The sequence below is a fragment of the Calonectris borealis genome, chromosome 3 (assembly GCF_964195595.1).
Source record: "Calonectris borealis chromosome 3, bCalBor7.hap1.2, whole genome shotgun sequence".
In the NCBI taxonomy this organism is placed as follows: Eukaryota; Metazoa; Chordata; class Aves; order Procellariiformes; family Procellariidae; genus Calonectris; species Calonectris borealis.
In genome coordinates this window covers 93,826,812-93,963,612 of record NC_134314.1, presented here as the reverse complement: position 1 = coordinate 93,963,612, position 136,801 = coordinate 93,826,812, and the positions used below count along the sequence as shown (strand labels likewise).

The window sequence follows — 136,801 nt, the reverse complement described above, 5'->3', positions numbered from 1 at the left end:
GGGGAGAAAGGCAAGAGAGGGAATGTGGAGGAAGGGCTGCCAGGGCCAGGCACTTTCTCAGGACAATCTTCCCTTTGCCCTGCCTGAACCCCAGAGAGTCCCAGAGGTATTGGCACACATCCCTTCCCTACTTCTGCACCACCCACTCCGACCGGTGCCTCTGCTACCCTCAGCCTTGAGGCTGGTCCTGCTTCCTGACGCTCTCAACGTGGTTCAGTACTCACTTGGCCGGTGGGAGATGCGCCCGAGGGGCTCTCTGCATCCCTTCTGTCCTCTTGCTTGCTCCCCAGGTCCCGCTGGTGCCTCTGTGCTCGCCAGCGCACCAGCACCCAGCCCAGCATGCTCTGCAGTTCCTCCAAGCGCTCCTTTATCTGAGGGGAAGAGAGATGCTGGGCAGCCTGCAAGGACTCCTGGCCCAGGGACACGGGGCCTAGCAGGACACCTCACTACGGAGCAGTTTAGGAGGTTTTTGGGCGCGGGATACAGTCAGTCACATCATCTCAGGTCTCAGCATCCATTGCTGGGTGAAACCCCTTCCTGCCCTGAGCAGCCCTGGGGATGCATGGCTGGCCCCATACCACTCGCTGGGGCTCTGCACCCGCACCTTGATCTCTCCTCCAGGGACTGTCCCCAGAGGATTTCGGGGGGTGCTGAGGGTTTCCCCAACCCCATTTCCCCTGTCCTTACTGTTGCGCTCAGGTAGTGCTCCTCAGACACCAGCTGCTGCCCCAACGCTGCCAGCACCTCAAACTCCTTGAGCTTCCCTTCAATCTTCCTCTCCAGCTCCTCACACGGAGTCTCCGGGAGGCTGCTTGGGCTTTCAGAGAAGATCTGAGCCCGTGTATCCTCTGTCCAGGAGCTATGGGCACGTGAAAGATGGGCTGAGGGGACGACCCAGCCCCTCCTCAGCCCTGTAGGCCCCAGGGTAGCCATTCCCATGCTCAGGGATGGCTGGAAGCAGCTCACTGGGGTTGCGGCAAGTCTGGCAGGGCAGGGCAAGATGCCATGGGGCTGCCCCACAGCAGGCAGCTCTGGCACAGCCCTTTGTCCAGGCTCCCCATGGTGTGGCTGCAGCTCCAGCACTGCCCACGTACTTGCCAGCAGCCCGCACTCTGGCAACGCCATGCTCTCACTAGCTCCCCCCCAGCCACCGCAGAGGCAACCCCGATGGCTTATTGCCACTTACATCATAGCTAAGTAATCCTTGAAGAAGTGCCGCAGTCGGCCGGCCTGTTGCACGCGGGCCCGGGTCTCCTGCAGCAGCTCCCGCAGCCCTGCCCAAGCCCACAGCGTCCCCTGCACCTCCCGGCTGACGGGGCACAGCCGAGCAGGGCAGAGCTCTTGCAAGTGGGCAGCTGCCCTCTCCAGCTCCTCCAGCTGCCCCTGCAGGATCTCCGACACGGCACGCTGAAGATCACAAGGCAGAAAAGCTTCAGGATGCATCCAATCCCTCTGTGCCCAGGCTGGACTCCTCTGTGTTCTGGGATGCAGGGATGGAGGGGGGGGACGCAGGGATGGAGGGGGGGACGCAGGGATGGAGGGGGGGACGCAGGGATGGAGGGGGGGACGCAGGGATGGAGGGGGGGGATGTTGGCAGAGGGGCTGCAGTGGGTGGGCAGAGCCACACTCGGCAGGGAGGACGGGCAGAGCGGAGGGCTGCCTGGTTTCCCCGCTCTGCTCGCGTGAGTCATCTCCCCTCTGGCGGGAAGATGAGCAAGGTGCTGGCAGCCAGGCACTGGCACACGGGAGCTGACGCAAGCTCTCTCCCCTCGCCTAGCCCGTGCTGGCAGAGGGGAGCGGAGCGGAGCAAGGCTCGGCTCTGCTGGAAAATTCCAGCCCAGCCCGCCGCAGCATGCCAAGGCTTACGACACCTGGGCCCACAGGGGCTAGGGCCTCCCCAGGACAGCCCCAGCCAGGCAAGACACCTCCCTGCCACGGGCATGGCCAGCCATGGTGCTCCCCGAGTCTCACCTCCATCTCCTGCTGCCGGCTCAGCAAGCCCTGCAGCCCCTGGAGGTCCTTCTCGCTCTTCACTGCGGTGAAGCCACTCTCTGCTTGGGCAGTGTCGCGAGCCAGCGCCTCAGCTCTGCATCGAAGGGCCTCCAGCCGCGGGGACACCTCTGCCACCTGCATGGGTTGGGGGGGGAAGAGAGATGAGCCCCAGCGTCAGACCCCCTGTGCCACCACTCACCACATGGCCCCAGCCCACCCCGGCCTGGGGGCACGCTGCCATGCACCTGCAAAAGGGCAGGGAGCACCAGCCGCAGGAGTGATGGGAATACCAGCCTCGTGCAGAGCGGTCCCCATGTATCCCAACAACCTTGTGTCCCACTGGGACCAGCCGAGGTGCATGCCCTGTCCCAACTAGCTGGCATGTCCAGCTGCAGGTGGACCACCCGGTTGCATCCCCAGACCCCCTGCCTCCATCCCCTACCAGGCGCTCCAGGCTCTCTGTCTCCGCCGCCACCTCCATGACCCGCTCCCGCTCCTTCACTGCGTCGTTCAGCATCTCCACGGCCTCCTGCAGCTCTCCCAACGGGCGGCTCATGTCCTCGCTGCTCGGCAGCTGCCCAGCCTGGGCTGAGAGCAAGGGAAGAGACCCCTGCGAGCCGCAATGCCCGCTCCCTGGCTGAAGCCAACAGAAACACCGGGCATGAGGGAGATCGGGAGCGACCCCCCAGGCAGCTGGGCCAGAGGGGGACACCCACGGGGTCCTCCTGCCAGCTACAGACCAACCCTTGGGCCGCTCCCAGTTGCTGGGTGATCCCGAGGGATGCCTGGCCCCACTGCTCACCATTGCAGGTCCCTGCCGGTTCCGCGCCTCCTCCTCTTGCAGGTCCTGCAGGAACTCAGACAGCACCAGGGAGTCACGCAGGTCTGCCGCCCGGCGCCGCAGGGCTGCCTGCACATGTGCCAACCTGTTGGGACAGGCGCCTGTCACAGGTGCTGGCACCCTCCCTTCTCAGGGCGAGCATTCTCCTCCCCGCACCTCCTCGGGGCGAAAATCCTCCTCCCCACACCTCCTTGAGTGCCTCCTTGCACCTCCTCAGGGCAAGCATCCTCCTCCCTACCCACCCCGGGGACCAGAGAGGAGGAACCTTCCCCCAGGACTCACTTCTCCTCCACCATCTCCACCTTCCTCTGCATCTTCCTCGCCCCCTCATGCTCAGCAGGTGCCTCGCCCGCCGCCTCCTCCCGCAGCGCCTGCAGCTTGAGGCCGCACAGCAGAAGCTGCGTCTCCAGCTGGCCCGTCTCCTCCAGGTCCCGACGCAGCTCTGCTGGGCTTCTCATGGTGGCTGGCTCTGAGAGTGACCCAGCCACGGCTTGCAGCCACCGCTCGGCCTGGTCCAGCTCCCCCACCAGCCTCAGTGCCTGCAGGGAAGCGGGGAGCCCATCAGCCTGGCTCTGAGCCACCCAGGGGAGGCAAGAGCCATGCTGCCACCCCACTGCGGGTACCCGGGGCACCGGCAGCTTGGGCAGCACAGTTGGAGCAGCAAGGCCAGCTGGAGATGTCTGTGCCAATGCTGCAGCTCCTGTCCCCATGGGCACCGGCCTCGCTTGCCGATCCCCAGCAAGCTGCTGCGATCGGGGCATGTCCCTGTGCCCACCCCAGCACTGCCTCCACGTACCTTATCGATTTCCCGCAGCACGGCGCCGTTCTCCTGGTGCTTCCTCTGCAGGTCCTCCCACAGCTCCCCCAGCTCCCGCAGCATGACCTCCACCTGCGGGCTCCCCGGGGGCCCCCCCGGTGCCAGCCCCTCCTGGGAGGCAGGGAGGGCGGTTAAGGACAGGCCCTGCCTGGTGTACCCCACCCCACACCCGAGGGGGCTCACCAGGAGCACAGCTCCGGCATTGGAGCTGGGGTCCAGGGGCTCCCGCTGCGTCCATGCTGCTTCCAGGCTTTCCACATCCCCCACTGGACACAGGGGGACTCCGGGACCCGCGCTCTCCTTGTGCAGGGACACAGTCTGCCGAGGAGCAGGGAGACATGGTGCATTAGTGCCCAGACCAGGGACAGGCATGAGTGCACAAGTGTGCGCACCCACGAGCAGCGCGAGGGGATCGGGGAAGGGATCCCCCTTGACACTGGCTCTCCTGGCCAGGCTGGGAGCAAAAGGGGCTCTTGGGGAGACATTACTGCATTCACTGCCTGACAGACGTCCTGCACCTGGGCCTCCGGCTGCTGTGTCCCCCACTCAGCCTCCGTCTCTCTCCTCCTCCTGCAGAGAGGGGGACAGTCAGGACTGCAAGGTCCCCCCGTGCCCAAGGGACCCCCATCCCCATCCCCTCCGACTCCATCCCGCTCCCCACAGCCACCTCCACGAGCCAGTACCTTTTGCTGTCCCCACCATGAGGGGGCTGCCCCGCTGCTGGGGAGCCAGGGCTGCTCTCCTCCCCTCTCTCATGCTCTGCCATCTTTCCCGACACATCCTTCGGCACCTACGGCACAAAGGCTCCCATTCCTCCTTTGCCAGCCCAAAGGGCACATTGCTTTGCACCGGGCCTGGCACTTAGCACCTCCCATAAGCGGTGGGGCCAGGTCACAGGCGTGCTCAGCTTGGGCTTTGCCCAACACCTGAACCCTTTTCCCACAAGCTCCCTCGTCTTCCTGAGGCGGAGGCGCTGAAGATGCCTGGAGGAAGGCAGATGCCCATGCTCACCATGCTCCCAGGGTCTCTTGTCCGTTTGTCTCCTGATTCCGTCCCCATGGCCCCACGGCCGCTATCGTCTCCTCGGAGCTCAGTGCTCGGAGCCGCAGCTTCACCCCCCGGGGAACTGCTCGCCAGCACCGGCGCCTTCTCCGTCCTGGGAAAGGGGTGCAAGGGAGGCCCAAGGGAGCAGAGGATGAAGAGAGACCTTAAGTGGAGCTGGTGCCCCAGAGACAGCCTACCACGGGCTAACGCAGGTCTTTCCCCAAGCCTCTGGGGAAAGCTCCAGTGCTGGGGGTCAGGGTTGGGGCCCTGGGGCTCCTGCTGGGCTGTGCCCTACCTCAGCGCCTGCTGGAGCTGCGCCCAGCTCTCCTTGACGTCTCGGTGCTTGGGGGTGACTCGGACTGCCAGGCTGGGCTGCAGGCTGAGGAGCTGGGACACGGTCACATCCAGCATCTGTAGGAGAGTGATGACAGGGCTGATGAGGGATGACCCACCGCCGCCGTGGAGCAAGTGTGTGATGGCACCAGCCCTGCGGCAGCAGGAGAGGCAGTGGGTGCCAAGCCTGGTCCCCTGCTGCCCCCAGGGAGGCTCCCCCATCTGCCACACAGCCCCGGCCACCCCACACAGCCGTGGGGTGCCCACCAAGCCCCCAGCCCTGCTGGAGCCAATGCTGACCCGGGCGGGCACACAAGCCGGGATGCTCCCCGGGGGCTCAGAGAACAAGGCAGAGTCTTGCACTTACCATCACCTGGCTGGCTATGTCCCTGACGTCCCGATCCCGGCCTGGCTCGCCCTCCCCTGGCTTCCCCACACCGCAGATGCTCCTCTGCTGTAAGCAGAAGCTGCAGTCAGCTGCGGGAGGAGGACGGGGCCCGGCCCTCAGCTCCAGCAGAAAGGGATGCTGCAAAGCTGAGCTTGCTGCTCTGGCTCCCCATCTTATATCAGGCTCCGTCCCTCAGCTCTCTCCCCGAGCCCCAGGCTGAGGAGCATATGGAACCACAGCAGCCCCCATGCAGGGGATGAGAGCGAGGTGCTGCCTGCCCAGTTTTGCTCTGGCCATGCGATAGCCCTGCACCAAGCTGACCCTGGCTCCAGGGCTGGTACCTTGGCGTGGATGGCCCCGAGCAGGGCATCCGCTTGCTGGAGGAAGGCGGCTACCTCCAAGGCCAGCTGCAGAGCCTCGTGGTGCTCCTTCAGGGTCCCCTGCAGCCGCAGCCACCTGCGCAGGTGGAAGGGGAGAGGTGAAGGGCAGCCTGTGCCATGCAGAGGTTGGGCAAGGGGAGGCAGGCGGGAGGTTCGGGGGGTCCTACTTCCCAGCCTGTCGGCTCCCTGTGCCCAGCTCACCCCTGCTCAGCCCATGTGTCCTCCACTCACATTTTGTTGAGGTGCTTGCGCCGGGCTGAGATGCTCCTGCTCTCACTTTTGCCTTGTTTCTCCAGCTTCTGAGCCAGGCTGTTCAGCTCCTCGTGCAGACTCTGGAACTGCTGCTCCTCCTGACCCGAGCAGAGAGACAGACATCAGCATCCCCCCAGCCGTCCCTCCTGCCCCCGCCTCAGGGACCTGCGCCATGCCCCAGCCTCGGGACCCCAGGGCTGGTGGGGTTCGGGGTTGCTGGCATGCCAGCGGCCCCCCAGCAACCTCTCACCTGCTTCAAGTCGAGGATGCGGCGGGTGAGCTGGATCTTGTCCAGGCTTTCCTGCAGGAGGGCTGCCAGGGAGGGCTTCTCCTCCTGGGCCAGGGGAGGGTGTGAGAAGGCAGGAGGGCAGCCAGGCTGTCCCCCTCCCCGGACCGCGCTCCCCACTCCCCACACCTTGTGCCTGATCCATGCCTCCAGCCGCTCGGCTTTCCTGTTGAAGTCCTGCAGGCTCCGCAGCCCCCCCAGGGCTTTGCTCTGGCTGGCGGCCGTCTGCTTCAGGAGCTGCCACTGGTCCCGCAGGGCCAGCAGCTGCCTCCGCACCCCCTCGGCACTGGGGCTTGCCCGCCACATCAGCTGCTCGCCCATCTGAGGGGCCAAGGGACCCGCTGAGCATCAGGGGCTCCCACAGACCCCGCACTGCGGAGAGCCCGGGGACATAGGTGCTGCGGGGAATGGGAGCCGTGCCACCGCCCGGCCTCACCTGGTTGAGCTTTATCAGCGTGTTCTCGAAATCCTTCATGTCCCGTTGCAGGGTCTGAGCCACCTCCTCCCAGTCCTGGAGGTCGCATCCATCCTTCAGGTCCCGCAGCTTGCCTCGCACCCAGCCCTCCGCCTGCAAGACGGCAAGACCCACGTGGCCGGATGCCTCTGCCAGAGCCCAGAGGATGCGGCTTCGGGGACCCAAGCCCAAACCCCGCCAAAGCCACAACAGGGACCAGAGGGCACCCTTTTGGCTGACAACCCGTTTGCTCCGAGCGAGAACAGGCCAGCAAAGGGGGTCAGGATGGTGACAGCGGCGATGGGGGTGGGAAGGCGAGCGGCATCTCACTTTCTTTCCAGTATCTGCCTGCCCCAGCCCGGCAGGAAAAGCCAGACTGGGGGTCTCTGTGCAGGACATCCCTGCACGAACCATCTCCTCTCCTCGCGCTTGGCTCCCCTGTGCAAGCACCCATGCACCCTCCCCAGCATGGCGTGGAAGCAGCCCCCCCGCACCATCCCCATTCCCACGCTGCTGGGGAGGGACAGGGGCTGGGAGGAGCGTGCGCACGTGGGGAGGAAGCAGGGCCCTGGTGCAGGCTGACCCCCTCTCCCCGGGGCCGACAGCCAGGGAGAGGCGGCCAAACATGATCTCATGCCACAACCATGGCTTCGCTCGGAGCCGGGAGTTCAGCCCTCCCCGCCGCGCACCCCACCCCGCAGCTCACATGAAAGGCTGCCGGTGGCCCCCCTGCCCCGCTCCCCACGCAGCCCCTCGGGCAGGTGCCCCAGCTGGCCTCACCTGCAGCATCTCCCGGTTGAACTGGGCTACCAGAGGGCTCGGGTCAAGGAGGGGGGACGCTCCCGCACCGCTTCGCCCACTGCATCTTGGTGCTGCTGGGGGCTCCTTGCCCTTGGGGCTCTCTTTCCGGGGTGATGACACTGGGGGTCCTGCCAGCTGGGGCAGGCAGAGATGGGGGGTCAGCACGCTGCCCCAGGGAGCCCTCCCAGGAGTGTTTCGGAAACCCAAACAAAGTATGTCAGCCTGCCTCGTCCCTGATCCCGCTACTTCACTGACATATTTGGGGTTCTCTCCCAGCACTCTGAGGCACAGCTCCCCTCTACCAAGGTGGCTTTCGCAGCCCCGGCAGGGGGTTGCCAGCTGTCCCTCAGCCCTGGGACACTGCCAGCTGGCAGGCTGGCACCCAGCACCCGGGCTGGAACCCGCGCCCTCTTTGGAGGTGGATGCGGCGCTTGCTGCCCCTCCAGCCTGAGGCTGCGCATCCCCGCAAGGAGCGTTCCTGTCTGCGTTATCCATTTGGTGTCACCCCGGGGGACACTGCCAGAGGATGGGATGGGGGGGCCATGGGGCAGGTCCCCGATTAGCTCAGCCCGCCACTCCTTCAGAGGCACCCAGAGACCCCCATCCCAAGCGAGCGGCGGCGGGGGGCAGGAAGCGCAGCATCTCCCCCAGGGCTCAGCCTCGTGGGCGGCCAGCGCTGACGAAATGCACTGTCAGGGCTCCAGCTCCGCCGGGGGTTATGGCAAAGGTCAGCCAGCAAAAGCGCTGGCCCCCCTCCACGCTCAGCCCCGGGCCCAGCTGCATGCAGCCCAGGGGACGGCACAGCCGCCCGGGCACTCGCTTCCCACCCCGCTGCCCAGGTACGGGGACCTGACCTCACACTAACCAGCAGCAAACAGGAGCCTGAGCATCTTCAGGAGAAACCTGAAGGCACACCGCTCGCTGCCTCCTCTCACCAGGCAGAAATTGCTCCCGGAGCCGGCCCGGGGCAGCCCTCCCTCCCTGAGGGGGCTGGGTGCGAGCTGCCCTGTGGGGTCCCAGCTGCCCCCGCGCCCGCCAGGGCACAATCTCCCAGGAGCCTGTGGAGCAGCGGGGTTCCGGCAACTGTTTCAGGCTCTCTAAGCACTCTGGCATGTGCTGCCCTGCTGATGGCATGGGAGTCGCTTTTCAAAGCCTTTCTGCCTAACCACAAGAACTAAAGAAATCCTGTCCTTTTTTTTTTTTTTTTTTTTTTTTTTTTTTTTTTTTTTTAAAATAGCAACACAGATTCTCAGGCCCTCCTGTGACTCCAGGATCTTCAGTCTCTTGACACGGCCAGGCTGGAGAAGCCCACAATCTGTCTCCCTTGGAAGTGATAATACCTCTGGGTGCTGGCCTGGGGGCTATCCTCTCACCCTGTCACGCCCAGCTTGTCCCCTCGCTCATTTAAAGTGGCGAGGCTCCATCCACGCCCGTGCCTGGGCAGACCGGGCAGCAGCTGCCCTCGCTTGCTCAGCCCCAAGCTGCGCCCCTGAGTCAGACCCTCTAAACAGCAAGGGCTGGAGGACGTACCGCATAGCAGGGGGAACCTCTGTCCACCGGAGAGCAGAAACCACCAGCCCGGGGATCCCCGGCCTCCTGCTGTGCATCCTCCACATCCACGTCCTTCCTGAGGAAGACCTAGAGACAGGAAGGCGCAGCCATGAGCCTGGAAGTGCTCGACCATCCCAGCAACCGAGGGGACGGAGGAGCGTGCGCCCGCCTCCCCCTGCCCTGGGCATGAGGGAGTTGCCAGCAGTACCCCGACACTGCTTGGCCGGGCTCTTGCCCATCCCTGCTTACACATCCAGGCCAGGCTCCTCCGGGCAGCATCCGCAGCTCCGGCCACGCGTTCAGCAAGTGGCAAGAGCTCCTAATCTTGCTTTGCTCAGCACCTTCTCCACTTTAGCTGCCACACACACCCTTTTTCCCCTTGAACTGACTCCAAAGCCAGCAGAAACCCATTCAGTGGTCACCACTGGCCCCTGGTCATCTAAGGATGCTCAGGGTCAGCCACCCCTGCCCATCTCCAGGACAGCAGGGCAGAGGCGCGACGGCACAGGAGGACAATAACCCCACAGGCACGAACGCGAGTCCTCTCAGCTGCTGATCCCTGCCCTCAGCCTGTCCGGGAGGCAAGAGTTAAGGGGGCGGCTGAATCGCAGGGAAGGGCTCCCGTGAGGGTGGGAGCAGGAGAGGCAGGAGGAAGTCCAGGAGCTGCAGCCAGGCAGAGAGAGGAGGTCCAGGATGAACTCCATGTTACCTTATCCTTAACAGAGCCCAGCCCTGGGGGGAGAGGTGCGTGGGATTGCTTGGATCATGCACAAGGGCAGTTACTCTTATCCTCCACGGATGGATCTTTTCTTGGGCAGTCGGATGTAGCAGGCCAATTTAGGGACCTCCTTCCACTCCCTCCCCAGGGCCACCTTGCTCTCCCTGTAACAGCCATCCAAGTGTGCACAGGGCAGCACAGGGTGGTGGGCAACATGTGCTGCCCCGACACCCCTCCCTGGTCTCCAGCAAACGGGGTGGTGGATCAACCAGAGCTGGACCCAGCCCACCACTGCTCGGACCACTCCAGACTGGGAACAGTGTCCAAGGGGGACCAACCCAGGCAAAGCACTCCCTCCTTGCACAGAAAGTGGCTTCCTACCACCTCTGCAGGACTGAAGAAGAGTCCCAACACGGATGGCATCCCCCAGCGCTAGAGCTGCTGCCACCAGAAAGGCTCGGAGCCCCACAAACAGCCCAACAACCCTATAACCCCTGGGAGACCAGCACCACTGGGCCTTTCAAGGGGGCTGCAGAGCCCGGCTGGTGGCTGCAGAGGACAGACCACCGCACCACGCCACAGCATCCCATCCTGAGCAGGAAGAGCAGGCAGGGAGCGAGGCTGAGTCACGGCCCGGCAGGCACAGCGAGAGCTCAGCGCGTCTGGCAGGAGGGTGCCAGCAGCTGCGGGAAGCGCAGCTCTGGAGGAGAAGGCAACCCCCTGCCCAACCGCGGGGCCGAGATGTTTGGATGCTGATTTAGGGAACGGCGAGGAGCTAAATGTGAAGTGCTTATAGGGCATACGACCCTAGGAAGCCTCTCTTCTAGGCAGCAGTGTCCCATGCTGGCTGCAGCCCGTGAGCCGCCCCCCAGGGCTCAGCTGTGGGAGACAAGCCTGCAGGTGACACAGGAGCTTTATTTAAAGTCCTCATCTCGTGATCCGTCAGCCACAGGAAAACAGGGCTGTCGGCACAAGGATGACTTCATCCTTCCCGCAGAGCTGCTCCACCGGGACTGCCCCCCCTCTCGGTCCCTCCGGCCGGAGCTGGGTCCTCACTCCGGCAAAACAACACTCTTGCAGCAACCCAAGGCTGGGAGAAGGAGCCGTGCCTTCCTCGGCATCCGTGAGGTGCCGTGCTAACTGTTCCCCAGCAGAACCCCAGGCTTCATGACATGAGGAAAGCCACACATGAAATGAGTGCAGCGGCCTCAGCTGCCTCCTCTGCAAACGCTTCTTTCCCTCATTAAAAGCAAAATTAACGTGGCACATATGCCTGCCGCATTCCCATAGAAGAGTAGGTGCCAGTGACTTCCCACAAGCAAGACGAGCAGAGCCAGACCCTCCCGGACTGCACTGTGCTCATCCTGGAGGAGTTCCCCGTTCCTACGGGGCAGGAGCGAGGGGCAGAGCCGGGGCCCGGGGGGGATGTGTGGGAAAGCCCTAACATGCCCTGCCCAGGGGACAGCGTTCCCTTCTCTCCTCCAGCTGCTGTCCTGCCTAACGCATGCTTTCCTCTGCGCCCTGGCTCTCCCTCTCCCTCCCAAAGCTCCATCTTGCAGCCTGCCCCCCCCTTCCAGCTCCACCCCCCCAGGCCGGGCAGGCAGGAGAGGCCGATCCTGGCAGCTTCCCGGGAGTCCCACACCACACCACTGTGTAGAGCACATGTCCCTACCTTATATGAAAGAGGGGAGCCCTCATGCCGATGCCCCTTGGGCTGCGCAGACTCCGGCCACCCAGCAAGGAGCTGCCTGCATGCCGGAGGAAGCAGCAGCTCTTGCGAGGCCGTGCCTGGCCTTTATTGGCAATGAAGACAAGGGTTTTGGCAGTGGGCTGCGCGGCTCTCCCTAGCGCTATCCCGCCGGGAAACCAGCTGTTGTGGGTCAGGGTTAAATCCCAAGGAGTTCCTGCCTGCTCTTGCCAGCAACGGCGAGGTCTCCGAGCTGCCTTCCGCCCCATCCCAGCCACACAGGGGGTCTCCTGGGCTCTGGCACTGACGGATTTGGACCTCCATGCCTGCTAGCGCTCGAACTCGGAAGGCGGGGTGCCGGGACCCCTGGATCCTGCTCCTAGCCTTGTCCCGGCTCTGCCTGGCTGTGTGGCCCTTCATGAGTCACTTCCCTTCTCCCAGCCTCGGTTTCCCCTCTGGTAAACGGGAGGGCGAGTTCCCAGCTCCCCACACACAACTGCATCATCCCAAGAGCTGAGCCCGCCACAGCTCGGGCTCTGGGGCAGAGCTTTTCTGGTTCATCTTAGCCCTAGGGAAAGCTTGTCTGCAGCTCGCCCGCAAAGACCTCCTGCCTCCAGCCTGACGGTACAGAGAAGTGCGTGGGGGAGGGAGGCGGGAGGAAAAGCAACTACCCCAGGAGCCCCGAGGCGAGTGCTGCCTGGAGGGCATGGGGACAAGGCAGCAGGGACCCCCTGCCGGGGCGCAGCCTCCCCAGGACCTACCCGTCCCTTGGCAGCCAGGAACGGGGAACGGCAGGGAAGACGGGGAGAGAGCAGGGCGCAGGGTACGGGGAGCGCTTACCTTGAACTGAGCTTTCCCTGGCCTGCTGTTATTGTTGTTGTGGTTCCTCTCGCCGCCGGTCCGGGCAGGGTCCCCGGGTCCCGCTGCGTCCCCCGCGCCAGCCTCCCCGTGCCAGTTGGACAGTGTGATCTTCTTAATGGAGCGGGCGAGGGAGTTGCGGTTCAGCCGCTCCTCGTCGGTCCCCCCGTCCTCGCCGGGGCTGGGGCTGCGGGGCTGGCCCTCCGGGGCGGCGGGGCTGGCCCGGGCTTGGGCCAGGTAGAGGGAGATGCGCTCGTTGAGGCTGCGGCGGAGGCCGCGGTGGTTGTCCAGAGCGGAGGCGAGGGCGATGCCGGGGCAGGCGTCCCCGGGGAAGTCGGCGGCACACTTGGGCAGCGAGAGCTTGGTGCTGATGGTGAAGGGCTGCACCTTCCTCGCCGTGCTGCCGGACATCCTCGCCCTCCCCGCCGCCGTCGCCAGCGGGCAGGGGGGCAGCCGGGGGGCCCGGCCCGGGCACCGTGGGGCGAAGCAGCAGCGCGGGGCCCCCGCTGCCCGGGAGCGCCGGTGATGGAGACCGCCCGAGCGGCGCCGGCTCCTTCCCCCGGGGCGGGCGGCGGCGGGGCCGCCCCTTCCCGCGAGGGCGCTCAGCGGGGCGGCCCCGCGGCGGGGGGCAGCGGGGCGGGGGGCGGCCCGGCTCCCATGGCCGGAGCGGCAAGGCGCGGGCGGCCGTCCGGCCTCGGCTGCCTGGGCGGACCCTCCGCCCCCGCCGGGGCGCGTCCCCTCCCCTGCCCGGGTCCCTCCTCCCGCGGCGGGCAGGGGAGGCGGGGGAGCGCCGCCGCGCCCTGCCCTGCCCTGCCCTGCCCTTCCCCGGCCGGCTTCAGTCGTCCACCTTCTTGCGCAGGTTGAGGAGGCAGAGCAGGCAGGTGAGCAGGGCCTGGCGGCTCTCCCGGGAGCGCAGCCGGCGCCCTAGGCGGCGGAGCGGCGGCAGGAGGCGCTTGCGGGCCAGCGGCAGCAGGCGGGCGAGCAGGGCGCGCAGCAGCGGGGCGGCCAGCGGCGGGGCGGGCATGCTGCCCCCCGAGCCTGCGGGAGCACTGTCAGCCCCCGCAGCCCTCCGCCCCCCGAGGTGCCTTGGCGGATCGGGGGGTGCCCAGGAGCTCCTCACGCTTCGGATCTTCCGACCCGAGCGGAACGCGGGAGTCCAAGCGTGGTGCTCGGGGGTCCGCACCCCTGCAGGAGTGGGGGGCTGCTTGGGGGAGGCTAGGGGAGAAGCAGTGGAGGGGACTGCCCCCCTCCCCACCTCTTCCCCTGGTCACTCTTACCCTTCTTGGGATCCTTCCTGCTCCGGGACACTGCTCTGCCTTTTCTCCCAGAGGAGCCTGTACTGCTCTGCTCCCCCCACGTGGACCTGCCACCAGCCCAAATGGCAGGAATGTCTCCACAGCAAGGGACAACAAAAAAACCCAGCTGCCCATTTAAATGCCCCCTCCTCCCAGGCCAGACACATGCTCCCTGTAAGTGATACTGCTTCTGAGCCCATGACCCCATTTGTCGGGGTGGCAGTGCCGGGGGGAGAAGGGGGGCGAGGGAGGAACAACGTGGGCTGGCAGCATGGGGTCCTGTTTCACTAGAAGGCTTCGCTGAAGCTCCTGAGCAGGCAGCCGGGACCAAAATATGCTTGCCTGTCATTCTCTGCCAGCGCCAGCAATTGCCACCCTGTTCCCGCAAGGGCCAGGAATGCAGGCCAGGCGGACCGCCAAGGAGAGCAGGCAAGGGATGCCCCAAGGCACGAAGGACCCAGGAGCAGATGGGCACTCCCTTGGGGAAGAGCTGTGATCTGGCTCCATGGGGGGCTTCAGAGCAGGCCTGTAACCAGCATCTCATGCTTTCCAGCAGTGCTCCCAAGCTGAACCTGCTTGGGGCAAGCAGCCAGGGCCCTGCAGACCAGGGGAGCACAAGCTAGCCAGGGTGAGGGCGCAGGCAGGAAGGTCCATGGCTCACATCTGTGCCCTTCCGCTTCCCTCCTAACCTTTGTTTTGTTCCTGGTGGCTGTCTGGCTTCATTTCCTCCTCTTGTTGTTCCCTTCAAAAACCCTGCCAAGGCCCTACTCTTGGATCCCGCTCAAGCAGGATTTAGAATGAACAGACACGAGGGACTGAAAGCTGCTGCTCCATCCCCAGCCTGCCTGATGCAAGCTGTCCCTTGCCTAGCGAGCCCCATCCAAGGGCAGTTAGTTCAGCCAGGGTGACCTTTCCCAGCCCCGCGGATTCCTCTCGGGGAGCCAGCCATGGCAGAGATGAGGAAAGCAGGCTGATCTGTGCCTCAGCACAGAGACACCATGTGCCGAAACCAGAAACAGCTCCCCGACGGCTCAGCTCCAGGCCTGGGAGCTGCAAGGACGAGGGCTGATGTCAGCCCCTTGGGACTGGCCTCCCAGAGCCTCCCGGGCTCCGGGTCTGCTGCGGCCAGAGGGCTCCGGCGCAGGCGCACCGCTCCGCTGCGTGCTGCTACCAGCCCCGTGCCGGCAGTGTTGTGGGGAGTGGGAAGAGCCCAGGCGAAGGAAGCAGGAGCCAAAGCTTTGCTGCAGCTGTGTCAGGGTTTACGCTTCCCTGGGAGGGAGCTTCTCCCCTTTTATCGAGGAGGCAGCGGGTATGGCACTTGGCCTGCTCCTGAGAGTCCTGGGTTCACTGTGCTGTGGCTGACGCCAGGTAAGTTGCTGCCTTGCTTGATGCCTCGATTTCCCCAGCAGTACAGCCCCAGCGGGAATATTCCCTCCCTGTGCGGTGTCCCGCCTCTAAGCGGGCTGAGGACCACTGGGATGAAAAGTGTTGTATCTCTGGTCAGTGGTAGTAACCGTAGTGATGGAAGAGAGCAGAGATCTTATTCCCCAGGGAGCCTTACCTATTCCTAGGAAAAGCCTTCCTGGAGCTGGGGGAACCACCCTTCCTACTGTGCCTGCCGGGCGAATCCTGTCCTCCGGTCCCACGGGGGAAGGGAGGTGCTGGCCAGGTGCAGAGGTGTTGCAGCAGAGGTGTTGCAGCACGCTCCTGGGGGCATTGCACCTGAGCATTAATTGGCAGAGATCCCCACAAGGGGGGGGTGGAAAATCCCTTGGGAACAAAGGGGCTTCAGTGTGCGGCCTCTGCAGAAACCTGTTCCTTCCCAGGGAGCGAGTGCAGGTAATAGCAGGAGGGGTTATCCTGCTGTGAGAGCCAGATGCTTGCAACATCCCAGCACTGGGCGGAAAGCAGGGCGGGGCTTGTTTGCCAAGCTCTTGGGACTCATAAAGAGGCAGATTTTGTCTCTGTCAAAAATGCAGAGACGTTGCTGAGCCCCTTTCCCCATCTGGAAGGTCAGGGGCTTTAGCCTCCTTTCACAGTTGGGCAAAAGCACAGCCCAGGGAGGTAGAGTGACTGAACCCTGCTGCAGAGCTGGGAAGAGAATGCAACCTTAAAAGAAAATGGAACCCCACCAGTATCTACTTCCAAACGCAAGATTTAAGGCGCTGGAGTCCTGTGCCCGTGTGTTTCCTGGGCCAAGGCGTGTAGAGCCTTTCTGCTCCTGTAGTCACTGCTCTGTCTCTCAACCATTTTTCTTGTCTATCCTTCATCCCTCTTCACCAAGGGGCTCAAAATCCCTCACCAGGTGGCTGGCTCCTTTTTTGCCAGGTACATATCAAGGCCGCTTCCTTTCAGGCGTCCATTTTCTTTATCATACCAATTGCACAACCAAGTATTCCCTAATTAATTGCCAGGGAGGGCTGGGATCTACTTCCTGAGCCCAAACAGGGACCGTGTACCACTCCATAGCACTTATTTCTCTCAGGTGGTCAGTAGCAGCTGGGCACCAACAAACAAGGAGCAGGAGATGCCCCTGGGCGGCGCGAGGCAGGCATGGGGTCCCGGGAAGCCTGCGGATGGAGCACTGCCAGTGATGGGAAAGCAGGGCTGGAAGCAGCCCAGCTGCGGGGTCTGTCCTCAGGGTGGTGGCAGGACTGTGCAGAGCTGTCCTCGTCTTCTCCTCCCTGCCATCCCAAAGCCCTGCGGATTTGGCTTGCCCAAAGCCCAGCCCCTTCCTTCTTGCTGCTGAGCAGGGGTGAGCTCACAGCCCACGTGTCTTCTGGGCACATCCCAGGGCTGGAGCCAGCCGGCGCCTCTGTCTCCTCTGGGAGAGGATGACCCGCCGGGCGGCCACATCGGAGGAGGCACAGTTGGAGGGTCAGGGGTGTGGGACGCGCCAGCCTTTGGCCAGGACACAGCTGTGCTACCTCCTGGCACAACCCCTCTTGGTCGCCGCTGCCCGTCGGCGGAGGGAAGGCCAGCTTGAGCAGCCCCATGCCCTGTCAGCCAACAGGCAAAGCTGGCATGGGCTTTGAGAGGGGGCCAGATCCCTGGCCTTTGCCCCATGAGTGACCTCCCAGCACCCAGCCTGCTCCCAGGACAGCACCTCTGCTTCGCGAGAGGGCGAGACCCTGGTGCTACCTCAGGGGTAGGCACAGGGGACAGAGCAACTACTGGTACCTGCCAATGCTTAAGGTGGCTGTTGCATGGTTAAGGCTCCAGAGGATTTAGCAGGGAGCAGGGAAGCGGGGAAGAGGGCATGGCCCTCGGTCATCTCTTCACAAGGTGTGCGAGATTTGCTGCAAATCTTGCTCTGAGCATAGCACTGGGAGCTAACAGAAGCGGGAGGGAAGGAACATAAGAGGCGGACGAGAGTCCTTTCTCTGAGGAGGCCTCACCCTTCTGATGGGGACCCGAGAATGTGTTGGTGGTGGGGACACCGGTGGCACCCGAGCGCCCGGCCCCACGCAGGAGGAACGCGGGCTGTTCCTGCCGGGGAGGGACGCGAGTGCTATAAATAGTTTGTTTAACGCACCGTGGCCAGGCCCTGGAAAGCCCCGGCCCATGCACATTCCCCATTTGCTGGCAGTGAGACGGCAGCTGTTGAAAATGGCCGAATCCAGCAGCTGCTGCCCAGTGCTCTCGGCCCCCACCCCGCGCTCCCAGACCTCCCGCTCCCCTCACGGAGTGGCTGAGCCCATGGCAGCCCTTGGCACGGGTGCCGAGGCTCGCCAAGGAGGTGCCAGCTCTGTGCTGGTGTTGGCGCTGCTCCTCGGGCCGGCAGTGGCTGCAGGACGCTCCCGCCGCCCAGCTGCTGGTGGCAGAGGGGCAAGGAGGATGGGGAGGGAGCTTTCCTCCCTGACAGCCCTTGCAGCAGTCAGGACTCCGCCGAGCCTGGCTGGGAGCCGAGGGGCCATGCTGGCGGTAGCTGCTGCCCACGCACGTGCCCTCGGCCGCGGCTCTCCCCAGCCCTGGCTTGGGCTGCTGGGCTGGGCCACGGCCCCCCGCCCGCCGGCTCCGCTCACACAAAGGCCCCTTGTGCCCACGGGACTGACATTCCTGCGGCCACGGGCCCGGGGCAGAGCGAAGCGCAGCCGAGGGGGAGACGGGGCCAGAGCCCGGCTGCCGGGGCAGCTGGTGGGGCCAGGTGGGGACGGGCTGCGGTCCTGCCCCCCTCCTGTGCCTGGAGGATGGACATGAGCAGCCGGTGGGAGAGGGGGGACCCCTGGGGCGAGCAGGCGGCTCCAGGAGACAAGGGTAGAGGGCATGGGGTGCAGGAGGGGATGCTGTGCCACTGGGGAGCAGGAACAGAGGTGCCGTGCACCCACGGATGCTTCGTGCCCACCCTGTGCACTCCCACCCAATGCAGACCTGTGGGATGGGTGTGGGAAAGGCAGGAGCGGGCTGGCTCTTGCTCGCTAGTGCCCATGGCAAGACAAACCCTACGCTAATAGGAGTTTTGGCCACATCTGGCCCCCGGCTGCTCTTGCTCCTCACCTTACACCAGCATTTAAGGACTCCGCTGGGCCTCCTCTTTGTCCCCCTTTGCAAGGAGGGGGACGAGCCAGGCTACTCTTCATAGCATTAGCTGGCAGCTGGGGACCTCCTGCCTTCCGACTCCCCGCCGATACTGGCCTGCCAGCTGCCAGGGCCGGCGAGGGAAGGGATCTGCCAGCTGGCGCCCAAAGGGAAGGAGGGAGGGGGCTTCTGGTAAGGCTATGCTGGGGGCACCTGTCATCCCAAAGCCAGGGCGTCACCATGCCCTACAATTGGGCCTGTGTGCGCACGATGAGGACCCGCAGCTGGGACAGCGATGACAGCTCTGCATGCTTGCCCCTGTGTCCCATCCCGTCCCCCCACCTCGAGCCCTTGTTTCTCAGGGGCTTTGGGGTTGCAAAGGGGAGCCTAGGCTGCCAAGCCCTGAGGTACCCCCACGCCACAGGGGGGCAGCTCAGCTCAAAGGTAGCCACGAGCCAAGTGCAAGTAGCCCACCTCCATCCAGCCCTGGGGAGCCTCCGGAGGAGAGGGCAGCCTGGGGAGACAGTTGGGGGCATGCTCCCTGCTGCTGGAGCGGTCCTCGCACCTCAGCTCCCCTCCGTGCTCTGAGCCAGGTTGGCTTGCCCCAGAGCTGGGTGCTGCTCCACCGTGGGGAGAGCGGTCCCAGAGAGCTGGCTGGCACAAAGGGCACCCACATGAGGGATATTGAGATGCCGGGGTCATAAGGTGTGTGACAACACTCCTTTTCCAAATGCCGGGCGCCCCTGGGGCTGGCTGGACTGCGATGCCCCTCTAGGGTGTCAGCAAGGGGCAGGAGGCACACGCTGACAGTGAGTCCTGCTCTGAGCCACGCAGTGAAAAGCCCCACCACCCGGCCCTCCACTGACGTTTTCCTGGAAGGTTTTTGCCTCCAGCTGTAACCTGCATGGCCTCAAAGGAAGCAGGGGAAAACACCGGCCTCCCACATACCTTGTGTGGTCCCTTTGCAGGGTCCAGAGCTCCAGGCTGCCCTCCACTCCCACCCACTCCACGGTTAACTCTATCCTATACAAGCGGTCCCTCTTTCCCCTCCCCAACCTCCCCAAGACACCTTTCTTTAAGAGCAGATCCCAGCAGAGACCTTGGCAAGGGGCCGGCCAGGTCAGCAGTGACCAACGTTAATCCACCCCAGCGCAAAGTCCGCTGGGCCAAACCCAGCCTCGCCGGCTGCCTTCAGCCACTGCTGGGCCGCTGGTAAGGCAGGGGGACGGTGAGTTTAAACTGCTGCACTGCTTGCATGGCAGAGGTACCCAGCGGTGCCCTGGGGAGGCCTTTGGGACACCGTGGCCAGACCCAGGGCTCTCCTAGCTGGGCAGGAGCACAGCTGCACCCTCATCCCTGGTGCACAGGCTGGGGTGAAGCTGCCCCGGCCCCCCATCCCAATCCAGCACTAACACACTCTTCCTCCCACTGGCACCAGGGAGCAAGCACCGACTTTTCCTCCACTTGAAAATCCCTGGGATAACCAAACAGCCCTGCTAACAGCATGCTGCTTGCTCTCACTTTGAAGAGCAGTGCTCCCTTACACCTCTCTCACATGATGCTGCCCCTATGTGTCAGCGTTAAGACCCCCTGCAAAGGAAGAGGTGAGTTTTATAAAATCCAAGGGGATATGGCCCCCCCATCCCCATGGCAAGACCTATACTTGGTGGTGCTCCTCCACCCATGGCCCAGGCTGGGCAAGCAGCGTGCCTTGGCCTTGGTTCCACACCTCATCCCCCCACTCAGGCCACGGAAAGCAGAGGGAGGACGCGACCCTCAAGTCACTCCCTGGGCCACATGTCCAACAGATCTCAGTTTATTCCCGGAGTGCGCAGTGAGCGGGGTGAGGAAGCGGAGCTGCCGGGCGGGCAGCAGTGGTTATTGCTGCAGGCGCGTCCTCCAGCGACGACAGGGGTCTGGGGAAGCTGACCGCCTGCCTGCCTCTACAGGGCAAAGGACGGGCTGTTGCCCACCGCCAAGCTGGAGCCACCCCGTTACCCCAAAAGAAGGTGAGGGGAGTGGAGGAGCACAGAGAAGTGCAAATATGTTGGCACTGGAGCCCATCTGCACTGGGCGAAGGAGCCCAATGGAAGACGAGAGCGTAACAGTGTGGGAGGGTGAGGGAAAGGGAGGGGAAAAAACGAACTGTGTGCAGGAGAACACCCCCGCAAACCACCACCCCCTCCTCTCTGGGGGAAGGCATCGCCTCTTGGGTGCTGCCCCCCCTCAGCCCTGCTGTGGGCCATAAGCAGGGGCAGTGGATGCCCCAGGAGCTCCCAGGGATGGGAGGGAAGGTCAAGCCGCTGTGACGGTGGTGGCATCACGTGGAAGAGAGGAGCTTCTGCGGCGCTACAGAGTGGCACTACAGGATGGCACTACAGGGTGGCACTACAGGGTGGCACTACAGGGTGGCACATGTTCACGTGGCAGGGGAGCCCCCAAACATTCAGTGCTTAAGTTGCAGGGCTTGACCCAGTGGTGGGGCAAAGGCAGGGGCATGGAGGTGGGAGGGATGTGTTGAAGGCCACGCAGAAAGAGCCAGTGGGCTCCATGCTTTGGTCGTGCTTTGTGGTGATGAGTGCAGTGCAAGGGCTTCAATAAGAAGAGTATGGCCCTTCCTCCTCCCAGAAGGCCACTCCGGCTCCCCAGCAACCCACTGCCTCTGCCTGAGCAAGGCAGTACCTGCTGATGCTCCCAGGCGTGGGCACAGAGACAGGCAACGCGTGCCAGCGGGGATGGGGCAGCACTAGAGCAAGCGATACAAGTCCCCCCCGCTCTTCCCCCTGCAGCTCCTGCCTCTCCCTGCTCCGCAGCCGGCCCCCAGCCTGCTCCTGCACTCCCGCCAAGCTTGGTGCAGTGACGCACAGGTACCCCATGCTGCCTGCCCTCCTCCTGTTCTGGGGTGGGGAGAGAGGAGGGGAAGAGTGGAAAGAAGCCCAGCCTGGAAGAGGAGAAGGGCATCCCCTGCCTGCCTTGACCCCTGGTCCACCGGAGAGGGTGGCATGAGGCTTGCCGGGAGGCAGGGCTGGTGGCTCAGCGTGGGATGGAGTAAAGGGGGAAGAGTATCCTGTGTCCACAGATCCAAGGGGAGGCACTTGGCGGGGCCTGGCCTGCTGGGGTGTCCCAGCCGCAGCAGATCTGTCGTGGCTCCTAGCCGCACATCGTCAGCAGCAGCCACTGGGAAGGAGAGGGAGAAGGGATGAGCAGGGGCTGGTGCATTTTTGACACGCCCTTATGTGTCAACTTTGACAGTCCTCCAAAAAACTTGGAGCCTGAAGCAATCCTGTTTTCTCATCTTGATCTTTTATGGGTTCTTTCCCTACCCAAGGAGCTGGAGGGCTTTCTACCACCCACCCCAGGTGCCCCATTCACCTAAGTGCCTTGTCCCCTCGTCTCCCACCACACCTCTGGGCCCACCTCACCACTGGGCTGAGCTCTCACCTCGGAGAGGTTCATGACAGCAGTGCCGGTGCCTTCGGGGTCCATGCTGTGGAAGAACCCTGCAAGGGCACAAGAGCAAGGTGAGCAACCCATCCCTCTGTCCCTGCCCTCCCTGCCCCGGGGCCAGTACTCACTGAACATGGCCTCCAGCTTAACGAGGCAGCAGACAAAGTTGTCGAAGTCCACACCCATGTCAGCATCTGCATAGCGGGCCACCACCACCTGATGCAGCTTGTTGTTCAGCTTGAAACCTGCAAGGCAGAGAGCAGTCAGCACCCCAGGGAGGCAGGAGAGGGGGATGTAACTATGAAAGTCCATGCCCCCACCTGAAGGGCCCACCAACCCACTCAAGGAAGGGCACCGAGTCCAGCCTCAGCAGGAAGAGGGGATGCTCTCCCTGGAGCCATATGACTAGTTAGCTCACTGATCCACCCCAGGCCTCTGCTTCGCCAGGATGGGACCCTGCAGGTCAGAGGAGGACAGAGGCTGGGACCATCTGGCATGCATCTCTAACCCTGAAGCTCCAGCACTCAGCACAGCTGGGATGGAGAGAGCCCAGCACAGACATGGGCCACATCTCACTACCACAACAGGTTGGCTCCAAGCATGCAATATAGGCTGGTTTCATTCTTCTCCAGCTACTTAGGACAAGACTCCGACAGCAGGAGCCCCCTCCCCAGCCCCATCTTTCTCCAGACCTACCGGCTGACTCTAGAGCCATGCGCATCTCGTAGGAGCTCATGGTGCCCGACTTATCCAGGTCGTGCTGGCGGAAGATCGTCTGCAAAAATATCATGGAGGATGTGAAGAGCAGGCTTTCCTGTGGCCTCCAGCCTGGCTGTCCCCTCACCCTGCTGCCCCAGGAGGGGTAATACCCTGTGCAGTGCGCCATGCCCCCCACTCCTCACCAGCCAGCTCCGGATCTTGTTCCACAGGATCTGGAACTCCACTAGCCCGAGGCGGGCACTGCCATCTTTCTGGGGAGCAGAGGGTCAAGGAGAAAGCAGCCAGCAAAGGGGGTGGCGTAAAGACAAAGCCAGATCCCAGCCACCTGAGGCGAGAAAAGCCTGGCCACACTTGGCCTGCCCAATTTTCCCCCCAACTTCCCCTCTCTGCCTGCAGCACCAGCAAGATCAGAGCCTGCAACCCAGTGGGGAAAGCGCAACGCTTAAACTAGCTGCTGTGCCACTCCCCGGGAGCAGCTGTGCCGCTGCTGCAGGAAGCACACCGTTGTGGTGTCCTTGGAGCAAAACTGGGCTGGCCTGCAGCAAAAGGGAATGCTGCAGGGCCAGGCTGGAGAAGGGCTTGGAGCGAGGGCTCTGCCCTCGCCTGACCCCACAGCTGCATGTCCTTGGGCAAGCAGGAAGACAGGCCATGGCTCCTGTCGCTTTACACCTCTCATCCTCAACTGCTGGACAGGATGGTTTTGGGGGAAAGAAGCCCAACGGCCCTCGTTCCCTTCCAGGAGCGCGTCGAAGCCTGGGTAGCATCACAGCACGTCAGGCTGCGGGAAGGGAAGCACAGGGCGCTTTCTCCTGGAGGGGAAGATTGAAGACACAAGTGGGGCTGGGCTGGGCTTCTGGTGGCGGAGCCAGGGCCCAGAGCAAGCAGGGGAACTGATGGCCCTTTCCAAAAAACCTGCTGCTAAAGCCCAGGGGTGTAGGGCAGGTGGCCCTGAAGCCACGGCCCCCTTCCTTCATTCCTTCCCCTGGTTGAACAGCCTTGGCACAGCCGGAGAGCCAAGCCCCAGCTCTCACAGAGAAGTCTTGCTGCTGGCAGGCTGAACACCAGGGAAGCTGGCCCCCGCCCGCAGCGCCAAGAGGATACATCCATCAGGTTGACCATGTTGCGGCAGGAGTCCAGGCTGAACCCATCCGTCTTCAGATCTTTGTCTGAGGGGGAAGGAGGAGGTTGAGCACGTGCATCAAAAGCCAACCTGCTGTGCAGGCCTGGGCCGTGGGGAGAAAGGGGCGGGAAGGGCAGCGCTTACGTCTAGCGATGACTCTGTTCAGAATAGTCCGGAGCTCAAAGACGCTGATTTCCATGTCCTGCAGCAGGAGCAGAGTTAGCAGCACCCCCTGCCTGCTCTCCACCCTACTTGTGGCCATTTCCCCCCTCCTGCCTAAACATCTCTGCCTTAGTCACAAAACATCAGGGTGCCATTGCATTTCCCGCATGCCCGGAAAAGTTTGGGCCACAGCTGGATGCCCCTTCCCCAAATCTGCTCCCCCCACACCACCCCTGGGGACAGCTGGGCTGAACCGCAGCGGAGATGGACTTGTCTGCAGGATGGGACTGAGTGAACGTGGGATGGGCTGGAGCCCTCACGGCCAGGGGTCCCGTCCCCTCCGCTCCTCAGGCCAGGACTCCCCAGAGTTCGGCGCAGCCGTACCCACCTCCCCTGCCAGCTGCTGGAACATGTTCTTGAAGCCATCGTCTATGTCATCCTCAGTTATTTCCTCCTGGGGTGACACAGGCCAGAAAGAAGAGGTTAGTAGTCAAATCTGGGCTCTGCCCTGCCTCCCAGGCTCAGCAAACCCAAACTGGAAGGGAAGCTCTTCTTTGTTCTTCTCATCTTTGTTACTTCCCAGATCCCCATCACCTTGACCCTGCCAGCCCCTCTCCAGCCACAGTAACACCCCAAACCCAGGCAGCCACTTCCTGCCTGCAGCTCCCCCTCCCAAGCCCCAGAGCCTCGGCACCAACCGAACCAAAGCGGTGGCTCCTACCTCATCTGCCAGATCTGCTGAGATCTCCTCGTCCAGCTCCCTGGGGGCAGAAAGGAGGAAACCAAAGTGATGAGTGGGGTCCCCAGCCAGCAGGCTGCCTGCAGTGGGGAAATGTCCCACTGCTCACAGACACAGGGTGTCCCCTGGCCAGGCAGGGACTCACGCCGTGTCTGACTGCTTCTCGGTGAAGACCCGCAGGACGAAGTCAGCCTCCTTGTGCGGCTCGAAGGTGGAGGGCACAACGATGTACTCGCCGGGGGGCAGCCGGATCTGGTTGCTCACCTCCCGCAGGTTGATGAAGGTCTCAGACCTTGCCCGTGACTGATTTCGCAGGAAGAAGTCCTTCTTCAAGTGCACGTTCTGGCTGCCCTGGGCCTGGGGGAATGAACGCGCTTGTGGACCACAGCCCTGCAACAGGGAGCAGGTGGGACCAAAGCCAGCCCCGTTGGGCAGGACATCCCTGCCCTGCCCACCCCAGCAGGAGCCATCCCTCCTGCACGGAGGGGCCCAGCACCCATTAGCACCCTAGCCACTGCCAGCGCGGTGGGAGTTCCTACGGCACTGGGTGCACATGCGTGCGTGCACGTGCATTAACCCATTCCGGCCCACTCTTGTGCTCCCCTCCAAGAGGGGGTAGGCTCCGGCGGCTCAGGACGTACCTCCTCAGGAACCTGCAGGGAGGAGAGAAAAGGGAAAAAAAAATCAGAATCCCAATACCTGCCCCCATCCCTTACAGTGCAGGGAGCACGGGACAGGGGACATTAACCCACAGACTGGCCAAAGCAGGTGGGAAAGGTTTCCTTGAGGACTGGCGTGCCAGGTCCGGGCAGGACTGGCAGGGCTGAGCTGGTCCCAAGGAAGCAGCATCAGGGTGGGCAGGGGTTACCTCGTAGACAGCGAAGCCGATGGTGTGCATGTCGCCCCCCACCCGCCGCTCCCGCCGCCGGTGCTTCTGCATCAGAGCCACCAGGAAGCTGCAGGCCACCTCATCGTCCCCGGGGTCATCATCCTCTTCCAGCAGCTTGATCTTAAACTGGGGGTTGATCCAGAACGTGGCTGGGAGGGAGGTGACACGTGGATGAGACACCCAGCTCAATCGCGCTGCCAAGAGCGGAGATGCTGGGGGGAGAGGTACCTGGGTGATTCCTGCAGCCCCCAGCAGTGCTCCCCCGGCGCCACGTGCCCTCGAACACCTGCGTGTGCCACCTGCTGAGCTCGTCCTTGGTGAGGGCATCGGGGGTCAGGTTGCAGATCTCCAGCCTGGAGAACTCCCTCATGAAGTCCCGGAAAGACATCCTGCAGGAGGCAGGCAGAGCCTGAGGCTAGGGCACTGTTGGTGGGGAATGAGGAGAGCGCAAACAGCTCTGGACCCAGCCAACATTTTGGAAGAATTAAGTGACAGCAAGATCTTTTACCCTGAGCAATTATAGCTCATTTAAAGCCTGCTGCTGGTTTTGGGGAAGAAGGATTGTTTACCCTTCCTAGATGTTTATTTTGCATTTAGTTGGGCTGAATTTCCTTGAAGAGAGGAAAATTATTAACTAGATCAGATGAGAAAACGCTAGCAGGCTCTCCGGTGCTGGAAAGCCAGCTCATAAAGGCAGGTCATGTGTTTCAGGTGAAGCAGAACCGTGGGATCTCTCCCCAGCTCCTCTAGTCCTTCCCAGGCTGGCTGCTGAAGAAGAGCAGCAGTTTGCTCTGGCACTCACCAGAACTCTCCATCCTCCATCTTCAGCTGCAGCTCTTCCCTGTCGCCAGGGTCAATGTTGTCCCACTCGGAGGAGCTGAAGTATCAGGAGAGAGACAATTAGATGAGGACTACTCAAGGTGAATCGAGAGCACTTCAGAGCTGCCTCCCTCGCCGATGTGAAGGGCACTGCACACTTCCCCTCGGCAGTGCTGAGCACTCAATTGCTGTGTGTGCCGTTCCCGCTGGCGGGCCAGCAGCGGGACTGAAGTCCCATCTGTCCAACTCACCCATCGCTCCAGGCTCCGGTCCACTCCACCTGACCCCAGGGGTTCCTGATGCGGATGAGCTGTTCCTGCTGACCCCGGTAGTTCACCTGCCAGCCACCAGACACAGGGGGTTGAGCCCATGCCACTTTCCAGGCAATTTTATTGCTACTAAAGTCTCACATAGCCAACTCACGTCTCTGAAGGCTGTGACAGAATAGGCATGGCCTTTCACCAGCTTCTTGAAGGTCACCGCTTCCATATCAAAAGCACTTGTGATCTGAGGAGAATGTGCAAACCTCAAGTGAGTATGATTAAATTCATGTACTCCTATCCCTACCTCTTCCCTCCACCGTATAGAGAATTCCCCTTGCTTTGCACTGCTCCAGCCAAGAGAAGCAGCAGGTATCAGCACCCTCTGCTCAAAGGCTGCTGGCTGAGGACAATGTAAAGAGTTTCCCAGCCAGAAGACCCTGAAGATCCACCAGGGAACCACCCAAACTTCAGAAAGCAAGAAACGGATTTCATGACAGGGAACAGATGGAAAACCCCACTCCAGATAATTCTCAGATGCTGACATAATCATAGAATAAGACATGGCCAGAGCTATAGGCAGACCCTTGTTCAACAGCCCACGCTTGAGATGGACATTCCCGCTCCATCCAAAGGAGCCCGTTCCCAGCAGCTGGGCTGCAGCCCCACTCGCTGTACCCTAGGGCTGCCACACTGGCTCTGGAAAGGGTGCTCTGCTAAAAGGGGAAGGAAGTAACCTCCCGCCCAGTGTCCCAGCAAGGGGACTGCTCGGGACACGATCTCGGGCTACGAGGCCTCTCTTTGGCCATCGCTGGGGCAGAGTCCCTCGCTCATCCCAGCGCACAACTTACGTCGATGGAGCAGCCCAGCAGGGACCCCCTCTCCAGTGCCTTGCGGATGATGTGGCCCATGTTGCGCGGCGGCCGCTTGAGGTCATACATCTCTGCCACACCACCGGTGAAGTCCTCAAAGCCCTCGGTGGTGCTGCCCCCTGAGAGTGCCTCGTAGCAGCCGTTCAGCCTGAGCACCGGCCGGCAAGAGGGACGCGTGAGGAGACAAGGACGTAGCACGCTGCTGCTCCCCAGGCACCGAGCGCAAGCAGGGCCAGGGATAGAAGAGACCCCCTCCCCTCAGCTCCGCTCCATGAGGTGCCCTGTTGCCCACCCGTCCATGTGCCCACCACGGGGTTACCCACTTGGCATAGGCCTTCTCCAGCAGAGCGCTCCAGAACTCGGTGCACTCTGCTGAGTGCACAAACAGGAGCTCCCCGTCCTTGGTGGGCAGCTGGTCGTCCACTACCACGTCCACCCACTCACCAAACTGCCAGATCTGGGGGATCAGGAGAGAGTGGGGTGAGCTCGGCGCATCACACGACTTGCTCATCCCTACCCCAGAGGGATGCCCTCAACCCACCGCCCTCCCTCCCGCCCCCAGCCCACCAGCCATGGAGGGCCAGGAGCTCCCAGCCCACCTGGAAGTGAAAGATGCCGGCATAGTCCTCCTGGAAGCTCTGCCCGTGGGGCACCACACGGTGCAGGAGCTCCTCGTTGAGCGTGAGGGAGCCGATGGCAGCCAGCAGCCAGCAGTCGCCTGGGGAAGGAGAGGAAGCCGGTGTGAGGCACCCACCACCTCCCTAGCTGGGGGGGTAGGCGGTACACGTGTAGGAGCTCATGGCGTGCTCTCCTTGCAAACGTTTGGGGCTCCCCAGCTTAAAAAGCATGTGGAGAAACCAGAGAGGGTCCAGCAGACAAACAGAGCTCAGGGAGCCAGGCTCGTTCAGCCTGCCTCAGAGAGAAGTATTAGCTCAAGGCAACAGGGAACGATTCTCCCTGACCTGGAGCCTGCGTCCAGACCACCATATACAGTCAGCACCAACAGCCCCCTCCTGCAGCTGTTTATCTAGACCTTCCTGAGACTCATTCGTATGACTGCCCTCCACATCTCAGGCAGTGAGTTCTGCAGCGGAATTATACTTTGCATTTAGAAGAACATTTTATCAAGCCAGAGGTTTAATGCTGCTGCACCGGCTTCTCAGATTGCGAGCAACACCACTGTGCTTTTCCTTCCAAGTGCTCTTAACCACAAGTGCTGCTCCAGGCCAGCACTGCGCTTTAAATTCTTTGCCTTGGTTCCCCTTTCTCTTTTGCCTTTGAAGCTTGTCACACCTTAGCCTTGGGCCTGGATAATCTGTACCGGGCTGTGGTTTGACAAAATGGCATTTCAGACTTTTTAATGACCAATTGAACACCACCGCAGTGCTCTGGGCTGTTATGTGCTCCAGTTACCACCTCAAGTTTGTTCTAATTACTGGATGCATTAAATGTGGTCAGCCCTGAAACCAGCGTGCTATGTGTGCTAAGGTACACAATACTCCCAGTCAAGTGCCCAACTTGATCCAGATCAGGACGACACTCTTGGTGGTACCCAGATCTGGTTCTGATGACCACAAAATCGCAGTTGCCAGCCCTGCCAACCTACCCAGCCCATTAACACCGCTCTCCTTGTCTCAGTGCCTTTGCCTTGGGAGACACGCCTGGGGAAATGACAAATCATCACTTCTATTCTGTAGCTCTCCTCTCAATTCCCTTCTGCCACACCACGTTGCTTCGCAAGCACTTTGTCATGATCAGCACATCCTCACTTCAGTTTGTTACTGTCATCCAGTTGCCATCCCTCACCATTTACCAAAGCAGGGAGCTCTTTGGAGCAGCTCCTGGCGTTGTCGGCATGTGTCAGGCATGGATCCACCTGTCATCTCCCCTGATCTTAGCATGGTCAAGCTGTGCACACATCAACCCATTTTCATGGAGCCTTAACCTAGAGCCACCAGGAGGCACAGGGTGTCCCCTGCCTTCCAGTTTCCACTGCACTAAACGGGAAGGAGCCTGTGGTACAGAGATCATTGTGCAGAGGCTGGCATGAAAATGCGCTGCATGGGCCTGGGGAAAGGTGCTGTGAAGCTGGTCCACCCTCAACCTTACACAAACACCTCTTCTCCAGCCACGCCAACCCTCCCCAACCACTGCTCTCCGGACCAAGGTCCGCAGACAGAGCTCCAGTACTCACCCAGAGCCCCCTGGCAGATGTCCGTCCGGGTTGCACCACCAACGATGAACTGAGGGTCATCCACTAATTCCTGCAGAAGGAGGAGAGAATCAGATGCTGGATCTTAGCAGGGCCTGGGCTTCTGGGGGGCTGGCACCCACTGCAGCTCTGACTCGGGAGTAAGTGTATACGGTCCCTGAGAGATGCACCCCACCTGCCCTCTGCCAGGGAAATCTGCTTGACTGCAACCCCAAGGCCATCACGGTAAGGCAAGGCAAGATCTTCTGCTGTAGCCGTGGCAGGACATGGCTAGACAGACTAATGGCATTCCCCTTGCACTCGTGGCACCAGGGCATATACACCCTCAAAAGCCCCAGTCACGGAGGGTGACACATCCATGCCACAACACCTGGAAGCAATGACGTAGCCCACCCATTTTAAAGCCCGCGGTCTGCTGCCCAGAAGAAGCGGGCCTGCTAGACATGATGCTTTTCGGAGCAGACACTCGTGGGGCATTGCTCTAGGCCCTTGGGAAAGGAGGCTATAAAGCACTCGAAGAACTTTGAGCACCGAGAGGAGCAGGCCAGGGCCAGGCCACAGCTTGGCAAACCACGTCAGTGCAGACATTGCAGGGCAGGGACGCCAGCCCAGCCCAAGGAGAAGCAAGCCCAGCACTTACCGACGGACGCTTCCACTCCACCCCCCGTGTCTTGCTGGAGTGTGGCCCCAGCTCCTTGAATCCAAGGGCAGAGGGGCCGGCTGGGAACTGTGGGTCCCTAAAGAGGGTGCCGCTCTCAATGCACTCCTGCTTGAGGGCCTCATAGTCCTGGTTGAAGTACTTGATGGCATTGTTGTGCTGGCCAACCCCCTCGGCTCTCAGGCGGTCCCTCTGCAGTCGGGCAGCCATCCCACCAAAGGGCATCATGGCTGGGCACCGGCAGCGCTACCCTCAGCTCCGCTCCCTGCAACGAAACGGGCATGGCCGGGCTGAGGCAGGACCTGGTACCCGTGCACCCTCATGGGAACGTCAGCCATCTCACACAGTGGCAGGCTCAGAGGCCGGATCCCCAATTCCCCACCACCCCCAGAGCAGGGACCTTCTTTGTCAGCATTGCCCTGGGCAGTGAGCAGAGCCGGCACACAGAGCATCCCCAGGGTGGGCCCACGCGCCAGGAGGACATCCCCAAATCCCATCCCCAGCAGCAGCCCCGTTCTGAGCCATCGCCTCCAGCCCTGCCATCGCAGCCCTGCTGTCTTTAAGGGACACCGAAGGAGCAGAGCGGCTTTGAGGGCCGGCTGGGAGGAGGGAGCCCGCCGGCGGCCAGGCTGCAGCTCTCCTGTCCTGTCCCGTCCCTGCTGCGTGGAGAGGCCGAGCCCGGAGGAATTTCAGGCACTTTCCGCCCCCGACAGCCTCTCCTCCCGGCGCAGCTTTCCGGGACCTTCGCTCGTCTCGGCTCCTCCTCGCCCGTCGCAGCCGGGAGGGCGTCAGCGGCCGCCCCGCAGCTTCTCGCAGCCGCGGGCGCCTCTCCCTCTCCCTCGAAAGCCGCCCCGGCTGCCTGAGCACTGAGTCAATAGGGCCGGGAAGGGAGGAGCCCGGCGGGGCGCAGAGACAGCTCTATCTATGGGGCCGGCGGAGGACAAGGGAAGGAAGAGGAGGGACGGCCCTTCCCGGCAGGCTCACAGGCAGGGTGACTCAAGCCTCGCCGGCGGCCAGCGGAGCAGCCTGCTGGGAGGCACCGGGGAAGGGATGCGGGGTGCAGCAGGGCACCCCGGCACCACGAGACGGGGAGAGGGCAGACCCCGCAGAGCTGCACCGGTCCCTCGCCCTGGCGAAGGCATTGCCACAGGCCTTCCTCCCGGGGGGTTTCACTGGCAGCTCACGGCCGGGCGCTTTGAACCGGCATGACACAGCTGCGGGGCATGCCTGGCCCCACAGCCCTGCCCCACACCACCCGCTGAGGTGGGGCAAGCCCCAACTCCTCTCCTTGCACCCAGCTGCCCTCGGCCCTGCTTGGGCACCCGCGGCAGGAGCCGGCACTCACACCCACCGCACTGCCCAGGCTGGAAGGGGCCGCTGGGGGCCGTCTAGTCCAACCCCCTGTGCAAGCAGGGTCACCTGCAGCAGGGCCGTGGGGTAGGTGCCACCACCGTGGGCCCACCGGTGTTTGTGGCTTAGCCTGCGCCACTCCCCAGCCATCTCAGCTTCCGCTCAGTGGGGCTGGTGCTGAATACTCTGGAGGTTTCTCCGTGCGAGGCAGCGGAGCAGTCCTGGGGTAAATAACCCAGGAGCCAGCAACTCACTCAGAGCAGGGGGCTAGGATGCCAGCGCTGGCCTGCTGCCTCCCCAGTGCCAGAGGAGCAGGGAGCAGCCTGGCTCCAGAGAGGCGGCTCTCCTTGTCCTGAAGTGCTGTGATAGCTAAGGGAAGGCAGGCAACAGTGAAAAGGGTGAAAGCTCTTGGCATCTGCACAGGGCATAAACCTGGCTGCTAACCCAAGGGGCTGCCCTAACCAGAAGCTTTTCAGGAGGAAAATCTACTCTTCCCCACCACTCCGCCTGCCCTGGGATGCTCTAAACCCACTATCCTTCTCCAAGGCAGCAACAGCCCTTCTCTCCTCTCTGATGGCTCCACATCTATGGAGCTCAGCCCTTTTCTATCATCTCCTCCCTCCGACTCCTGCTCTGCAGCCAGCAACCTGGCAGCCTCTCCCAGCGGCGAGGCACTCGTTGCCTGCAGAGCTGGCAGGATGGCTCCTCCGGCCTAAGCCGCTACCCAGAGCCCAGGGGAAGATGGAATCCCAAATGCAGCCACCCACACAGCCTCCAGCTCCCATCTCGCCACCTCCCCAGCAATCACACCGCAGCCTGCCAAGGGCTGGGGAACTCCCCCTGCCCGCAGCCCCTGCCAGGCTCCCTGCACCCTCTCCCACCCTGCCTACCCGCACTGGACACAGCCGCGGACATGGTGAGCTGCGTGCAGCCCAGACACGGGCACCGTGCAAGTTATTCTTAGATCTGTGGCTCAAAATACTCAGGAAGGTTGTGCTCAGTGGCAGACAGAGGTCACGCAAGCGCAGAGCAAGGAAAAGCATTTCAGACCCAAGGATGGGACAGGAACCACACGGGGCCTTAAGCAATGGGGTCGGTTGCTGACACCTGCCCCAGGCTGATGCTGGTGGACACTGCAGGTCCTCCACGAGGGAAGAAAGGGCATGCAGAGACAAACCAAGCCCCCAGGGCAGTTTTTCACACCAGGCAACATCCAACCACAATACGATGCTTTCCAGTATCGGAGGCACCTCTCATCCTTCCCAGGTGGGAGCAAAAAAACACGCTGATCCCCTCAGGGTCCCTGATAGCTGGATAGGACATACTGAAAAACCCCTGGACAGCATCATTGCTGAAGTCCAGCCAAAAATCTCTGCAGACCTCTGGTTCGCCAGCTGCTCTTGGAGATCGAAGGAAGGGGGAGCTCCCTTCCTTAAAAGCAGCCAGGCCGAGGCCAGACGCAGCATCCTGCCGCATATTCAGCCCGGGGCAAGGAGCCACAGCCCCCCATAGGGTCCCACACTGCGCAAGCAGCTCACAGGCCCTTCCCACCTCTGCGGGTGACAAAAATCCTCATTTCCCACAAGCTCCCCTTTACGTTCCCGCATCCCCTCGGCGAGATGCCGCGTTGGCTTGGGGTCGGCATCGCGTCCCGGGTCGCTGCGGTACCCAGTTTACTCGCCGCCCTGATTGGGAAGCCTCCGGGTCTCTGCGGCTACGTTATCTAATGCAAGAATCCCCGCGGATAAAAAGGGATTGGAGAGGGGATAGGCAAGCCTGGAGCAGCTGAGGGCCCGGGGGAAGCAACCGGGGGGGGCCCCGCCGTCGGGCGGGCAGGGCTCCTCCGCCGCGGACGCCCCCGCGGCGGAGGAGCCCTGCCCGCCCGGCGGCGGAGCCCCCCCCCGGTGCTAACCCCATGCTGGGGGCGGATAAGGGTGAAGATGGGGATGGGGGGGGGGGGAGGATGGACTTACGGAAGCTGCCGCCGCCACCGCCCTGCCCGCTTCAGCCCAGCCCAGCCCAGCCCGGCTCGTCTCGGTACGGCCCCGCGGAAGGTGGGGTTTCAGCGGGCAGGATGTGCGAGCAAAGCCGGGAGGGCGGTGGGAGGGGGAATTAAAGGCGCAGCGACCGCTCACAGCTACCGGGAGGAGATTTACCGGGGTTGCTGGTGCGGTCCTGTCTGCTGTCACCCCCCCCAGCTCCTGGGGGTGGAGGGGTACAGCCGGGCTGGGTGCGCTCCTTCCACCTTTGCTGCGAGCAGAGGGCTCGGTGCACACGGAAACTGGGGCTGGAAGGAGAGGAGGAAGCGACTTTCCTCTGGGAAAGGATTTGGGCATGACATGGCACTGCCCCATGCTGCTGGCACCTCAGCTTAGCTGGGTGAAACTCTGCACTGTGTCTCATCCCAGGGCTTGTTGACCTGGTGGCAGGGCTGAGCACGGTGGTCCCAATGGGTGTCACCCACCGTGGGGTCCCTTCTCCTTCCCTCATGCATGGGGAGGCTGTGTCCGCACCACCTCACTCCTGCAGGCCCTGGCAGTCACGGCCGGCACCCACCCCACCAGCTGCCCCTTGCTGCTGGGTGCTGGCAGGGCCCATCCCAAGCAGGTCCCACTGCCCTGGGGCTTCCCGCAGCAGGGCTGCCCGTGCGTGCCCTCCATGACTCACGGTGCGGCTATGCCGGGTGGTGCTGTTGCCGACAGGCATGGCCACAGCAGGGCTTGGCACAGCACTGCGCAGCCCAGTGTGGTGCAACATGGCTTTGTCTGGCATGGCATGGCCCAGCATGGACTGGCACAGCTTGGCTTGGTGTGGGTTAGCCCAGCATGGTCAACATGGCTCAGCACAGCATGGCTTGGCCTGGCATGACCAGCTCAGCTCAGCCCAGTTTGGCATGGCCTGGCCCAGCCCCACCTAGGGGAAGCCTCAGCCCCACCACTGGGAAGAAGCTCTGCCCTGCCATCCTTCTGGTGCCAGGGCTGAACATGGTGATCCCAACAGGCGTCACCAACCGTGGGGCTCCTTCTCCTCCCCCCATGCCTGGTCGCGGCTAGAGAGGCTGTGCCCGTACTGCCTCCCTGCAGGAGCTGGCATCCAGCTGCTCCCCCAGGCTTCAACGAGCGCCTGCTTTCCAACCCACCCCGCCTTGCCCCAGGGGGGGCAAATGTGCCTTGCCTGAGAGAAGGGCAACCAGGACGTTCAAAACCAGCTGTAGCACGGTCCTGCTGCCGCATCCGCAAGAGAACGCTCCAGCCCTTGCCAGGACCCACCAGGACTGCCCTGTCCCCATCCGCACCTAGGAGAGCCCGCCACAGGCAGCTTGTTCTGCCCACCTTGGCATGGAGAAGGCTTTGGGCTGCCCTGCTCTGGGTTGCTGCAGTGGCTGCTCCATCTTATGCTCAGCCAGAAGGCGGCTGCGTCACTGCCCGCAGCCTGGAAGCGTAGGGGGGTGCCTGCTGGGGTCACCAGCCAGCTCTGCACTGAGCTGCAGGCAGCAGCGTGCTTTCAGACAAGGAGCAAGCAGACCTGCAATGCCAGGGCTTGTGCCTGAACGGCTCTGCTAGCTTCTTCTCTGGCCTTGACCACCACTGACCACCCTGCCCACTCAGATCCACCCAGGACAGTGCCCGTCCTTGTTATGACACCGTTCTCCTGTTCAACTCTTTCCTCATTACCCCTTGGTGGCCTTTAAAGCTGCTTTCACAGTTGTCTCTCCTGGGGTAGGAGACAGCTCCTGTGTAATCCTGTTACGCAGGCTGTCCTGTGTCCTGCCCCTTGTGCTTGGGAGCAGTTTCCATCAAACACCTGCACAAATACCTGCGCAATTTCCTTGTTCCCTTCCCTCAAGCTTCCCTTTGCAGCGATGCCTGCAGGGACTTGGCAGCGGGCACCGTTCTTCTTTTGGTCTTTGGTTCTCTTTGTCTGTGCCCAGGCGTTGCCTCTTCCTGGTCCTTTGGCTGGGGGCTGCTAGGGGGAAGGAGAGCTTTTTGTCCCCTGCTCACGCTGCGCTGCTGGCACATGAAACCACAGAGCGTGAACGCAGAGAGGTGGGAACAGAGCTGGGAGCCTGGGGTCACTCATCCGGCTCTCAAAGGCCTGCCCCACACCTCACCTCTCCTTTGTGCCATCCTCTGAGCAATGGCCACTGTACACAAATTAACGAGCATGCAGCAGCTGCCTGGGAACTACCCCAGCTCCAGCCTGCACCCGGGAGCAGCCCTGGGGGCTGGCTGCTTGCTGCCTCTCCCTGAGCTTAGGGGAGGGCTCAGCTACAAGCAGCATCAGACAGCAGCCAAGCTGCGCTCCAGGGGTCTAGCACCCCTCACCCTTTCCCAAAGGCTTTAGCTGTCCACCCACACCAGGCTAGAAGACAGGTTCCTGAATGGAGACGGCAGGAGCGGCCAGATAAATTGCTATTAGGACCATAGGGTTGGGCTGACATCTGCCACCGACGCTACCAGCAAACCTCCCCTCCCACACCACTCCCGGAGCATCTTCCCCTATCCCAGCCTCAGTGCACGCAGCTCCCCCATCCACCTGCTTTTAGCAGCAAAGCCTCTGATGCCTCTGCAAGCCGGAGGGAGAGCCCACTCGGGCTGGGAGAGCCTGTGAGCCACAGCTGGGTTCCCGGCAGCAGGGCAGGGCTTGTGCTCGCACAGGGGGAGCACACAACCCCCCACTCCTCCTTTTGCACTGCGCGTGCTCCTGCATCCCTGCTGCAGCTGGGGTCCTCTCCTCCCAGGTCCCAGCCCCCAACCCGCTCCACAAAGAAAAGATTGCAAGAACAATAGCTCCTTTTTTTCCTTTTTTCTTTTGTACACAAATATATACAGGGTATTATACACATCTCTACACAGACAGTGCCACTCAGAACACACAGCTCTCCGCGGGCAGGGCCCCGACAGCCACAGAAGCAGCCCCGGGCCACGGCTGTACCTACAGAGACTGGAGCATCCCAGCCCGCCTGCTGGACCAGGGGCAAGGGTGGTAGGTAGGTGCAAGAAGAGGGAAGCAGGATCAACATCCTCCCTGCCCCAGCCTGGGAGCGGACAGGGAGCTCTCAGCTCACACGCTCATTTCATTTCTAGCCCGCCGCTGGAGGGGACGGGTGACATTCACCGTGCCCCTCCACACCCGCATGTGCTCCAACCCCAGCCAAGCCCTGGGAGCCGTGGTGGCCCGCCCTCCCCATGCATCAAAGACCCACATCTCTTCCCCTCCATCCCCCCTTTCCTCCGGGCCTGGGATTCCTATAGAGAGGTGTACAGGACAGTCAGCTACGTCCTCCCCAGAGCAGCCCCCCGCCTGCTCTGTATGTCCGGCTCCCCTCCTCTAATGGGGGGTGAGGGGGAGAAAAGCCATGGGATGTGACCGCCCTTCTCCCAGCGTGGAGCTGGGCAGGGCTGACGCTTCACCTGGTCAGGTCTATTAAAGTGCTTGGAGCTCCAGGGCCAGCACAGGTAATTGAAAAGGTAAATGACTGTCCCCTTCCACCCGGCCCCGTCAGACCCTGGAGGGCACGGCCCCAGTGAGCCAGTGCAGCACCCACAGATGACAGGCAAAGGGAGGGTGGTAGTGTCCGCAATGAGCACCAAACAGGATGGTGGCAGGGGGTTGAGGGAAATAAATATAGCTCAATAGCAGGGAGATTTATTATTTTCCTTTACATTTTACACAAGGGGAGGGGGGAAGCAATTGAGGGCAACTGATCCTGACCAGAAACCTCCTCACAAGGAGCCTTTAAACAGGGTCAGACCTTCCTGCCAGGGGCTCCAGTCCACCTCTCCCATCCATCCTGTCCCCTGCCTGCCTCTGGGACACAGCTATCACCAGGGAGGGGGCAAGGGCAGAGGTAGGGGAGGAACAGCCCCCCTCCCTCAGGCTGGGTGATGCCAGGGGAGCCTATACCCAGTGAAGAAAGCCAACACAGCCCCACGAGGCTTTTGTGCTCCTGAAGATGGTGGTCTTGCTTGGAGAGGGCTCCCAGGGGCTGCTCTCCCAGGGCTTCCTCCCTCTCCGACCACCTCAGCTGGGGGAAAGCCCTGCGGCAGCCCAGGGAAGGCAGCCCATGGGGTCCCGTCGCAACCAGGCAGCGCTGACCCTGCAGGGTGCCAAGGGCCTGCAGTCCAGGACCCTTTCTCCCCTCTCCCTAGCACCCAGGAGACCCCCAGCACAGCCCCCGCCGCCCCTGGGCCTAACCCTGCTGTGCAGTCACAGGGCAGCAAAGGGGGCCGCGGTACCACGAGGGAGTCAGGTTGATTTGTTCGAAAGGGGAGTAAAATGTGCAAAAAAAAAAAATGCCACTTAAAATGATGCTGCAATCCCCAACTTGTGCCCCTGGGGGAGGAGGGGACAGGACCTGGGGGAGAGGCTGCCTGCGCCTCCTCCTGCCCGTGAGAAATGCCCTCAGCATCCCTCAGCCTGCGACGGGCTGCCCAGCTCATGCCAACCCTGTGCCCCTTCCCCGGGGTGACACCACCCCGACCACAAGGCCAGGCTGTCACCTTCCCCGTGGGGGTGGAGGTCTGTGTCACTACCCCCCACACCTGGCCCAGCTCCTGGCATGTCACACCAAGGGGATGCTGCAAGGGGTTGAGAAAGCGCACGCGTGGGCACGGGGAGGTGCAACAAAAGCCACCCCCCTCCCTAGGGGGGGCTTCCAATACACTAACTAAAGCTTTTTGTTTGTCACCTTCCTGTAAATCCAATAAATTATTAGTGTTTCTCGCCAGGAGGACGGGGGACAGAGGGGCCTGCTGAGGAGCCCCCAAAGGTTGGCCTTGTGCCCCTCCGCACAAAGCACGCAGCCTTCCTCCTCCCTGCGGGTCCAGAGCAGCACCGCAGGGATCACAGCCCCCCTCCTCCCCAGCCCCTGGGCTTTTGGGGTCTGGGGATGCCTTAAAGAAGGTAGCTAGTAAAGAGCATGCCCACCGAGCTGCCGGGCTGGCGCAGAGGTGGAGGGGCAGGGAAATGGAGAGCTTGCGGCAGGGCCCCTGCCCTCGCTGAAGGCAGCGGCCCCGGGGGGTGGGTGGGCGAGGGCAGTGGCCAGCACCCTCGGTGCCTCTCCCTAGGTCTCCGTGCGCAGCGCCTGCCCCGCTCCGGGGCCTCCTTCCCCTCCCTCCCTCCGAGGTCCCTACTGGTGGATCTCGTTCTCTATCAGGCTGTCCTCACACGACTGGAAATCCGTGTCGTTCATGCCATCCGCATTGATGAGCTCCTCATCCTGCGACCCCTGCTCCTCCGATTCCGTCGCTTCGCCCTCCGGCGAGGAGTCCTGCAGCACTTGGGCAATGTACTTCTGCCAGGCCACACACCGGGTGGGCGAGGGGTTGGGGGAGAGCAGAAACACGTGTGAGCCTGGGGGGCTTCTCGTGGAAGCAGAGCACAACACGCAAAGCGCCTTGCAAAAGGTTGAGCGTGGGGATACGCTGGGAGGGAGAGGAAGGGTCCAGACTCCATGGGATGTACCAGGAGAGGGGGTAAAAGCGGGGCTGGCTTGGCCCTGCAACAGTGGATGTGTCAAACCCCAGCATCCCGGGATGGGCAGCACCCCCAGGGTGCCAGAGCTGGCAGAACACAGGGTTTCTCAGCTCTTTGGAGCCCACGTGGACTGGAAAACTGTGCTCCCTTTTTTGCCAGTGGATGTGTCCCTGAGGCGGTGCCTGCCTCCTATGGGGAATCTCCTTTTGGAGAGATGCCACTGCCCTTAGGTACATGGAGACTGGGAAGGAGCCTGGATTACAGGTGCACACCCCAGCCCTGCTCTCCCAAGGAAGCAGGAGGCTCTGCTTTACCCTGTCTCTGCATGTACTCCCTGAACAGCTCTGCACAACTAGAAAAATCTCATGGTGGAAGGAAGCAGCTGGAATGAACCAGTGAGCCAAGGAGAAGTTCAGAAAACTGACTCTGGGATCTCAGAGAGTTGGACAGGGGAGGGGAGAGACCCCAAAGCACTTTCATGGCCTTCAAGGCAATGCCCACGGAGACCCCTTTGTGTTGGCACTAGGACCAGCCCGGTGGGTGACAGCCTTTGCTGACGGGCAAGTGTGCAAAGATGCAGAACGAGAAGGGAGACTGACCCGGCTGGATTCACTGTCCCAGCCGAAAGAGAGGCAGAAAGTAAATGCACAGCGTCTGAGGAGCAGCAGGAAAGGGTTGTACGTGTGTGTGTGTGTGGGGGGGTTACACTTCATCACCCAGCTCAAGTGAGGGGCACAGTGCCCAACACTTGCCTCACTGGGAGACTCCGGGTGCCGCCTCAGAGAGGTGAGGAGCGAGGTACTTGGACAGGGAATTACCTCCCCCTTCCCAAACCCAGGTAAGGAGTGCGCCAGGGCATGGAGGTGGGGACAGGGACTCACAGCTGATTTGGGAGCTGGCAGACTGGTGGCAGGTCTCCCATTCTGCCTGTTTTCTATGGTGTCCACCTCCGTGTGGTCAATCTGGAGAGGAAAGGAGAAATTGAGAGACTGCTGGGGCAACACATTTGCTGTCCCGCCACAGGAGCGGCATACAGGCAGCAGGGACAGCTTTGGGACTGTCCCCTCCATGAAGCCAGGGTTGAGAGGCTCTGCCGGGGAGCAGGCTGGGACCCCCCCCAGAGCCCCTGCTGTTTTGCAGCCGAGTTGTGCTCCCAAGGAGAAGGGTCCCACACCCCCACCCAGCACTCCGCCTCACCTTGTAGTTGTGAGCGCTGAGGTATTTGAAGTGCCCAAAGCAGACGTGACACAGGCAGATCACAATGGTGATCACAAGGACCACAAAGGTGAACATGGAAGTGGGTGCCAGGAACCCTGGGACAAAGAAAAACCGCAGCGGTGGTGTTGCAGGGACCCTGATTGTGCCCCATGGCCGGGGACTGCCAGGACCACAGCCCAGCCAGAGAAGCGGCTCTGTAGGAGGCCAGGGGATGGCATCCCAGCCTGGCGCTCACCTGTGCGCATGGTGGAGAAGAAGAGAAGCCAGAAAAGGCAGAGGATGGGGGCTGCCACCACCTGGTTCACAGCCCCTGAATGGATTTTCTTGTCCAGCTTGGCAGGCAGGTAAGCATAATACAGGTTGTATCGGTCAACCAGGTGCTTAAGCAGCATGTACATGAGCCCTGGGAGAGAGGGGAGGGATGCCAGCAGAAAGGGGAATCAACCTCTGTCCCAGTACCCCAGTACAGGGAGTATCTCCCCCACCCCACCCTGCTGGCCTCCCCCCTGCAGAGTTCTCCCACAGCCTCCGATGCAGGGAGGCAGAGGGGTATCACCTACCAAAGGGGACGATGATGGGGCAGGTGATGCTGTACGTCATGACCACAGTGAAGACACACATCATCCAGGCGTAAGCAGCCCCAAACTGGAACTCGTAGGCCTGATGCTGCAAGAGGGAGCAGAGACCGGTCAGCACAACCCCGGGAGCTCAGTGGGGGTGTGCGACACACCCAGCTGCACACACAGCATCGGGTGAGCCCCCGAGCATGGGGGCCCCACTGCAGCGCTCCCAGCCCGGGGCGGAGGCCACGACCTGTCCCCGCTACATACTCGCTTGACATTCCTCCGCTCGGCGGCCGAGCGGGCCAGGCAGAGGCGTATCATGTACATGAGCAAGCCGGGGATGCGCAGCAGGTCCATGGCATTCCCGATGAAGGCAGAGGCAATGACATAGTTGACGAAGAAGGCCCCGTTGTCCGGCAGGAACACACATCTGGGGAAGTGTAGCGAGAGCAGGCTGCAGGAGGTGCTCCCCCCTTGCAGGGCAGCAGCCGGGAGGCCCCAGCACCTTTGGACGCCAAGAAGAACCTCCCCCCATTGCAAAGAAGGGCCTTTTGCCCAGCTCCACTTACTCAAATCGCACGGCGGCTTCGGCAAGGAATTTTTTGTCAAACAACCAGCGGAAAAACACATCCAAGCTGTGGGGGAGGGGAGCAAGAAGAAAAGAGGAACAGTCAGAAGCAGCGATATACAGACATGCACATGCAAGTATGCGAAAGCTGCTCTAGAAAGACCCAAAGCTCTGACCATAGACTGTTTTGTTCCCTCTTGGGATGTGTCACCAGCAATTATGTAAATCAGACACTGGGAAAAACACTGCGGCACCCAAAAAGGGATATAAAGCTGCCCACTCTCATGTGTCATCGTCTGCTCTCTTTGCCCTGATCCTATCAAAGTATTTCCCCTCCCCTCTGTTTGGCCACAACATCCGTGCAAGGAACAGGTGACTGACTCTATGGAAGAAACTGGGTAGGTAAAGAGCATCCTCCAACACAGAGATTAAGAAATCTCTTAGGAGAAATAAATCCCATTTTCCTCGATTCTGATTTTTTGATATCGAACTGTTCAATCCTCCAGCACCTTGGGTACTGGTGGAGTACAGAGCTCCACACGCAACAGCAGTGGAACTATGTCCTCAGAAGGAAGTGTGGTCTGTGTAATGGTATCCAGTCAAAATGCAAACCTTCTGAGAGCATTCAACTGCCTAGGTCATAAGGTTATACGCAACAAGTCATTTTTAATCTGGCTGGGAAACATTGCTGTAGTCACTCATCCTTCTGCCTCTATCAGAGGACTTGTCTATTCTCAGGAGCTGCCTGACTTGCCACTGAGGGGCTGTATCCCGAATCCTGAATTTAGGGGGGTGTAGATTCCCCACCCCACAATCTGTAAGTAAATCCCTACCACAATAAGGAGCCCCTGTCCCACTCCCACCTCCTGGTTTTTCCTTCCTCACACTGTTTCCCTACTTGGCCACTGTTCAGTGCTGGGAGTCCATGCCGATGGCTGGCAGCTGATGCACCGCTGTTTGCCACAGGACATTTCTGTAATCCCTGCAGGAAGATTTGGGGCTTACATCCAGCCGGATCAGTATTTCTGTATGGGATACATAGCGATCCCACCCAGCCAAGCAATGCAACCTATTCAGTTCTGGCTCAAAGGGGGATTTGCTAGTTTTGTATAAAATTCGGAGTGCGCACAGAGGTGGGGAGGTCCCCCTTCACCGGGAGACCTCGAGCAGACTTTTCACATATGTCCACCAACCATGCCAGTTTTTGCTGCATTGTTCGTAACACCAAGGCACATGTCAGTGCACCTGCAGATTGATTCAACAAGCTCCTAGGGACCCAACCGGGTATGGTCTGGCCTGGCCCCCCAACCAGAACTAAATGCCACCTCCCCAAGGGGATGGTGGCCATGGCACTTTGCAGCAGGGAAAAGAAGCAGTGTAGGAGAAGAGCCAGGGGCGCATCTCAACCCTCCCCGTGCTCCAGGTCCCTGCGATTGCTTTCCCCCCAGCCTCCAGCCCTACCTGCTCAGGCCCAGTGATGGCAGCAGCAAAACCATGAAGATGAGGAAGGTGTAACACTTGTGCATGGTTGTCCTGTTCTCTCCAGACCTGAGGGCAGAAAGGAAGCTGTTGACCTTTCACTGTCACCCTGTCAGCCCCAGAAGCGGTATCCCCATCGCCTTCTCATTAGAAAGCACTTCCCAGTGTCTAATCCAAATCCCACCCTGTCCACTGCTGGTACCTGAATATGCCCCCTTTTGTGCATCTGAGGTCTGTTCTCAAGTCTCAGTTCCTCCCCCCTTGTCTGGCGGGCTCTCCCAGCCCTCATATCTTTAGAGGGCTCTCGGCAATCATCTCTCTTCACCTGCAATCCTCAGAGCTAGTGACATCCTCTCCACCAGTCTTTGCAACACAGAGCAGAAAACAAAGCTTACATCCTGCTGGGAATGTGCCTTTACAAGCAGCACATTTCTAGTGCTCTGCATTTTAAATACCTTCCCTATGGCCAGAAGCCATAGCAGCTAAGGCGATTTTCCCTTAGAAAAGCTATGGCTTACACACGGGTACAGGCACACCACCCTTGCCTGCTCACCTGAGCCAAGATTTCCCTCACTACTAGCATTTCTTACAGTGACCAGCCCCAACTCCTCCCCGCTTTCTTCTTGTAGACATACGTCAAGCTCTGCTTAGGCAGCCATGCTGCACAACAGCAGCTAAGGATTGGCAGAACAGTTGTCCAGGGCAGACCCCAGGTGTCCAAGAGGTGCAACATAACACCGCGCTTGGAGTGGAAGACAGGAGTTCAAGCAGAAGGATCCAGCCAGGACCTTTACATCAGTCAGAAGTGTCTAGTGGCCAGGCAGCACGCTGGCATGACTAAGAACAGGCGCTGGCTGTCCTTACCTCGTCCAGTGTGCTTCGAAGAAGGCAGAGTAATACACAATGGTGGGCAGCAGAGCAGAGAAGCACCACAGCAATAGGGTGGGGAAGAACTGGGTGATGATGGGGTTCTGCAACAAGGCAGAGAAGAGACCGCATGTTACGCTGTGCGGCAGCTCTTGCGCCAGCCAGAGGTACAGCTGCTTTTGCTGACGCCGAGCCCCCAGCACCGTGGCTGCCACTGCACCCTGACCAGGCTCAGCACCTCCCTCCCGGTCAGGCTGACAGGACCTGGGGAACGCTGACAATCTCTCTCGTTACCCCCTCCCTTGCAGGGGCTGTTGTGTCTCGGGACAGTTCCCATGCTACCCATCCCACACCCCTCTCTGAAGGCCTTACATTGAGGTACTCCACGGGCTTGGTGACATTGAACTTGTCCATAGTGGTGATGATGATAGCAGGGGTGGTGAGGAAGAAGAGGAGGATGAAGAGGACCACGTTGATCACCAGGCAGCGGATCCACCAGATGAAGCCCCGGATGGAGAGATGTTCCCTGGCAGGGAAGGAGGGCATCAGAATGGTTGCATGGGGGAGAAGGGCAGGTCCAGGGCCTCACGTTCACAATACGGCCCAGGCTGTGTGAACAGCGCTTGGGGCACCAGCCCAAGGCTTTCCCCCTCCAAGTCAGACCAGACCTCTAGCTCAGCCAGGCTGGACTTCAGCAAGAACAACTCATTCAGTTACCAGAGGAGCAGACGGGGAGAGAGACAGGGAGGATGTGCTCCTTTCCCATCGGCAGGGCCTGCTGAGCCCCACAGAGCTGCTCACCAGTAGATGTTCTGTGGGTCAGGAGCGTAGCTGACAGTCCAGTTGGAGACGTGGAGGGACTCGCTGCAGGAGGAGGCCCTGGGCTCCCCACGACACGCACAGCCCTGACACTTGCAAGCATTGAAGTCTTTGAGGATTCTGGAGAGAAAAGAGAGAGGGAGATGCTGACGTAAAGGGCTGGCAGGGACAAGCAAGGGGGGATGCCTTAGTGTTGGCATTGCTCTGATTTAAGGGGAGAGCTGCAAGAGGTCACCTTCCAGGGAAAGACAGGATCCTTTGCACTCACATGGCTGTGATGGTCTCATTGTGGAAGGTGACAAAGGCCATCCCCAGAGGCTTCTCATTCACCTTCTCCTTCTCCCGCTTGTAGTCATCTTTGAGCTTCTCCTCCAGCTTGGTGTAGTACTCGATGGCCTCCACCTGGGCAGGGGGACAGGGGTCAGAGCAGAGACCTGGGAACCCGAGCCCCTGTGTGCCCCTCTGCCCAACAACTCCAGCTCTCCCACCTCCTCACAGCCCCTGATGACACAGCAGCACAGGTGGCCACAGGGTTTAGGGTTGATCATGGATGGTGTGTTCTCCTTGCTCTGCAGGTTGGTGAAGTAGATTCGCCCGCGCTCAGCCTTCTTCCTGAAACAGGAGAGAGGAAGAGAAGGAAGGAAGGAAAGAAAGAGAGTGGCTCAGAAAAAGCTCCCGTGTCATCAGACTTGAGGGTGAGCCCACGACATTGATCCACCCTGCCCTCTCTCCCAAACCAGGGGTTACCTCTCCGCATCGAGGAACATCAGCCGGGCCACATCATAGCAGGGACGGGCCTCCAGGACGGTGCAGTTGGCGTAGGCCTCCCTGCGGACGGGAAGCACCAGCTGATCACACCCAGCACCAAAGACTGTACCCTCAAGCAAACCCCACGTGCCCAGGACTTCTGTCCTGCCCCAGGCTGAGTGTCATGATGCACAGCAAGAGCTTGCTGGGGGCATCATGAGAGCCTACAGGCTGTCCCTTACAGAGGGAGCAACGCATGGGGAAAACACTACATCCTCTGGGCTCTGGCACAAGGAGCCTCTTTGGACTTCGCCCTGTGGCAAGCAAGGCACCCCTCTGACCCCACACCCCCTCTCTGCCTTCATGGGCCACAGGGCTCGGGGTCAGAAAGAGGCAGAAGGCTTCCCAAAGGGCACAAAGCATTTCTCCTTTCCCCATGGTGCTTCTGAACATGGCCTCGACAGTGTGTTCATCAGGACAGAGGTCCTGATGGAAGAGGACTTTTTTTTTTCTATGTTAAAAAGAAAAATTCACTTTTCTACAAGGACCACGATCAGGGCAGAAGCAGCAGCACAACATCCCACAGTCATTGCTTGAGGGTCTCCTGCCTGCATCTCAATCTCTGAACTTGACTACATCTCAGGACCACTGTCCGCTACTTACCACGCTGACCCCTTATGGCTCCACAAGAGATAGCTGGGCATAACCCAAGGCACAAACCAAGGACACTGCACATTTAGATAAAAATTTGCACAGAAAAGTAATACTGAAATGCCTAAAATAAGAGTGTTCACTGATTTTGACTAGCTTTCTGCTCTCAAGGTATTATTGCCGCTTCAGGTAACACTAGCACTACCCCAATAAAAACATCCCTATTACAGAGCAGCCTTTAATTAGAGATGCAGTGAGACTCACTCAAAATGCTTCTTGATCTTCTCTGGCTCAGCATATTTTGAGATCCCATTGATGAAGAGAGTTCGCTTAACCTGGAAGGAAGGAAGAAAAAAAAAAAAAAAAGAGAGGGCAGGTAGGTGTGGATGATGTGAAAGACCAGACTGCAGCAAAAACACCCAAGGCTTGAGATCCGATGGGAAAGGGCAGTCCCTACACTTCTAGTACCCAGGGCTCCCCCTCTCCTGTGCTTCCACTAGCTGTTGGCACCCTGCGTCCTGGTGCACTGCAGATCAACAGGCTGGGGGCCTACATTGCAGCTGCCTGAACAGAAACAGGGGGTACCCTCAAGAAATGAGGAAGGCAAAAGCAGCTGGAGCAACCCCTGAGGAACGCATGGGGTTCCCCTACACATTCACTCAGCGCAGGCCTCCCTCGTTTCCCCACAGGCAGTCAGGACTGCTGCTCTGGAGGAGATCTGCCTTTGGCCAGACAGAACAGAAGAACAGCCAAAACAAGACAGCCTCAAATTGCTGTGGGAAGTGGGGTGCTCGGCAAGGCCACCTGACTTGACAGGAGAGCATGGGAAAATGTGCCTGGGAGAGCGGCCAGATCCTGCTCACCAAGTCATCCTCTTTGTAGCGCATCTTGGAGGTGTGCCGTCGCATGCTGTAGACCGTCAGCAGCAGGTACAGGAAGGCGAAAGACGTGTGCAGCCACAGCAGGTTATTCCTGTCACAAGGGAGACCACAAAGGCCAACACAAGGTTGCCACTACAATCCTGTATATGACTGGCCAGGCCCTGAAGGTGCCGGGGCCACGAGCAGCGTAACCAGCACGGCACCCACATGCCCTACAACCACATTCCGGGAGCTCAGCCTGGAAACTGGAGCAGTAACAGTAGCCTCACAGCGAGGGCAGAAATGCAACCTTCAAGGAGGTGACGCTCTGCAGCAAGCGGACATTTACAAAATACCCTCCTGAGGGCCTCAATTATCCATCCCACCCCTGCCCACACTTACCCAGAATTCAGGTTAGCAATAGTTGTCCTCCCAAAGCTGTAGGCGTTGTTTTCTAGGGAGAAAGAAGCAGATACAGGCACGTTCAGTTATGCTGAGGGGCACACAGCACCACTGGAGCGGGGTATGGCAGGAATCTCACCTGCAAAACACCCTGAAACCCAAGCTGCCCAGGATGACCCATACTCAAAGTTGGACAGGAGTCATGGTTTGTCTGTGTTAGTCCTGTCCTGCGCTTCACTACTCCCCAGTGGTCTGGGCATGTCATTGAAAGCTGCTTCCCCAGTCCAGCCAGAGGCTCCCTGCTCTCACCTAGCAGGTCCCCTGAGAAGTTGACAGGTAACACGATGCCCACGGAGAGCACACCCACGGCCACCAGCAGCCCAATGATGTGCCTCTGGAAGGACAGGTAGTGCACCGCATCACCCCCACACTTGTCCCGGATCTCGTCATCCCTGCCGGGGAGAGAAAAGCAGTCAGGCAATCTTCTACGTTTCTTCAAGCGCCAGAGAAACGCACAGGGTCATGGCTGCCCTCCTGGTTTGAGCCCACACAGCACCCCAGGTAGCACCCTACAGAGCTGTGGCCAGGCCCCAGGGTATGGAGCTCAGCACCCAGCCTTGAACCAGCCTGGGCAGAAACCTGCCTGTGCAATGCTTCCTGCAGCCCCACTCCCCACGCCCCAGCCCTCTGCCTCCCAGGACAGGCAGCTGGACACATGCAAACCCCACCTCACACCCTTCTGATGGGCCTTGCCTCCCCTGTTGAGATACAGGATGGCTGACACTGTCCCACAGCACTCTGAAGCCAAGAAGTGCTTAGGAGACTGCTCCTGAGCATCATCAGGCTGGGGGTGTCTCCCTGCATCCTCCAGTCCCTCCTTCGTAGTCATTCCGCAGACAGCAGTGCCCCTAGCAGGAGGCCCAAGGAGAGGAGCATCTCTGCAGAGCAGCGGACAGTGTTTCTGAGATGGGACTGAGGTAGTGGAGACCTGGGCTAGGTGTTCTTCTCCGTCACAGGCTCACTGTGTGACCTTAGTTTTGGCTTTAGGACTCCTCATCTAGTCCTGTCTTTGCTTGTCCTCTCCAGAGGACACACTTTGCTTGTGCTTTTCAGAGAAGGGCCTACAGCAAGGGCAGTGACTTCATGCAGCTGTACTGTGCTGGGTGTCCCAACACCCTGCACCACCTCTGCTTCTTCCCCATGTCCCCTGTGCAGGTCCTGGGGCACTTACTTTATCCTGAAGATGGCTGTCAGCCAGGAGCAGAAACCCTGTGCAGAAAGAAGACAGGAGGGTCTCACGTCACTTTGTGCTCCCTTTTCCCTGCTCCCTTCTTCAAAGGCTCAGGGGACCAGGCTGGTGTTCTCGCACCTCCACAGACTTGGCTCAGGGGGACAGACCACGAGCACTCAGACACGCAGAGCCATGGACGGGCCCAGGCAAAGCAGATGACAGTGCTATTCCACAGGGCACAACACAGGCTGGACTCTACCACGTGGCTGTCCCCTACCAACTGGCAGCTCAGCCTCCCAGGCTACCCATGGGCTTCACAGCCTAGGCACACCCAGAAAATTCAGCATACAGGTACTTCAGCCATTGTCCTGGACAGCGGGAGCTCTGCAGGGACTGGGAAGGCAGAATGGGCCAAGCCAGTGCTCCTCAAAGAACAGCTGGGGGAAGAATGTCTCCTGGGAGCTTCACCACCCATCTATTCACACCCTGTTGTCCTACTGAACTGTGCCTCCCCTTTAGAGAGGAAAGCAGCGGCAGAGGTAAGCAGTGGTGTGAGGAGGAGCCAGACACCTTTCTCCTGGCAAGTGTGGTTTGTAATGCTGAGATGATAGGTTGGACAGATGTCCATTAAGCCACAGGGATGTACAGCCTACTTATTTAAGCACATGCTTAGAAGCCATGTAGTTTTGTCTCCTTGAGCTCTACACCACGCTCACACACTACAAGGTGTGGGACCTAAGGCCTGAGGATGGGCAAACAGTGTTGCTTCTGTTCAGACAAGCTGTGGGCTCCTGGCCACTCAAAGGCAAGGTGTTTGACTCTTGCTGCTACTCACGTTGTCCCTCTGGTCGAAGTCCACAGAGCTGGAGACAGAAGTGAGGCGCTCGTAGCGGTCATGGTTGTCGGAGTGCAAGGCGGAGGCTACGCTAAAATGACAAGCGGGAGGCGAGGGAGAAAGTTAGAAGATGCGAGGAGGCAGCCCGGCCAGGAACCAAGAGCACCCAGAATATCAGACGTTAATTCAGATCAGTTTGCCCCAGGTGAGATGGAGAGAGGTGAAATTAGAGAGCAGAGGGTAGCAGTAAGCAAAGACCTCGGACGGCATCCTGTGCCCGGCAGCCATCACAGGCTCGACCGCGGATGCTACTCACTCAGCACCTTCTGAGAGGCACCCGCGTTACGTGGCAGCCCCTGCCAGGAGGGGCTGGCAGCAGCTGCCACGGAGAGATGAGGTCTGTTTAGTGCAGGGTTTAGACAGAGGAGAGGAGGTGGGAAGCAGAGGGTGCTGCAGCCCCTCTGGCTCCGGTGCGGCCACGAGGCGGCAGCCCCGGCACTCCAGAGGCACTGGCAGCGGCTCCTGTCCTGAGGTCCTGGCGGGCCTCACTCGCCCTAGGGAAGAGGAAGGCTGGGAGTCTGGTGGGCTGTATTCCCACTACACCAGTCCTCCCTGCCCTTAGTGCTTCAGTGCAGGGAAACCCAGGAGAAGAAGGAATGCAGCCGAGCCCCAGCGGCTGCGCTGCCTGGAGCCAGGCTCAGCCCAACCTGCTCCACAGCCTCAGCTGGGCCTCCTGCCTGGAAATCCCTCCAGCAGGAGCGGGGCAGGCAGCTAGAAGTGAATGACCACAGGCTAAAGGACAGGAAAACAAGAGAGGTGAATATCCCAGACCGCTTTACTCCACATGCGGGCAGGGACCTAGATGAAGAACCTGCAGCAGAAGCATCCAAGGCAGACAATAGCCCCCACTATGAATGGAGGCAGAAGGCAGCTGGCAAAGGAGACAAGAAAATGGTCCAGAGACCTAAATTAAATAGCACTTGCAAGATGATAACAGCAGGCTGGGACCTTGGAGGTGCAAGAAGAGATATGGCTGATCTGAAGGCTAGAAGCAAAGGAAAAAAAACAGATGAAAACATGGTCTCCCTGTAACCAGTACAGGCTCAAGGAGGATCAGATGGACAAGAACCTGGAGAAGAAGCAGCTGAGAGACAAGTGCTAGAGATGAGGTGGATGACACTATGGGAAGGAGAACAAGCAAAGACCCTCGTGACCCTGCCGAAGGAAAGAGGAAGGGACATGTGGCCTCCCTCAGAGCAGAGCAGCACCTGCTGAGTCCCTAGCTGGAAGTAACGGAGAGAGGGGAAAGGAGATTAGCTGAAGGTCATGGGACTACAGGAGTGCAGATTAGACAGTGGTGTGCAGCCTTGCGACCGCGCAGCCCAACACCCTGCTCTGCTGGAGGGACAGAGCGAGCTTCGACCAAGCTCTTGGACCTTCAGTTTTCAGAGGCCTTCCAGCTGGGCACAGTGACCAAGGGTGAGTTTCTGCTGTCCGCAGCCCCAAGGACAGCCCAGCACAATAACAGTGTGCTTTTGGCTCCTCAGTACTGGAAAAGCAGAGGACAGAGCACAAGCAGCACTTGAGGGAAAAACAGAAGAGTGCCATATTATGAGATGACCAGGCTAACTCAGCTCCATTCAGCAGGATGCAGAGATGATAATCAGGATGACCAGCAGCGCTGAGGGTCAAACCTTGCCAAAGATGGGAAGCTGAAGAGGGAGCTCCAACGGTACCTGCACTTAGCTGGTGGCTTTTTAAAAGCACTAACAAAGCAAGTGGGTGGAGGCAAGGTTGCCCTAAACCGCAAGAAGATTAAGGTGGGACCCTGCCCACTGCCCCAGATTTGGTGCCAGCCATGCCAGGGAGGGAGAAGGACGGGGTCCAAGGCACGGCTAGCATCAGGCCAAGGGAATCGCAGGCTCCAGGCTCGCAGGCATGCTGTGGAAGGGGCTTGCTGCAGTGCGAGGCAGGAGGTGGCTCTGTGGGTGGCAAGCTCCACAGGGCTCTGTGATCACTTCCTTTACACATGGAGGTGCAGGTGGGTTGCCACGATCTCCCAGTGCAGACTGAGTCACTGATTAAGACTGCTGATGGCTACCACAAGCCCTGGCAAGGGGCAGGACAAGGGCGCTTGCCAGTTCTCAGGCAAAGGGACACATCTGAGGAGGATGTCCTCCTGCACCAAGAGCGATGCTGCACATTCAAGGCCTGGGAGAACCAGGCGGCGTACATGTGTCCCTAACCCACCATCTGCCACTGCGCCCCAGCACAAAGAATGGCTGGGATGGGAAGGTGCCACCAGCCTTGGAGGAGCACAGCCAGGACAAGGCTTCCTTGCTGACCTCCACAGGCATTTGGAAGCTTCTGGCTACCAATACCATCACAGCTCAAGCAGTAGGTTTTGGGGGGTCCACAGAGAGCTCCAGCAAGCCCAGATGAAGAATGGGAGCAGGAAGAAGCAGCCCACTGGAGAGAGATGAGCACTCGTGAGGATAACTGAGGCGGCCCTCCTGAGAAGCCTCAGAACATGATGGCTCTGCTATCACTGCCTTACTCCCCCGCAAGGTGTTAGCAGTGAAGCTGCCAGACACACCTGAAGCAGGGCCAATTGCTAGTGAAGCACTCAAGCACGAGCGAGGGTCCCCTCTGTGCCATGTACCACAGCTACCACCACCTCTGTTTTCACAACTCCGATTGCTCTGCTCCTTTGGGGGCAAGGAGCAACTACAAAAACAGGAGCGTTCCTGTACCCTCTGAAAGCAGCAGCAGTGGTAGGTACCCGCTTTGCAAGCGATGGAGTATGTGAGGTGAGGCTGCAGCTTGCTCCCCTGGCCTCAGACATGCGTCAGCCTGGCTGGAGCAACCATCGCAGGCTGTGTCCTGCCAGCTGATTGTACCCTCTGCAGCATGCACCGCCCAGCCAGTCAGCAAGGCAGGGGGGATGCTCTTTTCTTAGGCATAAAAACAGCAAGAAAGATGAAAAAGCAGGGAGGGAAGGTCCATGGCAGTGCTTAATGGGCAACTCTAGGCCCAGGTGCTGAAGGATGCTCTCAGCAGCGCTGAGGCAGGAAGTTTGCTTCTGCAGGGGGAGAGAGAAGGGACAAAGGTGCTGCCTTGCCAGGCATGCTGCCAGCCAGGGGTAGGTGGCAAGGGACAAGGGCCAACACTTGCCCTGGTCCTGGCAGCCTCACGGGGTGAAGGAAAAAGAGAGGTCTTGTAACTGCCTGCGAGATCCTCCCTGTGCACCCGCCTGCCCTTGCAGCTGGCATGGGAGCAGCACTCGTGGCACAAAAGGGACCAGGAAAAGAAGGCTCCCCTGTTCATGGGTGACCCAAGTATGCTGCAGGCTCAGGCAGCTGGGTTTATTTTCTCCATCGTAAGGCAGGATAGCTGGACATGGGCAGGTAGAGCAGGGTATGTGACGTGGCACCCTCCACCTTGGCTGGGACTGGGAGCTCCTTGGCACTGCTGCCCTCAGGGAGCATTTAAGGACTACTAGGAGAAAACCAGAGTGCATCCAGCTGTGGTAGTGGCTGACACAAAGGGGAGGGAAAAAGAAGAGCATGAATCCACCAAGAGGCACAAATCCAAGCCTGAACTCCCAGCCACTTAGATTAGTTCAGAAGCAGGACAGAAAACTGCAAGAGAAAAGGAGAAAGAGAGAGAGTGCGAGCAAGAGAGAGAAAAGAAACGAGACCCTGAAAAAACAACATACTATTCCCGCTCCTCTCGCTCCGTCTGCCAGCGTCGGCGCCTGGGGGCACAGAAACAGAAAGGGAGAGGTTACAACCATGGGAGCAGGTGCTGGGTCTCCTCCTTCGCAGGGAGCTACGCACCCGACATGGCTCCACACCGTCCTGAGGAAGAGAAACCTGCTGATAGTCAGGCTGGAGAAGACCTTCCTTCCAGAGCCCTGCACCACCCCAACCTACAACCACCTGGAGCCCCCTCCAGCCCAGGGGCAGAGCACTTTGCTAAAGGGAAGCTGGCTTTGCTGGGAAGGTGGCCTGGCTCCACACCGTGGGCATCCCAGGGAGCTCCTGAGGGATGGGGCCAGGCAGGACAGCCTGCTGGGGCTGCTTGGCTGCCGTCTGAGCTTCCCTTCCAGGAAGCCACCCAGGCAGCCAACACACTTGCATCTCGCTCTCCCGAAATGCTCATCCCACCCCGCAGATGGGCCACCCCGCGCTTACCAGCTCTCCCTCGCCAAAAAGCTGGCACCCCTCTGCCTTTCTGCCTACAGCCACTGCTCCCACTCCCTGGCACCCAAGGTATTACGCATTGCCTCCAAGAAGGGCCAGCCCTCTCTCCCCACTGAAAGCCAGAGCTGTGCAGCCCCTGTGGCTACCAGCCAGCGCCTGGATCCAGATAGCTTAACCCTGGGGAGCTGCTGCCGTCTCCCCAGTGAGGTCTCATACGGCTACTTCCTTCTCCTCACTTTCCCCCAATGGCCCCCAAGCCAGGCCAGGAAAGGAGGGGCAGAGGAGCCACAGGGACACAGCTGCTTATCTCATCCTATCCAGGACCGCTTATCTAAACCAGAGAGTTCCTGGTTTGGTGCTGGAAGAAAACAACTCTTACTCTTTCCACTGTTGTACAGGGAGTGCTCAAGAGCAGCTTGCTTGAATCTGTATTGCCAAAGGAACCAGAGAGGCTGGAGCTCAGCCCCATCTGAGCCTTTGGGAATGACGAGCTTGTGGAGCTGATCAAGGGGAAGAAGAACCTACCACAGCCAGCCTTCAGAAGCACATTTTACCTCCAGCATGTGACAAAGCACCACGGGCACAGCAAACCACTCCTGGAGAGAGGTGGACTACCTGCACAATCTCTCTAGCTTAATCAAGGAATGTTCCTTGTTCTGCACTGGAAGAAAATAATCATTGTCCTTCCTGCTGCCGTCAGCAAAAACAAGAATAGCACCTCACTCTGTGGAGCTGCCATCCCCAACGGGCCCCGGCTTTTGCCAAATGACACTGTAGCCCACGAATGCATTGGGCAGGACCAACTCCTCAGCACTTGGGATGCGAGCTAAACTCGCATTAGCATGCTAGTACCGCACCTGGAAACGCAGCCCACCGCTTTCAAGTGCTCTTAACAAGAGCTGCACCCAGCAGAGCCACAAAGACACCTTCAGAGGCTTAACAAAGCCTTCACTGTGGCAGCCCTCACCCTTCCTGTGACCTCTTTTCCTCTCTCCTCCCTCTATCTGCTGTTCCTCTGTAAGAGCCACTGTACACCTCTGTCACTCTGTAGGGGCCATAGGTGTTACGGAGCCAGCGGGGATCACTCCCTGTGTTGGGAGAAGGATGCTGTAACAAAAAAGCCAGTAAGCGGGGATTTTTCCTGTTCCTGGAGCTCAGGGGATACAACTGGCATGCTTGACTCTCCTCCCCAGCTGCCTCCAGCACATGCCTTGTTTTCCTGCCCCTCTCCCACGCTTACCTGTCAGCATCAGTCACCAGGGCCAGGCGTCCGTAGTCCCAAGCGACTTTACGCAAAATTGAAAAGACAAACAACAGTGCCTGGAAGAAAGCAAAGGAGAAACTGTGAGATGAGGCATTGTCCAGCTCTGTCCTCATCCTCTGCATGCAGAGCCACAGGAACAGGGAGGGTAGGAGGGGACAGGACTGCTCAGCTAACAGTACACTGAGGCCATGGGACAGCAGAAGTTTCCCAGGGCTGTTAAAATCAGACTATCTGCATGGCTGTGGGAGGCAGAGGTCCAGGATGCAACACACAGTAGCTAAGTTAGCCACAGGATCAAAAGGCCTTCAGGTCCCAAGGAGGCAAGATTACACCTACAGCATCTGTGGTCCTGCAGTTCCTAAGGAGGAACAAGCAAAGCCTTTGGATGGGTAAAGCTGCAGTGACTTGGCACCATAAGCAGGAGTTTTGGGATGCAGGACTGACCTAACCTGACCCATGTCCTTCAGAAAATTTGCAACAGCCTTCCACGGGCTCAGTGCGATGGTACTGGAGTTAAGTCAATGGCGGCTAAGCCCACAGTAGCTAAGGGATACGATGAGGGCCATAAAGTCCGGGATGGCATTTGGGGCCCTCAATTCTAACCACCTGACTGCAGTCCTCCCTTCACAGCTAATTAGGGGAGAAGGTGCTGAAGCAACAGTAGGTAGACTTACAAGAAAGCACATAAAGTCGAGGGCTAGGACGGTGGGCACCCCACCGAAGGGCAGCCCCTGCAGCACAGTGCTGCGGATGCGAGCACTGTAGCAGTAGTCCTTGGTGCTGTTGTTGCATGTGGAGGCTTTGCAGGTGGCCCCTGCTGAGCCCAGGGTGGCGATCACGTAGGGAAGCATCTCTACAGCTTCATCGTCTTCCCTGGGGAAAGGAGAGAAAGGCCTGGTTAGATGCACACCAGCTGGACGACAGCATAGCCCTGTTGGAGTCAGGGGCCAACCTTGCCTGCTATATCAGGCTCCTCTGCGCTATAGGATTTCCCTGGGAACCAGTGTCCAGGGACAAGGTCATCTGGAGAAGCCTGCTGAGTTTGGGGGGTGCTGGAAGAGCCTGGGTGCTTCAGCAGCTGTGGTCCCACAACGCACAGTCCCAGAGCTCCCTTCTTTGCTCCCCAAGTCTCACGCCATTTAAGTGCACCCCTTTCTCACGGACGACTGCTCTTCTTGAGGACGCGGTGTCTCAGCCCCTTCCCCTCAGCAGGGAGAACGCTGAGGTACAGGAAAGAACTAAAGGGTGGGGTGGTGGGGACATGAAGTCACATCTGGATGATGGAAACAAACTGCTACAGGGCAGTTGCTGCATCATGATCCCACAATTTCCTTTGCCTGGCTGCGTGCCATTGGCTTTATTAGGCTGAATCACCACCTCCACTCACTGCAGGCCTCAGCCCCAGCTCCCAGGGCACCCATCAGGGGCTGGTTACACCCCCTGCTTGTTTTCTTTCCTTCCGCTGACTTGGATGCATTTAGATGCAACCACACAGAGGGCAGAGAGGGGGCTTAGGCTCTATTATTTAGCTGGTCAAATATTTTATTTATTTCAGTGCCCTCCCCGAATTGCTACAAGACCCGCAGCAGGGCTCGGGCTAGCATCACTGCAGGATCACTGCTTGGACATGGGGAGATCTTCCTCTTGTGCAGAGCAGCTCCATGGGAAACACAGAGAAGACCATGCTAGCAATGGATAAATGCAAATTGAGCATCACCGGCACGGTCTAGAAACGACAAATCGACAGCAGAAACACAACCGCTTTGTGGAACAGGGGAGAGAAAACCCCATCAACTGCAGAAGGAAGCAGCGATAACAGACAGGAAGATCCACCCAGGCTGCCGATCCCTGAACCACCCCTCTTATCCAGCACCCACCAACCTCCCCAATCCTTCACTACCAGCACATACCATGCAGAAAGGCTGGCTGGCACAGCTTCACTTCTGGGCAACGCTCAGGGGCTCTTTACCCAAGCCCAGAAATGCCATCCTGGTGGGCTGGGCAAAAGAGCTGTCACTCGCCCAAAGCACGAGAAAGCCACCACCACTGCCCTGTGCTGGCTTCAGCCTCTTCTCCCAGAGATGCCCCCTGCCACCATCCCTGCCCTTCTAGCTCCGTGTTGGATGGTGACACTAGCGGAGAGGGCGCAGGGCTCTTCCTTCCAGCTCACGGGTATATCCTGGCAATCTCCCACCTGGCTGCAGAGATTTATCAGCATCACAGCACAACGCTGGCTGGATAATGACCACCAAACCGCTCGCTGCGGTGTCCTAGAGAGCTCAGCTTCAGAGTGATCCCTCCTGGCTCACCTGGTACGGATGCACAGCTGCAAACCAGCTGAAACACCGATGACAAAGGGCAGCACAATGAGCAAAAACCCAGCTGGGTACAGGCATTGAGGGGGGTCAGCCAAATTGGAAAAGCCACCAAGCAGCCTGTTAAGAGATATTCACAGGTACAAAGCTGGAGCAGGGCTGCCGGGAGCAGAAAAAGGGAGTGGAAAAGCAGGAAAAGAAAGCCAAGCCATGAGATCACAGTTGGGAACCAAGTGGGGAGCCAGGCAGGATAATTCACCCTGGCTGAATTAATGAGAGACTCGGAAGCTCCAGGGGAGGGATGGGAAGAAATGATGGGATGAGACTCACCAAAGGAAAGTCACACGCTTTGGAGCATGAATGGTTATACCCCTCTGTTTCTACCTCCGAAGTGCCAGCCTAGATGGACTCACTGCAAAGAGAAATACCTCTCATTCCTCTTTTTGGGAATCTCGTAAACTTTAAGGTTGTAAATGGTATCTTGCAACAACGAGTTCCAGATGTTGAGTAAAAGACTATGACCCCACTGCAACTCCACAGTCTTCAGTTCTTGCACAGTGAGAAAAGGCAAAGAATAAAAGTCTCTGCTTTTTCTAGACCTACTAAGCTCACTACTGTTAAGTGCCCTCTCCTTCCTATAACACAAGGTGTCTTCCAGCTCTAACCACTCTCACCGCACATCCCCAATATATCCTCTCTTTTGACCCTATGGAAAGGTGACCAGAACCGCATACAATATCCTGGATAGGGAAATGACCTTGACTGCCAGAACAGCATCCTGATGCTCTCAGCATCTCTCCTTACGCTACTGCTCGTGCAGCTGAGCATGATTTACTTCTCCGATGGCATCTTTGCGTATTGAGGAAAAGCATCTCTGTAACCAGCCTGCAATGTTGCTGCCCTGAGTAGATACGGAAATTTAGAAGCTAGCCACGCCCCAGAAAAAAATCATTCCTTCCAATACACCCGGCTGCACGCTTCTCAGTACCCACTTTCTCATCGCCTCACACCACTTCGCTTCATGTGGTGTCACTTTGGAGTCGCTTCATCTTGACAAATCTGAACGACTCCAGGGTATCGGCATAGCTTGCTGGGTACCTTGCTGCACATTGTCTTTTCTGGGTCATTAATATCGAAGGACCTCATCCCTCTGCTCTTGTCACACTGAAATTCCTCATTCACTCCTAGGCTTTGTTTGTGGACCCTCGGCCAGTTTTTGATCCAGGACTCTATATCTCCTCCAGCGGACAGTTTTCTTAGCAGTCTTTTGTGAGGAGTTTCAGAGGTTTTCTGAACATCCAAGCAAGTTACACAAGCTGGCCGAATATTACCTACTATTTTATCGAAGTACTGAAAGACTTGCAACAGATCAGGGAAGTATGATTTTCCTCTGCAGAGACCGAACTGTTTACCTCATTCCTGCATGTTTTATGGCCCCATTTTCCGGTCGTCTTTCTAAAAGAAATGAGGCTCATATGCTCACATTGCCTACGACCCTATCATAATCATTATTTATACAAACCATTATGTGTTCAAGACAAACTTTGCAAGCCTATGGGTAATTTAAACCACATTTCACAGAGACAGGTCCCAGAGATGTATTTTTTTTCCTGAAGCCTAAAGGATGGACTGGAAGGGACTGGAGATAAACCTTCCTAGCCTCTCCAGTAACCCAGCCAGAACACCCACTAATAGAAAAGCTGTGGCATATGCTCAAGGCTTACACTGCCTTTTCATTAACCCAGCCAGGCGGCACAGTGGCAGTCAGCACCATCCTTAGGTATGCAACCTCCCACCCGGTTGGTAAGCACAAGAAGGGGCTCCCCATGGAGACAGAGGTGCTTCAGGTGTGTGGGAAGGCTGGGAAAGCTTGCAGGGATGTCTGGAGCACTTCTGCCCTTCCAGCTCCCCCAGCTGCAGGCACGCCCGGCAGCAGGCTAGAGGCGACCTGCTGCCATATCACTTCAGTCAAACCCACCAAGGTGCCCAGCTTCTTCTGGGGTTACAACACGAATTAGGCAACTAAGAAAAAACTTGGTGACCGTCTCTGCAGGCTCGATCAACAATGCCTACCTAGTATCCTTCATCCAAAGACCTTTTCCAGGAGCCTATCGGCTGAGCAGGAGGCTGGCTGGTCTTGCCAGACACAACGCAACCCGTGGGCCTGGCAATATCTCTGTGGCCTCACGCTCGGTTTGCACCTTGGTCTCAGACGGCCGCTGCAGGGGACCCTCTGTCCCCGCCCTCAGTCAGGCAGGGCACGCTGCGACGTGTCCCGTGCTGCAAGGTGGTCCTGGAGGCAGCCGACGTTGGCTGCAGTGTTTTAAGCAAGGCACAGGCGGGGAGGAAAGGCGGCGCTCGCAGCGAGCACAGCCTTGCGGCACAGCAGCGTACTTCCCAATTATGAAAGGAAATCCCCTCTGGCAGCGCAGAAGGGGACTTCTCCAGCAACAACTGCCCCCCTCCCCAAATACACCTGATGCCCCGCCTCCACCCAAGGAAGAGATGGTTTTGCAAAGCTTTCTGTTCAGGTCCCACTGCCTGCCTCTGGGGAAGGACCCTGGGTGCCTCTTTACACCTATGCTGCCACCGCAGGTAAGAGAGCCCCTGTGACCACACAGGCTGTGCTGTACCAGGATGCGGTTAAAGGTGCCTTTCCTGGTCCCTCTTTCCCCTCGAGGGCTGTAGGACAGGGCAAGCTTGGCTCCGCCTGGGCTGAGATGCTAACATCAGCACGAACTCCTGCGCATCAGGAGAGCCAAGGCGCAGAGAGTTGGTGGGAAGCTGTTGCGAGGGCTGGGGCGGTGGGAACCAGCCCAAGGTGTCAAAGCCCTTTCCTGACCGTGAGCACGGCTTCCCACCACAGCACACAGCGGATCCAAGGAGGCAATAACAGCAGGACATCAGACCAGGTCCCATGCAAGCCCCGGAGCTTCCCCTCCTGCACTCTGTGCATTTAATGCTTGGCTTCCTCAAAACAGCAAGGACAGCACAGAAAGACTTGCCAAAAGACATTTTCGGCTCTTATTCAGCAATACTGGACTCCATCCCCTTCTCTATAAGGAGCGGAAAGGAGGGAGGGAGGAATAGCAGTCCCTCTGCTTCCCCCATCCCCAGAGAAGCCTGCTCCCTGCCCCACACCGCAGCCTCTACGTCCCCAGGAGGACTGGCGTGTCCACACTGCCCCATGTTTCTACCCCCACGTGTCAGGAGCAGAGACATCCCGCTTCCTAGCTGAAGTCCCTAAAGCACATCCCACCGGGCGCTGCAGTGCACGCAGCCCCCAGCCCAGCTCCCGCCTGCTAAGCCCTGTGCAAACGCAGTCCTGGGAACCGCCACTCTCGAGGGCTTAGCAGACCCAGCAGGGCAGGGGCTCTCCTCCTCCTCCTTGCCTTTGTCCTTGGCCTGCAGGTCAGCACAGCTCGCTGGGTTCTCCTCTCGGATGAGCACCCACGTAGGAGCCAAGCAAGCCTCCATGTTCCCATCTGTCCATTGCAAAGGAAAAGAGGGAAGAAGGTGGCATGAGGCTGGGAAAGCCAGGATGACATGCCTTGGCCCTTCCATGTCTGTGTGGCAGCCTGCAGAGCGTGCATCAGGATGCTCACGGAGTCATCCCGCAGTCTGGGCAGGAGGTGACACCTGGCAGAGGCCCGAGGGGCTCTTGCAGGGCAGGGGACCAGGAGGCGCCCATTGAGGAGGCTGCCTGCCCCACGCTGAACTCTGTCACAGCACGGCGTGGCCAGGGCACGCAATAAAAATAGCGCTGCAGGCCCTCCCAAATGGAGCATTTCCCATTCTCCTCGCCAGCTCACCCTGGAGTCTCCGCCCCTCATGCCCAGCACTCGCATCCTCTGCCAAACCCCTGGCACCAGGAGGAAAGAAGAAAGAGAGAGCACTTTGCTGGGACTCAGGCAGGAGTGATGCAGAAGCTGGACAGCCGGCTTACAGGCAGACAGATGCACAGACATGGGCAAGTGTCTAGCTGTGTTCTTCCAGCCACATCGCTGATGTCAGCCAGACATGAGAAGATGTCCTGAGAAATGCTTGCAGAAAAATATAAATCAATAAAACATATGCCTGCACTTGCAGCCAGAACGACGTAAGCACACAAGCTACGTTCATTTGTTTTCTCACCGGTAAATGTTAATAACCCCATCTGTAATTAGAACAGCAAAATTGTGCTCCGGTAGAGATGCATTTGTTTATGGAAATGTGGCAGTCTCAAAACAAGTTGGAGGCACAGAGACAGGCAGCCAGATACCAGCAGGTCTGGGGTTAGGATACTAGAGATTTCCAGATTAAAAAAAAAAAAAAAAAAAAAACACACAACAACAAAAATTTGCTAAATCTCTAGGTCATGATGTTCAGGGAGGTGAGGTGCGTTTTGGTTCCTGGCCCCAGAGGGTGCTGGGGGCATGGCCTGCACCTAGCAGACCTGTTCCTCTGGGGTCCCCTTGGTCTCCCAAGCACCATAGGTGATACACGCCGTGACGCCAGGGACCTGAGCCCAGAGGACGTGCCACCCTGAGCCCCTGGCTGCCAGGGCAGCACAGACCTGCCTGCATGGGGCACTCAGAGACCCTCATGCAGCAGCTGACATCCAAGGTTGAGGGAGCCTTTTCACCCCCCAAATAGCCACCTAGGTTACCTGCACCTCGACAGCGAAGCCTAGCAGAGCTCTGTGCAAACCGCTTGCAGCCACGAACAGACCACAGGAAGAAGAGTCCAACTCTTGGCATGCAAGCAGGGAAAAGCCTCAGGAGAAACGGGGAGAAGGGGGCTTGCAAATTAGCTGAAAGCCTTTCCCAGAGTATGGCAGCAAAGAAAAGGGGTAAATAGCACTCTTGCTGCAGACAGAGAAGTAGAAAAGCTGCCCTGCACCATGCTTCAGACCTGGCATGGGGCTTTCGGGCAGCTGAGGGCCAGAGAAGTGCTGACGCGCCAGGTGCAGCAAGGAGGAACGCGATCCGCAGGCCAAGGGAAAAAGCATCAAGAAGCAAATGTGCTACCAGTGCATTTCAAACAAGCTTGGGCAAGGCACCGATGAGCATACAACAGGGATCAGTCCTGTATCACCAGGAAGGAGGAGGGCCTGCCAAGGCCCTGCATCTCTCTGCCTCCTCTCCATCTCCTCCAGTCAACACACAAAGCTCCCTGCATGCTTCATCATCTGTATGAGCTAGCCAAGCAGACACCGGGCCTCCAAAGCTTTGATCTGGCAGGCTCGGCTTCTTCAAAGCAAAAACTAAGTGCACGCTTGCCCTGGGTCCAAAGTCCTTCCAGCTGGCTTTGCATCAGGCCACAAACACCTACCAGCAAAGGGCATCACACCTTTTTTTGTGTATCAGCTCCCAGCCCCGGTGTCGGCAGGTACTGTCACCGCCACAGCCAGCCCCTGGCCCCACGCTGCTCGGAGCAGCGCCTTGCGGCAGCTTACGTACTGCTGGCTGTGTAGATCCCGCTGCTCGGGAAGCCCTGGTCCTGCTCCCAGCACAGCTGTAAGCACAGCTTACCACACAGGTGTCTCGTCTGCACTGGGACGGTGCCTGGCAGGGATGGAAGTAGACTGTAATAGCGGGCAGCCTTTGGATCCTTGAGAAACCCGGGTGTGATTTTCTCCTAAAGGCAACCGAGACCTACAGAGATCACTTCATGAGCAAAACGGGAAGGAAGCATGGCTTCCCCACCCAAAAGGAGGAGGGGAACTCCTCCCGACATTCTGTCCTGAACCTGCTAGGGGGGATCCTGAAGGGAGACAGATGTTTTGGAGATCCCTGGATACTTCCTGGGGCTCAGTACTGGGCTGCTCCTTCATTTCAAAGGCGTGAAACAGGGTTGTTTGAAGAACTCCCTTCCCTGGGAAAAAACACCCCACAAGCTGGGGAATCTCAGCATCAGGGAAATCTTCAAGTTTCCGGTGAAACCAAGCTATTTTATTTCCACAACTTCATTTTGACAGTCCTCCATTGGCCAGGCCACATAACACTTCTTTCTTGGAGGTTATTTTCTCATCCATGATTTTCAGTACGGAGAAGAGCTTTTGGGCACTAACTTCCATGAATGTCAGGGAACCTGTCCATTTCACGACTCCGTCTCTTCCAAGATCACCCAGGACAGTCAATCACAAAACCTTGCCTTTGAATATCAGCAAAACCCTTCATGCTACCTTTGTCCACTGGAAACTGTCTGCATTGCCAAGCGATACAGATTTAGCTCCAGACAGCTAAGTCTTTTTTATGCCTCGTTTTTACAGGAACTCCCTCCAATCTGCTGGTAGCGCTTTCAAGTCGTATGGTGCCCTGAACATAAGATACCGTGCCAAGAGGGGCTGTACCACAGCTCGAAACCCTGGTACGCTGTGGTTCATGCTCCTCTCATCTCAGCTGGCTAATCTGTCCTCAGCCTAAAGGCTCTTTGGTCTCTCTGGCTCTGCGTTTTGCTCCCACGTCGCATCTTGCTGTCCTCCTGCCTCAGTTTTCACATCCCTTTGGACTGGGTGCTCCTGGGCAAGGGGTGTCTCTCCCTGACTGGCCATCAGGGAAAGGCTGATGGTGACCCCTTCCCCTCCAGGAAGGTTTGGTGGAACAGCGGCACCCGTGCAACACCGTGCTGCGGCTCTGCTGCCAAGAAGGCAGCTGGACTGCCTCCATCTGGCGACAAGGAACTAACACAGCCACGGCACCTGGCATTTTTCCACCACTAAGGAGAGGTCCCCATCCCCATCTTGTTTGCCTCCTGACACACACTATGGAGTCTGGACGCCACATGGGCGCCCCCAGGGTCCTATCCACGTGTCCTACCCTAATCCACAGCAAGGGTCCAGCTCCTCCTCTGCCGTCAAGAGGAAGCCCAAACCTATCCAACAGTTCTCCACATCAATCAGATCTCAGCCTGCACGGCAGTCACAGCCAACCTGATTTGCATTAAATTTTGAGTGTTAGATTTCATGAGTCACCGAATCAAACACTTTAGTTCCAAATATATCTACCTGTCACTTTCCCTTCAAGCTCCTGGGCTGTAAATCTACCAGAGAGAAATCAAGTTTGTCTGCCAGCTTGTACTTTGTAGTCTATAAAGAAATACCGCTCACTGTTTGGCTTCCCTTGTTTCCTGTAGGCATATGCTGAGAGCGATACAGCAAACGCAACATAAATAAGTTGAGTGGTGAGACTGACGAGGCGCTGGACTTCACGCTGTATATTCTGCAGAGCAGTGGCCATATGGCAAACAAGCCCTGGTTGGGAGTAAGTCCCAGAAAACAGGGCTTCCTCACCTATCACCCAACACCCCAGCAGTAGCAACTGTACCAATTCCCAATGGACATTTTCTAAACCCAAGGATGGAGACTCCACCATCTCTCAGTGGTTTTCAGCTGCTGGTTTATGGATCCCAGTAGCATATGGGCTGTTCCTCAGGGGTTGCTTCTTGGTTATCTCCTGCATGTCTATTATCAGCGCTTGCACATGGTCTGCACCTTCCTTGCAACATATCTGTGGGCCTGCCCCAGGTTGGCTCTCCCATACTTCATTTTTTAGGTGAGAGTGATTATTCATACAGGATCTTTACTGCACAAATACCACTTTGGCTTTCGAGCACCGTTAAGGAGAGCTGTTCAGGTGCATGACATCTGGCTTGGCTGAAACATGGACCAATCTCCTGGTGATCCCTTATTTACTCTGAATTTTTCCATGTTCCCCTCCATTTCTTAAGTGACCAAATGCTATCTTGTTCGTTTTGCACGGGTACACATTTTTAGCAGGAGCTTTGCACCTCTCCCAGCTCTCATCCCTTTTTCCTTTGTAAGCTCACCTCATCTTAGAGCTTCTTGTTTATCTCTGATCTTAATCCTCTTGTGCATAGGCGAGTATTAACATACTTGCCTTCCCTCATGCCCCATATCTGTCCCCTACCAGTCGTCACAGACTGGGTATTCTCATCTGCACCCAGCTTTTCCTCTTGAGTGAGGCATATATGTATCTCTCTGATAAAACCAGGTTTTTGAGCTAGTCTCTCAAGGTCACATTGACTGTTTCCTCCTCCTCACTTCTGCATGACAGGAGTCTACCTCCTTGCAGCACAGTGCTCAAAGGCACAGGAATTTTGTCTACTGGGCATGGTTACAATTGCTTACCTACACAGTGAGATCAGCACTTCCCACCAAGGAAACCCTTGGTGATGCGAGTTACCAAGCAATGGCAAAGAGCATCTCTCAGAGTTGTCGAAGCCGCCTCTCAGGGCTCCACAGCTGGCTCCTCACCAGGGGCTGGTAGGATACCCTACTGCGTCAGCCCTAGGAGCATCCCTGCTCCTTATCCATGCAAGCTGCTCACTCAGAGGTTATTGGGGGTAAGCTTCTCTCTTGCCTGGTCCTCCTGCCCTAAGCACTGACAACACCACACTCAGCATGCACAGGGTTGGGGCATTATGTCTCTTGGATGGTACTTCAGAAAGCTTCATGTCCCTGCTTTTAGCAAGTGCTCCACAGGGACACGGGAAAATTGAAACCCTGCATCAATTCAGGAATGGTGGCAAAGCAGGTGCATGGGCTGCTAAGAGCAGCATCCCTGGAGATAACACTTAGCAGCACACAGAAAAACCCTCCTTCACATCAGAAGGTGAGGAAGCTTGGCACTAGCAGGGAAGGCCCCACCAGCTTGGCTCTCTCATCCAGCAGGAAATACACGGGATGTAAAACCGGGAAGCCTAGAGGGAAACCCCTTCCCTTGTAGGCAAGCAGCCAGGATGCTGCATGACCTCCAGCAGGAGCAGCCTCTCAGTGTTGCTCCTACAACAACAGGACCATCTATCCAAACCCTGGCACCTGCACCCTTCCTATAACAAATAAAGGCTGATCCTTTTCAAAGGTCCTTAAGCAGACTGCAGCTCCAAGTGTTTGCATTTTGCAGGCTGGGGATGTTCTCGCCCTTTCCTCACCTTCCTTACAGCACTCCCAGGGTAGTGCTTGCCTTGCAGGGTTGGTCTACAAAGGACCCACAGAACAGGCAAGCAACAAAGGTCAACGTAATCACAGCCCTGCAGCAGGCAGAATTGAGCTCTCTTTACGACTCCATGCTGAGGAGAGATTCGGCAGACGCAGCAGGAGGAGGAAAGAAGTCAATTGTTCCTCAACAACAGCAGACATCAGCAAAGGGCTCTCACAGCAAGAGGTCTGGATGCCGCCAGCAAGCAGAACATCTAGGAACCAGCATTCTGCATCTGCTGGGGAAATGGTGACAGGAGTCAGAACTCTGGCAACAGCAGCACACCACTATGCACAGGGCTGGCACAGCACCCAGTATGACCAAGAGCAGCAGGGCAACCTTGGCCACAAGGATGTCCAAACTGGGACACTGACGCTGGAAAAACCTTAAGGCTTTACGGCCTTATGCACTCTGTCCCAGCAGCTACTGAACTCCAGCAAGGGAGATAGAGGCTGTGAGACACCAATTTTGAGCTCCTGCTGGGCACTGAATAAATAACAAAGGTCACAGCAGAGCGAGATGGACATTAAACACAGCCTTGAGACTGTCCTTGTCCCCAAGCCCTCATCTATGCTACAGAGAGAGAACTGCTGGACCTCACTTGGCATATCAGTGCCCAAAGATGTCCCAATTGCTCTTCTGCAGGATGTTTGCTCTGATGCTGCCAGAGGGATCTAATCTAGAGGCAGCTCCCCAAGAACCTTTACCTGCTGGGAAGAATGAGTTTTCAGGGCAGCTCTGCCTGCCTTCGACTGCCGGGGCTGGGGTCTGCAGGCAGTTGTCACTCGCACGTACCAGGTTGGGGACGCCGGGCTCTCAGCCAGCCACCAGCACTTGAGAGATGCTGACCGGGCTCTTCTTTTCAATGGCCTCTCTCCACCCCATGGGGCTTGGCAAGAGGAGCTGGGCCTGGCTTGGGAACACAGGGAACAAAGTGCCAGTCGGGCACTGGGCACAGAGACAACGGCATCCAGCCGAGACCAGGAACACCGAAGTGGTACTTCAAGGCAAGCAGCCCGGCTCCCAGACCCGCAGATAAAGGTGTGCGAGATAAAGTGGCTGCTTGGACTGGGAGGAGGGCATTGAATTCTCGGCAAGACGCAGCAGTGCAAGTCTCGTGTCATCCGCACTCTATCTCAATGTTAGGACAAACAAAGAAACAGTACTTTAACTGGCAAAGCCGCTCTGAGTCACTGTTTATCCATGGAGCACAGCTCCACAAGAGCAAATATCAAGCCTATGAAAGTCCACTAAAGACTTGGCAGTTGGTAACCTGGGCTCCTCTTGCCCGCAGACCCAGCTGAAGCCAGGGTGCTCACACCTACTAAGACAACTGAAATCCTGACTTGACATGAAGGAGACGGCTTGGAGGTCACCCCAGAAGAAATGTGGAGCACACCAAATGCTGTGCACCAAGGGCCACTGAAGGTGACGTCAGGAAGGGCCCTTCTGCCCAGACGGACCAGCATCACACAGAAGAACTAAGACTGGATACCTGTCAGCCCCCTCAGGCATGCCTGCCAGGTGGCCACAGCATCTCCTGGGCTCTGCTCCTCCAGGCTGTGGCATTGAAAGGAAAACAGCAGCGGGTGCTTTCCACAGGCTTGAGTCTGGAGAACACCCAGGAACAGCTAAGCATCACGGCCTGGAGCTGATGTAAGGCAGCCTGCGCACCTGGAGGCTGCTTTCCATGGAAAGCATCACCCTAAACACAGTGAAAATCAGTGGGGAACTGCCTGATTGGAGCTGCAGCAGCAGCCCCGAGAGGGACCACGCTCAGAACTGCGCTGCTCCCATCCCACAGCCTCTGCTGCCAGGCTAAGCCCTTCAGCCTTGATCCTTATATGTCAGTGGGAGCCAAGACCCATCGCTTATTCTGGCCATGTTTGCCAAGACCACCTCTCCCTCCCAAAGAGATCACCTCCTCCACTCCCTCGTACTCTGTGCTTCCACAGACAACTTCTAATGCCGAAAGAAAACAGCGTGACGGCACTGATGGCTGGGGTCCAGGTGCCCCAAGCCTGGGGGGAATCTCATCTCTGACCTTGTATCTCCATCCTTGCGTGAAGCCTTGAAGTTTGAAGGTCACCCTGCATCCACAACCCTAACCGTCCCCTGGACACGGGTACCAGCACACAGCACAACACTGGCAGGATGCACCAAGGCGCGCCATAGGTTTCCACCAAAAAAATCACACTCCTGGGTGTTCCCCTTGCATGGAACAGGCATTTGGCTGTATGGACCGATGTGAAGTGCAGCATCACAGAGGTGGGCAGGAGGGGCAGTACACCCAAATAAAAAGGAGCCAGTGGACCCCAAAGACAATCAGGGTACCTTCAGACAACAAAACTGTTCTTTGCTGGTTCACATGCTAGAGAGGGTGAACATGCTGTTCCATACCCCATTTCTGGATCAGGAAAACATACCACATGTATTGCATGAAAAGAAAAATCACTTGTTAAAGCAGTGGCTGAGGCCTCTAATACAACGTGACAGAACAGCAAGCAGTTCCTCCAGAATTTTCCTTATAGGCGTGAAGCTTGCCTGGCCTTCCCAAACACATCACAGGAGCGGAAGTATAAAAACAATTAGTAGATTATGGCATTCTGAGATTAATTACTAATTAATAACCCAGATGAGGTTACTGCTTAGTATTTCTCGCAACACAAATCTAGCTTTGGCAGCTGTATGGGCTAATGCTTGTTAAGATATTTCTCCAAGGATCTTCATGCAAAAGAAATCACCCCTGCTCAGGAAAGCTCCTAAGTACACACTTATCTTGCAACGCTCTCACTGAAGTCATCGCAACTTAAGTACATTGCTAAATTAAAGTGTTTACCTAAAAAGGGACAGACTGGAGCACTGTGCTCTGCTTCAAGCACCAGATATTTTCCAAGACCATTCTCTGAACTCCGGCTATGTGCACCCGTTATCAACCCAGCCCCATTGAGCGTCTCAGGGTAGAGGCAGCAAAGATCAAGTAGCTTAACCAGAATTTTTCTTTGACAATGAGAGATAGATTCCTGCAGTACACTTCATAGTGACTGGTTAAATAAATGATCCTAGACCAGAAAGCTTTCTTCTCTTCATGGGTAAATGGTTCTGGCAGGCTTGAGAGGCATGCTATTCCTCCTGATTCTGCTTCCAAATTTCATTACTTCTGCTTCTGGCTGCTCCTCCAAAAAATACTGCTCCCCCTTCTCAGCATGGGGACTGAAGATCCCTTGCTGTCGGGAGACATCTCACCTGCCTCCGCTCTCCTTAAGCTAAGCTCTGTACACCTGGCATCTTTCCAAGCACACCCTGCCAGCCTCTGACTGTTTCCACGGCTGATGTTTCTCTGTGTGGTCAGCATCTTTCTAGCCATATTGCGCCTCAATGTCCCAAGCACGGATATGGCCAGAGCCAGAGGAAGAATGGTACTGCGGTCTCCTTGCTCTGCAGCACAACTCCTTTGCGTTCATAGCCTGAGAGGCCAAAGAGATCTCTTTCAGTCACATTATGGCCAATTATCTAAACCCCTATACCCTGTCATCCTGGCTTGTCCTCTGGCTTCCCATTTCCTTCCGGCACAGCTGCCTCCCATGGTGTCCAAACCATCCGCAGCAGGAAGGGAAAGCAAGCTTTTTTTAATTTCTAAATAAACACAGTAGTTTGACAAGTGCCAACTGTTATATGGTGAACTTCAGTTTTCCCATTTAAATCAACAAACATTCAAACATCCTAGTTGTCCCATTTTTACATAGTGGGACACACCTGAACCTTGTTGCCAGACTTGCTAATGATCATCAGCATTAGTGTCAGGGCTTGCCTGGCTCTTGGCAAACACTAGCATACAACCAACACGGCTTTTGCGTCTCTCTCTCTGTTATGGAGTATTTTGAAAAGGTTTCCTGCACTAAAGCACTCAAATACCTCAGAGTTTCCCCAAGCAGCTGTATGATCTAGGGGCTCCTGCACTCCCACCAGGACAGGCGACCTACAGATGCCAAGGGCAGAGACGAACTCCATTACCGCATGATGGAGAAGAGGCTTCCTAACATTTGCTTTACAGATCATGGTGTGGAAAGACATATGCTACACGCTAGAGATAAGGCAGGAGCCTCTTCCAGGACATTTTGCTTTTTATCAACGGAGAAAGCACAGCCACATTGTCTTATCTCACATGCTGGTCAGGCTCTTTCCTGGGACGCCTTTTGCCTAGCTCTTCCAACGCATCCCAATCAGCTCAGAGGAGCCAGCCTGATGCTTCGCAGGAAAGCACTAAACAGCATTAGGTTTACATGGCTTAAAACACAACCTGGCCAATGCAGAGTAAGGCTGGACAACGCTGCTTATTTGAGTAGTGGACCTCCACTCCTCAAACTGCGAGAGCATTCAGATTCAGTTTGCGCTTTGCAAGCCACCACTGCCCCCCCGAGAGGCCCCCAGGCAAGCCCAGCTGCTCCTTCCCCCAGTCATCCCCCCATTTGATGGGAGGAAGGCTGCAGAGTCAGCGGTCCCCTGCCTAAGCATCACCCTAGCAGCAGGTGCATCCCAGGCACACCAGCTCACAGCTCCTCCCTCAATCACAGCTGCCTGGGGTGGGGACATCCCCTCTCCACCCTAGGCTGCTGCCGGGGCTGGGAGCACACCTCCCAGGCCAGCCTCCGGAGGGAAAAGTGCCCGGCTGTCCCCAGAGCAAACCTGGAAGCTGTGCTTAGTTCCTCCAGGACCTGAAATAGGAAAGTACAGGGATGCAGGAGGGCAGCACCTCCTCCAGCTTCTCCTCCTGGGCGGCCAGTCCCGCTGCTGCCTCCCTGCCCGCTTGTTTACGCTCGAGGCCTGCCACGGCAATCCTGCCACAGCCCCGTAAGCAAGCAGGGGGGCTGGAATTTCACCCCTGGCACCCTGCCCTCTGCTTACGCCACCCAACCAGCATCCTGGTCAAAGCCTCTGAGGAATTCCCGCGTATGGAAATCAGGCCTCTGCCGGGGCTGTGGTGCCAGCCACAGGCATGGCTGCTGGGGACCAACTGCTGGGTCTGGTGGCAGCGGGACACATCCTATCGGGTCAATGCTGGGACCTCTGAGGATCAGCTCTGCTGCAGGGAGCTCTGCTGGGCTCCACATCACGCACACACCCGAGGGCTGACTCATTTACTGCAGCTCATCAGAAATCCACAGCCCCAGCACCGCTTTAGGGTTAACACTCGCTCTCCAAGTGGCACAGGCATAGGGATGCGCGCGTGTGTGACCAGGTAGCAATCAAAGAGAGATCCCTCGCTTTGTGCCTTCTACCTAGCACCCCGGTGGGCACTGCCCCGGGGAATCATCTGCTCATTTTCAGAGTCTCGGCCAGATGCTGGCCACATACCTTCTCCTAAGTCAGGGAGCATTTGAACAGGAGGAAGCTGACAGCAACCCTGCCCCAAGTTTTCCCCACTACTGCCAGCTGCAGTATCTTTGTCCCTCCATGAAACACCTGCAGCCCCTCCGGGATAACTGTAGCCCAACACAGCCATTTGCATCTGTGCTAGCTTTGGCTGGGATAGAGTTAACTTTCTTCATAGTAGCTCGTATGGGGCTATGTTTTGGATTTGTGCTGGAAACAGTGTTGATAACACAGGTATGTTTTCGTTACTGCTGAGCAGTGCTCACACAGAGCCAAGGCCGTTTCTGCTTCTCACCCCACCCCACCAGCGAGTGGGCTGGGGGTCCAGCTGACCCCAACTGACCAAAGGGATATCCCACACCATATGACATCATGCTCATATAAAGCTGGGGGAAGAAGGAAGGGGGAGACGTTCAGAATGATGGCGTTTGTCTTCCCAAGTAACGGTCACGCGTGATGGAGCCCTGCTTTCCTGGGGATGGCTGAACACCTGCCTGCCGATGGGAAGTAGTGAATGAATTCCTTGTTTTGCTTTGCTTGCGTGCGTGGCTTTGGCTTTACTTATTAAACTGTCTTTATCTCAGCCCATGAATTTTCTCACTTCTACCCTTCCGACTCTCTCCCTGATCCCACCAGGGGGGAGTGAGTGAGCAGCTGTGTGGTGCTTAGTTGCTGGCTGGGGTTAAACCACGACAGCATCTCACTCCTTCCTCTCAAATCCTACCTGCTTTCAAGTCTCCTCTCCAATACCCCCATCCACGTGTTGGCAGGGGTGGGAGGCTGTGGATGGCTTCCCAGGGCCAGAGCTGGCGCTCAGGCAGCTTCCCCCCAGCCATGCCCACAGCAGCCCCTTCATGAGGGGTCACCAGTGCCTCCACACGCCTGCCAGCTGAGCTCACAGCTTCCAGACCCAGGTCCCACTACGCCTGTGCTCACCAGCAGAGAAAACTCCTCCCAATATAGCATCAGTTGCCTATTTATAACACGCTGTTTACCAACACCAAGCGCTCTCTCTCGTTGGAAGCGGAGGATGAGATGAGTCAAGGGAGCATGAGCAAGGGACCTTTCTCCTGTCATGGGAAGATGAGGGGACCGTGGGAGGGTTACTTAGGGCTGGGTGCTGCAGCATGGCTGATTACCCACAGCTCCCTCACCAATGCAAGCGGACTTGAGGGCACGCTCAGCATTTTTTTTTTTTTTTTTTTTACATCAGACCATTTTTACATCAGACCATTAAGCTCTGGGAAGCTCTTTCTGTGAAAGGGTGAGATTAGATCCAGCACATAGGAGTGAGCCAGCATCCCCTTGCAGCCTGCTCCAGGCTCGGGAAGCACCAAGTGCCAGCAGGTGTTGAAAAATAGATTTAACATAAGGTCTCCAAAAGCCTCCTGACAGCTCCTGGGACCATCTTCCAGCAGCTCAATGAAGGGCTGCTGGTTGCTACAATGCTTTGACAGGCCTTCTTCGGGCAATGCCCATCTCCAGGGGGAACCACAACCCTGTCAGTGGGCAGTCCTCTGGCATGCGGGTGGGAAGGCAGCCCCCACCGCTCACCCTCGCCCAGCCTCCCCTCTGGACAGTCACTCTGTTATTGCATTTGCTCAGCGTCCCTGGGAAGAGTTAGATTTGGGGGGCTGTACAAAGCAAGGACATCCGACTGCTGAGGCACTAATGACACCAGCCTTCAGCAGTGGGCAGAGACAAGCTATGGATCTCAAAGTGGGGTTGGGCGGGAAAGGGTTTACAACCCCAGGCTCCCATGACAGTCTATCATGTTCGGGATACTACCCAGGAATATGCTCCTGAGCAACACAAGGCAAGAAATCAGTACCTCCTAGGGCTCCTTAAATTTTGAACACTTTCTCCGGTGTCCAAGCTATACCCCCTCCTGGGTGGCTGGAAACAGACCCCGCGTGATGTTACTGAACTGCACACCCATATGGTGGCAGATCAGAGTCTTGAAGCCCATCCAGGTGAAACAACCGGTGCCAGCCCCTGGCTCCTCCCAGAGCCATCACCGCATTTTCCATTCCTCCCTCCTGGCTGCACCCAGCCGTCTCCTGATGCCAGGCTCATTTTTAGAGCCTCATATTTTCCTCTCCATCTTCGAGAAAGTTATTGCTTTCCTGCCCTCAAATAGCCAACACCTCTTCCACCCTACTAAACTGGTAATGGACCTCCTGGCTCCGTTCCCCTCTGTCATTTCCCGGATCCATCTCCTACACCATTGCACTTACCAGCCCCAAACAGGCTGGCGAGGATGCGCATTACATTAAGAGGCTGGATCAATTTCTGAGTTTTTAACCTTTCCTAATAGGCACAGAGAGGGTCGTCTTGGGGGCTTCACCAGAAAGCCTCAGTTGGGGCTTGGTGCGTGTTCAGCCAAGGCTTGGAGTCCAGAGGTGTACCTGGAGCACACCGCCTTAGCGGCAGGAGCACCGGACACCATCACACATAAGGCCCATGAACTGCTGGTCAACTGGACAATGAATTTTGGCTATAAGCCATCCACTCAGCTCGCCCTCATGTGCCATCCTTTCGGCACAGCTTCTCCCCACCAACAAGCCACAGGCTCAGTGGGCGTGCAGGCTCCATGGGCCACCAGAGGCAGATGCACCAGCAGCGCTGCCCATGCCCAAGGTGATCCTTCGCTCTCTTCATCCTCCTGGCTCACCCTGGTACCCGCTGTTGGGCCACCACTCTCTGCCAGCTTCCCACTTGTCCACATGGCAGCTCCCGGCCATCCCCACCAGCGGCCCACCCGCTCCTCCCGTCACCGACTCACCCGCCCCTGGCACTGACTCACTCCCCGCTGCTCACGACCACGCATCCAGCTCGCCTCCGGCATCCCCGCCGCCCCGAGTCACAGGGTGAGGCGTCAGCGCTCTGTTTTAGAGTGGCAGTGAAGCAGCATGGACCCGCGACACAGGACAGCCTGGCTCTGCTCTGCATCCCATCCCGACTGGCTGCATGATCGCAGGCATGCTGCTGATACGCCCCGTGCCTCTGCTTCTGTCCATCAGAATCGCATACAACCCCTCCCAGGGAGATCACATAGTTAATTCATGGGCATTAGTAAGACACTCCACTTTCCAGATTAGATGTACCAGCAGCACACAAGTATTTCTTGCTGCTTGCATCCCCACCTATAGTCAGCTGAAATCCCTGTTGAGTTACTAGGAGTGAAGGGTACGTCCTGGAGCTATGGTCCTCTCCTCCCATGGGTAAGGTCTGGGGAAGCGTCAGGGGCCTGTCACTGCCCTGACGGCTGAGGCTTTTGGATTTACCCCTCTCCTGGATGAGCAACACCTGTCCTGTCCCTGCTTGAGAGCACCACCAGCCACAGGATTAAAACCAAAGATGTTTTTGGATGGTTTCCCAGCTGCTTGCTGGGGTATCTGCAAGAGCACAAGCTTCACACAGCCTCCGCCAGCTCAGGTCAGCTCCGAGCAGCCAGGGAGATGCCCAGGTGGGCAGCAGTGCACCTTACGAAGTTTTGCCACTGCTAGTTTAATCTTCCATCCAAGGTCAGCGCTTAGACTCTCCAGGACCAGGTACGCTCCCTGCCCTCAAGGGAGGGGGCAGTGGCACCGAGCAGCTAGTTTGTCTCAAGGAGTGTGAAAGAAGGAATAAAACGCTCCCCATCCACCCATGGCCTGAGTCAGCCCCTGCCAGCCCCGGCACAGCCTCTTCTGTCTGCAGGCAGCGTCCACCTTTGGGTACCTGCGAGGAGCAGCGGTGCTGTGGGGTGCTCTGCTCAGTGCCCTGATGGCTACTGTTCCCCATCCACGGGCTCTTCATTCTGCGCCTCGCATGGCTCCTACACGTCACCTCCTGCTGTCTGCCACTTGTCTCCACCGTCGCCTTTTCTCCTTTAGTTCTTCCCTCCCTGGAGAGGACTTCAGGTTTACGTCAATCCCCAGCCCTAGGAGGGGATCCCAACAGAGACAGCACATATGCCTGACTGCTTTCTGTGGTGTGCTGCTCTTCTCCCCCAGCATCCACAGTCACTGGATTAAGAGCATAGAAACTGCATCTCGGCTATTCCCTTTGCTACCTATTTCGGTGCCGCAGCGCTGGGGAAGGAGCAGGAGGTTCCCCCTCCGGCACGGCAGGCAGCAGCGTGCACCAGCAGGGCCTCCTCCTGGACCTTCTCGCCTGCTGGGTCACCGAGGGATGGGGCAGAAGTTCCTGTCCCATCATCCCCAACACACATGCCTTAAGAAGCAGCAGCAGTAGATAAAAAAAAACCAAAACCAACAAAAACCCCAAACCACCCCCTGCAGCATTTGAGTCTCAAACCCTCATTGATCCTGAAATCCACCTGGCACGAGGCTTCTGCAGGCAAAGCAGGGTACTAAAACACACACACCTCTAAGCGGGGAGGCAGAACAGGAATAACAAGGCAGCCGAGGGTAGGAGGAGAGGGTGTTGCCCCAGAGCTCTGCTTGGAGCCTCCAGAGCCAGCTCTGCAAGGAGGGGTTGGTAGGAAGGGCGGGCTTCGCAATCAGTAACGCGTTGCAAGTCAAGGGATACTCTGAAATGCTGGGGTGGGCTGGGAGGCAATTAGAGGTTGATCAGGATGATTGACAGGCTGAAAACAGCCAGGGGGAAGGGAGGGGAGCAGAGGGAAGAGCAGGCAGGCACGCTTGCTGTGGGCCAGACAGGCTCACCCCCCTGCAGTAGCTTTTTAGGACTAGGCTGGGAGTTTCCAGCCCATGCACTCATTTGTCGACAACACACAGCTCCACCTGCACCACTGCTTGCACGGGCTGGAGTCTACCTTCACTAAATGGGTTTAAAAATCCCTTTTCTTCCTCCAAGAAATGCAGTGCAAACAGGAGACAGAGCATACGTGCTGCAGTCCAAATAGCAAAGCCCCCTCTCCCCAAGCTGTCCAAAACCCGCTTTGTTCTCTATTTACCAGCCACGCACTTCCAGCACTGCTTTCCAACCCATACATCAGTCACTCCCAGATATTTTGAAAACAGGCTCATTAAAACTGCACACCTCCTCTACTTTGATTGCCCCATCCCTTCTCTCCCCTAGATTTCTGAGCTCCAACTAGAGGTGCTATTTGATCTTTCACACCCAGCCAAACCCAGAGACATCTGCGAGCACAGCTGTGTTAGACACAGAGGCAAAGACCCAAGCAATCAACATGTCTCCACAGGCATAAGTCTGCTGATGGAGGTGCAGTTATACTGGCAAAACTGCTTCTTGGTGTTTTGAGGTGGTGGAATAAGCCAGGCTGAGAAGCAGGAGCATTTTTGCCAAAATAATATATCAGCAGAGCAATCAAAACAGGCAATCCTACACGTCAAGCAGGCCAGAAGCTGCAGGTGTTTTGAAGGAGGCACCTAATGCACCTCACAGACATGGCCCAGACCACTCTCAAACACTCCTACCATGCCATGTTTTCATGCCTTTGATTTGCAAATGTGTGTCCCTCACCCCATGCCCACCAGAGGAGAGCTGAGCTATGGCGGCTACTCCACAAGACTCTTCAGAAGCAACGCTGTTCCACCCTGTAGCACTCAACTCCCCAAAAGACGACACAAATGCTTACCGGGGTTATTTCCTGCAAACCAAAGCTCTGCTCCCATCAAATGGAACAAAGCTTGAGAGAAAACAAAATAAAGGAGTGAAACACTGGGGGTTTTCCCCCGTTCTCCTTTAAAGTGCATCAAAGCATTTGCTTTCCCCTGACTCACAACCATAGTCAGGAGCTATCTACTAGCTTTGAAATTCCCCTCCTACCCCAGGCGATAATAAAACATGAAGATACGAGAGCGTGAGATTCCTGGAGCACTAGGCAGCAGGGATTTACAAGGGATACATCCTGTCAGGCACACTGGATCATCTTTATTTTTAACAGCATTACAGCGTTAGTGGGTGAAAGGGAAGTTGTGGATGTAGCAAGATTTTAGCGAGCCATCTGCTACGGCATCTCACCCAATCTCCCTCTCAAGGTTTGTTCATCGGGCTAAGGCAGAAACGTCACCTCACGGACTGAAAACGGGCGTAATGACCCTAAATAAACCAGCAGCTATAAATGACAGAGCACTGGACCAGAGGCTGGCAGGAACAAGAGGCGAGGGTAACGTTTGGTTTTGTTCATCAATTTCACCGACCCAGGCGCCGAATTTGGAGAGGTGGTAGGTGCTGGTTGCTCCCAGGTATCTATTTGGCAAAGAAGCCGGGTGCCACAAGGGAAGGGATGCTATAAATCACTCAGAGGCGGATGACCAGCTGGGGCAAGGAGAGGCAGGGAACAATTTCAGAAGCACGTGCACGGAGAGTGGGTGTAGGTTTGTCAGGGCACCACCCTACATTAGCTGGGGCCAGGCTAGTGCTTTCTTCTACTGGAGATGCCTCCTCATAAGGTAGAAGAGTCTCAAGAAAAGGGCTTAGACAGATACCATGGCAGGAGCAACAAAAAAGGAGGGCTTTGAAACCCAGAGAAGAGGGATGCACTGAGAAAGTGGTAACAGGTGAAGACAGGGACCTCCACCCATGCAAGAGGAGAAAGGAGAGCTGGCTGTGCAGCTCTAAAGGTGAGAACAGCCCCAGCATCTCACCACGGGTTTTTCTTACCACTCTTCATGGCCTGGCATTTCTACCCTACCAAGCTAATGATACACAGTCATAAGATATGTTATGCTTACACAGAATAACCAAGTCCCACCTTAATCTCTTCCTTGATTAGATAAACAGATTGATCTCCTTATGTTTCTCACCATAAAGCTTTCTCTCCAGCCCTCAGATTATTTTGTAACTCTTTTCTGCATTCTCTTCAATTTTTCAGCACCCTTTTCTGAGCACCGACACTGGATTTAGACAGAGTATTTTAGTACCCGTCTCCCCAGCACCTCCTACAGCAGTAAAGTCTCATTCGTAGGACTACTCCCTGCTGCCTTTCCAGGTGTCAAACATTTCAATAACTGCCTGGCTTGAAGGGGCCTTAATAGGTCGTCTCATGAGACTCTTTGCTTCAGGCACAGCCAGTTGCAACTCATCCATATCTACAGACTTTTGGCTAATTTGTTCTAAAACAAACACCCCCACCCCCAAAACCACATAAAAAACCCCTTCTAAATAGCCTCCTCTTCTGTTTCACCATCCCAACAGACTTTATGGTTTTCCATAATATCAGAACTCCCTCATTACAGGTAATGTGACTTCCTGCCCTGTCTTCATCACTACTAGGGTCTTCTAGAAGTACATTGCTGTACTTCCTTGAAGACCATGAAGTTCCCTCTTCCATCTTTTCTTCCGCAGGCTACACAGTCCTAGTTCTTCTCATCCTTCCTCCCACACCATATTTCTAAGACCTTAATCATTTCTGTTGCTTTCCTGGATACTCTCTTGTTTGCGCACATTCTTTTCCACGGGTTGCATCTACATCTGAGCCTGGTCCTTCAGCAACATCTCGTCTGTGTCGAGGAGAGCACTAATTGATTCCTGCACCTTAGAGGTGTCACTCCTCGTACAGCCTGGCACAAGGCTTGCCTCATGTTTTTCTCCTCTCCAGCAGAGCACCAACTCATCCTGCTTACAAACCCTGGTAACACCAACATTTTCCCCTGCCTGCCTAGCCAGGGTCTCCTTATCAGGTAGGAAGCCTTCTGAGTACAGCTTTTCAACCTGTTTTGGGTCCACCTAAGGGATGCTTCCTATCTCCCACCCCTTGACTGTTGTTTACGAGGCTGACACTTGGGTCAGTGACACAGACTGACTTAAGTAAAGATCTATCACATCCATCGCCCCCGCTCAGCCAGCAGGCAAGCCATCCTTTCAGGCAAGGGCGTTGACCGACTCGACATGGTATGTTCCAGACAAATGCATGCTGATGGATTTTTAATCAGCATATTCTCCCACCTCCTTAACAGGATAAACACTAACTGCTTAACTGTTTATTCCAGTTTATTTAGACAGGCTGGTTGTAGTCCCATTCTTTCTCCCTGTATTTCAAGGGATCAAACCTTGGGATCTGCCTCCACTAGATGTTCTCTAAGGTGGCTGCTCACCATGCAAAAGTTGCCTTAGTCTATTCTTTAAGTACTTTCAGGGAAATTTCGTAAGGCTATGCCCACATCTAATTTACCTAACTAGTCTTGTCACCTGTTCTGACTTGTGCTTGGATTCACTTTTTAAAATTAGCTCCTTTAAGTACCTCGTCACCCCTGACCTTCTTTGCAAGGTGAAGACAGAGTTCTTACTGTCACATTTATTTGTTCCTCTTTTCCATGCAGCCAGGAGCCGATTCCTTCTTCTATGCAATAGCTGCATCGGCTCCTTCTGCCCTAGCTGGGAGTTCACACCGAGTTTCGCATCCAATGCAAATCCGGTTCCTTCCTCCCAGATTTATAACTTTGCGACTCATGCCAACTCAAGCTGCCTTTTCTGTGTTATGAGTAATAGCAAGCCCCTGGGCAGCTACCGCAGTTCAGCAGGCGCACAATAATTCATTTCCAGGTCTATGCCTCAAGCACAGCAAAACCAAATCACCCATTTGCACATGCAGTCATCCTGAGGAAGATGTCAGCTTTACCAGCATCACCTGAGAGCCTCCAGAGTCCAATGGTTTCACACAAAGGGAGTCTAGACCATATGCACTGGGAGTTGAGGGATGAATCCCTTTTAAGATTTTCCTTGGGACCCAAAGGCACTAAATTTTTGGCTCAAGAGCCCAAGTATCCTAAGGTCAGTTGCAGAGATCTCCCCAGCCTGTGTCACTGCCAGGCCCTCTGTGACCTCCATGCAGAAGACATCAGATGTTGATAATTATTTCAAGCAGGAGACAAGGCCTGCTGCCATCTGAGTTTCCTCTAAGTAAAAGATCATGCCAAGATTGTCTCACCCCCTGGCTTTGAAGGGACCTGAGACAGAGCCTACTAAAGTCCCCTATTTAATTAGCAAAAGCAGGGCCAGGCCAACACGTCTCTCCTACCAAATGCACTCTCATAAGAAATTCCACTTAAGAGTAGCACCCTCCCCCGACCCAGGTCAGCAACACATCAGGAGACAGTGGGATGCTCTTAAGGGAGCCTGTCAGAGCTGCACTTCCGTGCAGGTCAACAGGAGAGAGCACATCTCCCCATGAGCAACACCACATGGCCTCCTTATTGGCACGACAGAGCAAGAGGTCACATCGCTGGTGGCAGGTGGCTGTCTGCTGGGCGATGCTCTGCACTGAGCCAGAAGAGACCTGCACAGATCCAGCGTGAGCATCCCTAGGGGAAAGGGAAGGGGTGTCAAAGCAAGCAACTGCTCCGCACACAGAATTACAGCGGTGCAGAGGGGATGAGCACACCCAACACAAGGACTGCAAGGAGTAGCTCCAGGGACAGACAGTCCTTCCAGGGAGTGACAGGCAACAGTCAGACAGGAAAGATCCGCAGCAGCCGCTCTTCCAGCCAGAGAAAGGCAGAGAGGTTCTTCGGCTTGCTGCTCAGAGGCAGCATGGTTGTGGTGGTTCAGGAAAGCAATTGCAGAACATACTGAAAACAGGCAGACACGAATCCTGCCTGCAGCTGCTTTCTCCTGGTGCTGATGCAACGTGCAGCCTTTCAAATACACAGTCCCTTAAGAGATCCAGCTCCTTTCTTTAATGCAATAGCACAAACATCTTCCCAGATCGGGCCACACAAATGGGAATCTTCAAAACCTTGCTTTAAGCCAGACCTGTACTACCAACTGCCAATTTCTCTGGGGAGAAACAGCACGCATAAAACAAAACCTCTCTCTCTTCCCAGCACAATAACCGTGTGGGCAGAAGCTGCTGGCATCAACAATTAGACCAAAGCACGTCAAGAAGAGGAGACCTTGCTCAAAAGATGCAGTGGGCTATGCCAGCAGGATCCCCATCTTGCCCATATAAGCTGTGTAGCCACTATAAGAGCTTGGCCTAAGGAGAGCACCGGGATACTGGGAAAGCATTCCCACTCCCCCACCTGGCTTTACGAGGGATGGGGAGGAAGGGACTTGAAATAGAAGAGGGGGAATGGCAGGCAGGCAATATTAACATGCAAGAGCCATGGGGAGAACAAAAGTATTTCCACAACTGCTTAGTAACCATGTGCAGGGAACACATAACGAGCGTGCAAAGATAACCCTGTGAAGGGCAGGGAGGGCTGCACGGAGAAGCACGGAGGAAAATGTTCTGCATCTCACGCTTAGCAAGAGAGTCTGGGGCTTCCTGCAGCTAATCTGTATTTGGAGCAGAGGGCAGACACCCAGCTCCACGCTGGAAGGACATGAAGCGAGAAGGCAGTGCCAACCGCAGGCCTGCAGGCTCAGAGAAAAGCCATTTCATACTGCAAGCCTTTGCTTTACAAGCTTGGCACCAGCTTCATGAATCTCGCCCTCTCTCTGTTGCAGACTGCGTACACACATGCGCGTTTCTTTTTCGTTCCTCGATTTTTGTTTTTCTCCTTTTAACCAACTTTCAAGCCAATGCCTCAGGACTGCCCCCCCAACTCACTCCCCTGAGCAAGCCAGACAGCTGCTGACAGGACGAAGGCTGCAGGCAAAGAGGTGCCTCCTGAGAAGGCCATGCTCAAGGCAGTTCCCGCACACACCAACTCCCCATATGGCTGGTGAGGAGTCCTTCCCAGCAAGAGCCTGAGCTGCAGGGGGCATGGGAGGGAGGCCAAGGGCTGCAGTCTCAGGCAGCAGGTGCTCCCACGAGGAACACAGAGCTACCCTCGGAGAGGCCGGCTGCCCCACGCTGCGGTCTATCAAAGCTAGAGCATCAGGACCAGCAACACACCTGCGAAGTGCAAAGTGGCAGAGGGACAGAGGGACTCTCTCCTTCTCTCCCTGCCTGGAAACCTGCATTTCGGTTTCCAGCTCAGCCTGCAAGCGAGCTCCGAGCTCCCTAGGCTTGTTTCCAGAGCCAGGAGGAGCAGGAGACAGCTCTGCTGAGTCCAGCCACAGGCGAACCTTCCTCTGACTCACACAGCATCCCAGAGGCCACGGCCCACTCGAGGCTCCGCTGCTCCCCCCACAATGCCTCCTGAGCCACCAAGCAAGACCCGGGACCCTGCAGAGCCAGTTCAGGCAGTAGCAAACCTGCCCCTTTGCTTCAGGCTCCAAGCAGGGCCTCCGCCTCCTTGTGCGAGAGGCAGCATGGAGAACAGGCAGCGGGCTGGCACGCCGGCTGCTTGCCGCAGGAGCTGCTGTTCGGGGGGTGACGGCTGCTGGAGGGCAGCGCGGGGCTGCCGGGCTCGACACAGCGGGCTGCCGGGCAAGCTCTCGCTGGAGCGAAGGAGGTAGGGCAGGAACAGCCCGAGGAACGGCCACCAAGGATTGGTGTCTCTCTCCTTGGTTCCCACCCCCTGGAAAGCAGCTGCTAGATTAAAAAAGGCTTAACGGTGCTGTCATTCAAGGACATGGAGACAATCTCCATTTTCCAAACATCCACATCATCTTGTCTCATCTCTGCACCACAAAAAGCCCTGGGGAAAATCTGGCCCCAGCCTCCAGCAAGCCCTGTCATCCTTGCCTCCATTACCCACCGTGGAGCTCCCAGATGCTTTGATATGCAAATCAGCCACAGGATCCATAACCAGCGCCGACTGCAATTAACAGTGCATGGAGTATCCTACGCCCAGGGCCTCCTCCGTCACGAAGCAGGCACCCCACGGCTGCGCAGGCTTCACATCAGACGGCACAGGTCCCGGTTGTCTTTCCTGGGAGCGGAAGGTGCCGCCCGTGGAGCCCTCGGGTCCCCAGCGTACAGCCTCACCCGGGCCACCAGGATGGAGACAGGGCGCTTACGGGCTGGGGTTGCACCTCGGTAGGGATGGGGAGGGTGGCAGAGGAGCTGCCGGCAGGACACTGCGGGGCTCCCCGTGACCCGAGGCACTCCAGCTACCCTGGGCTCAAGGAAAGCGTAATTAGCAATGGACAAAAAGCAGGCCCTCGGTACTGCCAGCTCTCAAGCTTTTATCGTAAATCTCACGCTACCTGGGATTTTCTTAAAGTCCTAGTTCCCAGAATGAAGCGATTTCATGAGGATATTTTATTCTTTTTATGTAAAAAATTATCAAAAAACCCCAAGCAAGTTCCTAGCCCATTTTATTTCTGAAGAAAGCTAAAAAATACGACCAAGGATATTTTAAAAGCCCAGAAGGAAAAAGGAGAAAAAAAAAAACCACACCAAAAAAACCCACCAACAAACAAGAAGCAAAGCACTCAGTATTTTTCTTTTTTTGGCTCAAGTCATGGCTTCAGGACATTTCAGGATAGTTGCACTGCACGCTGGTCAAAGGGGAAGAAAATGGAGCATTGCAAAGCCTCACGGCAATGCCTTCTTAACAAGAAAACCGACACCCTTAGAAAATACAGTAGCTTCAGTTCCTTCCAAGGTTACCGAAGACGGGAACAGACAAAAATAGAGCAAACTTAGTGCAACAAAACATACTCATGAGCCAAACCAGAGTCTCTTCCCAACCCCCTCAAAGGCATCTTCTTTCATTTTTATCTTGCTCCTATGGTATCCAGGTGAAGACTACAGAAAGGACTTCTCTCCCTGTAAAGACAGCATATTCCCACCACTAAAAGGCTCGAGACAAAAAAGGCCTTTCCTAGGTAGATACCAGCTAATTGCAGTCATTAGAAGCAAGTCCTTAATGCTTTGCTATTTCTGGTTTGAACGGAGTCCTCCTGGAGTCAGTTACGGGCTGAGTAGTTAGCTTTCTGCTCTGTCAGAAGCATTAAAAGAATAAAAGGCTCTTAGGGACCATATAGCACGGGTGTTCGGAGGGCAAGGGTACCGGTCCCTGCAACGCACTTGCAAAGGCTTTGTCCCACGCCCGGGTGGGGCATCTGCAGGACCATCCAAGAGGCACTTGTGCCGTGCAACCTTTCAATGGCTTTGTGACCACTGCTAATGGGATGCTCCTGCCCTGCAGCCCGCGGCTTTCCATGCGTGCTTACTCTGGAGGATGACACGATGGAGCAGGACACTTCCAGAGTAACAGACAAATGCAGGGTGTGGGGCTTCTTGTGGACTACGCACAACTAAATTAGCACACCCTGAGCATGCACTGATCAGCCTTTTGCTTCCTGCTATCAAGGGAAGAACGAGGGAGGGAGGTGCCCAGAATCCCAAATTCCCCAAACACCTGGTCTCCATCCAGCTGAGAGCTATCAAACCTGCTACGGTCACCAGGCTGACTGCAGCCACGTCACAGATTTTTGGCACAACGCCTCCAGCAGGTAGCTACCTACAGACATCCAGGGCACACTCCAGGACAGGAGGAAAAACCACGGTTTGCTGATTTGGAGGGGCTGGTGATCAAGACAAGAGCAGAAAGGGACTGCTTGGCTGCATGACCACGCACACAAGCCCCATCTAATAGCTCTTTACGAAGTTCTCCGGGGTGCGAGAGGCAGGGCAAGATCAGAAATTTGCCTGCTGTTCCCACCCTCGAACCATCCCTCCTGCCTCCCTGCTACTCTCCATCACAGCGGTGCCTGGAGGAGGGAGGCCGGGAGGAGGACAGGCAGCTCTCCAAGACCGAGCACACACACAAGCAGCCTCAGCACCCCCGGCGGCGATCGCAGGTGAGATGGCAGCCGGTGCCACCCCGCAGAAATGGGTCCGGCGACCCCCGGGGTGCAGAAACCACGTTACCCAGCCGAGGTACGGCGCACAGGGAGACGGCAGAGGACGGGCGCCCGGGAGGCGCGCGAGAAGCCCCGGTGCCCCGAGCCACCCCGTTTCCACGCAGCCCGGGCCGGCCTTGGCGGGGGGGGGGGGGGGGGCACGGGCCGCTGCGCGGGCGCCGCACCCGGGCGCGCCCCCCGCCCCGCTCCGCCCCAAGATGGCAGGCGGCGCCCCCCGCTCCGGGCCGCCCCCGCTGCGGGGTTCCGCGCAGCGGCCGCGCGGCCCGGCCCGCTCCGCCCTCAGGAGGGACTGAGGCGCGGCCGCTGCCCCCCCCCCACCACCCCGGCAAGCACCGAGGCGGCGGCGACCCCGGGCGCGCCTGGCCTAGGGGAGCCGCAGCCACCGCGCCCCGCCGTGCCGCACCGTACCGCACCGCACCCCGCCGCGCCGGCGGCTCGCCTACCCCGTGTCAGGCGCGGACTGGCTCCCCCCGGGCTGCCGCTCCCCTTCGCTTCGGCCCCGCCGGGCCGGGCGCTGCAGTACAGCACGGCAGCCAGTGGCGACCGCCCGGCTCGGCTCGGCTCGGTTCGGCTGGGCTCGGCGCGGGGCGGGGCCCCGGGTGGGCGGGGCGCGGAGGCGCCGGCCCTGCACTGAGGTGGGCGGGGCCCGCGGGCGGTGCTGCGCATGCGCGCGGGCCTGCGGGCGGAGGGCCCGCGTTCTCGTCGGAGGTGCGCGGGGGGGGGGCCGGGGTCTGTGCTTCCGGGGGGGGGGAGGGCGCAAAGGCGGCCCCGGGAGCGGCGGCGGGCCGGGCCGGGCCGGGCCGGGCTGGGCTGGGCCGCGCTGGGCTGGGCTGGGCTGGGCTGGGCTGGGCCGGGCCGGGCCGTGGCGGTGGGGAGCGGAGCGGAGGGGAACGGAGCGGAGCGGAACGGGCGCCGGGGGAGGGGGACAGCCGGGCGTGCGGCACCGGGCGCCCCGCCCCTGAGCCGCGGGGCCTTAGGCCTCCCGGGCGGGGCTGGCTGCGGCCTGCGGACCCGGCGGCCTGCGGGCGGCCTCGCCCCGCCGCCGGGCCAGTCTGCTCCCGGGGTGCTGGCTTTCCCTCGAGCCGGCGCCGGGCCCTCACTCGACCTCGTGGCCGAGCCGCTCGGGGCGCGGGCGGGCTCCCTCAGCCGCTGGGCGCTGGGGCTGGGTGAGAGCGGGCCGCAGCGCGTCTGCGGCTGCCGTGCTCGCCTGTGGGCCCTGCGGCGCCGGGGCTGCCCGGGTCCTCCCTTCCCCCTGGTACCGGCCCTGCTGCCCATCCCTCACGGGGAGCTATTTGCAGGGGTCGGTGATGCTCTACGGGGCCTGAAATGTCTAACCCCAAGGGTGGGTTGCTGCTCTAAACAGACTGAGAAACGCCGGCCCCAAAGGTGGCATGTGGGCTGAGTGGCACACAGCAGGGCAGATAGTTGTGACATCTTGCAAAAGCAGCTGGGAGCCGGAGCCTGGGCTGTGCGGAGCCTGGAGCCTCTGTGTCGCTTGCACACAGGGCACTGCAGATGGGGTGACTGGCAGCACCCTCTGCTCCCACAGGGCTTCAGCCCCTGCCCTCGCAGTCTGGCCTGGGGGAGGATGAAAACACTATTCTGACATTCCTGCATGTGTGTCCTTCAGAGCGTTTCTTTGCTTCAGAATTCATGTGGGGCTGTGCTGCCAGGATTAGGCTTGTGTGGGTATGAGTAGTCATGCAGCAAAGTTGGACCAAAATTCCTGTGTCCTGACAAGCGCGGCATTTACTCGTGTGTGTCATGGGGACTCAGGAAGTGTGGGCGCTAGTCTGTGCTTTGCTGGTTATTCTCCAAAAAACTCCTTTGGAGGTCTGGTGAGTAAGGGGAGGCAATTTGGGGAAGAAGACAGCATGACAGGTTTCTTATAAGCATGAAAGACTTACTCCTTGTAGTAAAAGCAGACAGGCAGCCAGCCTTTCTAAAAGCAGGACACAGACGCTCGTCTGAGCTGTGTTCACTTGTCTGGTTTGAGATTTCTCTAAGCTTACCTGGGAGGGTCTTGTTTGGGAAGGAGAGAAACTGAGTTAAGGGAAGTTTTTGAGTGAGAAGTGAGGCTTGTTCCAGCAAAGCTGCAGGTAGCTCTGTGCTGCCTTGCGGCATGAGTGTGCCTTTGCCTCCAGGTTAGATTTCTCATAAGCCTGAATTCTGTCTGTATCGGGCATTCTTTTCTGCTGTAGCTTTATCAGGAAGGCTAGGAGCCACTATCGTTCTTTGTTCTGTGAACAACTAGCCCAGGTCATTGGTTCCTGACTTTTTCTTTTTTATAGGGTTGAGCCACAGCTCCCAACCTTCTCTTCTTTTTTGTTTGTGTCCTCCCTGCCACAGCTCCTCCGGGGCGTGGTTACTGCTATCTGGTTTGTGATCGCACCTTGCTGTTTGGGACCTGGTCATCCACATCAGGGCTGGGAACAGAATCTGGTCTTGTGGCTTGCCACCTATTGTCCTGTTCCCAAGACCTCAGTACTTCTAGAAGTAGTAAAGATAGATTCGAGAGGTGATATCAGCGTTAAGTTATGGGAGTGTGAGCAGTTCTCTGAATTCACGTGGAATTCCAAAAGACATGGACAAGGCAGGACCTCACTGGGCTTCACTTCCAGCCCCACAGACCGTACCAGGGCACAACTTCTGGAATTAGATAACCTGCTTTACCACTCTTTTCCTTTGACCTCACACAGGAAGTTGTCTTCTCTGTAGCTTAATTTCCTGCTGGTGCACTGGGAATAATCCCTTCCTATTTTAGTACAGCGCTGTGAATATGAATATATAGAATGGTTTAAGGTGCTCGAATACTAGAATGATAAGAGCCCTAAGTACCTTAAAGTTGGGACTTCTGGATACTTAAAATGTCAAAAAAAAGTTTTCCATTAAAGATATTTGGCTCTTTTTTTTTTATCTGCCTTTCCTGATTGTGATCTGGAAAATGAGGTTAGTGTGTTTTACTTCAAAATTGTTAACAGATGTACCTGTAATGAGTTGGTAACTTGGATCAGTAAATATCCTGTTTAATAGCTAATCCTATTCATAAACGGAATTCGAAAAGACTTAATTCCTCTGTGTGAATCCTGGCCTTTCTGGCTGTCCGTAATGTAAAACCAATTATGTTGTGGTAATGAATATCTTGTGTATTTTTAACACATACAAACCCTTAATCACATCATTTCCTTTATGAGGAGAGCTGTGAATGGATTGAGTTCCGTAGTTCACAGTTGGCTCTTGTAGCTCACCCTGGCAGACAGTCTATAAATAAACCTGCAGTGGCAGGTTAGGGGTTTAGGTATTTGCATCGTGCATATTGTCTTGGATTTATTTCCTGCATTTTAATGATGGATGACAGATGCAGTTCAAATCTTTGTGGTGCCCGGAGCATGTCTGTTTTGGTCTCTTAGAAGAATAAAGGGGATGTTGGCCCCCACTGTTTGACTGTGCAGATCAAGTTACTACTATTAAACAGAAGAAGAGATCTTGGGAATATAGGGAGCAGGTGTCATTTCCAAAACTTGTGATCAAAAAGGAAAGTAATACTGGATTGCTTGGTAACAGCAGTATTTAAAAGTACTTTTACTCTAGGATGCAGGCAAGGTAAGAACGGCACCTTGACTGGTTTTTAGGGTATACGCCACTGATAAAAACTTGGTCAGAGCCATTGCACTGGCCTCTTGAGTGTTCAGATGCAGACCTTTTTAGTCCTCCCATGGTTGTGTTAATAGTGTAGATTCATACAGACCATTCTTGTGAAGCACATCAGTATTTTTGCTGAAATGAAGAGAGATCCTTTTCTTCTCCAGATCTCCTGGTGTTTCTCTGGAGATACTGTCACGATGTAGCTCTGGGTTGGCAGTGAAAGGAGAAGTCCCAGTCTTGTGTTTTGCCACATTCCCTCGCACCAACATTCATGCGGCTGCGGGATGAGTTGGATCAGGGAACTGATCTAGCTGAAAACTGTGACTGATTTACATGAGTGCTAGAGCCAGCATAAGGGAGGTGATGGAAATGTGTGTTGGGGGGAACAGGGCTTCCTTTCTTGGTACTGTGTGCCCTGACGTTGGTTCAAAGTGAGTATGTAATCCTGTCCTCCTTATCTGGAAGATGTCCTTGCTTTGTATCAGCTCCCTGAGGTGGTCTGCTCGCATGTTTGCATGCGTTTGACGAAGATATTTTATGTGGCCCACTTCTGTTAGCTGGGATGAAATTTTCCAGAACTTCTCCATTCAAAACCCACTCAAGATTGCAGTAAATACAAGTTAGTTCTTTAATGTCAAGGGAAAACAGTGAAGGTAGTAGCTTTAGTATGGCACTTGAAAATGGTGTAGTGGATAAATAACTTCCAGAGGTTTATAACTGGTGAAGAATTCCTTTGTTGTGCGGTGTTGGAATTTGATGTCGGTCTGTTGCATTGAATGGAGTATAGCTGAAGGGCCCTCGAGAAGGGAGTGTTTGCTGCAGCAGGTTATTGTGTGCTCAGACTTATTCAGTGAAGTAGAAATTGGGTCATTTTAGTGAATATTTGATTAACAGACTTCTTCACCCTTTCTGAAACGTACTCTGAACTCAGTTTGAGGTCTGTGCTAACTTCTAACTGATATGTGGAGCGGAGAGAAGCAAAGCATCTCTATGATTCTGGTTTTAAGAAATTAGTCTCTCTAACCATGAGATAGAGCCACTGCTAGAATTTAGGGGCAGCAGGGTAGGAGCTGGGAGAGCGGTTGTTCTGCATGGTTCTTTATCACTGCTTTGGTGCAGCTATGTGTGGCCTACGCTATATAAATAGTTGTCTTTGTGTTGGGCCTTTCATTTTAGGATAGTGTCTGTTTAAATACGGCTCTTGCCTAGCATGAACAACTTGGAAATTAATCCTGCTTGAGCAGGGGATTGGACTAGATGACCTCCAAAAGTCCCTTCCAAGATAATTCCTTGGTCAGGAGTGTATTAGTGGCTAAGTGCTAAGCAGCGGTGGTGTTTTGCCCACCCAGGGTGCACTCCTGTATCAGTTGGGCAATACTGACAGCACACTTCTGGGAATTCCTGCAAATTTTCCTGTGCTGGAGGGTTATAGGGGTACTCTTCCTCTGCACCTCCGAGCACTGAAACCTGACGACCTGGGGAGAGCCACCTTCAGAAGCAGACTTGGGTGACGTGCGTTCCCCGTGCCTGTGCTAAGTGCAGCCTCCTCTGAGCCTATTTAAGGCCAACTGGCGTAAGGCAGCATCAGCGCTGGGAAGGAGAGGTGCCGGCTGCGCTGGGGCCGATGGCTGTCATCGCTTTATAGCGGCTCTTCAACTTTGGCTCCAACTCGGAGCGTTCGTGTGGCAGCACCCAGCGTGACAGAGTGAGTGGCTTCTGTGCCCTTTGGAGTTTAGTTTAGTTATTAGCCACTCCACAGAGGGGGAAACCGAGGGCGCAGGAGATCAAGTGTCCTGTTCACAGCCGCCGAGGGAGCAAGTCGAGACTGGGTCGGGTTGAGGAGCACCTGGAGACAGACCCAAGCTATTGGCTATTTGTTTCTAGAAGGGAAGCTGGCATGTTACGATAGCTGAAGATGTGATTCACTGGTCGTGAACCTGCTTGCACCCTTGAATGCTGTACCCCATGCCACAGATGCATTCTTCTCTTCCCTCCACCCTGAACCTTCCTGCTAATTGGAAGCATCCCCCCTGTTTACTCAGTTCCTAACAGGATGCTTCATACCAAATAATCAATCATACAAAGTTTCTTAGCTTGTGACACATCTTAATGCGCCGAGGAATAATTCTTAGCAAAGAACGGGGTGCTGAGTCATCTGGAAAAATAAACAGTCCTTGGACACTTAAGCTGTTGATGCTTCTTGCCGGTAGTTTTGTGACTTCAAACCTTCACTGCTGCCACAGGGTAGAAACAAATGGTGACTCTTCCCAGGAGTGGGGAGTGAGTTCAGAGTTTAGGCAGTGCTTTAGGACTCTGACATGCGGCCTTGAGCACATCTAGCTATGCTGGTCGTGACGTTGCTGTCCCTCTGACAGCGGGCAGAGCGTGCGCCCGCGCCTGCCCTGCCATGAGCCAGCAGACCTCTCCTATCTGTCTTTCGTAGTGGTGAGGATGAGCAGGCCCATCCTCTCCTGCCCCGAGGCCACCGTGCCTGCCAGGGGAATAGAGCTGGACTCCCCGGGAAGCATCCATCAAAGACAACAGAGAGGCCGACTCGCTGCTGCTGCGTGTTTGGGTCTTCTAGAGGGATGCAGGGCCTCGCTGCGATTCTGGAGGAAGTAGGAGCAGTATTACCCACTGGTTTGTGTTTCACACGGGGAAATGGTACACCCAAGCGCAGAATGGGACACAGGCCAACACGGGGTGTGGGCTTACAGCAAAGCAGCATAGCTGGACTTGCTTAGAAATCCTAGCAGCAGTAAGGCCCAGGTATTTGAACCTTGATTGCCAGCAGCACTATAAATACCACAGGGTCTTGTTTTTGTTAGGATCACACGGCTAGGTAAGGAGCTGTGGCAAAAATACAGCCTTCTTGGACTCTCATTTCAGGAAGGGGACAGTGCAGGCACGCTCTGAAGGGAAGCTCTGAACTAATTTGGAGATGTTCTACCCCACAGAAAAGTGGCTTTGTTTAGCAAATAAATGTAAGCTTTGGCTGTTCCTGATCTCTTCCAAACCTGCCTGTACGACAGGCGAGACTGTTTGCCACATATCGTGTGCTTTGCTCAGGGAGCGCTGCTACAAAATTGCTGTGGTGCACGTTTCCAGTACTTCTCATCCTTGTCAGGTAACGCTTGCTCTGTAGAACAACTACAAACCCTAAAAAATACATACATACATCTCCAAGTAAGCAAACACACTGGGGAAAAATAAAAACAATAAAGAGAGAGTGGGCTTTACTTGGTTGTAATGAGAACAGCTGTGGCATTGTCTGTCAGAAGGCTCTTGGGTATTTTTTTCTCCCCAGAGAAGTTAGGTCAGCTTTGTTTTCAAAATAAAAGTTAAGGAGATGGCTTTACAATGTACTGCTACAGTTTGGCCCTAAGCTCATCAGAACTGGCAAAGGGAGATAAGTGGTCTATGTATTTTTAATGTTTACTTTAGAAAGGAGAGAAGCAGAGCATGTGTTGGTTACGCAGCCAAGGTCTAAGCAAGCAGTGTCACACAGCAGTGTGCAGTCGGATAGAAAGTCTTAGCTTTACCTGAGCTGGCCTGAAAGAGGACCGGCTCTAAGTCCGTGTTGTTTTCTCCCTTCACTTGGATCTGCCGGCATAGCTGCCTGGGTCATCGCTCCCTGACCGACGTCTGGCAAAGCGATCCGGGTTCAGATAAGCCTTTGCGATTGCACGTGCAAGCTGGTCCCCATCAGTCTGACAGAATGAGGTTAGGGAACCACACAGATGTAGTCAGGGAAGAGGGTGTGATAAACCCAGTCAGAGGTTAGCCTTGTAACCCAGCTCTGCTGCAATCAGGGTTGAGTGCGCACCGTAAAGTTACAGGGAACTGTTTCATCTGGGCAGCCTTAACAGGGCGAGATTGGCAGAGGTGTGATTCTGGTCTCTAAACACAGGCTGCCGAACACCTCGTATGTGCTAAGCGGGAGCATGCCCTCACCAGTGGAGCTCTGTCTTGTTTCTTGTCTGGCAAATTGTTTCTTGAAGTTCTGAGGCCAGTCTGCAGAATATCTCTGGCTTTTTGCTTGGTTTTATAGGTAACATTGGTAGCTTTTACAAGTAATTATGGTAGCTTTTACTGGTCACTGCAGCCTCTAAATCAGTTCACATCCAAAATTCTCAAACCTGCTTGTTGTTATATGGTTCACAGTGCACGCAGAAGGGCCCTTACCTCTGTGCACAGGAAAGTGCAGTGCAGCGATACTGAATCCAGCTTTGTAGTATGTGCATACTGTCTGCTGAATTCAGGCAGGGGTGGTTGATCTGCTTGGTATTGTGCTGCGGATGCCGTTAGCACTCTGTGCGCTGTGGATTGCAGGGTCTAAAGAGGTGCTGAGACTCCAGTGTGTGATTCACATAAGGAAAATGAAGTGAAGCAAATTTTGTCCAATTTCCAGAGTTCATAATTCTCTTGTTTCTTACACAGGACGGGTTACCAGAATCCAAATGGCTCTGTTGAATAGGCAATTGGGTTTATCCTTAACCCATCTAAGCAGCACAGTGATCCCGCGACACTTCAGGTAATTTTCAAATCCTGCTTTTACTTTTGTTTTCTTGGGAGAATTTCCTGATTGAAAGAGATGCTGTTAAGTAGGTCAAGCGTAAGATACAGTATTTCTAATTCAAAAAGGATAACACAATAAAACAAAATTTCATAGTTGTTTCTTCACAGGTTGTAAAGTGAGCCCAAATACAACAACAGATGCAGGTTCCTGGCAGTCTGAGTGTGATCTGAACTCTGCATCTTTGTATGCTTGTAAGGAGAAGGAGGCTTTTAGGCCTTTGAGGATGATGCAGGGGCCTGCAAGCGGAAGTTGAAAATGCCTGTGTTTCTCAGCCAAGTCCAAAAAAGCAACAGCCAGCCCGTGCTGATGTAAAGCCAATTACAAGTTTTAAATTATTCCAGAGTTTATAATTTCAGCTATTTAGAACAAGAGTAACCTGAAAAATTATTGCCTTGTACCTTAACAGTGTCCATTTTGTTATTTTTCTTTAGGTCCTTGTTCCAGGCTCAAGGCATTTAAAGCTTCTTAAATTTATGGACCTCATATTTTACAATGCCTTGCACAAAGCTTAGAGCCTAATCCCACAGTACACTCGCTGCGGGTATGGGTAATCTCTAGCATATAGCTCTCTGAAGGGTCAGGGCTTCAGTTTTTAGGGTGAGAATAGTCATTCCCATGACTGTGGTCTAGAGAGGGGATTAATACAATGCTCAGGGCCAGGTTGTGTGATAGTCCCAGGAGCTATCTCGAGGAGGTATCTAAGTCTTACTGGCTTTCTCTGTAAATGGGCTGCGTGAGAGCATTGGCCAGTAAACATTTCAAGGATATATATAGGCTGACAGCGAGAGGGAGGCCAAGTCCACAGAGGTGAGCAGTGCTACTGCAGGACGTCAGCAGTCTTAATGGGGAAACCTTTCTTTTTTGGTAGGCTTGCTTTGGATGTGGTGGGATTTTGCTCCAAGACTGTGGTAGAAATGAAGGAAGGAGGGGAAAGAAAATGTCGTTCTTGTGCAGTTACTCTTGTCTAGTGGTACCTGGGCAGTCACACTTATAGTTGTTTGCTTCTGCTGTGTTGTGGACTTGGTCCCACCTAGGTTTTCCCTTCTCCTTCCTGCAACAACACACTTGTCCCCTTCCAGCCTCCTCCCTTCTGCCTTCCCTGCTGTGCAGCCCCAGCCTGGCAAGCGGAGGATAGAGAGTGTGGTATATACCACAGTCCCTGCCAGGGGATGGGATGGGATGGGAGAGGGTGGCTGCTTGCAGAGGTGAGTGACTTCTGAGAGAGAAGAGAGGTGTCCTCTTGTAGGGCAAAGCTGGGGTAGGCCTCTGCTGCGGGAAACAAATCTTGAAAGGCAGCACTGGACCTCTGGAGCAGTTAGACTAATGCAGACTGACCCAGCCAGCCTTCCCTTACTGCAGGTAAAAATGTCTGCTTCAACTGATGTCCATCCACACTGTGTTTGATACACAGGGGATGGCATTGCAAATAGAGGTCCTTTGTCTTCAAGAAGGGGTGGTGGTTCCCATTGGTCTTTATTTACTGTGCACGCTTCTGCTCTGCAAAACAAGGTGAACGGTTAGGTTGATTCCATATGCTGTCTCTTTGAGTAGTTCAGTGACAGCAGCTTGGCATTCCTGCAGCTGTCTGGCCAGCATGTTTCTAGTACCTTACTGCAAAGCAGTTGTTTAGCAGTAGGAAGAAGCTTCCTGCTTTTCCGATAGTCCATGTTTGGGCGTCCTTTGAAGAGAAGCAGCAAATCACTTGAATTTGAGCTTACTGGATAAAAGAATAACCATTCCTGAAAAGAAGGTTGAATTATTTCTCAGTTTATTCCTGCTGTTCTCAAGCATATTCAGAGTCAAATCTAACAACTTAGTATCATGCCGTTTGTTTCTGTTGTTTCTTACTTCTGATAATCCCACAGAGCAAACAGATACAGAAGAGACTGCATCTCTCTGGGTTACTCCCACATGGGGAAAGTGATGATCTGTTAGAATCTAGTTGGTGGCAGCTTAGCACAGCCACAGCAGGACCTCAGAGGTCTCACCGACAGCGGAATAAGATGGGAGACCCTCATAGACTTCACTGAAAAGAAAATTGGTCAGAAAAGTCCCCAGAAAAGTCCCTGGGGACTCTGTACAAGATTGAAAGAGCCTGACTTGAGTCTTAGCTTCCTGTAGGCTGTTTGTGGCAGAAGCAAGCACATCTTTTTGCTTGTAAATTGAAGTTGAATGGAATCATCTGCAGTTGCTAAAAAGCTCAGTAAATGCAAGCCACTCTTCACACCATCTTTTAGTCGTGTTTCAGAGTAGAACGGTCGTTTTGTGTTTGACATTTAGTGAAGAGTGTGCAAAGCCCAAAGTAGCATCTGGCTTTCAAAGAGCACATTGAATGCAGTCAATGTGTCACCCATATGGTACGTATTTGTTGCTGGAGCCTTCCAAGTGATTTGTGTAATGACAAGATCCTGTACTGGGTTTGCCCTTGCTCCCCAAGGATTATTGAGGAGAGCTGTCTCTCATTCTTTCCTGTCTTTTGCTAGTATCACTGGAGCATGCCGAGCAATACAGAAACTCACCCGCGTGCGAGTGGTGGACAACAGCACCTTGGGGAACACGCCGTACCACCGGCCACCAAAATGTATCCATGTGTATAACAAGACCGGAGTTGGCAAAGTAGGAGATACGATCCTTCTGGCTATCAAAGGAGAAAAGAAGAAGGCTTTAATTGTAGGGCACAAGATGCCTGGCCCCCCCATGACACCTAGATTTGATTCCAACAATGTGGTACTCATAGAAGACAACGGAAATCCCATAGGGACTAGAATAAAAACACCAATACCCTATATCCTGCGCCAGAGAGAAGGAGAGTTCTCCAAAGTGTTGGCCATTGCCCGCAACTTTGTATGAAAGCTAAGAAAGGTCTCTGGCAATCCTGTTTATAACCTTTTATGCAGTAGCTATTCCTTGGTCCTGAATGAAAGAAAATGGTGGAACATGAAAAAGTTGAAGTTCATCAAGAGTCTCTCTTCCTGTTTAAGAATTACAAGCAACTAGTTTAAATGTTGAAATACCTTGTTTTTCACCAAAGAAGGTTGATTTATTTCACAGAACATCTGCAGTGTGTTTGGGAAATGGTCCTTCACCCTTACTGCTCCGGTGGTGTTAGTTTGGTCTCTAATCATTAAAATGAGAACATGAAAATCCTTCTTCTTTTGTACTGCTTATGCTCTCATTTCCCTATTTCTGCCTTTCCCAGTTCCCCAAGAGCAAGACAGAAAGTGCAGTCCCTGGCCCAATGACACTGGGGTCTACAAAATGGATTCACATGTAATAGAGTAGGAGAGCCATATAATGAACTATTGGTGCCTTGGGCATGTTCAATAAAAGGATTAGTTTCTACATCTTTGCCTAAGAAAAGTTTTTAGGAGGAATCAGAATTTTAGGAGGAATCAGAGCATAATGGCCTACAATTTCAGTGGTGTGTGGTTGAACAGGGTATGCCAGAGGTGGGGAAGCAGAGGTCGGAAGGAGAGGTGGATGGGGTAGGTTTGAGATGCAGCCTATGCTCTCCACCTGACCAACCTCAGGAAATTGTGTTCTGCGAGTAATGCAAGGGCTGGGTTCAGGTTGAAAGGTCCACAGAAGGAAGCTTCCTTTTGGACTGCTTTTTGGGACTGTGTCAGACATTGTCTGTGATGTCGGTTGGTGAGACTGGCTGTTCTCCAGCTTCCTAAGCTCGGGCACAATAGTGGGCAAATGGTACTGTATTGCTTTCAGGGCCAGCTGTGATCCAGCTGCCTTTATATGGAACTGAGCAGAGAAACTTGGTGCTCGTGGCAGGTAAAGGGGCATTGGGGCAGAGCACTCCTAGAAATAGCAGTGCTGGGGAGGAGGGTGCAGGGGATGCAGCCAGCGGGAGTCTGGCCAGCTTCGGGCCCCCGAGCTGACTCCTCACAGGTCTGGTGGCAGTGGTGGCTAGCTGTGCCTTGTCCTTCCACCTCCCCTCCCTGTTGTGCTGGGAAAGCTCCTTACCTTGGCTCTGCGTTGCCCCTATGTGAAGATCTGAAGGCTGCGGTGCTGAGCTATTCCACACTTTAACTAGTTACTCCTGGCAGATGTGTCTGCCCCATGCTCCCCACGGTGGAATCCACATTGCCCATGGAAGAGGTGAGCCCTGGATCCCCTTGTACTCCATTACTCCAGATAACGCAGATAAGATGATACTTCAAATTTAAGTTCAGTCTCAACCTTTAAGTAAGGGCACTGTCCCGCTTAGTAAAACTTCCTTGTGAACTGGAGGGGCCCAAGCCTATGTGCTGCCCACATAGTTCTGTGGGAAAGCAGAATTGACTGCTGCTGGCAGCAGGTTCCTTGTTTGCTGTTGTCCGTGGGCCAGTGGACGTTGGGTCTGCTGCTCTGAGTCCTCCTGAACCCCGTGGCACTATAAGCCCTGAGCCTCCTTGCTTCACAGGTGTCTGCCCGCTGGCATAGCAGCGGAGCGGACGCTCGCCTGGCTGACGTTGGCCTTTCCAGTCAATCCGAGTGCAGTCAATTTCCAGGAGGAACTTTCTGGGCTCGGCAGTGATGTTTATGCCGTTTTGCTAAGCAGCATGGTGAACAAACTGCGTGTGCCAGTCACAGCGATGAGCGTGACTGGCGTCCCTCCCTCGGGTGGGGTTTGCCTCCATGTCCAGGGGCACGGCCCAGCCTGGCTGCTCGGGCATTGCGCACTGCCTTTTTTCCCCTGGTTGAATTTGTTCCTGGATCAGCGTGGGATGCTCCCGGGGCTCTTTTTTGGGGGATGAGCACTGTTCTACGAGCGGCTTCCCCAGCCCTTTGGCGATGCTCGGTGCGTGCCCTGCGGGCGTGGCGGAGCCGGGCGGGAGGGCGGGCGCACCGATGCCGGTGGCAGGGAGCGGGCTCTGCCCGGCCCCGGCATCCTCCGGCGAGCGGGCCGGGCCCTCTAGCGGCTCCCTGCCGCCGGCCGGGGCCCTCCGCCAGCCCGCATCCCGCATCCCGCATCCCGCATCCCGCCCCGGCTTCAGGAGCAGCCTCGGGCCGGGGGCGTGGGACTAGCTGGGCCCGGCTCAAGGTCTAGGGGCTTTAGCGAGTGCTGGGCGCACAGCCCCGATCCTGGCGCCGGGGAAGCTTTGTGCAGGGCTGCAGGGTGCTGAATCTGCCCGAGTTCAGCTGAAGGGTGGGAAAAGTCAGCACTGTGCCCTGCTGTCAGCGGATAAATCTTCACAGCCCACTTCAGGTGTGTTTTTTAGCTTTTTCAAAGCTCATCCCAGTAGCAGGCTAAAGTATTTCGAGTAGAAAAAGGTGTATGCTTTTATGCATTTTTGGGGAAAGTGTTTATGCCACTTAACAGCTCTGCAGTCTTGCTTTAGAAAACTTTCCGCAACCTTTGAAAGTCCCCCAATCCTGACAAACACATAAATACTTTTATAGGTTTTTTTATTAAAAAATCATAAGCCAATTGATGTGTCTGTCATGTCCTTCCTGCAGACAGAAGGAGCTCAGACTTCCTCAATGTAAATCCTGTTGCGAACAGAAGAGGAAGATGGCTTCCACTAACATAGGGCCGGAAAATACACTTTCAAATGGCACTTGTACAGCGTATTTCGTTTCTGTGCAAAGGCTGTGGGCACAGTGGAAGTGGGGTCCATTCCGAGCTGGAATACCTCGGTCCCAGCTAGCTTGGTTCATAACTCATCTAAAGGGTTGCTTTACTGTGAGGTTTTTGCTTGGCAACAACCCCAGCCTCGAAGCGTCTCCCAGTAGGACCTGGGGGCCTGCAAACAATCCTTGTTTTTCTTGTCCTGACCATAAGGGCTATGAGTCTCTCATGGGATGCACAGACCCCGCTGTTTGGATATTAAATATTTCACAGAATATTTGCTAATAACTTTCCAGCGTTTTGCTGGGGAAGAGGTCGTGGGGAGAGGGCATGAGAGGAAGCGGGCAAGACAATGCAGCATACTTGAGATTAAAATGTGAAGCGATGCTTTATTTCTAAGTAAACTGATATGTGGAACTAAATCCTTAACCTCAGAGCTTAATAAGCAGACATGCAGACAGCTAAGCTAAGCATATCCCATAGATCGTCTCCTGCAGTTTTTACCCGTCTTTCCCTAACGAGAAAGATAGCCTCGGCAGAAATCCCCGGCCCATGGTGACAGCTCTGTGCTTGCAAATTCCAGGTGCTGCCTGTAGCAGCATCTCTCCAAGGGGAAAGGGCCTGGCTCGTGGATGAACCCTTCGCCTGCTCCCAGCCATCCCGCTGAATTTGGCCCTGCCACGGCTGCGGTCAGCCCCTGCCTGCCCCGGCGCTGGTCGGGTGGCAGAGCTCGCACCGGCAGGAGCAGATGGATGGCACCTTGCCAGCGGTCCAGGCTGATGTACGTCCTCCGGGCTCTCTGTCTTTTCCTTCGAGCAGGCCTTGTATTCCAGGTCCTCTCTTTTGTTTTGCCACAGGGGACGATACCTGCTTATTCTCAACTTCCAGGCTGGCCCCCGCTCTGCTCCGGATGTGCCAGAGCCGCCTGAGCAGCGAGGAAGTGGTGTCCCGGCAGCGGCTCCTGGGTTTCCTGGGCTCCGGCTTGTGGCATCCTTCTTTGGGATCCGCCTGAGACTGAGCTCTCCCCAAATGGGAGGCTTTTCCTTGTGCATCCATCCTGCTAGGAAATCAGATGCGATTTCCTCTGTGGGTAGCAATTCTTGTGGGTCCTTTTCTTGAAGGATGGCTGCAGGCTGGTAGGATGATTCCCTCAGAGGAGGGAAGAAAAACCAAAACACCACCTACCTCAGCTGCTGCCCGAAGGTCATTCTCTCCCCTGCTCCCTATTTATGTTTATTATTCTGCCATTAACATGATTTTATATGGTAAATGGGAAACTTTCCCACCGTGAGACGGTGCTTGGGAGGAATTCTCTCATCTCCTGTTCAGCCTCTGGGGGAGCTGCCACCCGCTGCAGAGGGAAGGGGAAGCCAAAGGCAGAGTCCTCCCAGGGTCTTCTTGCCCTGTTACGTATGTGCCTCCCTGGTCAGCTCCAACTGGGTCCCTCGGTTAGTGTCCATTCCCATGTGTTTGGATATGGGGTTTGCGTCAGATGAAGCTCCCGAGAGGGTGCCTATTCCCCTGGCGACAGTGGGGACTTCGTGCCCAGACATTCTTCCATGGGAGTTGGGGGAGAGGGGTCTTTTTTTAGGGCACCCTGTGTGGATAGGGAGAGGTGGCCTTTAGGGAGATGCTTGCCCAGAAAAGACATGCGACAGGGCTCTCTGCTGAGGGCTGGGGTCTGGAAAGAGTCAGGCGAGCACTGGGGATTAGCTGGCCGTGAGAAGGGGTGTCCCCGAAAGGAAGCGGGTGAGACAGATTATCGTGGAGGGATGCAGCAGGGAGCTGATGTCTTCCATCTGCTTGGAGACCGAGGCTAGGAGACAGGCGGCCCCATCTCGGGGCCCTGCGCCAGCAGGGTGGATGGACCGCAGAGCTGGGGGAGGCAGCTAGTGACTTTGGAGGCTGGGAGGAGGGGGAGATGGCCAAAACCCTGGCTGAACTGGGTGCGATGCAGCCAGAGGCCGGACTTTGGTCCAAAACGAGCATCGCTCGGTTGGCAGGGGTGAGAGCGGCGAGCTGCACATCCCAGAGCGGGAGGCTAGATGGCAATGTGGGTGTGATGGCGTGCCCGGCAGCCTGCCCCCGCAGCCCCCCGTGCTGCTTGGCGGGCCCCTAAGCCTGACTGACACGCTGGAGCCGAAATCTCCCTCCGTCAGCACGTTCCCCAGCCGCCAGCCCGCAGCAGGGCAGCGGAGCCATGGCCAACGAGGAGGAGGAAGGTGGAGACTGACCTGGTCCCTTGGGGAAAGACCCGGTGAGAGCCAGGGAGCTCTGACCGGGGCTGAGCCCTGTCTCCATGGAGGGATATTGAGTGGCCGGGGGAGGCAGGGTCACATCTAACCCCTGTCCCATTTTGGTGAGGGCGAGCTGGGCTAGGGAAATCAATGGAAAGATGGGTCTGTGAGCAGTGCTGTGACTCCCACAGGGCTGGTAGCTGCTCGTGGCGGGGAGAGGAGGGACGCGATGCCCTACCCAGTGGCGGGAAGCTGGCTCGTGGATGGCAGGGGTCTGCAAAGCAGGGGGCGGGGGTGGGCAGCGGGGAGGCACCGCCTGACTCTCTTGGGAAGCCCGGAGCTGGGCCACTCTCTTGATGCAAAACAACCCCTCAAAATGCATTGAAACCCCCTGCCGGGGCCTTTCACCTAGAGGCAGATGCCAAATCCCATTCCCTGAGGGAGAGGCTTGCCAAGCCTCAGGCGGTGAGCGGGGTTTGCAGGCTGAGCAGCATTTTCCACCCGGCCACTCATGGAGAGGCAGCGGGAGGATCCTGCTGAGCCCTTCTGAAGCGAGAGTTGTCATTTTTTTAGCCGGCTGCTTCTCTTCTGGATGTGGCTGTGCCGTTTAGGATCTGCATGACCCAGGGAGAGCAAAGAGGACCAGGAAGTAGCTGGACCTGGAGCTCGCTTGTTTATATCCTGCAGCTACTGTTCAAGATAGACAAGGGCAGGGGGAGAGCATCCATCAGGGAGGCTGCATGGGCCGGACACTTGTCCTGGGAAACCCAGAGGGGCTGGAGGGGACGAAGAGCCGGGAGTGAGGGGAGGAGGCTGGGGCTGGCACTGCTGCCAGGGCAGAGCCCTGAGGTCGAAGCTTGTGTGGTCGCTGCCCAAAGGGCTCTCCCGTGAGTCAGTTAGCACCGACTGCAGCCTTGTCGACTCGTTTTCTGAGTAGTTTCTCCCGTTTTCCAGCGTAAGAAATGGGGTGGTGAACGACACTGAATCTAGTCTTAATGTTGTTGCGTAAATCAGTGGTGGAGCCTCAAGTGAGCTAGCTGGGCTGGTCAGCTTATCTCAGAAGCTGTCAGGGGTAGAGGATGGGAATTTTCCTAGGCCTGACGCAGATACACCCTCTAACAAGAAAATAGAATTGGAAAGCTCAGGAGTGTCTAGCCTGGAGAGAAGGAAGATTAATGAGGGCTCATGGTAGAAGGATAAAAAGAAGGATGTGGGGAAAGCACATCAGGCACATCCATTCACCCTCTCTGAGAGTGCAGTAGAGGTGACGTTCAATCAAACAGGCTGGCGGAGGAAGTAAAATTAGCTTTTTTTCATTTTTCCTTTCACCCAAAGCACAAGTTGCCCCATGGAATTCATTGCTCCAGGGCACCAGCAAGCTTCACTGCTTAATACAGCTCAAAATGAACCTGGATGCTCGCTTCCATGCCAGCTAGAGTGAGCGTGCTCAGTATGAATAGTACAGACACCCTCCCCAAAAGGTTGGGAAGTGATGTACCCAGTTATTGTGGCATAGACACTGAAGACGGGCATCACTTGGGCATCTGAAACATGACCTTGCTTTGAAAATGTCTGAAGGCCGTAAACTCCATGAACCTAATGTGGTTCTTTAAAAATAAATACGCAAGCCCCAAGATACAACATGGACCAAGGCAGAGCCTGTGAAGCAAATCCAAGGTCATTTGGTGTAAGATCGTACCCCAGACCTTTCTCGCTCTCTAGCTCAAATGAGCTGCTCTTCATAGCTATGGCCTCGTAGCACTTGGGTATGGAGTGAGGGGGGGCACTGGTGAGTATTCCCCAGGGCCAAGGCCAGGAAGTGTTGGTCCCGCGGCCCCTGTACGGTGAGGCTAGCCCTCTGCTTGCCCGGAGACATGGCGGGGTGAGCTCTGCCGGTGTCCCAGCCTGCCAAAGGACTGCAGCTCTGGGAAGGGCTCGGCGGGCATCCTATCCTGGGTGCCAGGGTGCTTCCAGGGGCAACCTACAGCAGCTGTACCTTGGGCTGCCTGTGGAGTGTGGGGAGAGGAGGTGAAGCTGCATTCCGAGCCAGCTGTTCTTTCTGCCGGGATCTACCAAGGCACAGCAGGAAAAGGAATGAGCCAGGGTTGGGCCACCCCAAGGAAATTCACATCTCCTACCCCTTGTATAGCAGTCCCCCCACTTGGGGCTGTCCTCATACCAAAACCAAGGGCAATGCTTTGATGGGCTTCCTGACTGCTGCTCTAACTCCCCAGTATGAATGTGGATGGTGGCTGACCTTCATCCCTTGAGAGCTGAAACCTCCCAGGTATGGTAACATCACCCTGTGACATCCACCCCTCGACAAGGAGGGCCATCACGGAGCTCACAACAGTGGCCATGTGGCCCAGACTCTGAACCAAACCTCCTCCTCTGATGGACCCCAGTTATGACCATGACATCCCAATGTGGTTTCCCATATTAGATGCATCTCTTGGGATTAAAGGATTTGTTGCTCTAGCTTGTGAGGCTGGGGGCTGACCCTGGAGGAGGTAAAAATAAACCTTCCTCCCATTTCTGGGACAATATGATGCAGGGATTGGCAATCATGGTGGTGCCTTCTTGGCTCTGAAACGAGGAACGTTTTGTGGGTTGAGAGAGAGCAGCAGTTGAGCATTAGGGGCAGCATGTACTGCTGGGGAGCATGTTCCACCTCCTACATCCAGGAGGTAGGAAGAGCTCAAGTGTTCCCTGACATCCTGGTCCTGCCCAGCCTCGTCCTGCTCACCCAAACAGGCACCCTATGCTGGAATGGGGTGGGGGGAGATACAGTGGGGTGAGTGATGCCCAACCCACGCTGCTGGCCCAGCAGCAGCTCCCTGGAGGCACTGATGATAGCAGACCGGGGTCACCGGGGATGGCAAAAGCTGAACAGGCCAGATGATAGCCTTTCTTATCACCGTGCTTCAGGCCATTCCTAGGGGAGCCCTGCCTGGGGCCCCCCGGGTGCTGTTTTGTTCTGACTTTCCCCATGGTCTGGTCCAAGCTGTCTGGGATGCACAGGAGGCTTGGGAAGGTGGTATCTGTCTCCAGTGCAGGAGGGGCTATTACTTCTGCATGATGAGCTTTTGGGCTTTTGCATTCATGCGTGCCTGGAGCAGAGAAAATGGTTGCACGCTGCCCAACCACCTGAGCTTTGCTTCTAACCACGTCTACGTTCCTCTTCAAAACAAGGCCCAAGATCCCCCATGTGTGTCTGGAGAGTGGTGGGAAAGGCTCCAGTTCACTGATGGCACAAAACTCATTGCTTGGAGGGGTAGATAAAGTGAGGAGAGGAGGTGGTAGGATGGTAGATGTTATCTTTGCCCTTTTTTCCCGAGGTTGATGCTCAGCTCTTGGCCCTTCTCCAGGAGGCCCTAGACAGCTCTAGGAAGCCTCGAATCTGCGTTTCATGATGCTAACAGCAGTAAATAGGTGGTTTAACTGGCTTCACAAGTCTGCTGCTTTGCCCTTGATGTGCCTCGGCTCTGCCTTGCGGAGGAGGGACGGGTCCCCAGGAGGTCTCACCTGCAGCGGGGTGAGCTGAGGACACAGAGACCTCCGGGGCATCAAACCCAGACCTGTGGAGGCAGTTTCCTCCTGGAGGCTTGGCAGCTCGGGCACTGGGGCAGGGGAGAGAGGGAAGCCGGGCTGGTCTCCTGCCTGCGAGAGAGGGTCTCCAAACACCCGTCGGGCTCTGCAGGGCAGGGTCCATCCTTCCCCTGCTCCCTGGGTTCCCTTCACTGCTGGTGTCTCCACTCAACATGCTCAGAGCAGCCTGCGTTGCTCTGCCAACGCAGACTGGTGGCTGGCAGGTGGTATCTTATGTTTCTGCAGAAAGTTGAGCAAAGCTTAAGACTTTTAAGAATGGGGAAATGCAGAGTTAGTGGGCTGTCCCGTGCAAATTTTGGGCCACCTGAGGCTGGGCTGAGCTCCCTTCTACCACCTCCAGCTCCTTCTGTGTAGGGTGGTTGAAGGATGGGGAAGAGCCCTGAGACATCCTTGCCAGATGGCATCACGCAGGTGGGAGAGGGGCTGTAGGGAGGGGTGTTGCAAGTCAAGAGCAAAGGGGCTGCATAACCTGGTAGGCACATACTGTGGTTTTAGGGCAGGCGTAGGCTGCTCCGGTGCTGCGCAAAGGCCGGGTGCTGCTGAGAAATAGAGGGGGTGCCATCCCAAGAGCCTCATGAGTTGGTGCGTGAGCTCTGTGTTTCCTGCGCTTTAGGAGCCGGGCTGTTGCTGACTTTTTTTTACTGCTTTTACAGCAGATCCCACCTGAATTCTGCCATAGTTATGCTTTTTTCTACATGGGCTATGTGGGTGGATAGGGGCTGTTTACCCTGTCCGGGGATTATAGTTATGTAGTTTACGGGAGGGATGCTACTGTGACTCTTTAAACCATGCTATGCAGAACTGGACCAAGGATTTGTGTGGTCCTTGGGGAATGTCTGAAGTACAGGCACACTAAGAGAGGTAGAGATCAAAACCAGGCTGCATTCACGGCTCCACAATCTGCCGCTTTGTTATGGGGTGGTTAGTGGATTTTAGCATGTGAGTGAGGCCTGGTGTTTGCCTTTCTTTCTCCATCCCTTCGCCCACCCCTTCCTCTGGTTGCTCTCTTGTGCCCATCCCATTCAGCAATAAACACACTCAAACCAGGCTCAGGTGCTGGTGGGACAACCAGCCCGTACGATTAACCAGTCCTTCCTATACATCCTCTCACCCCTGCTTTCGCCAGGCTGTGCCTCAAGACCACCCCATTCTTTCTCCCTCCAAATCAGCTGTATCTAAGGGACCGTTCAGGCAAATAAGCCAAGCCTGATGGGTCCTATGCCCTCATCCTGAGACGCACTTAATTTCAAGACAAGCTGAGGAAGGGGGTACACTGCAGAGCATGTTAAGCATATACTTCAAGCATGGGCTTTCTGGTCCCAGGGAGGGCAGAGGGAGTGCTGTGCTGCAGTTTGTGGCCCTGCCGGTGTTACAGACCCGGAGCAAAGCTCCCAGGGCTAAGCTGACTCAGTTTCACACACGCCTGACATTGAGCGTGTGGGGTGGATAACTTAGCTGGGGCTGGCAATCTTCTCAGCCTGGGGGCTGAGTTTGTTGGCCCAGTATCTGTAAGGTCAAGTGCTTACCCGGCAGTGTTAATGCAGCACCACCTCGCTGACACACAGCCCCCAGCCCTGCTCAGACTCTGCCTCCGAGCATTGCTCACTGGCCTGTCTTTTTAATTAAGAGGTGTTCTCCCCATCCAGGTGTTTGAATGGGCTTTGGGTTGACTTTCTGCCAAGTATCGGCCTGGCTTGGGTGCTGGCCACATAGGTGCTGAGACCTGGTGGGGCCATGGCAGCCTGTGGCTCAGCTGCATTGAGACATCAAACCCGAGCCGAAAGCCCCGCGTGCCATGCAGAAGGGTTAACAGTCCGCTCGCTCCCTCTCTACTTCGGGGAGCTTTGTTCATTGGAGTATTAAATTCCACAGCTGTAAATAATCTGCAGCAAGAGAGATTATCAAGGCCTTGGGAAGAAGCAGCTTTTATTAATAAGACCAGTTCTCCCTGCGAAGCATCACGTAGTCGCTCTCCACCCTTTCCTCGCTGTGTCGCCAGGCATTGCCGAGGACCGGCGGCATAGCTTCCCCTCCTCCATCCCGTGCCAGCCATCCTCCCGCCACGCTCCCTCCGTCTCGCCAGCGCTGATCGGCAAATACAGCTCTTCACAGCGACCGGCGGCACGGGCTAGAAACGCTCCCCGCTTTGCCTGAAATATAATTGTGGTTTCATGTGGCCAGGCTACCGCTAGCCAAGACGGGGAGGCAGCAGGACACATCCTTGCTGGGGCAGGAGCGTGGTGCCGCTCACCGTCACGGCACCTGCCTCTGCTGGGGCGGAGGCTGCTCCACCTCTGACTCCTCCAGGGGTATGGCTGCGGGCAGGCGCGGCGTGCAGGGCCTGGCTGTTGCTTTCCACAGCTGTCCCGGGAGCAGAAAACAGGCCTGGCGGGTGTTTGGAGGGAGATGCATTCCTGATGATTTAAAGCCACGTGGTTTGGTGTCTGGGAGTTTTTCTCCAGAGCATCCCAGGAACCTCGCATGAAGGCTGGAGGATCACAGCTACCCAGGGTGGACTAGGCTCTAGCCGGGAGGCCAGCCTGAGAGAGGTCCTTTAGGACGGACACCAGGGCTTGGCCCTCTTTCAAGCCTCCCAGTCCCTGGGGATTCTGTGCTTTTACGTGAGAAAGCAATCCCCTTGCCTAATTCCTCCTCAAACCCTACTCCCCTTTGCAAGTTGTTTCTGGTCTTCTTAGCACAGTGGTGGATCCCCTCTGCCACCAGAGCTGCGAGCACAGCACGGTTTGTGGCTCAGCAGAAGGGACATCAGACCTAGAAGTCGTTCCCACCTCCAGGAGGTGGTGGTGGCTGCGGTGGCTCCACACCATGCTGCAGTAACCCACCTGGTGCAGGGCCCTCCTGAGCTTTTACTTTTCTTTTCTGGCAGAGACGGAGAGCCAGCATGAGGCCCCTGTACCCCCAAACATCCATAAGCAGCATGCAGACATCCTCCTTCTCTGCCGGGAGAGGGATTGGTATCAGAAAGCAGCAAATGCTTTGAGTTTGGGGGAGGGAGTCCCCCAGTTTGCACTGGGCTTTCAGGGCACTGTAAGCATTGCCAGGAGCACCAGCCCCATGGTGAGGCAGCTGGGAAGCGAGCACCAGCTCATCCTGCTGCTCCCCACTTTCCTTGCTAAGCTGTCGAGTCCAGAGCTAACCCTGAGCAGGCATGTCTTCCCCCCGCGTCACTCACCCAGCTTACTCCTCCTCCTATATCCCCAAAGAAGCCTGTGCCCCGCTGACCAGAGCATCATTTTTAATTAAAATGGTTCCCCTGCGATGCACCGTCTGAATGTCTCTGGTTCTCCCCGCTGGGGCAGAGTATCACGTCGAAATCTCTCCGAACCGCAGCCAGTTTAGAGAAACTGAAGTCGGAGCAGAGAAAGCAGCTGATAGCCGCAGCGCCCCGCTGCCAACGGGCTCCACAGCAAGGGCGAGCTCTGCCCCAAGAAGGCCTGGGCATGAGAAACCGTCTCTCTCCCCGCAGAGGCAGGCAGAGCGGGGGATGCCCGGGGGAGGCTGTGAATGCTGTGAGCAGTACGGCAGGGTTAGGGGTCACCAGCTCCCCGGGCACGGCTGATGTACCTGCAGGAGAACCGAGCTGGAGGTCTTGCTCAGCGCTTGGTGGGATTTGGAGGTCCCACTCCAAGGCCCCGAGAGGAGTAAGGGTGGGACATCCGCTGGGGTTTGTAAAATGGAGAAGGGAGGCAGGTAAGTAAGGGTATCCAAAGGATCCCCTTCTAAATGGAGACAAGGTTTTCCATGAAGGTTGCAGGGATTAACTTCGCTCCCTGGGCGAGCACCTGGAGCGAGGGCTGCTTGCTCCAAGGTGGCTTGGCTCTCAAAGCTCTCTCAGCAAACACCTTCACCTCCTCCTGCCCCCAGCATCCCGGCAGCTTTTCCAGGGATGAGAGCAAACCTCAGCTGTCCCTGCAGGAGGGGATGCTGAGGGTCAGTAATTCCCCTGGGGCACCACGTGGAGCCATTCCTCCCATTTCCCGGGGAAGGGTGAGTGCCAGCCCCATCCCCAACTGCTGGTGGAGCTTCCCTGGGCTGGGGTCCTGCAGTGCTGTATTTGCTGGTGGTGCCTCAGACATGCCGCAGGATGAGCTCCGAGCAGTGGGGATTGCCGGGGCATTTCAACTCTTGCAGGAGCGTGTCCCCCACCCTGACCAGTGTGGGACATGTGCCATACAGGGCCGTTCTGACCCTCACACCTCACAGGTAGGCGCAGCAAATGGGCACCCCAGGGGGTTGGTGGGGTGCAGATGACTGCATTTTACTCCTGTGCAGCCCCTGCAGAGACCCCAACCTTTGTGCTTCGGGGAGTGGAAATTCAGCCTTCTGGCAGGAGGTCAGCAAAGCCGTGGAAGGGCAGGGGAAAGGCCCTGCCGTGCAATGGGGAGGACTCTCTGAGGGGCTTGAAACCCATATGGATGTTCTTAGGGGCCTCTCATCTGTTGAGGCATTACCATAGCAGCCCCCTGCTGTCATATGCTGCCCGTAGAGCGAGAGGTCTTGTGCGCTTATATGAGTCTAGCAGTAGATTGAAATTCTTTTCCTTCTGGACATGCTGGGCTGAATCCATGGGCACCTATGGAAACTGCCGGGACACATGCGTGCTGCTTTATTAAAGTATGTAGCATTTTACCCTGGATGGCGGGTGGCAGGAGTCAGCCATGTGCTCGGTCTGCGATTTCTCCCCGCTCCTGTTAGCTGTCCTCTGCTCAGAGTCAGTCTGGGCGAGACCCTATGTGCCCACTCCCCCGCAGCCTTCCCTCCCTTCCCACCGACTCGGTCCCCATCCCCGGGCTGGCTCCGGCGCCCTCCCCGCCGCCCCGCGTCCCTGCAAGGCGGGCGGCGGCCACAGGGTGTCAGGCGGGTGCCGGCCTTCCCACGCAGCGCGGGGTGCCGGGCCGCTCGCTAACGCCTGTGGGACCAGCAAACCCAGTGGGCCTGGGGAGGAAGCCTTGGGAAATTGCAAATAATTGGCTGGTTTTGCTGTAACCGATACCCCTGAGCGCGCGTTTCTATAAGGGAAGGATGGCTTCTGCTCCTTTTCCTATGGCATGTAGGAAGGGCGCTACGTGTTTCAGGTGCTGTGTGAATTTTGCCTGGTCTTTCACAGCGGGGGGAGGAGGGGAGGTGGTCTCCTGCTGGGAACACCCCAGGCGGGATGAGTTGTGCTGGGCCTCAGCCTCTCGCTGCGAAAGGCAGAGGAAGGCTGCCCTGCGAGGGGAACAAAGGGACTTGGATAGCGAGAGCAACACTCGCACGCAGGGAGTGTTGGCAACACGGCTGCCGTTGCTCGGGGAAGAAAGCGCCTGAGCAGGAGCGTGGGGAGAGGCTGAGCTGAGGGGAGTGTGGGTCCCCAGCAGGAAAAGGGGATCAAGAGGTTTGTGCTGCCAAATGCCCTCTGGAACCAGGGCAGGCACGAGCTGGACCTTGAATCAAGTTCAGTTGTGCCTCTCCCAGCTCTCTGCTTTGTGGCTGCACCGGGTGTGAGGGGGAACCCATTTTTCCTGCTGCATTTTCGTGGCGGAGGCGGGGGAGCCGGAGAGAGGGCAGGCTGGGGAGGATGCATCAGTAAGTGACGTGTGATGCCAAAGCGAGCAGCGGCCCAGCCTCGCTCAGGTGCAGCTCTCCGTGCTGTGCCTCACGTACAGAGACGCTGTCTATCCTCCAGCTATTTACCGCCAGCTCATTTTGCAAACGCTGCACTCACAAGATTTTTTTTCCCTCTCTCCCTCCCTCCCTCTCTCTCTTCCCTGTAGAGATGCTCAGACAGTGCTCCCCATTCAGCTTCAAGCACGAGGTCTCCCACCTGCACATGCATTGCACACGCTGACCCGCCTGCAGGTTGTTCTGTTGGGCCGGTCCAAATTCACCACCTTCCCCTTCTCCTGCTCCCCTGGGGCTTCGGTCCTGGAGGGGGGAGCTCCAGTGAACAAAGAGGGAGGCCAGTGTGAGCTGAGATGCTGCCAGGGGGGAGGCTCGGCCAGGGAGCCTGCTGCTCCTGCTCGCCCAGCCACAGGGCTGCTTGCTTCCCAGTGGGGTGTGGGGTTGCCTTCTTTGCTGCCCGGGGATAACCCTCCCTAGCGAGGTGAGGGAAGGAAGGCAAGGAATGGCATGGGGGATTGGGGTGGGTCCCCTGATGTGGCGGGGGGGGGGGGGCAAGACTTTATTCCTGTGGGTGTTAGTAAGGAAAGGGATGTGGGATAAGACCCAACCAGGGATTGCCCCATTGCATGCTGAGGAGGGAGAATAAAACACTGTAAGCAGAGGGGGCTGGGAGCCCAGGCCCTCGCCAGTGGGGAACTGGAAAGGGATCACCAAGGGAAAGGGGCTGCCCCTCAGTGTCTCCTCATGGAGGGGGCTGCTTGGCCCTGGAAGAGTTTCTTCCTGAGCAGGGACTATGGCTGATGGCTAACTCTCACCTTTTTCCTGGCGGGCACGTGCTACTTTCATCTTTTTTTTAAAGCCTCAGGCCCATGGCTCTTTACAGGAGAAGCTGGGCTTTTATCTCCCCTATCTCCCCGCGCTGAGAAAGGACTTTGTGGTTTTAAGGAGGTGCTTGAAAACACGAGCTGAGGGTTTTCCTAAGGGTGGGATACCAGACAGCATAGGTAGGAGACCACTGTCTCTGCCGCCTCCAGATTTCCAGCTGCTTGGTCAGTGGCGGTGGGTCTGACCGCTCAGCTCTTGGCTGAGCTGCCCCGGAGGGTGGCGAGGAGACCCCCAAATACAGCTGGGGCAGGCCTGAGGCTGAGGTGAGGGGCTGGACAGAGAGACCCCAACTTGGCATTAAGGGCAAGGACAGGATTGCCTTTCTGCCCCGTGGGAAGTCTCGTGGGGCCTTTGGGAGTGTTGCTGGGACAAGGGCTCGCGATGGGGCCGGGACCTACGGGCAGGGTTCCGGGGTGCCGGCGGGGTGGTGGGCTGGGGGGCTGCCCGTGGGCCGAGCGGGGCGGCGGGCTGGCCGTTGCACGCTACGGTAGATGGCAGTGCCGCCCGGATTTTATGAATGGAGGAGGAGGAGGAGGAGGAGGAGGAGGAGGAGGAGGAGGAGGAGGGGAGGCAGATGGATGCGGGGAGGTGGTGATGGAGAAGAGGCGGGGGGGGGGAAATTTGCTGGCTGGGCTCCGGCCTCCACCTCCGTTCCCCCTCGCCCCTGCGCCAGGCGCCCTCCCCCAGCCATTAGCATAGGCCTGCCCGGGTTTACATGTCAGGCTGCACGTTGCAGCGGCCGGATCCAGCAGCCAGCAGCGCTGGCAGCCGCCCCGAGTCAGCTGCTTCCCAGCGAGGAGCGGCGAGGAGCGGAGCGGGGCGGCGGGGAGGCAGCCCGCAGGCACCGACTTTAAGGTGTCCTCGTGGAGATGCCGGCACCGCCGCCCGCGCCCGCCGCTTCCCTCCCGGCACCCCGGCACCCCGCCGCACCGGGGTCCCCGGCGGCCCCCCCGGGCGGAGCCTGGCTCGGGGCGAGCGCGGCCCCACAGGTTTTACACCGGGCTGCCGCTGTGACCTCGGGCCCTGGGGCGGCCCGGTGATGCTCTCCACGCGCCCCTTGGAGAGCTTTCGGCAGCCCCGGGGTGGGGGCGCAGGGCCAGCCGGGGGGCCTGGGAGCAGGCTGGGCTTTGGGGGGCACAGCTGCCTTTTGCTGTCAACAGACTCCCTTCTCCCCACTGCCCATTTCTATGGCCGGCCTCGCAAGGCAGCGCTGGGACGTCCTCCTCCCCTGCAGCTTCTTTGTGCCCTGGGGGATGTTCACAGGCCCCCATCCTGCTCTCCCATGACCTCCCACTTACATCGGAGGTCCCCTTCAGTGGGGAAAGCCGGGAGAAGCAGCTGAGTAACTCCCTGCCATTTGCTGGCAGAGAAGCTGGGGTGAGGAGTGCTCAGCGCTTTGAGATAAGGAAAGGAAAAGCCCTTTGTTTTTTGTTTTGAGGCCTCTGAGGCATCACCTGGGACTGCACATGTTGGTCACTTTCAGCTGCAGCTGCAGTGGGATTTCCCACTCTAGGGACCGGGACAATAGCATCGCTGGCACAGCTGTGGGACAGGTGACTGAACAGCGGTAGTGGTGACTGCGCACCGAAGCCCCGAAGCCTTCCCTCTAATGCCCAGGCGGGTGTGGGTCCTGCCTGCAGCACAACACGGACAGCCCTTGCTGTTCCCGGGAGGCAGAGGGCTGAGGGAATCGCTGCTTTCCCATCCACTCTGCCCACTCTGCCACATGGGGGATAAAATTTCCTCCAGAGGCAGCTTTCGCTGCCTGCACCGGTGAGGCTTGAGTTTTCTTCTGGGGAGCGTTCGAGGTGCAGAGATGCTCAGGGGGAGCTTTGGAGGAGACCCCCAAGAGCGGTGCTTCTCCAGGAGGGAAGCTCTAACATGGCTTTTCTGAACAGCACGTTGATCGGATTCCTGCTGGGGGTACCTACCCTTGTGCCACCCCCATGCCACAGCGCAGGAGCAGAGTTGGCCTGCGGCATGGGCGAGGAACCCCACAGAAAGTCCCAGCACGGCACTTGCAGTGGCTGGGCCCCGTTTCTCAGCAGCGCCCGCGTTACTTGTGGGATGGACAAGGCTGGTGCTGCAGCACTGACCCCACCAGCGTCGCTGGCTGTGCCTCAGGGGTGGTATCCTGCAGATCTGGTGGTGCCTTTGGCACTGGTTCCTGCCCTCTAGTCCTGCCCCAGCGGGTGATCCCACCTGCCTGATCTAAATCCCACAGTGGTTTCAGCGGGACACAGGGTTTTTCGTCTGAAGGATTGCTGTGTGCTGGGAGGTGGTTACTGCGTGCCACCCTAAAGGAGGCCATGCTTCAGCAGCATCCTCGACCCTGCAGGATCCTTCATTCAGAGGGCAGATGAGAGGGGGACTCTCCAGCCAGCAGGGTGAGGTGCCCCCGCGCCAGGAGGTGATGCAGGAGGAGGACGGGAGAGCCTGCAGCGGCACGGGTGCTTCCATCTCGTGGTTGGCAGGAGGTCCCTGCCTGGCCCAGCATCCTGCGGTGCCTCGAAGCCACCGGCAGCACAGGCCTTGATGGGGTTCAAGCCCAGGGAGGACTGGGGCACACCTTGGCACTCCGTGTGAGCCTGACTTGAGCAAAGGAGAGCAGCTAAACTTCAGAGCGAGCATGAAGCAGAGCCCAGCCCGGGCTGCTCGGCTGGGCCCGCAGTTTCTCACCTCCACCCTGGGACCGGCGTTGGCTATCGCTGCTCGGCTGCCACAGCTCCCCCCGTGCCCTGCGTGTTTGCCAAGCACTCGGATGGTCCCTTGCTTGGAAGAGCTGACAATCCAGGGATTTTTGTTTGCATATTAAACCAGCTAAGCATTCAGAATCGGCTCCAGCTACCGCCGTGGGGAAAGCAGCTCCAAGATACATAATTCCCTGCCAAACCTGCCTGCGCTACCTCTGAGGCAGCGGTGCTGCTGCCCTCTGACGCTGCCGGGAGCGGGCGCGTGGCAGGGCTCCCGCCTGCCAGCCGGCACTCGCGCAGTGCCCGGCCGAGCTCGCAGGGAGAGCACCTCTCTGCAAAGCTGCCGGCGAGCGTGTGGGGAGCTCGCCCAGCTACTGCCGTGTTGAGGGGCTTCCAAATGTGCGCCCAGCTCTCCGTCCTCGGGAAGTGGTCGCAAAGGAGTGGGTCATGCCTGCCTACACCCTCAGGTGCAGGGGAGCAGGGTGGGGGAGCTGGTGTGCACCCCACCGTCCTGTGCCCGGGTCCCTGTGGCCGTGGGTAAGAGACCCACTCCACATCCATGCGTCGGGCAGGATGAGACCTCTCCTGTAGGACAGTCACACTCAGGCCATTTGCTGTGTGCCTGGCACTTTGTCTCACCGTTTTTCCCCAGTGTGGTTTGAGGGACCTGGAGTTGGTTGGCCTGCCGGGCACAGCACACAGCGTGTCCCTTTTCCAGAGTGAGCCAGTCTGGCTCTCCCGCTCCAGTTTTGGGAAGCAGGGATCAGGGGAGTACGCCCTGCCCGGCACGTAGGCCATCCTTGGGTAATGACTGTGAGTGTTTGGCCGGTCTGATGCAATGAACTAATTAGGAATTTGCTGTCACCACAGCTGGACTCACCTGGCTTGTACACTGCAGCCGGGTGATTCTCGCTCCGTGTGACAGTCCTTCAGCCTCCCCGGGGACCAGGAATAGCAGCGAGGGGATCACATGGCCACTCTGGCTGTCCTCCCCTGCACTGTGCCAGCCTCCTGGCAGCCATGCATGCGAGCGTCATGCGGTGGCTTCAGTGGCCATGGAGGAACGTGCGCCTCCTCACCAGCCCTGGGGACAGGCGGGTGACAAGTCTGCTGACGTGCCAGCAGCACACGTGGCCAGGGCGCAGCCCTGGCAGGAGGGAGCAGTGGTCATGGCACCCTTCCTCTCTGGGATTTAGCCAAGATAGCCAAGGGCGCTGGGGTGACCTGATGCCTTTGGAAATGTCTCCCCAGTGGTTTGCAAAGGCCCTCCTGCCAGGCAAAGAGCTGAGCAGAGCAGCCCTGTGCTCCTTGCTCTGGGGAAGCATCCTGCTGCCTGGCTGGGCATGGCACTCCGCTTGTGCTGGGCCCGTGGTGGGTGCCCAGGAGCTGGGAGATCCAGCCTGGCCATGGCCAAGAGCTCTGAGAGATGCTGGAGCAGGACCACAGGAGATACCTTATCTAGGCTTCCTCTGCATGGGGTAGGCACAACGTACAGGGAGCCCACAGCCCAAGTCTGTCCCAAGTAATACACAATACAGAGAATCCATCAATGCCAATGAATAATTTTAGCACCTATCCAGGTGGGACAGATCGGCCACTGAGCCCTCAGGGCTGATGCTAGCTCAGGGCATCCCAGCATCACTGGGTTTTCCCATGGGGAACCCATGGAAGAAAACCATTCCCAGCATGTCCCAAGGGCTGGGGTCTGTGAGGGGACACACTGAGAACCACCTTGGTGACCGTGAAGGTGGGGGGTCCTGGGGGCGACATGCTGGGCATGAGCAGAAATCATCTGCAGCTGCTGGAAGAGCCTCCGAGAGGAAAACTCTGCGGCCCATGGAAAATGAATTAGTGTTGATGTTCACAGAACATTTGTTTAGATGAAGCAATATGGCTCAAAGCTGCTCAGCTGTGAGGAGCCAATCACTGCGGCACTTACTAGATGTCTTTCGGTGTTGCTGTTCATGGCACCGACCAAGTGGCTGGGTGGCGGCAGGGAGAGCTGGCCCTGTCCTCGTGAGCCTTCTCCTCCACCCTGCACTGCACCTTCTCTCCCTGGTTGCTCCTCATAGCCAGAGGGCTGAGAAAACGCTGGTTTCCCCTCCCAGAAGTGGATGCTCTGGGTGATGCCCTCTCCCAAAAGATGTTTTCTCTTGCAGCGTTTGCAAGGAGGTTGTGGTGGGGACTTCTGGTGCAAGGACCTGCCGAACCTTCCCGTGGACGTGGGCACTGGAGTTCGGGAGGCAACAGGCAGCCTTGCCCCGGCTCTGCTGGGCTGGTGATGCTGGGGTCCCTGCAGTCATCAGGGCATCAACTCTTTCACCAGCTTCCAAATGCAGAGTTTAGAAAAGGCTGTGGCCAGGGAGTGTGGGCTGTGCACTGCTGGCACCAATGCCTCGTGGCTGCTTGTGTGCGCAGCTCTGCCGGCTGGGGATGGGCATGCACAAAATACCTCAGAGGCACGGAAAAAACCATATTTATTTCCTGGAAACCTATATAAATTGGAACCATCTCCCAACACGAAGCACCGAGTTTGATTTCCCGAGCGGCAGCTACAATGAAGAAAAAGACAAAAAAAGGCTGGACCACCCACCGTCTGTGGAGAACGCACCCCAGGCCCCCGGGGCGTTTGGAGGGGGAACCGGCTGGGCCCTGGGGTCTCTGCAGGTGGGACGCTTGCTGCCTGCAAATGCGGGGAAGCCTTCCCGCAGCCCTCCCCAAACCCAAGGGAGCCACCTTAAGAGTTCTCCCTCCATAGGACCGAACGGGATCCGCCAGGCGTTTCATATACCATATTCTATAGCCAAGGAAACCTTAACAAAGAGCCGTACGCTCTCACGTTTCGCTTCAGGCTTCTCCCTGCTGCAGCTGGGGCTGAGTTTTTTAAAATCTTTGTGTCATTATTTCATTCCTCTTTTGATTCAGCCATCGAGGGACAAGGAGATGCCAAACGAAAAGAATGGGCATTTAAACAGAACTAGATTGAAGAGGCAGTGTGTGTGCTGAACAACAAGTCTTTTTACATTTCATATGATCTTATACATGGGCTCCATTCAGTATATTTCCCCTCTGTTTCATTTGAATGTACAGAATTAGCCATTCACATCCTCTGGAATTACGGCTCTTTAACATTTCCATTCTGAGCTGCCTCCATATTTTGGGGGTTGGGAGCATTATTAGCTCAGCTGGGGAAGCACAGGCTGAGGTCAGAGTCGGTCTTGCAGGCTGGAAATGAGCTTTTTCTTTTTTTGGAAAGTGCAAGATTTGATGCTTGATGACTGCGGTCAGAAAAATATACGAGCGTACACAAATATACATATGAGCTGGAGCATGCGTGTATCTGGTTTCAGCGGAGGGGGGTCTTTTTCACAGTAATCCTGGTGGAGTTATTTCTTCAGATAGAAAAGCGAGCCGCAGCTTTCCGACATGGGGTGCGCTGCGCGATCGCCCGGGGTCGTACGCGTGGCCGTGTCCTTGTGCGTGGCTGCGTGGCTGCTGCCTCATTGTCTTTTTGAAAGACAAATATTGAAAACAAATATTTACTGTGTTATTTACTAAAGCTCCCTGGATACTTGTACAAATTTAGAAGAGTTGGCTCAGAAAGCTCAGTTCAAACCGAGCTGAGAGTCACAGGAGGAAAACCAGGAGGGACGTGTGCGTGCAGCTAATCCTGCTGAAGAGCTCGGGAGCCAGCACCGCTGTCCTGAGCAAGCATGGGGCTGTGTGGTGGCGTTTGTGGGTCTTGCAGCCCGCGCCGCCTTACCTGAGGGTCCTGCAGCATTCAGGTGGTGTTACTTCTTGCACCCATCAGCACAAGGAAGGAGGCTGGCCTGGGAATGTTTCGCTTGTGCGTCTGCCTTTTTTCCTGGCTTTACTCATCTGCTGGTACAGCCAGGCCAGTGTCCTGCTGGGGAGCGTCCCACCTTTCCCCAGCATCTGCATGCAGGAGGGTTTCTTGTCAGACAGTCGGGATGTGGAAGCGGTAACAACCCGCGAGAGGAGAAAGCGGGACCTGCCACGTCTCCTCTGACTGCTTTGCAACACCTCCATGCTGCAAAGACATGCTTCCCTCTGAGGACCCCGAGGCTGTGGATAAAGTGATCCCCAGGGACTAACTTCCCCAAAAGAAGTCTCTGCATCCTCTGCTGCCCTTTCTTTCTTGTATTTTGAGCTTTTTCTCTCTATCATCTGTGGCATCTGCATCATCATTTCCTCAGGCCACCTTATCTGGTTGTTGTGGAAATGAGGACAGGGTGGCAAACAAGAAACAAGGCCCTGCAATGGGGCAAATAAACCCAGCAAGGTTGAGCGTGGCTCAGAAGGCAGGGAGGCTCCCATTTTCCCCTTCACCTGGCTTTCTGCAAGGCAGAGAGGGCAGGAGCGCAGGCCTGGGGGCTGGGACATCACGCTCTGCAGGTGATCATGGCCGGTTGACTTTGCTTTAATACACAGCATCTGCTGGAGAGGGCTCACCTGGGCCAGGCACAAAACCCAGGTCCCCGGTCGACCACCCCTGAACCAGTCAGGCACAATCAGGCTGCAGCTTTCCCGGAGATCCCTGCAATCACAGCCCCTTGCCTTAATTTAACCTGGTTATTTATACCTTTTCCTGTGAGTGTTTAATTATAGTAGAACCTGGCAATACCGCTGTGCTTAATGGTCTGTTGGCGTTTCCATTATGAGCCCAGACTGGAAGGGATTATACAGCCTGAGTGTTTGAACTGAGCCTCAGACAGAGACTTGGCATAGACTTGCAGCCCAAATACAAAGATTTTCAATTGGCTAATGGCAGTTTTGAAAAGGGAACATTTTTCACATGCTTAGCCCCTTCCGTTTGCTTAGGCTGTCTTCCTCTGTTTTAAACTCAGCAAGCAAGGAGTCGTAATTCAGCAGTGACTCACGTTCGTTGCACAGCGATGCCGTAACCAGCCAAGGCAAGGCCTTCTGTCTTAAGAGGAATGACGCTCAGAAAGATGACTGGGGGAAAGTCATCCTTTTCAATCACCATCTGTGCGTCCAAACTGCAGCTGCTGTGGCCAGCACGAGTTTGTCTGACCTGGCCTGACGTCTCAGGCTCTGCAGTGGAGACATCTAATGTGACCAAGATGTGCTGGGCTTCGTGAGCAGCCAGCAGCACTTACACAGCATCAGTTGTTTCATCCTCAAGTAGACATCTCAAATAGGTTAGCTCCACCAAGTCCTAAAAGTGCCTTTTCTTCCCACCAGCTGTAAGGGGAGCCAGGCGTAATTAACTTGGGCAGCAGTGTCCACGCTGGGGATAGTCTGATGGCACCAGTCCCACTTGGGGGGAGTCTAGAGTAGCTCCTGTGGTGGGATGTGGTGCATACATCCATCTCCACATGGAAAGAGATTTTTCTCTAGTATCATGGAAGGCAGAGCAAGGGCAGGGGAAAAGCTATGGTTTTTTATGCATGGGAATCTTCAGTAGAGAAGGATTAAGTGATTTGCCCACGGTCTCACAGCAGGTCAAAGGGAAGCCTTCCTTGGGAGAGAACCTAGGTCTGCATCGCACACTGGTGCCTCTTCAGTGGGCCTTCCCCCATGTGAATGCATTAAATAAGCAAGCTGATATAGCAAGCAGGGGAATATTATGTGTTGGGAAGAGTTGTAAGTCATGTTGGCCAGGCACTAGCAAAGAAAACTAGCCGGTGAATTCAAGAGGAGCTTGATAGCAGAGATCGTGGGCTGCAAACATCCTTTCTCTTCAGAAAGCTTGCCTTTGGCTTGAGGGGTAGGTGCTCCGTGTCTGTGGCCCAGGGAGAACTGGTCTATCCATTGCTGCCATCACCGACCTTTTGCCTTTTGGAGCCTGAGTAGAGGCGAATGCCAAACCCCGCACTCGGCCGAACGAGAAGCAGCAAAGCCCAAAGCTGCTGCGTGTGCAGCCTGGCCCTGGAGGGACGCTACACAGGGTGTCCTGGCTGCTGCTCCCCCGGAGCTGGGGCCGCACTGCGTTCCCCATCCCAGGGGGTGTTGGAGCTGGGTGCGCTCACCCGGGCTGCGCCAGGCGGCTGCACCCCCGGCCTGGGAAGGGCTGGTGGGGACGGGGCAGAGGAGACAGCTTGGTTCCCACCGGGACTGTCACCATGGGAACTTCAGGGACCGAGGCCATTTACGGCTGGTTGTAAACGCTGACTCTGACAGCAAAGGCTTTTTTCGCCTTTTCCTCTGGGCTTGGCCCTGGCTGTCTCAGAGAAAGCAGGCTCGCATTTTACCTCCGGCTGGCTCTGCACACACATCCCCTGGCACCGAGCGCTGGCCCGCTGCGTGGGAGCTGCTCGCGCCCAGGGAAGCGCCCTGGCCGTCTCTCCCGGAGAAAGTGGAGCAGACGCCCGAGGTCACGGAGCACTGCAGGTCTGATGGCTCTGCAGACACCTGTGGATGTGGAGGGAGAAAGACGGTGGGCGCGCTTTTCCTGCACGATGCCATTGCCCCTTGGAGGAGCTCTCAGATCAATTTGTAAGGCTAAGGATCTCGGTTAAGGTCTAGCTCCACTCAGCAGGCTCCTCGCTTTGAGGCTGGAAAGGCTCATCTCTCGGCTTGGCCAAAGCTGGCAGTGCTGCGGTGAAGAGACGGAGGAACAGCTGGCAGGAGCCAGCCTGCAGAGGAGAAGTTGAGGGCAGAAGGACTTCAGCAGCCAAATCTCATCTGGTCCTTCTTCCGATGCGAAGTGCTCCTGTGAAGCCACTTCTGCTGTGCAGTTTCCGAGGACTACCCTGGTTTGGATGCCCGCCTGGCCCTCCTCCAGAGAGGTTAAAATGCAGAGCTGGTTGAGCATTGCTCCTTCTCCAGCTGCTCAGCTCCTGTCAAGAAAAAAGCCATGCTCACAACTTCTTGATGCTGGAGCTGCAGTCCAGGTGGCTCATGCCCATCTTGCCCTTTCACAGGCCCAGCATCTGAGTTGGACTGCAGATCCCACCGTGTGCCAGGATGCCCTGCTAAGAAAATATGGTGACATGACCACGGTGATGGTTGGGAGCCTGGCACGGCAGGGCAGAGCCTGGCAAGGCAGGGCTCGGGGACCAGGAGGCAGCCCCGGTGCTTCAGGGTCAAGGCCTGGGGGAGGGAGGGCATTTGGCCAAACTGCCTGGCTTCCAGGAGTCCAGGTTTGTGTTGAAAAGTAAAAGCTCCCTGCAGAATCCAGAACCTGTTGAAACAGAATAAAAGATTCAATAGAAAGAAATAGCTCCGACAGATAATCTCCAGTCGCTCTGGGTAGGAAGCATTTAAGTGGAGAGCTGCCCAGGGACGCTCCCTTTCTCGAAGACACTCGCATGCACAAACACTCTCCACCGCACGTTTCCCCACAGCTTGAGGTCCAGCTCTGCCCGTCGTGTCTGCCAGGGCCTGTGACCCCATCTGCATAGGAAGACATCTCCTGGTGGAGTGACGCCCTCGGAATAACATGGACCACTGCTTTCTCCATTCTTCTTCTGCTTCACGCTCCCTGGTTTCCGTCGCAGATGAGTCACTGGCTGGCACCCCAGCTGGAAGATGGGCGAGTCACCCCCGTGCTGCTGACACAGCCTGAATACAAACTTTCTGCTCTCACCTAGGTATGAAATGAGGAAGAGGAGATGTGTTTCCCAAGAAAAAGTGGCACGGTTTGTCCAGGCTTCCTGTGGGATTCTGCGGGAAAAACAAAAAGGTATCGCTGCTCTGTGAGTGTAAGTGCATTTTTTTTTCTCTGTGTGTTGGGTTTTTTTTATTTTTAAGAACGTGGTAAGAGAATTTTCCCCCTTAAGGGAAGAATAAAGCAAAAGCAGACACTGGTAGTGTTGACTGCTCATCCGTGGAGAACAGCGGTCCCATGAAAGGCCAGCTAAATGTCCATGGAGAGACTTTTGCATTGGTGCCTAGAGCTAATGAAGTATGACTGTGAAGGGGGCTCTTAATGAGCGAGGCTCACAAGCTTCAAATGTTTGCCTGGATGGTCTCCAAACCTTCTGCCCTCCTTTGGGCTGGAGCGGAGGACGAAGATCTCAGAGTTGCGAAGATTTCTGTGCGGCTGCTTCCAAGCAAAACCAGAGCATCACAATGAAAATAAATAAGCAAATGGAGCTATTCCGAGCCTCTGCCACATTGGAGGGTTTCATTTACACCATACCAAGCAGGATGTGTCCCTCCCTGCTTAGAAGCAATGTCCCAATTTACAGTTTATTACTTTCCGATGAATCCTCTCCTCTGTCTTTAGAGCGTGGAGCCTGCACACCCCTACGAGACCCCCAGTTCACACTTACAGAACTCTGCTGATTTCCACTAGCAGGGCAGGACCCTGACGTCAAGGTGCAGGACTGATTCACCCCCTATTAGGACGAGCCCTTGTAGTAATATTTCCATGATATGCAGCTTCCCCTCCATGCCTTGTGTTAAAAAAACCTCTTTGCAGATGTGGTCTTGTCCTGACACCCCTAAACGTCAGCTCTTACGCTCCCTGCACACCTTTTGGCTGTCACCTCTGTCTGCAATGCTGTCCAAGACCTCTTGGTTTTGCCTGGACCCTTGCCTCATTTCGTGCTGGTGATACTCAGCAGCTGGCTGCCCCCCTCCTTTCACCCTGCTCCTCATTTCCTCTGGCTCCCGGGACACCCTGGCTTTCTCCAGGGTTGCATCCTTGCAGGATCCTCCGCATCCTTGTGCCGTGCTCTTGGTTGGTCACAGTTCTTCATGCTGACTCCTCATGGAGACTCACCTGCCTTTCCCCTCCCAGATCCAGTCCAATCTCCCTTCAGCCAAATCCCCATCCCAAATCCTCTCTCCTCCCAGAATTCCTGTGGCCGTGTCTCTCGGTCCGGTCAGCTCCTTTCTCTACCTTCCTGGGTGTGCGTTGCTCACGCTGCCTGGGCCGGGACCGGGAGCGTGAGGGGGCCGGAGCTGCCTAATCTCAGGGAGGGACTGGACTTGTGGTCTGGATTGCAGCGATCCACAGCTTTGTTTATCTGGAAATCCTGCTCAGCCCCTGGCTGGAGCGCATCCTGAAAGGGGAAAAGTTTCAGGGAATTTAGCCGGTGAGCACTATAAGGCTGTCTTAAGGGAGCACATGTGAATATTTCAAAGACTTGGCTAAGTTTGGCGGCAGCAAAGGGTGCATCTGGACTAAACCAAAGGCCTTCCCTGCTTCTCCTTTTGCCAAACTTCAAGTCCGCATGCCAAAAACATGCAGCTTCGAGAGCTCTTCAAAGAAAAGGTCATCAGATTTCTCTGTAACAAAAGCAAGAGAAACCAAAGTATTTCCCCTTACAATGTTCTTGGAAGCAGATGAATCATTTTGGCTGAAATTATATATTTTATATCTATATTTGTATAGATAGTTCAGTGTTAGGCAGCCAACCAGCAAGACAAAGTTCAGCCCAAACGGTTTAAGTATGGCCAAGTTAAAACCGGCTGAAAACCAGCGCTTGGCATGGGAAGACTGACAGCAAGTTCATAGCGCTTGGCAGGAGCGGACCTACCTGCAACGCCTGTCCTTTGTAGATCTGCTTTCACAGAGCTGCTGGAGTGGAGATTGTGTTTTGTCGGGGTGAAGGAAGTATGAGAAAACCCTAAAACTTCCACCTTTTTCTGCCTTTGCTTTCTTTCTCCCCCCAAGCCAGAATGGCAGCGCCCAATCGTTGACCTGTGAGCGGTACCCAGGCTCCAGCCTTGGTTTGGAGGTGGAGCTCGGGGTGGACAGGGTATGGTTGCGGATGCACAGGAGAGCTGGTCACCAGTGCTTTCCAGCTACCTCAAACTTACACCTCGTGACAGCTCTGAATGGTGTTGCATCCTGCGTGCGCAGGGGGAGGCTGTGTGGGCCTCACGGCAGGGTGAGGAGGGAAGGAGAGAGGGGAGCCGGGCATCGCAGACCGACGTGCTAGGAAGTGCGGCTGTGCAAGAAGAAATCGCGGAAGGTGAGGGCTCCAAGGGCAGGCAGGGCTGTGCGAGGCTGTACCACTGCTGAGGTCTGTACAGGATCCTCTCCCATTTTTCTGCAGTGTGATGAAACAGTGGTTCACCAGCCTCCCTCCTGGTGCTCTGTGGCGTGTCTGTGTTTTTCAAGCTGGGGAGTCGGCATCCCAAATAAAAGCGATGCTGCCCAGGACTGGGAGGAACTTGTACTGCAAGGAGATGGGCATTGGGATGTATAGCCGGGCCATAGCAAATGGCATAGAGCTGCACTGCAGAGAAAGAAGCCTGAAGTCCCCTGGTGACACCACCCGCTGCAGCAGCGTGCGCCAAGAGGCGGGTATGGATGCTGCATCAGCGCAGGGCCCTTTTCCCTCCTCTCTCTCCTGCACTGCTGTTGTGCCCTGGCACAGGCCACTGCCGTCGCAGACGAGAAAGGCGAGAAGCTGGCCCAGCCGAGGTGGGGCTGCGGCGGGTGCAAGCAGGGCTGGGGAGCAGTGCTGCCCTTTGCAAAGGTGCTGGGTGTCCTCAGAGGTGCTGGTTTTGCTCTGCTGCCAGAGTGTCCCGTAAGCATGCTTCTTCCTCCTGGGAGACTATTTAGTCTCTGAGCAAGGAGGGTCTGGCAGCCGTCGCAGGCGCCCCTGTGTTGCTGGGGTGTTTCAGGGAGGGGAGAGAATACCCCGAGAGCAGGGGCTCGTGGTGCAGCAGCTGCAGCTTTCACAACAGCAGCCTCCTTGCTCCCCACCTCTGCCATGTGAAGGGCTCTCCACGTCTCGTTGGTGCTCAGCTAGCAGCAAGCTGCACTTTCCTTTCTGCCCATCTGCCGGGTCTGTGGCACCAGGCACTCTCTCCCGTTTAAGCACCTCTTGCCACTGGTGGTATGGACGCTTTTGACAATGGAAAGAGGGAGGAGGGACATGTCAGGACCTGGACGAGGAAATAAATATTTAGACTCAGATCCACAGAAGAAAACGTGGTTATCAACAACCAAGATGCGTTGAGCAGCCTCTGAGGTCAGGAGCGTTTGCCCATCCTTGACTTGGGTGGCCGGTAGGTGCTCAGCACGGCTCCAGCATTGCGGTGTCTCCTGCCTGCCTCGGTCATCTGCTGATGTTCTTCGGTCTGAAGCTGATGGAGGCTGGGGTGTGTGAGTCACCAGCCTCTGCTGGCCTTCATCCACGTGCTCCATTTGGTGCTGCTTTGTGTGTGTGAGAGCGCGCTCCCCTCTCCCAGCTGTGCGTGCCTGCCTGCCAGAGCGCGGCTGATCGAATTTGCAGCTGTGCTGGTTTTTGCCTCTCTTCTAGCTCTGAGAGTCTTGTTCATGGATTAGGGGGAAAGAAGGAGGAGGAAGAGGAGGAGGGAGGGAAAATGAAAAATAAACTCATAAACCAACAGAAGGAGAGATGCCTAGTAGAAGGGGATGTCCACTTTCAGAGCTTTTCCCCCCAGGCAGTGTGGTGTGCCATCATCCCCACTGTGCCTTCACCAGCACGCAGAAGATGCCTCCTCCCCACACCTTCCTGGAAGATGAACTGGGGTCCCTGTTGGAAGTCCCCCTGCTTTGCTCGGGGGCTGCTAGCTTCTCTGGGCACCACGCTGATTCCTGAGAGAAACCGAGCCACTGTCTCATGGCTTTGCTTCTGGGGCCACTTCTGCTCTCTCCATGTGGTCAGGGGGCCACCCATCCTGCAGATAGATGGACCTCAGTAGGCACCGTCAGCTCTTGACTACAGTGTATGGCCCATAGAGCCACCATAGAGGTGGTGAATACAGAGCTGCACGGCCCCTCCAGTGGGAGCTGGCTGGCAGCTGCAGAGCTAGGACACACAACCTCATGACCCTACGCCCGACAGCCTACTTCATTGCAGTAGGTGCACAGAAGGTCTCCAGCCATGGCACCTTGCAGGGGAACCATGAGACATCCCAACGGGGAGAGTCCCACGTGTCAGGAGGTGTTTGGAGGTAAGTTCTGCTCTTTGCAAAAGGTCGGGGAGGGCCTCAGGGTGGACTGTCCGGGATCCTGATTCCTGTGGCATCCTGCTGACAGCATAACCCTCAGAACCTCTTGTGGGTCAGGAGGTGAACTAAGAGACATTTTTGAGAGCTTGAGTGCCATCCTCCTCTTTCCACTGGGGTGCTGGACACTTTGGTGTGTCAGTCTGTAGCTTTCCTCTGTCTATCACAGAAGGCTTTGCCAAATGATCTGTACCCCAGCATGCCCCACAAAAACCTGCAACAGGTCATGGCACCCATCACATGGGATCTTCCGAGGATGAGCAGGACTATGAGAAAAGGGGTGGACCAGCCAAAATGGTATGGGTTGTGCTGCACGCTTGCTTCCCTGCGTTTTATGGTCGATGGATTTGATGAAGACCCCCCAGCTTTCAAAATATTCTCCCCCCACTCTAGCCTTTCCTGTAGCAGACCCAGTTTCTGAAAGGGGCCATTTGGATTTCCCATCACTTGGCCCTGTTAATCCTGTCTTTTCCCAGGGATCAGCAATGACCTAAAGCTTGATTGTGCTTTAGCTGGCATGGATGTAGATCTGTGGACTCCAAGGGTTCCCCACCTGTGGGACACCTGTGCAAACGAGATTAGACAAGGCCCCAGGGACATGGGTCAAATCGGGACAAAGCAGTGGCTTCCCAGCGAGGGGCTGGGAGGGCTGTAATTCCTCAGCAGCTGGGAGCCTGCAGATACGATGGGGAAGGCGCTCAAGGGGTCTGGGCCAGTGTTTAAGCAGCCTGGAACGGATTTACAGCCGAGGTGTACGCTGCAGACAGCTGAAGGTATTTTCCCAGTCTTTCTGGCGGTCCCCACTCACAGCTGGAGAAACACTTTGGACGTGAGAGTCTCCTGGTGAGATGTCAAGCCCATGCGCTCTGTGGACTGTGCCGGGCAGGGGCTTGGGCACGAGAGAGCCACCGCCGCAGCAAAGACACCCTTGCTTTTCACCAAAGTGCCCGGGGCTGAGGGGGAAGGACCTCTCGTGCCCTGGTCCCCAGCCTAAACCTCCCCCACCCCAGCCTGACCTTGTTCATCTCGTAGTCCACGGACTTTCCCCAGCTTGCAAAGACCAGGGGTGATTGTGGCATACCTTCTCTAATCAGGGGCTTTGCCTCCAGTCCGGGTGCAGGAGGTAATGTGGTGCCGCCCCCCAGCACACAGCTCTCCCTGCCCCGGTGAGGCCGGCATGTGGGGTGGCCCCCACCCCGGCTCTGGGGGCAGGCAAGGAGGGGTGGGTTTTGATTGCTTGCAGCACGTCTTGCTGTGGAGTAGGGCGAGGAGCGTGGACCCCGTGGCACCAGCCGGGGAACAAGTGTGTGGATGAAGGAGGGGTAGCTGCTGTGTTGGTGGGGATGGTGGGAGTGGGGAAGGAGCAGTTGGAGAGAGGGGACCCCCATCCTCTGATGCTCAGCTCCAGAGGGGGATGCTGAGTGTCTCACAGGATAAGCCCTCAAAATCCCAGGGGGGCTTCAGTTCCCCTCAGGTGCTGCATCCTCTGCCATCATCCTGGAGGCAGCCATCTGGGGGCACCTCTGACAGGGACCTTGGGCAGGAGCATCCTTCCCCCTCTCCTGCCCCAGAAGGGATGGCTGCCGGGGGGTGCAGGAGGAGGCTGCCAGCTGGAACGAGGGGTGGGGGCAGCAGCTACCAGAGGAGGCTCCCCCAGGGTGGGGACAGGGGCACAGCAGCAGGCAGCTGCCCCTGCAGGCTGCCAGCACCCCGGCATGCACAGAGGCCAGAGCTGCAGTCACGGGAAGGGAGGGGGACACTGTAGCCCTTGTCCCACCCTCCCACGCTGTTCAGAGGGAGGCGGGGGGGAGGGAGGGGAAATTTGTCCTCACCTCCCCTTGCCCCTGTTTTGAGGGGTGAGAGAGAGCGCATGGTACCCCACGGCGGGGTGGGGTGGGGGGTTGGGCACAGCTGGCACCCCAGCTCAAAAAGCAAGACTGGGTGCTGGATAAGGAGCCCCTGGTGCTGGGAGGGCAGGCAGGAGTGGGAGCCCCCGGGCAGCCCCTGCAGGCGCCCAGATTTCTCCCCCCGCGTTCGGCAGCCTGGCGCTGGGGAAATCCAGGCAGCGCCCAACCTGGCGCTCCTCCTGAAGCGCTCCTACAACACAGCCCCCAACCTTTGGTATTTCTCCCGCCACCTGCAGCTCAGCCCGCCGCCCCCTCCCGCCGTCCCCGTCCCGCGTGGGTGTGGGAGGCACCTTCCTCCCTTCTGCAGATCCTCCGGCAGCCCCTCCTCCCCACCTGGGAAACAGGCTCCCTTCTCTTCCCGGCCCGCTGTGCAGACACCCGGCTTTGCACGTAGCAAATGGAGGCGATTTCCTCCTTAGCGGCAGCACATGGAAAGTATTGAGCCGTGTGTGGTTTGGTGTGTTTTTTTTTTTTTTCCCTCTCTCTCCTTTTTTTTTTTCTCCCCTTCCCTTGCCCGACACGCTGTCAGCGTGCTGTTGGACGCGGTGTCAGAGCTCCCACTCTCCTCCGCTGGTGTACATCTGCTCCTGGTCATCCTGCGCGGTGCGGAGTGTCAGGAAGTGACTGACTCATACAGCAAGCACAGCCGGACTGACCCGGCAGTGGCAGGGAGGGAGGGAGCGGGGAACATTGCTGGGGGTATTGGGAAGCAAGGGGGAAAAAGGAGGCTTTTGGGAGTCACGTCTTGGCTGAGATCTCTTGGGCTGCTTCTCTCCCAGCAGGAAGAGCTGTGGGGGTCCCCTGTGTCTCTCCCTTCCAGTCTGGTCAGTGTCTTTGGGGCTGGTTTGCTCACAGAGGGGACACAGGGGTATTTATTCCTTCACTTTTGCAATGGAATATTATTTCCCAGCATCCAAGGAGGGTGAAACCACCAGGCAAACCCTGGAGAAGAGCCCTTTGCTCATCCTGCTCATGACTTGGGGCTAGAACACAAATACACTGTGTGTATTGATTGTGTGAGATGCCCATCAGCTGGTGGTACTGGGATGGCCGAGGAAACCTTGTACTGACTGAGAGGGGGTCTCTTTAAAAGCCCAACAGTTAGAGTAGTCTCCCCTGACAAGGAAAACAAAATGCCAGGGACCCAGAAAGGACAGGCGCGCTATGGGTCATGAACTGAGTGTGGCAACCAGCTCAGCATCAGTGCTTGTGGGCTGCATTATGAGGACTTCTGCCACCATCATTGTCTTGGGATAGAGTCATTGTCTCCACAGACTGGCTGCAGCACCAGGGAAGAGAGAACTGGGGCACCCGCAGTGCAGCTACGCTGCCCCTCAGCCAAGGCACGGGCCGGCAACAAGCCAGCGTGAAGGGGCAGGACCTGTGCAGGGCACTGGTGGCAGAGCCCAAGGGCTGTTTGTGTGTGGGGATGACTTTGCTCTAGGAAAGGACAGCAGCTAGGTAGGTATAGAACATATATAGACACCTCTGAGCTAGCGGTGCCAATAGTTAGTCACCACGAGCACATGGTCCAGGCTTCGTGCTGGGGGTAAATGACTCATATTGAAGCCTGTGGGACCAGAGCTTCGTTGCTTTTGGCACTCAAGGCAGCTAGATTTAATGCTAGGTTGGGTACATCCTTCAGGACTGGTAGAGAGTCCTTGGCAGCGTGCTGTGCCATTTGCAAGGACAGCACATATGCTCTCTGGAACAAACATCCTATGAGCCCAAGAGCCCGTCCTCTCCATCAGTACCCTGCTGCGTGTTTAAGGGAGATACCAAAGGGGTCAAGAAATTTGCCATAAATTCTTACACGGCGTGGGGAGAAGGGGGGAATTTTTGCACTGGGCAGCTCACCAGCTTGTCTCAGTCCCTGTGCCTTGTCTCCACGCCTCGTACCACACACCGTCCGGGCTGCCTGCTGTGGCTGTGCTGAGTCCACATGCAGACGTCGCTGGAGGGCAAGGGGCACGTGGTGGGCAGGGTGTTTTAGGACATGTTCACAAGGTGAGTGCCTGGGCTGCTGCTATGTTTTATTAGCCAGTGCATCGAGGAGCTCCTCCGTTTCTGCTGATCTGAGCTGGGCAGGTGGAGCGAATCCTTTCCCCCAGGTGCTGCTGCTGGATCCTCTTGCAGGAACCTGTGGTACGTGAGGGTCAGAGCAGCGTTTCAGGAGAGGAGGTGGTGGCCCTTCTCTCCACCTGACTGTCTGGTGTTTGTCCTCTGGACCTTTTCCTTCCTCCAAGTAAGCGCCCATCTGACTCATGTTTGAATCCTTTCCCTGCCGCTGCTCCAAGAGCTCTTTGCACGCAGGAATTGCTGTGTGTGTGTAGACCTTGCGCCGTGCCATCCCTCAGAGCACGCTCCCTGTCCTCCCACAAGCTGCTCTCCCTGAGCTGGTTACAAGCTATCTCTCTTCCTTGGAGTATTTTATATCCAAGCCTGGTCTTTTGTCTCCCAAGATTTTAATGCTGTCCAAGTTCTCCTTAAGATCCGAGCCCTCTTCTTCTGCAAGCTGCAGTCCCAACGTGGCCGGTGCTTGCAGAAGTTTGTAGGCACGCAGAGCATGAGGTGTTTCAGAAAGCCGTGGGGCTCTTTAGCCAGAAGACATCGGCAATGTACCACCTCATTTTTTCGGTACTGACCTAACCCCTCGGTGGGGTGGTAGGAGGGTGAACGCAGGGTGCTGTCTGTTAAACAAGCTGCAAAAAGTGGCTGCATCTCGCTTACAAGCCAGAGGGATTTTGCTCTCAGACTGTGTGGGGGATCTTTGGGCAGTGGTACGGGGTCGTCTTTGTTTCCAGCTCCTCAGCAGCATCCCCAGATGGAACAACCTGGGAAGGGCTGATCCCAACAACACCGATGGACTCAGCTCTTGGTGGCCAATGGTAGAAGAGGCGACCGTGGGGTGACAGGAGAGGCAGCCCATCAGGAGCCAGGGGAGGGCCCAGGAGATGGGGCTAGCCTGGGGGAGGTACCCTGCATCCCGGGAGGTCTGGGCTGGGTTCCCCCACCCCTCACCACCTCCACTGCCGCAGGCGCACAGTCCCGTTCTGGCACCCGCGTGCAGGCTCTGCTGTGAGCTCAGGGATGTACCGAAGTGGGACTAAAGGCTTTGGAGGGAGGAAGCTTCCCTCAGTGTGGCCCTGGCAACACTGCCAGGGAGCAAACCGACCCCGACTTCCAAGTATCCCTCTCCCTCGGGACGCGACTGCAGGCCTGTCCCAACACTCGTCATGCAATGCCCCTGCTCGGTCCTCGGGGTCCCTCCTTGCTTTGCTCTCCATCTGAGAAGGGCTGATCCGGGTCCTCTCTCCTCCACATCACCCCCGCCGAGACCCCACCATCACCCAGGTCCTCAGCAACTACCATCCCGCTCCTGGAAGCTAACCAGCCGTGCCCCAGCACCCCGGCGTCCCCCAGCTCTGGTCGGCTCCGTTAGCCAGCGAGCTGCATCCCCGATGGTCGCCTGCAACGAGTCGGCACCAGCTCGGAACAGGTCCCACGGGTGCAGGCGAGAGGCACAAGCAGGTGGCTGCCACCCTCCCGCCTGGCTTGCCCTGTGGCTCTGCCCTGCCCGCCAGGCTCGGGAGTGAGCACCCAGCCCGGCGGGGCCGGAGGCATCTGGGGTGTGGAGATGGGAGCGCGCTGCCTGGGATCCCTAGGCAAGCCTTAGTCAGAGCCCTGGTACTGTACGTGCAGCCTGGCACTGAGATGGGGTGTGAGCCTTCGTGAGAGGCAGGGAGGGAGAACAGTGATAAACGAGCCTGGGTAATTAATTCCCACTCCTGATGCATGTTTGCTCTCCAAAATGTGTGTGTTGGCATGATCCCGGGCAGGGCTTGGCCTGGCATCCAACAGACACCTTCTTTTATCTGGGTTATTTCATCAAATCTGTTAATTGTATCTATCTCAAGCCCTGGGCTTAGGATGGAGATTTCACATCAAACAGCGACGGCTCATAAAGTGGATCCTAGCCGGGCACTGAGCTCAGCTCTGAGGCTGCAAAGAGGAGTAAGAGACCTCCCAGACTGCGATTTCATCCCAGGCTCTCTGCAAACATCCTCCTCGCCCTGCTGGGGCAGACGGGGTCTGCAGCAGGTTGTCAAACCCTGCCTTCGGCAGGCTAGGCAGGGAAGGAGTTTCCCGCACCGATGACCTCTGCTAAAGGATGTCCCAGCCCTGTCTGCGGCAGTCGGGGAAAAGTGGCCACCTGAAGCTTGTAAACATGTCACATCTGCAATGGTTTGAAATTGGGAGCAAGTAATCTCTGTAAAATCCTTATCTGGAAGTCAGGCAGTGAGGCTCATCCCAAAATATATGGGCTTGCTGCCAAAGCTCCTTGCGTAGCACTGACACATGTGATGTCCCTCTTGCAGAAGCTGGCCGCCCAGCTCCAGGAGGCTCCCAAGGCTTCCAGCCTGTCCTGCACATGCCCTGCAGACAGCTCATTAATTTCCATTCCACAGCCCAATCTCTTCTTCCTCTGACACAATTACTTAAAAGTTTCTTTGCAGCCCTCCAGGCGTCCCACCCTCGCGCTGGCTTCCCTTTTCACAGCTCTCCCGCTCATCTCCACAGGACTTTGCCCTGAGCCTCCCTTCAGAAGAGCTTCATAGCTGGGACCCAGGGTGGAGATATAGGGGAAGACCATGGGGGTCTTCCTTGCCTTATAGCCCAGACCTGTAGCTTCAGGCAAAGATGTGAGAAGCGCCTAAAAGGGGCATGGGGGAAAATGGGGGCAGTGCCTTGTTTCCAGGAGAAAAGAGTTCTGGTCTGTGCTTAGAAAGGGCAGCATCTCAGAGGCCCTCCCAGGGCTGCTTTTGGGCGAGAGGCTTTAGGCCAACAAGCCAGGTCAGCAAGCACAGGCTTGCTTCTCTTCTGGAGCGCTTGTCTCTTGGTGGCATGAATAATAATAAAAGGCTTTGCTGCCTTTGGTGTCCTGCACCCCTGGGCCACACCTTGTGTCTGGAGTGCGGGAGCTGATGGGGCCATTTTTGACCAAGCACTCCTCATGCAAACAGGGTCCCTGGGGTGCTGCTGGATCCTGCTGAGCCGCAAAACTACGAAAGATGACTCCTTCCCAAGGATGAACATCTCCCAGAGCAGGCAGCCAAGCAGCAGCTCCGGCTGCCAGCCACCAGAGAGGTGGGGAGCACCAGGGAATCCAGCGGGGCGAGTCTGGGATAAAGTGGCCGGGCTCCCTACGCTCTCCAGCACCACGGTGGAGAAAGTGGTTTGGTGGAGGTGTGTGGGAAGCCTCTCCCAGGCACAAGTGGGTCAGAAGGGAGGGAGCATGCAGGCGCTTGTTGAGAAAGCAGGCAAGCAGGCAGTATTGATCTCCTGGTAGGGCCGGCAGAGTGGAGGCAGGACCTGCTCTCTCCCAGGAGCGTACAAAAGTGGGGAGGGACCACGCGGATGCTGGAAGTGGAGGTGCTGCATGTGATGGGCAGGGAGGAAGGTTGGCGTCCGGCAAAGCTGTAGCTGCTCGCTATCATGAGGTGTCCCACAGGACATCTATGGCTGTCCCATAGGCTCATAAATCACCTCTCAGCTGGCCAGTGCTTTAATCTCTCCAGCAGCGCAGCAATGTTCTGCGCAGCTTCGTCTCTTCCCTACCCAAACAGGGGCTGTTCCCTTCCCCCAGCTGCCCCGCCCACACTCGCCGAAGGAAAACTCGGCCCTTTAATTCCAATCACAAATTCTGGAAATGATTAGCGGGCTGTCATCACTCAGCCCCACCGGATATCGGGCACGGGGCATTTCCGTCCCCTGTAATTAATGGTGTGCAGGGCTGCCTGGCTCTGCGGCGGGCAGGGGAGAAGCGAGTGAGAGGTGGGTGTAGCGCTCCCCCCGCCTGCCTCTCTCACTGCCCGGCTGGGAAAACCGCTGGACCAAAAAGCGGGGCAAAGAATAAATTCATTCATGGCTAAAGGTAAGGACGAGGCAAAAGGGTTCACCAAAGAATTGGGCCGCTCCTGTCTGGGAAAAGAAATGGAAAATAGTGCTGCTGGGGTGGGGGGGGACAACACTGGGGCAGCCCCCTTCACTGATGCACAGAACTGCACTTTGTGCGACTGCTGTCGCATCCCCCAAGGGGCCTGGGAACTCGGCGGCCCGTTCGTCCCCTGTCCCTTCCTGGGTACCCAGAGGCAGCTGCCAGCTCCTGCCTGTCGGAGGGGATGTCAGCCTCGCACCCGCAGCCTCCCCGCGGTCACCCGGCAGCCTTTGTTTCCCCCTCTGCCTGCCCCTTTCCCAGGGCGCTCTCTGGCTCCCGGGAGCTGCCCGTTTGCCAGCTGCCTAGCGAGAGCCGCTATCTGCCCCGTGTGAATGTTGTGCATCCATCCAGCAGCCTCCCAGGCCTCCGCTGAAACGCCTCATTGTGCAGCTGGCCGGACTACGTGAGCCTGGCTACGTGGAGCCTGTTTTGCTTTGAAGCTAACTCTTCCTTTTGAGTCGACAGAGCTGTATGGTGCAATTGTAAAATTTCCTTTCGTTGGCCAACCTCCTGATGTTAACAAAAGCTCCCTGCTATGTAAACAGGCCAGATGCTGCGGGATGCTGTCTGCAGGCTCACGTACCCTCCTCGTGCTGCGGGAGGTGCTGGACTCGCACCTGCGAGCTCCCTGTGCCGGGCAGAGAGGTTGGAGCCGCGTGCCCCCGGCTGGGGCAGAGTCCCCACCGCTTCCCTCATCCTTTCACCGGTGACCTCAGATGAGTCTCTTCCTTCCTTTCGGATTAGCTGGCCTTGCTGAAATCCTGGCTGAAATGGTCTCAAATGTGGTAGTAATTATTTTACGAAGAAGGGGTGAGGTTCCAGATGACTAGGGAAAAAAGGCAGAGGGATAGTACCTGTTCTTAAAGAGGTAAAGGAAATGGAGCCATGGGACAGCGGACCTACCGGGCTGCCTTCAGTGCCAGCAAGGGCCCTGGAGCAGACGCCCTATTTAAGGTAAGACTGACCAAGATAGCAAGGTGAGAAATAAGAGCCAACATGGATTTGGCAACAGCCTAAATTTCTTCTACAACAGGGTTGGAGGGCAAGGCTGTAGGAGATGAGGAAGATGTATCTTGGCTCTAATGCTGTGAGCTACTTGTGTGATCAGCCCGGGTGTTGGTTTCAAAGACGCATGTTACATTTGCTGCCGATGATCGGCCACGTGGTGGTTGCAGGCACTTTGGAGATCAGGATGGGAGTTCAGGCAGATTGTGACATCGGTGAAAAGGATATAAACAGGATGCAATTCATAAGGGCAAATGCATGCCACAGCAGGATAATTTGCTGTATGCATATACAAGGGGGCAATGAGGCCTTTAGAAAAGGACATGGATGTCATTGTGGTGACGGGTGTCATTACTGAGTGACCTGACAACACACAGATGTGAAGAAAAACAAACATCCCTACTAGGCTATATAAACAAGAGTGCCACAAGTACCGTGTGTGCTGCAATCATTCTACTTTATGCAGCATTAGGAAAACCTCATACTTTCTGGACATACCCAGTTTTGGGCAATACAGTTCAAGAAAGACTTACACCTATTAGAGTCCATGGAAGATGATCAGCAGCCTAGTAACCATGACCTATGAGTAAAGGTTGAAAGAACTGCATTTGTGTAGTCTTCTTGGGAGAAGAGGAAAGGGAAAACATGACAACCTTCAGATTTGTAAAAAGTGTCTGAAAAAGGAATAGAATGGATTATTCTCCATCTCTAGGAGACATAACCACACAATCTCCTTCTCCAGAAATTTCCAAAACCAAGGTGTTACAAATACCTGTCAGGCCCGGTTAGATAGCGGTATCCCTCCTTGGCAGAGATACATCTAGATGATGTCTCAGGTGCCCTGTTTTTGGTCATGCACCGTTACATGGTAAGGCGCAAGCCATGCAGTTCCAGGAGTGAGTTGGTCTTTGCAGGCTGACAAGGCGGGTATCGCTGAAAATCAATGAACAGTGATTCTCCTCACATTCCCGTGTTGTCCAGACACCACACCATATTCCCTGTTTCAAAAAGTGGATATCCTTGCAGGATACGTGGCACAACACCAGCAAGCTGTCAGTGGCCTGGATGAAGCTTAACCCACTGTTCAGACAACCCTACCCTTCAGCTGACGGAGGACAGCAGGCTGCTGTCGCTTCTTGCTGGGAAGTGCAGTGGTTTAGTTAGGCACCATGGAGGTTCCTAACTCTGCAGAACTGGGAGTCAACCAGAAAGGCTCATTACATCATTCCTGTCTACAAGAATCAGATGAGAAGGCTTCTTGAATGGGTTCCTCATCCGGTGCTGGCTAGATAACAAGTAAAAATTTAGAGAAGTGGTGGATGAAGCCTACCCTTTGTTGTGGCTGAAGTTAAACCACTAATCCAGGGTAAGCTGCAAATGTGGAGGAAACATCAGTCCTTGAATGAGCTTTCATGACAGCAGGAGAAAGAGGGCCTAGTCTCCACTAGACCTCGCAGCAGTCCTTCAGGAGGAGAACACACTGAAGCTGGCGAGTCCTCCAGGGGATCAGTGGGAAAGTGAACCCACAGGAGTCCTTCAGAGCCGTGCCAGACTTCTGTAGAAGGCTGTTCAGAGCAGACCTGGTGCCATAGTCTCTGTATGGGAAATCCTCTTCTGGCTGTGTGGTTCAGCCCCGTGCTGAAGCGTACAAACCGCCCCATCAAACTCAAATGCTCTGTGAAGGTTGGCTCAAGAAAATGGGGGCCTCTGCCAGAGGGTAAGCATGTTCACAGAGGCTGGGTGGAGGCTGCATGGAAAAACTAGACCCTAAGCCTCGTTGACATGAGCCAACCCACCGCACGCACTAAAGGAGGCATTGGCAATGAAAGGGCTGACCGTTGCCTGGATTACAGCACTGAGACGAGAGAGGCCACTGGGGTACAAACATGTGTCAAGAGCAGATGAGGGTTGGAACAGAGACATTCCCCACAGGTTTATATGATTTTCAAAGACCTGAGGCCAATGATCCATTTTCTGCTCCTCGGTGATTTCACAGATGAGTGACCTCAGTGATCTCATGACCCATTAATAAATAATTCTTCCAAACTCCTTGGCTGAATTGCCCCTATGTAATGGTGCAGGATGAAACCAAGGGGAATATCTTCCTCCAAGACTTCATATTGCAGCTCAAGAGCATTTGATAAGGCCATCCTGCAGGGAGTACAAAATCCCCTGTGC

The 136,801-nt window shown here is 56.7% G+C and overlaps 5 protein-coding genes and 1 long non-coding RNA gene across 7 annotated transcripts; 1 reads left to right on the top strand and 5 right to left on the bottom strand.

The window, feature by feature from the left end:
- Positions 1 to 203: 203 nt before the first annotated feature.
- Positions 204 to 2,133, bottom strand: LOC142081231 (spectrin alpha chain, non-erythrocytic 1-like). The gene is made up of 4 exons (XM_075147922.1): positions 1,972 to 2,133; positions 1,187 to 1,407; positions 688 to 859; positions 204 to 371 (listed from the first exon to the last, which is right to left on the bottom strand). The coding sequence occupies exons 1-4, from the start codon at positions 2,131 to 2,133 to the stop codon at positions 204 to 206; spliced, it is 723 nt and encodes a 240-aa protein (XP_075004023.1).
- A 2,420-nt stretch (positions 2,134 to 4,553) lies between these two features.
- On the bottom strand, positions 4,554 to 7,576 carry LOC142081230 (spectrin beta chain, non-erythrocytic 5-like). The gene is made up of 9 exons (XM_075147921.1): positions 7,568 to 7,576; positions 6,770 to 6,901; positions 6,463 to 6,654; positions 6,298 to 6,381; positions 6,027 to 6,145; positions 5,757 to 5,871; positions 5,395 to 5,481; positions 4,990 to 5,105; positions 4,554 to 4,806 (listed from the first exon to the last, which is right to left on the bottom strand). The coding sequence occupies exons 1-9, from the start codon at positions 7,574 to 7,576 to the stop codon at positions 4,554 to 4,556; spliced, it is 1,107 nt and encodes a 368-aa protein (XP_075004022.1).
- Positions 7,577 to 7,582: 6 nt separating this feature from the next.
- Positions 7,583 to 12,434, bottom strand: LOC142081423 (uncharacterized). The gene is made up of 3 exons (XR_012673321.1): positions 12,385 to 12,434; positions 9,119 to 9,226; positions 7,583 to 7,723 (listed from the first exon to the last, which is right to left on the bottom strand). It is a non-coding gene; the product is annotated as an uncharacterized LOC142081423 (long non-coding RNA).
- Positions 12,435 to 20,015: 7,581 nt separating this feature from the next.
- On the bottom strand, positions 20,016 to 35,362 carry CAPN11 (calpain 11). 2 transcript variants are annotated; one of them, XM_075146760.1, is made up of 21 exons: positions 35,280 to 35,362; positions 30,096 to 30,378; positions 29,438 to 29,507; positions 27,843 to 27,961; positions 27,567 to 27,700; positions 27,223 to 27,391; positions 26,535 to 26,618; positions 26,363 to 26,448; positions 26,095 to 26,169; positions 25,521 to 25,681; positions 25,272 to 25,441; positions 24,549 to 24,760; positions 24,386 to 24,425; positions 24,053 to 24,118; positions 23,647 to 23,704; positions 23,484 to 23,548; positions 22,565 to 22,633; positions 22,359 to 22,437; positions 21,791 to 21,907; positions 21,657 to 21,715; positions 20,016 to 21,392 (listed from the first exon to the last, which is right to left on the bottom strand). In XM_075146760.1, exons 2-21 carry the CDS (start codon positions 30,339 to 30,341, stop codon positions 21,366 to 21,368), a joined length of 2,106 nt encoding a protein of 701 aa, XP_075002861.1. In that variant the 5' UTR covers positions 30,342 to 30,378; positions 35,280 to 35,362; the 3' UTR covers positions 20,016 to 21,365. The 2 variants fall into 2 exon arrangements, with proteins under 2 accessions (XP_075002861.1, XP_075002860.1); XM_075146759.1 differs by lacking the exon at positions 35,280 to 35,362 and adding an exon at positions 33,437 to 33,501.
- A 915-nt stretch (positions 35,363 to 36,277) lies between these two features.
- Positions 36,278 to 85,546, bottom strand: TMEM63B (transmembrane protein 63B). The gene is made up of 24 exons (XM_075146758.1): positions 85,402 to 85,546; positions 55,326 to 55,524; positions 54,628 to 54,707; positions 52,901 to 52,939; positions 49,183 to 49,273; positions 48,348 to 48,385; positions 47,426 to 47,568; positions 47,117 to 47,168; positions 46,718 to 46,826; positions 46,119 to 46,189; positions 45,204 to 45,284; positions 44,945 to 45,068; positions 44,725 to 44,858; positions 44,439 to 44,576; positions 44,010 to 44,163; positions 43,635 to 43,741; positions 42,753 to 42,839; positions 41,293 to 41,358; positions 40,991 to 41,153; positions 40,721 to 40,826; positions 40,396 to 40,563; positions 40,140 to 40,255; positions 39,824 to 39,904; positions 36,278 to 38,760 (listed from the first exon to the last, which is right to left on the bottom strand). Exons 2-24 carry the CDS (start codon positions 55,500 to 55,502, stop codon positions 38,596 to 38,598), a joined length of 2,490 nt encoding a protein of 829 aa, XP_075002859.1. The 5' UTR covers positions 55,503 to 55,524; positions 85,402 to 85,546; the 3' UTR covers positions 36,278 to 38,595.
- Positions 85,547 to 85,591: 45 nt separating this feature from the next.
- On the top strand, positions 85,592 to 96,331 carry MRPL14 (mitochondrial ribosomal protein L14). Its single transcript, XM_075146761.1, has 3 exons — positions 85,592 to 85,666; positions 93,044 to 93,137; positions 95,666 to 96,331. The coding sequence occupies exons 2-3, from the start codon at positions 93,064 to 93,066 to the stop codon at positions 96,030 to 96,032; spliced, it is 441 nt and encodes a 146-aa protein (XP_075002862.1). The 5' UTR covers positions 85,592 to 85,666; positions 93,044 to 93,063; the 3' UTR covers positions 96,033 to 96,331.
- Positions 96,332 to 136,801: the final 40,470 nt, after the last annotated feature.

Bases quoted from the DNA above. Each gene is read 5' to 3' on its own strand.
- TMEM63B (XM_075146758.1), bottom strand. From the start codon at position 55,502: ATGCTTCCCTACGTGATCGCCACCCTGGGCTCAGCAGGGGCCACCTGC. The intron at 52,940-54,627 runs GTAAGCGTGGGA...CTGTGCCCCCAG, and splicing joins CTGGTGACTGATGCTGACAG to GCGCCGACGCTGGCAGACGG. The intron at 41,359-42,752 runs GTAGGGCTGGAG...CCTCCCCCACAG, and splicing joins CCATCACTGGGCCTGAGCAG to CTTGGATGTGTTTTTCCGCT.
- LOC142081231 (XM_075147922.1), bottom strand. From the start codon at position 2,133: ATGCAGGTGGCAGAGGTGTCCCCGCGGCTGGAGGCCCTTCGATGCAGA. The intron at 1,408-1,971 runs GTGAGACTCGGG...TGTGATCTTCAG, and splicing joins GCCGGCAGCAGGAGATGGAG to CGTGCCGTGTCGGAGATCCT. The intron at 860-1,186 runs GTAAGTGGCAAT...ACGTGCCCATAG, and splicing joins AAGGATTACTTAGCTATGAT to CTCCTGGACAGAGGATACAC.
- CAPN11 (XM_075146760.1), bottom strand. From the start codon at position 30,341: ATGATGCCCTTTGGTGGGATGGCTGCCCGACTGCAGAGGGACCGCCTG. The intron at 26,170-26,362 runs GTGAGTTGGACA...CTGATACTTCAG, and splicing joins ACCGGAGCCTGGAGCGATGG to CTCCTCCGAGTGGGACAACA. The intron at 24,761-25,271 runs GTAACCCCTGCC...TCATTCCCCCAG, and splicing joins TCGGCTTCGCTGTCTACGAG to GCCCAGGGCAGCCAGAACGT.
- MRPL14 (XM_075146761.1), top strand. From the start codon at position 93,064: ATGGCTCTGTTGAATAGGCAATTGGGTTTATCCTTAACCCATCTAAGC. The intron at 93,138-95,665 runs GTAATTTTCAAA...GTCTTTTGCTAG, and splicing joins GTGATCCCGCGACACTTCAG to TATCACTGGAGCATGCCGAG.
- LOC142081230 (XM_075147921.1), bottom strand. The intron at 6,146-6,297 runs GTGAGAGGTTGC...TGCTCGGGTCAG, and splicing joins GCATCCTCGACTTGAAGCAG to GAGGAGCAGCAGTTCCAGAG. The intron at 5,482-5,756 runs GTACCAGCCCTG...TTCTGCTTACAG, and splicing joins TCGGGGCCATCCACGCCAAG to CAGAGGAGCATCTGCGGTGT.